The sequence below is a fragment of the Cervus canadensis genome, chromosome 3 (assembly GCF_019320065.1).
Source record: "Cervus canadensis isolate Bull #8, Minnesota chromosome 3, ASM1932006v1, whole genome shotgun sequence".
Classification (NCBI taxonomy): Eukaryota; Metazoa; Chordata; class Mammalia; order Artiodactyla; family Cervidae; genus Cervus; species Cervus canadensis.
In genome coordinates, this window is record NC_057388.1 from 112,333,958 (window position 1) to 112,456,032 (window position 122,075).

Sequence of the window (122,075 nt, forward strand, 5' to 3'; positions counted from 1 at the left end):
ATTCTCTGTCCAGGATCTGTGCTTTGGCGGTTACCCTGACTTAGCCGAAGCTCTGACTGACAAGGTGGATTCTAGGCACCAAATCTCCCAGGAGAGAACAGATGGGTGCACTCCTCTTCTAGCTACACAGCTCAACAAGCACCAAGTGAGGTGGGTCCAGGAATCCAGACAGTACATAAGATGGCCTGCCCTGGAGCTGCTCCAGCTGGCCTGGGGAGACAAGGCCCTCACATCCCTAAGCGCTCAAGCACACTAAATACCTCCATTTCCTTACCTGTGGAATGGGGATAAGCCAAGGGGACTTTGGAGAATTAACTCAGAGCCGAGGTCAACATAAGCACTCAGAACGTTTTGTTGTTGTTGTTATTCAGTAGCTCAGTTTTGTCTGACTCTTTGCACCCACATGGACAGCAGCACACGAGGCTCCTCTGCCCTCCACTATCTCCCGGAATTTGCTCAAATTCCTGCCCACTGAGTCAGTGATGCCATCCAACCATCTCATCCTCTGCCACCCTCTTCTCCTCCTGCCTTCAGTCTTTCCCAGCACCAGGGTCTTTTCCTGTGAGTCAGTTCTTCCTATCAGGTGGCCAAAGTATTGGCACTTCAGCTTCACCATCAGTCTTTCCAATGAATATTCAGAACTGATTTTCTTTAGGATTGACTGGTTTGATCTCCTTGCTGTCCAAGAAGACTTTCAAGAGTCTTCTCCAGCTCTATAATTCAAAAGCATCAATTCTTTGGGGCCCAGCCTTCTTTATGGCCCAATTCTCACACCCATACATGACTACTAGAAAAACCATAGCTTTGACTAGACGGACCTTCGCGTGCAGCTGGAGGCCAGACCTGATGGGAGGAGAAATCAACAGTCCAGGTGGTCGGAAAGCCTGGGCTTGGGGGTGAGCCTGGGTTTGGGCAGATGTGCGGGGGGGACCAGTCGGCGTGGGAAGCGCAAGTGCGTATGGATGCGTGGGCCCGCGTCCCGGAGGAGAGGATCCCAGGGCTGTATTACTTAGATAAGAGTTAGCCTTGTCCACCAAAATACAGCCCTTCTGGGAGGAGGCTGGGCCACAGGGCAGAGTCTCTGGGGGGCCCTGAAAACTCTCCAGAGAAACACCGAGCGGAGAAAGCCCAGCAAGGGAAAAGGGGCTCTGAGCTACGCAGGGCTGCCTGGCTGGGCTGTCGGGCCGCGGGGTCAGGCCTTCGGAGAGCCCGAAGCGGAACCCACTGCGATGCCCCAAGGACTTTACATAATGACGTTCTACGTCGGTCTGTGACGTCAATCCAGTTCCTGGTCTTGACCAAGAGCATTCCTGCTAGGAGGCTGCACTCGTCCTAGACCCTAGCTCTGTTGTCTGTCAAGCAGTTGGGAAAGTGTTTCCTAAAAGCCTTCAGGCAAGCCCCCTCTGACGGCAATGCTTTGTCGTGAGGACCCCCAGGGCCCCTTTCTCTGAGAGCCCTGCTTCTCCTCCTACTGAGGCCACAGTACAGCCGAATTTCCCCAAATTACTACCCCTGGGAAAGGACAGGATGTCGCGCATAGTGGAATGTGGACGTGTCTCTGGTTAAGGAAATACCCTTCAGGCAGAGCAACCTGTCTTCCACACCATGAGGCAGGGTGAAGGTCTTCACCAGCCTTTGGGAACCACTTCCCTCCCGGAGAGTGTCTGCCATGCTGGGACCACAGGCCACACCCCACCACAGCTCCCAGGAGGGTTCTTGGCTCTCAGGGGGCAGAAAAAACATTCACTGTGGGAGACCAGTTCATCCCACTTCAATTTGACCATCCTCTGTTCCTCAAAATGCCATCCAGAAGCACCTTCCCATCTCAGCCCATCTGTCTGACCTGCACCCCTAGCCATTCAAACCCACTTACCCTCAAGGGGGCATCTTCCCATGGGGCTCCTCCATCTTGTATCTCCCCACAAATAAACTGTAGAACAGGTGCATGCATGAAAGCGCATGCGCACACACACACCTGCACTCGCAGAGTTTACAGAAACACTGAACAAAACAGTCACATTTGATGGAAGATTGCTCATTTCTCGGCTGCTCCTGCAGTCTCCTAAAAGTCAACTATGCTTTCTCTTTGTTTACAGTCATGTCAAAGCTGTTCTACTGTTAGAAAAGTAAGAAAATATAAATTTAAAAAATCACTTGTAGAGTCAAGGAACTCGAAGTGACATCTTTGTTATCATTGTTTAGCCTGTTTGAACGTTCCACTGCACATCCCCAAAGCTCGTTTCCCAGCCTGTCACCCGGAGGCAAGAGCTCTGGGGAACAGTCGAGTTTGATCAGAACCATGCAGCCCTTGCCCCCCTCCTGCCTTGGTAGAGCCAGTCCATCCCCTCCCAGCCTGTGTGTCAGTTTCTCCTCCTCCATGGTTGGCACAGTATCTCCGTGAAGGTCCCTGTGATGCGCAGAAATGTGTCCCCTAGAGACAGGCTGAAGTCCTTGCCCCTAAGGCCTGTGACTGTCACCTTATCTGGAAACTGGGTCTCTGCAGATGCAATGGAGTTCAGGTGAGGATGTTGGGTGGCCCTAATCCACTAGGACTGGGTCCTTAGAAGAAGAGAAGACACACACACAGACGGAGAGAGAGAAAGAAGGCCATGCAAGAACAGGAGGCGGTGGCTGGATGGATGCGGCCACAAGTCGAGGCACAGCGAGTCTTGCCGGCAACTCCAGCAGCTGGGAGGGAGGCCTGGAACAGACCCACCCCAGAACCTTCGGAGGGAACGCAGCCCTGCCCACACCTTGGCTGTGGACTTTGGCCTCCAGAGCTGAGGGGAGAAATGTTTTCCATCCTCCAGTGCGTGGGGCTTGATTCCGGCAGTCCCAGGAAAGAAACACAGTGTCTTTGGTGAAGGAGTTCCTAGCACAGACTTGGCTTTTAAGTTCCCCTCTGTGTGCAGCAGGGAGGCCCGTGGGCTGGCAAGGCCAGCAGACCACTGTCAGGCGGTTCTCAGATCCCGGGCTGAGAGATGGGCTGTGCTGGACAGTGTCACTGAAGCCCGTGTGATACAGGCTCTTGTCCCAATTACAAGCCAGTTCCAGCTGACCGCCACCCTTCCACACAGACTCTCACATCCCCACCTTGGGGTGACTCCATAATTTACCATCACTTCTGGAAAGGGGTCATTTTGTAACTGATACACGAGCTTGCTTTCAGTTGCTTTCTGCTTTTATGCAGGGGTCTGCCCACAAAAGTGGTTTGCTGCCTGGGGCAGAAGCCCCTTCTTCTCCCCCAGGAGACACATAAAAGTTGCTTTTTTATAAAGCTTTTTTTAATGTGGATCATTTAAAAGTCTTTATTGAGTTTGTTATAAATACAATATTGCTTCTATTTTATGTTGTTTTTTTTTTGTCCTGAAGCATGTGGGAGCGTAGATCCCTGAGCAGAGGGATTAAACGCACACCCCCTGCACTGGAAGGCGAAGTCTTAACCACTGGACCACCAGTGTTAGTCACGCAGTCATGTCCGACTCTTTGCCCCCATGGACTGTAGCCCACCAAGCTCCTCTCCCATGGGATTCTCCAGGCAAGAATGCTGGTGTGGGTAGCAGTTTCCTCTCCAGGGGATCTCCCTGATCCAGGGATCAAACCCCAGTTTCCCACACTGCAAGCAGATTTCTTTACCTCCCGAGCCACCTGGACCACCAGGGAAGTCCCCCCAATTTTTTTTTTAAAGCACAGGCTCTCGAAGCAAACCACTGCATTGCTTTCATCACATTTTCTGTGTCACTTGTGTAAGTCACTTGGACTCTCTGAGCTTCTTTTACCTCATGAGAAAAACTTGACCAAGGACAAGGATGCCCACCCACAGGATGGTGGGAAGAAAAACAGGGCAACACTTGTAAAGCCCTTGATTCACTTAGGGCTTTACTTAGTGTACTAAGTACCCTTTACTGAGTGTACTTAGTGAAGAGAGTATGGAGAAGGCAATGGCACCCACTCCAGTACTCTTGCCTGGAAAATCCCATGGACAGAGGAGCCTGGTAGGCTGCAGTCCATGGGGTCGCTAGGAGTCGGACACAACTGAGCGACTTCAATTTCCCTTTTCACTTCCATGCATTGGAGAAGAAAATGGCAACCCACTCCAGTGTTCTTGCCTGGAGAATACCAGGGACTGGGGAGCCTGGTGGGCTGCCGTCTATGGGGTTGCACAGGGTCAGACACGACTGGAGCGACTTAGCAGCAGCAGTGAAGAGTAAGTATTGAACACATTTTAGTTTATAAAGAGTATTCCTATTGCCAGCATCTCACAATGCTGGACACACAAGTAGGTACTCAGTGCATGTTTGTTGAATGAAGGAAGGAAGGAATGACCTTGTTCAAATGACCTAATTGCTCTGTACTCAGTTTCCACATCTATAAAATGGTGATAATAATAGTAGTTATTGTGAATTTGGGCTGTATTTCATAGGAACGCTCTACTTTCAGATACTGGGGGAAACTATATTTAAAGCACAGCAGGTTGGCTCCTTAGCTGACCATCTCCTCTCCTCCTCAAAGTGGGAAGGCAACAACTTAGGAATGGTGGATGCCTCTTCACCGGTGTGGGTGCTTGAAGGAGCCCGCTGAGCCACAGAGATAGTCTCAAAGCCCCAGGCAGGTATGAGGAGCTGTGCTCTGTGCTCTGACTCAGGAGGGCAGCCTGCTTCTTCACCTTTCTCCACCTCCCCCAGCACAACAGTCATCAGAATGTCTGTACAGCTAGCTTCCAGTTAAGGTCTCCCAGGTCTTGCATATTTAAAGCAACTGGGGTTACAAGACCAGGATAAGAAGGAGGTAGGAACCCAAGAAAAGGACCAGGAGGAGGATTTAGTCACTTGCTATGTGCGCCCATCCTTCAGGGCTCACTTTAGAGGTGTCTTCAACCTGTGAACCTCCCTTGACTTTTCCTAGATTTTGGGTGCCACTCGCAAAGCCCTCTGTGCTGGCCCTAGCCCTACAATCCTCCTGTTTCCTGTAAGCTCTTGCTTACTGTTGTTGCCCATGCTTAGTGCAAGACTTGGCACAAAGTAGTTCAGTTCAGTTCAGTCGTGTCCGACTCTTAGGGACTCCATGGACTGCAGCACGCCAGGCTTCCCTGTCCATCACCAACTTCCCAAGCTTACTCAAACTCATGTCCACTGAGTCGGTGATGCCATCCAACCATCTCATCCTCTGGCACAATGTTGGCACCCAGTAAATATTTGCTAAGTTTATTCTGAAACCTTTGTGCTAAGTTGCTTCTTTGTGACCCTATGACTGTAACCCACCAGGCTCCTCTGTCCATGGGATTCTCCAGGCAAGGTTGCCATTTCCTCCTCCTGGGGATCTTCCCTACACAAGGATTGAACCCATGTCTCATGTCTCCTGCATTGGCAGGCAGATTCTTCACCACGAGTGCTATCTTGCTGATGGTGACGTTAGAATTGGAAAAAAGCCTCAGCCCTCATCAACATCAACAATCTTAGTGTAAGGAGAAAGCAGAGACCCAGGAAAACGAAGGGCTCTGCTCCAAGTCCTAAAGAGACTGAGGAAAAGTCAAGCGTAAGACTTCTCACTCCAAGTCCAACACACTCCCCCATCATCCTACCGTTCCCGGTCAGTCAGCTCTCCTGTCAGCCTCGGCTGGGGCAGCTCAGCTAGGGATGTCTGGATCAAGCCGCCATCATAAAGAGAACTTAACGGGAAACTTCATCTGTCACTCACGTCCTTCCCCCTGCTGCAGGCAGAGAGGCAGGTGGGGCTGCTATTCTGAGATCCCCTTGGGAGAGCTGCAAACCCAGGCAGAGCCCTGGAGCTCCAAGCCTTCGGTGGCACCCCGTCTCCATGGGAACAGCCAGGGGCACCCTGCTTCCTCTCTTTTCGTCTTCCTTACAGTTAAACCTTCGACCCCTGGCATGAGAAATGTATACTGATGTTTCCTCCTTGTCAGATTTGAGCTAAGGTCAAAGGAGCAAGAGAGCGATTCAGTAATTAGCTGTATCATATTTTGATTTGAGAAAGCCCATTATTGGCAGCTGGCTAAATTGAACTCACCCAGATAGGATGGGAAGGGGTGTGTGTGTGTGGACTAAGGCAGAAAAGGGTGGCTGAGAAAAGTCAGGGGTTCCATCCCCAACTCATTCCACAGCCCCAGAACCTTCGGATTGTAATTTTAATGAAACTTTCAGTATACAGATCGCCATTCTTTCCCTGCCCCTGTATTGGTTCCTGACTCAGTCCTCCGTTGGGAGTGGTCCAGGAAGCATCATCTTTCCATGGGGTCTCTTAGTGGGACATTTCCAAGGACTCAGGCCTAAACTGTTCCCATCAAGGGTTTACTCTTAGCCCTGTCTCTGACACAGAAGGTCAAAGCCGGGTATCCTTTCCAGGCTTTCCCCCTGCAGGATGGAGAAGAGAGGAAAATGGCCACGGGCAATCCAGGCCACGGTGCCCAGGAGATGTCCGGCATGGGTCTCTGGAACCAGGGAGCAAACGTAGGGAAAGCCCAGGTCCGGGCTAGAACGAAGCTCAGAAGAAGAGCGCGGGTGCGGCCACGTCGGTGGGCGTAGGCCAGGCTGGGCTCGAGAGGTCAGCTCCGGAGGCCGGGTGGGCGGCTCCTCCATGGACGCGCTGGTGTCGCACCAGGTGGGTCTTGCGGCTGAAGCTCTTGCCGCACTGCGGGCAGGGGAAGGGGCGGGAGCCCGTGTGCACCGCCTGGTGGCGGACCAGGTTGGTCTTGGAGCTGAAGCTGCGGGCGCACACGGCGCAGGCGTGGGGCCGACTGCCCGTGTGCACCGCCTGGTGGCGGCCCAGGTGCGACTTGCGGCTGAAGCGGCGGCCGCACTGCGCGCAGGCGAAGGGCCTGGCGCCGCTATGCGCCCGGGAGTGGGCCACCAGGTTGGGCCGCGAGCCGAAGCGGCGGCCGCACTGCGCGCAGGCGAAGGGCCGCTCGCCCGTGTGGACCCGCCGCTGTCGCGCCAGGTGCTGCCCGTGGGCGAAGCTGCGCCCGCACTCGGGGCAGAGGAAGGACCGCTCGCCGGCCGGAGCGCCCGGGAGCGCCGGTGTGCCTCGGGGCGCGCAGGCCAAGGGCTCGGGGGCCGCGGGGTCCACAGGGGCGCCTAGAGCGCACTCATCGCACCCGAAAGGGCGCCCCTCGCCGCTGTGCAGGCGCTGGTGCGTGGCGAGGTTCTTCTTCCAGCCGAAGCTCAGGCCGCAGTGGGAGCAGGAGAAAGGCTTGGGGCCGGCAGGGGAGGGGGTGGGGGACGGGGCAGGGGACGTGGGCGAGGCGGGCGCGTCGGGAGAGGGCGGGGTGCGGCCGGCCGCCGCGTGCACCCTCTGGTGCCTCACCAAGTGCTGCTTGTGCGTGAAGCTGCGGGCGCACTGCGCGCACTGGTAGGGCCTCTCGCCCGTGTGGATGCGCTGGTGGCGGATCAGGTGCGTCTTTTTGCGGAAGCGCTTCTCGCACTCGGGGCAGGGGAAGGGCCGCTCGCCCGTGTGCGTCTTCTGGTGCGAGCCCAGGTGGATCTTCTGGCTGAAGCGCTTGCCGCACTCGGCACACGGGTAGGGCCGCTCGCCGGTGTGCGTGCGCAGGTGGCGGGTCAGGTGCGCCTTCTTGCTGAAGCGCTTGTCGCACTCCGAGCAGGGGAAGGGCCGCTCGCCGCGGTGGCTGCGTTGGTGCAGCAGCAGGTGCGCGCGCTGCGTGAAGCTGCGGCCGCAGTCGGGGCAGGCGCACGGGCCCTCGCCGCGGTGCAGCCGCTGGTGTAGCCGCAGGGTCAGCTGGTCCCGGAACCGGCGCTCGCACTCCCCGCAGCCGTAGGGCTTCTCCGAGGCGGTCGGGACCCACCCGGCCAGGGCGAGCCCACCCAGTGTCCCTGGGGCCCCCGGCTCCAGCTTATACGCGGCGGCCAGAGACCCCAGGTCCGGCGGGGGAAAGGGGCTGGGGCGTAATGCCAGATGCTGGGGCCATTCTGCCTCCTCGTGGGCCTCCCGATCCTCCTCCTTCTCTACCTTCACCTTCCGAATCATCCACTCATCCCCTGAAAGGGCAAAACAAGAGGAGTCTGTTAAACCCCACGTTTGTGGTTCAGCTGGTAAAGAATGCGCCCGTCCGCAATGCAGGAAACCTGGGTTCAATCCCTGGGTTGGGAAGATCCACCTGGAGAAGGGAAAGGCTACCCATTCCAGGACCATTCTATCCTGGAGAATTCCACATTCTCCATATATAGTCCATGAGGTCGCAAAAAGTGGACTGAGTGGCTTTCACCTGATCTGTTTGTTTGCCAATAGGACCACCACTTCCTGGAGCCCCTAAGCCTAGCTCCTGCTCCTTCCACTGGAAAGTTCCTGGGAATGTCCAAATCGGAGGATCACAGCAAGTCCTCCTCCTGGGCTCTCCAAGCCAGCGGGTGCTTTCTCCTAGGCTTGCCTGCCTTCTTAACGAGACCCTGCCTCTATGGTGGACACCCTTTACCCTCACTCAGGGTTCAGTCTTCAGCTTTCACTCTGAGGGCTCAGAGGCCCACGGGAAGGGGGGCCACCCCCATCTTGCTGTCAAGCCCACTCCTTTCTGGAACCACAGTCTCTCATCTGCAGACAAGCAACTCCCTTTTGTGCCCTGTGAATCAACTGCAGCTCAGCAGGCTTATCAGCAAACACCCCACCTTCCTGGATCTACTCCGTCTACAGCCTCCTTCTGTGGGCTGGCCTTGACACTCACCTTGTTTCTGTGTTAGTCGATCAGTTGTGTCTGACTCTTTGCGACCCCGGGGATTGTACAGCCTGCGTGCCATGGGATTCTCCATACAAGGATACTGGAGTGGGTTGCCATTCCCTTCTCCAGGGATTTTCTAACTCCTTGCCAGTGACCATAGAGACCTTTGCATTCCTTCCTGTGGTTTCTCAAAGGCTCCTCCCTGCTCCTACTCCCTTCACTTCTAGAGCCAGGTGGGAAATCCCGTTTTAAGAAGAGGATTGAGCTTACAGGATTTGGGGAACCAATGGTGCCAACCTCTGGAGAAGCAGGGAGGGCCCTCTGGGGGAAGCAGGTCTGAGACAGGTTCCCCTGGCGCTCTGCCCTTCTTGGGCACAGAGATGACCCAGCCAAGAGGAAGGAGTTCAGAACCCAGACCGAGAGGGTCCATTTGGGTTTTTCTCTGTCACTAAGCAGCAGTGTGACCACAGTTGAGTCACTTAATCTCTTTGAGTTTTCTTTGAATTGAGTTTGTTAGCTTGCTTAGGCGTAAGCATTGGACCAGTTCATGGTGTCTAAATCTGGTGCCACTTCATAATCTCCTGGGGAACTTTGACTAAGTGCATCTAGGGGACCCAGGCCTGTGAAGCTGTTCTCTTTCTTTCAAGCTCCCAAAGTGATTCTTGTTTGACAGCCTTGGAACCAGGTGATTGGAGGTCCTGTCTGGCTCTAAAAGTCTGTAATAGCCTGGGGCTTGAATTATCACAATTAGATTTCCTCCCAATTTCTTTTACCAATCGATCCATCCGTTTCAAACAGCTCTTTATCATACTGTGATATCACTTTCATTTTCTTTGTGCCACTTTGCTACCAAAGAACCATCAATAGCTTCGCATTTCTGAGAGGATAAAGTCTGTTCTAGCTGCATCTGAGGCTCACCCCAACCCAGTCCAACTCTCCTAATACTCCCAGGCCTAAGTCCCTCACTTCAGGCAGGCTGGTCTCCTACAACCCCAGTTATTAATACATCAACTTCCTACTTCTAAGTCAGCTCTGGATGTCTTCCCATCCTCCACTCCAGCCTCATCCGAGTTGAAGTCTACACCTGTCTCAACACGGAGCACAAATTAACAAAAGCTTTCGTTATTTGTTCTTCTCATTCTTTATTCTAGCTCATACTGGTATCAGATTTCAGTTTCTGGAGGGCAGACAGCGTGAGGATTGCCACCATGTACTGACAGCCAACTGGAGATGAGGAACTGTGTGTACACGCTCACAAACCTTCACCCAAACCCCTGCGCAGAAGTTACCCTTCTTCCTTGTGAACACACTGAGGCTCCTGTAGCCTACCCAAGATCACTCAGCTACAAAACGTGGAGCAGGGATTCGAACCAGGACCACGTCACTCTACAGCCCATCTCCATCTGCTCTACCTAACACAGCCTAGCCCGAGTGGGCACCAAATAAGCCCTTGTGGAAAAGGTGACATCACTCAGGGAAGAGGTGATAAGGCTGGTGGTGGTGGAAGGAAGTGATGGGTAGGATTGTGGAGGGAACCAACTGTTTGATCATCATGGATAGGGGCCGATGCGTCAAATACAACAGCTCATCTGGGTAGCACCAAGGTCAGTGGAGATTTGGGGGAGGGAGCAGGTGTGGGGATCGATAATGAAAAGGTTGATCGATACCACATATCTTCGTGGGAATCATACTTCAAGCTGTCAACAGACTGGGAGAGAGAGAATGGGAAGGTAAGACTTCTGGAAGATGTTGAAGTGACAGTGTATTTCTCTTTGGTGACCAGTCTTTCAGATTCCTGTTGTCTGTGGATGCAGAATTCCTGCTGGGTGCTGAAGCTCTATAGCAGAAAGGTGGCAGGGCCTGATTCATCTTGGGTTGGAAGGCCCTGGGATGGCTTTCTTTTTACACGGTGCCCCGTACACCCCTGTTCCCTCCGCCTGGCCCCCTGGTGGGATGGACTGCTGGGAAGACTCACCTGGGCAGGAGCCCATGGGCTCGGGCTTGCGTGGTGCACACACCTGGCCTCCTCTGCAGGGAGCTTCAGCTTGTTCCCTGTGGGCACCTTTCTCCGGTCTGGGGGCCTCGTGCCCTGGCAGAGAACAGGCTACCTCAAGGATGCTGGAGATGGAGAGAGGTCCCCCCTGGTGCCAGGAGGCAGGGTCTTCTGAAACCTGGCCCCAGCCCCACAGGCAGGAGTGGTCCCACATCAAACCTGCAGGGGCTGAGTTCCCAGCCGCCCCAGGCCATGCAGGTTGCAAGAGCCACAAGTGTGAGGGGCTTCTGGAACACGTGTGTGTAAGAGAGTGGAAGTAAGGATGGTCCCTACCCTGAGGCTTCCAAGAGGCCCAAGGAGGAGAGATGGGGAACCTCCTAGGTACCAGATGGACCCGTTTCCAGGCAAATCATTGGAGAAGATGGGGACGTCAGAAGGCCAGGTCCACACCTGCTTTAGGCTTCTTCTCCTGGTATCTGCTTAGCCACCCCTTTCAATCTTACTTTCCTGATGAGGCTGACTCTCACCCCTCTATTCAATCCTGCCTGCCCCACCCACAAAGCCTCTTCTAACCCAGGCTATAAATGCATTTATTCCTACATTTGTTGTCTGCTAGTCCTCCGCCCTCACTAGGATTAAGCTCCTGGAAAGCAGGGATCTTTTGTCTCCTTGGTCACTGAGGTATCCCAAGTATCTAGAATAGCGTGGGGCACTTAGTAGGTGTTCAATAAATACTTGATGAACAGAGGAAGGAAGACTGGTCCTGAGCCAGCTTCCGCATTCCCCACTTACCTGAGCATGTACCCGGCACTCTCTCTTCTCGGGGAGGGGACATGCGCTCCTGGGCGTCATGGGACCCTTCCCCAGGCTCACTTTGGGGGGTCATCTCCGGCTGTCCCACAGAGAGTCCTGTTACAGGCAAAAGGATGGGTGCAAGTCAAGCATGTCAAACAGAAGAGGTGATCCAAGATGGTGGCTCTTCCCCTTCCCAGTCCGAAAGAGTTTTCCCCTGGGAGTTAAGGAAAGTGAGGTCTCTAACCAGCATGGACAAGGGACAACCAGCTTCCCTAGCAACCTGACCAAATATCAACTTTAGCTGCCTTACATCGAATCAAGGACAGAGATGAATAGATTTAAAGAGAGAATAGATTTAACTATCCTGGTGTTCTGTTAGTACTAGCACAACCTCTAGCATGGACCAGGCAGACAGTCTTTGTGATGAAACCAGAAAGGATGCTGCCCTAAAGGCCCCCAGGGTCTCAGGGGTATCAGGGTCGAAGCCTCCTGGGGATGCTCTACAGTCTGAATTAGGGAAGCAGCAGGCCTGATAACTTTTTATACAGTTCATGAGGTTCTCACAGCAAGTATATCGGGGTGGTTTGCTGTTCCCTCCTCCAGTGGATCATGCGTTTTGTCAGAACTCTCCACTATGACCAATCCGTCTTGGGTGGCCCTGCAGGGCATGGCTAATAGCTTCATTGTGTTATGCAAGCCCCTTTGCCATGACAAGGCAGTGATCCGTGAAGGGCCATCTCCCTTCACAGACAATGGACATGAACTTGGGCAAACTTCCGGGAGATGGTGAGGGACAGGGAGGCCTGGTGTGCTGCAGTCCATGAGGTCGCAGAGTCAGACATGACTGGGCGACTGAACAACAACAGGCACGGTATGCCCTTGAAGCCTCCTACTTCCCTGCCCCCCACCCAGGTTCCTCCAGTTCTACCACTTACCCAGGGAGCTGAGGGCCTCCAAGTTCTCTCTCATGGCAACCCAGGGTGACTCCTCCTGGGGATCCGGCCACGGACCCTAAGGAGAACATACATCCTTGTTCAGATTCTCCTCTGCAGCTTCCACCTGGGCCCTGGCTCTGCCCAACCTCTTCCCATAAGCTAGCCCCAGGGGCTCCAAAGGGGATGTCCTCAGGGACGGTGAGGGAGTTGAGGGACCATGGGTTTCAGAAAGCAGACGCCTTTGAACGTGGGGAGAAGCGCTGAAGCCATTTCTGCACGCTAAGCTCGGGGTCAGCTCTGGAAATCAGCTTCTCACCCTCACCTGCAGGTTTCTGGGGTCCAGCACCAGCCCATCAGCTCTCCCCACCACCACCCCCTCCTCCCCAGGGCCCTTGCCTGGGGGGTCAGAAATCCACCGACTCTTTGGGGAGAGGGTGGAGAGTGGGAGACCTGAGCTGGGGAGCGGGAAACTTCGTCTCTTCGGCACTCCAGTTGTCATCGCAGGAGCTGGTGAAACAGGAGCCAGCCTGGGGTGGGGTTGGGGGGGCCGGAGGTATCACTACTGGGGCCTCGGGTTGGGGAGGCCCTCGGAGGAGGGTCCTCCCCGGAGGCAGGAAAGAGCTCTTGAGAGCATCACCCCAGAACCCGACCTCAAGACCATCGCCCCTCCCCCGCGGGGCTTTCCGAGGGCCGGACACCCTGCCCTCCAAGCCCCCACGGCGGCTCCCTCTCCTGCGGGTCCCCTGCCCATCCTCCAGCAGACTCCCCTCCCATTCCTCCCCCCGCCCCGACAGCCTCCCTGGCAGCGGTCCCTGCACCGCTCCCCTCTCCCTCGCCCTCCGCCTTCCGCCCTCTCTCCCCACCGGAGCTGGCTGGCTCCCCAGCTCCGCCCCCGGCCCCGCCCCTGCCCACAGCCCGCCCGCTCCACCCCTCCTGGCCCCGCCGGGGTCTGCGCTCCGCAGCCACCGCCCCCCTGACCCTCCGCCTGGGCAGCCTCCGCGGCGGCGCTCCCCTCCCCCTCCCCGGGCCCGGGGCCGCCTCCCCCGCCCCTTCGGGCTCTCCCTGCCCGCCCCCCGCCTCCTCACCCCTCCCGATCGCACAGCCCTCCCTTCCTTCCCCCTCCTCTTTTCCTTCCTCCCCTCCCCGGCCCTCTCCTCCCCCACCCCGGCTTCCCTTCCTTCTCCTCTCCTCTCTTCACCTCGGTTCCCTCCCCCTCCGAGGCCCGGTCTCCCTTCCCCCTCCGCCTCCCCGGCAGCCTCTCGCTTCCCTTCCCTCCGGAGCCCCACTCCCCAGAACGGCTCTTCCCAGCCCCCTCCCCGTCCGCTTCCCGAGCCCCACCCCCTCCTCTAGCCGCCCCCCACCCAAACCTCGGGGTCTACGGCTGGGCCGCTCACTCCGACCGCTGTCCCCGGCCCTGCGCCCCCCTCCCCGACCCGGCCTCCCAGCCCACCTCCGCGTCCCCTCCCCTCCCGCTCGGTGGCCCCCTGCCCCGTTTTTTTTTGCTCCCCGCCGACTTCTCAAGTTTCCCCCCGCCAGCCCAGGGACCCCTCCCGCCTCCCCGCCCCCCGCCCCCGTGTGGCCCCCCGCCCGGACCTCGCTCCAGGCGCTCCGGGCTCCCAGGCTCACCTGTCAGCGCCCTTCTCGCGCCCCTCCCGAACGCCGGGTCCCCGCGCCTCCACTTCCTCGCCTTCCCCCGGGCCCCCTCCCCTGAGCCCTCCCCCTCCTCTCCTCGGGCCTCCCCCCCGTCCCCCCCCCGGACCCCCACGCGGCCCCCGGTTCCCGGCGCCCGCCCAGCCCTCCAGGTCTGTCTCTCGGCTCTCCCCGGAGCCCTGACCCCCCCGTCCCACCCAATCAGGCCCTCCTCCTCCCCTGTCCCAACATCCCGCTTTCCCCCGGGTCGCGCCCCTCCTGTGCCCTCGGGGCCCCCCCTTTCCCAGCTGCCCCCCACCCCACCCCGCGCTCTCAGCGCCCGCACCCCGGGGGCTGTCACCTGCGCGGCGCGGGCGGCGGCTGCGGGTGCGGCCGGGACGGGCCCCGACGCGGCTCCGACCAGGGCGCCGGGTTCTCCTGCTCCCCCTCGCGGGCTCTGCAGCTCGGGTGCGGACGGCCCGGGAGACTTGACAGACTGACAGCCCCGAAACTTCGCGGGGAGGCGGAGAGGAGAAGACGCGGAGGGAGAGGGAGCAGGGGAGCGGGGGGAGGAGGAGGAAGGGGGGGCGGGTCAGGGATCGGGTGCCCTGGGGGAGGAGGGGTGCCGAGCCGGGTCCCGGCGGGCAGGTGAAGGTCTGGACCAACGACGGCCCGCGGTCGGTGCCGGAAAGTGGGAACGCAGGAGCGGGGAGGGGAAGGGAAGGGAAGGGTAGGGAAAGGAAGGGAAGGGGTGGGGGGGAGAAGGATGGGGGAGGGGAAGAGGGAGGGGAGGAAGGGCACTTGGGCGGCGAGGGAGGGTGCTGGCAGGCATGGAGGGAGGAGCCCGGGGGTGGTGGCGCGCGGGGCGTCGGGGGGTGGGGTGGGGGAGGAGGTGAAGAGTTGGGGGGAGAGGAGGGGGCCTGCTCGGGGGAGGGGAGCCAGCGTCTGGGCTTCGGTCTTTGAATCGCGAGGCCCCGCCAGGAGTGTTTGTGCGTTCGCTGCGTTCCGGCGGCGTTGGGGATCCAGTCCCCCGACTGTCGGTCAGTGGGGTCGGTCTGGGAGGCTCCGGCCCTGTCCTGCATTCCAGCGGATCCCGCTCGGACCCACCCCAACTCGTACCCGCTCCCCCCACACCCCACCCCACGGTCCCTCGGGGCTTCGAGGTGAGCCCGAAGGAGACCAGACGCCGGCCCCGGTGCCTGCGAAGAATTTGACCTTCGGAGTGGAAATGGGGGTCAGGGCTTCCAACTAGGTCACCTGGGACAAGGCAGGGCTGGAGTGGGGGTAGGGGGGAGGAAGTTCAGGGGTGTGGCCGGAGTCCTGCGGTGTGAAGGACTGAAGCATCATCGGGGGAGCCCCTGCCTCCCAGAGTTGGGGGGCGGGGTAGTCCCCTGGACGTGATGGGCAGGACCCTCCTGGCTGGCTGGAGGGATGCCCTCAACCCTCAGAGGTCCCTGCCCTGAGCTGTGATGTTTCTCTGCAGCCTTGCCACTGGGACACCCCAGTTCCTGAAAGCTCCCAATATCCTGTCCTCCTCCATCTAAACTGTGGGCTGGTTCTTCCAGGCCTCCCTTCCTAACCTCCTTCTCCAATCTCCTCCAGTTCCCTAGAGCAGGGCATGGAGAGGGAGGTTGGCTCTTGGAGCAAAGAGCAGGCTTCCCTGACTGTCCACACCCCATCACCCGGGGGTATCCTACGGGACAGAGAGGCACAGTGGCGAGCTGCAGGGCCACACCAATATTTCTTGATGTCTAGGATGAGGGAGACAGGGACAGGGGGTACCTGGAGGAGCGCAGGGTTCCTCCGGATCAGCTGTGAAGGGCCCTTCTACCTTCGGGATGCGCTGCTTCAGCCAGCAGTTCCCGGCCTGCTCTCTAGACTGCAGGATGGCCCTGGGAACAGAGCACATGGCTGTGTGCCTGTGCAGGGCCAGAGCACCTGCGTGTGTCCTTGTAACACCTGCAGCGAAGTGTGAGCGCGTGAGGTGCTGGAGGGTGTGCCCAGGTATGCATGTGTGAGAGCTGGGGACAGCTGGGTGTCCAGGGCCTGACCTGGGACCCTTCCAGGGACCCCCCGCCCCCCCATCCAGGAGCTCCCTGAGAGATTCACTGCACTCCCGCTTGGCCCAGAAGAATGCCTAGCACAGCTCTGGTTCCTGGCAGCCACCTCCTCCACCCACCATCACACACACACCCACAGGTGCGGTGACTGTGTGGGATGTTTGAAGTCAGGCGCATCAGGCTCAGGGGCTGGAGGGTTTTGGGGTACGAGGCCCAGGCCACAGTTTGGCCTGGGTGTCCTGGGAGCTGGTAACCGGTAACTAGGATGTAACCAGGATCCCCCTGGGGATCAGTAACCAGGATGTAACTAGGATCCCCCTGGGGACCAGTAACCAGGATGTAACCAGGATTCCCCTGGGGAGTGAAGAAGAAGCTGCTGGCTTCTAACCGGATGCTCCGATTATTCCAGATTATTCCATCTGGTTGTCTGGCCCCCAGGGCTGGGAGAGCTGTCTCCAGGGCCCCTCTGCCTCCTGCCGCCCCCTCTTCCTACCCCAAGCACTCTTCCTTGAGGCTGGCTGTCATTGCCCTGCCTGAGCTTCCTGGTTCTGGATTCCACGAACCCTAGGGCACCAGGGTGGACCCAGCCGGCCACACATCATCACCCTCAGTGAGAAGTCAGACCGCATAGAGGGACCCCTGGCCCCAAACAATCCAACCACCCTGGAAACCCCGTACCTTCTGCTCACCAACCCTCATTTCTGGAGTGCCTGGTTCGTGGGGTTGGGGTGGGGGCAGGAGATACAGAAAAGGGACAGGGGAGAGGCTCAGATACTCTGGACTTGAGAGCCAGAAGGCCGTGGCCTTGTGACTCAACTCTGGTGTGAGGTCATGGCTCCCCTTGAGAATCTAATAGAAGTTATGGAACTGTCATCAGAAAAGCACGCACACACACAATTTCAAAGTATTCATGGAACCCCTGTCCTACCCCCCATGATTTCCTGGAGGCCCTGAGGTTTTTACTAGTAAGGAAACTGAGGCCCAGAAAGAGTGTGGTTTATCCACGTCCACAGTAGTTGGTGGTAAGGCCTGAGAGTGTGGGCTATCAGAGGCCCAGAGTGTCTGGCTGTGGCCCCTCATTACACACACAGACACACACAGACACACGTGGATCCTCCTTATTACACACACATATACACACATACCAGGAAGGGCACTGTTTCCAGGGAGTGTGGGTTATCAGAGGCCCAGAGTGTCTGGCTGCGGCCCTTCATTACACACACACACACACACACACACCAGGAAGGGCACTGTTTCCAGGGAGTGTGGGTTATCAGAGGCCCAGAGTGTCACACACACACACACACACACACACACACACACACACAAACCCCAGGAAGGGCACTGTTTCCAGGGAGAACTGGCATTGGAGGGGACCATGCCATGTGTAGGCAGGTCCAATCTGTTTCTGGGCAGCTGGTGCTCTGGGGCACAGGGCTGAGATAAAGCCTGCCCGGCCTCCCAGGCCTTGCTCTCACTGCCTCAGGCTGCCTTGGACCCTTGAGGCCAGGCTGCAGCATCCGCCGCCATCGGGGGCGGGCCGGGGAGCCCTGGCCTGGCCTCTCTGCATCCCTGCCACAGCACGGCCTCCGCAGAGCCTCAGAGCCCCCTGACAGGTGACCAGGGGTCGCCATGCTGCTCCCTGCCCTCCTCTTCGGGGTGGCATGGGCACTGGCTGATGGGTAAGGAGCCCACCTCGGGGCCGTCTCCTCCCAGCCCGAGACTTCTGGGGCAGCCAGACTCCCCCATCCCTCCTCGTCCTCCTCAGCCCGCTTGAGTCAGCCTCCTCTTCAGTAAACTCTCCCCTAGAGTGGGGTCGTGGGACAGGGCCTCCCGGGCAGAGGGGGACAGTGGCTGCAGCTGTGGGTCCCCGTCCGTGGGCAGGCGGTGGTGTGAGCGGACAGAGACCGTCCTGGTGGAGGAGGAAGTCACCCCCCGTCAGGAGGACCTGGTGCCCTGTGCCAGCCTCCAGCATTACCAGCGCCGGGGCTGGCAGCTGGACCTGACCTGGAGTGGCCGTGCGGGGCTCTGTGCCATCTATAAGTGAGTGCCGAGGAGCCCGCTGGGCTGGCGAGAGCAGTGGGGTGACCTCCTGAGAGCGGGGGAGGACTGGGCGGTGACCTGGAGATGCAGGTGTTTGGCAAGCAGGTCCGGGTGAACTCACGGGGGGCCGAGTGGGGGAACGGGGTGGTGGATGAGTGGGCATGTCCGTGGGCAGCGCCGGGGAGGGTCAAGATGCCTGCTGCCTCTGCCTACCCCTCAGTCCGCCTTCCTGAGATCATTCTCGCTTTGGAAATTGACACCAAGAATGGAAAATTACACAATAAAGCCTCTTAGAGAGCAGGTGACCAGAGGCGGTGTCCCAGGCCGTTCCCAGGGATGGGGCTGAACACTGCCATCTTGTCCCCTCCCCCCTGCTCCATGGACCCAGACCCCCAGAGACCCGGCCTGCTGCCTGGAACCGGACAGTGAGGGCCTGCTGCCCAGGCTGGGGGGGCATCCACTGCACCCTAGGTAAGCACCTGGGATCAGCCCAGATCCGGGGTTTCCCGGAGGCAGCAGGCTGCCTGGGGAGGGAAGCCGGGTCCAGGCGGAACGTCTGGGTCCACCCCGTTCTCTCTTTGCGTCCACCGCAGCCCTTGCAGAGGCCATCCCCGAGGGCCGCTGCTTTGCCACCTTAATGTGCAACCTGGAGGCAGGCTCAGTGAACGCGTCTGCAGCAAGCCTGGAGGAGTGCTGTGCCCGGCCTTGGGGACACAGCTGGCGAGATGGCCGCTCCCAGACCTGCCACCGCTGCTCCAACCACAGACGACCCGGTGGGTCCCCGGAGCTCCAGCCTGCGTGAAAGGCACAGCCCCGGCTGGCACCCCCCTCCCCAACAGGCACCCCACTTAGGATTCTTGAGCTCTGGGTCCCTCTGTGGAACCCACTGCCCTCTTGGCTCAGACAAGCCGCCTCCCACCTTTGGTCACCATTGGTAACCGTGCACTGACCACTCTGCCCCCACTTCCCACGCTCAGAGGTCACCGTTGGTGTATCTCCCCCAGGCAGCACGCCCTCCCCAGCCATCCTGCAGCCCCTGGCGGGGGCCGTGGCCCAGCTCTGGAGCCAGCACCAGCGTCCCTCGGCCACCTGCGCCACCTGGTCCGGCTTCCACTATCGCACCTTCGACGGACGCCACTTCCACTTCCTGGGCCGCTGCACTTACCTGCTGGCGGGCGCGGCTGATGCCACCTGGGCCGTCCACCTCCAGCCCCGGGGGCACTGTCCCCAGCCTGGGCACTGTCAGCTGGTGAGGAGGGAGATGGGTCCAGACACAGAGAGGGAGTTGGACACAGGAGGAGGAGGGCCACTGACCCCCTCTTCCTCCATGTGTCGCCCCCCTCCCCAGGCCCGGGTGATGATGGGACCAGAGGAGGTGTTGATCCGGGGTGAAAACGTCTCTGTGAACGGGCGGCTGGTACCCGAGGGGGCGTCTCAGCTGCTCCCTGGTAAGGCGGCTGTGGGCACCAGGAGGTGGCCCAGGGCCCGATTCACTTCTCTGGGACAGTCTGTCCATCCACAGGGCGCGGGTCAGAGGGCAGCTGAAGCTGGGCAGCTGGGTGGGCCCCCACAGCCTCCCGACACCCCCCATGGCTGTTGGGAGTCAGCATTTGGAGATGAGGGAGCCCGCTGAGATGCCAGGAGGTCGTGGTCCTCATCCCCTGCCCCTGCAACCTACCCCCTCACAGGGTGACCTCGGGAAAGTCCCACTACTCACCCCCCCACCCCCGCCCCACACTCCCCTGCACCCAGGCCTCAGAGGCCGGGCTTTTGTGCTGCTAGATGGGTCAGGCTCCTCCCAGAGTTCTGTCTTGCCTGGAGTCTGAGGAGTGAGGTAGGGGTGTGTGTGTGTGTGTGTGTGTGTGTGTGTGTTGTAGTTTACCTGTAGTTTGCTCTCAAGAGCACATCTATAGCGTTCATCAACTTCTCAAAAGAAGTCTGTGATGGGAAACCAGTGGCTTCTGCTTTAAAGGGTACAGGGTGCAGAACTCTCTAGAATAGTGAGAAGCCCTTTTTTCCTTCCCAGGACAGTTTGACCACCGGTGTGATGGTGGGAGGGGTGGGGCTGTGACTCCCCGCTTCTCCTGCCCAGGGCTCAGCCTGCAGTGGCAAGGGGACTGGCTGGTGCTGTCAGGGGGCCTGGGGGTCATTGTGCGGCTGGACCGCTCCAGTTCTGTCTCCATTTCTGTGGACCACGAGCTCCAGGGACAGACTCAAGGCCTCTGTGGGGTCTACAACGGTCAGCCTGAGGGTGAGTAGGGGTGAGGTTTGGTTGCTGCTGTGGGAAGGAAGGGGAGACAGGAGTCCCCAGACATAGCCACTCTGCCTCAACCTCCCCCAGATGACTTCCTAGAGCCCGGCAGGGGACTGGCTGCGTTAGCTGCCACCTTTGGGAATTCCTGGAGACTCCCAGACTCAGAGGTGAGACTGCAGTGCTGGGTTCGCTTTCTGCCTGCTCACCAACCTGGTCACCAACAAATTTTGGTTCACTAGCTAGTTATCTAACCTCCTGCCTGTGGGTTCACAGTGATCCTGGCCCCCACATCCACTTGGGCTTGCCACTCTGCTGCCCTCCACAGTCCCAGGATGTCTGGGCTGGTGGCCATGAGGGCGGGGTCTTGAACCAGCTGCCAGGGCAGTGGCCAGTTTCCTGATGTCCTGGTTAATATCCCTCATCCTGGCTCCTTGGCCTGACTCCAATTGTCCTCAGCCTGGGTGTCTGGATGCAGTGGAGGCAACTCAAGGCTGTGAGGACCCCCTGAGGGGCACAGAGACGGGCTTGGAGGCTGGCCAGCTTCGGGCTGAAGCCCAGGATGTGTGCCACCAGCTGCTGGAAGGCCCATTTAGGGAATGCCACACCCAGGTATGGATGAGGGTGGAGGTGGCATCAGGCATTAGAGAGGTGGGGAGTGCTAGGGAGGTGCCAAACTGGGCCCCTGGTCCTGCCCCCAAATTGCTTTGGGGCATGGGTCAGGGCACCCCGCCCCACCCGCCTTGATTTGATCTCTGGGGGATGAGCCGGCCCCAATGTTATCTCTAAGGTCCCTTGAAGGGTTCTCCTGTTTGATCGTAAAACAAGGGCCGTTTCAGAAGCAAGAGGAGGGAGGCGCTGGTGGAGGCTGGTTGGCTGAGGGGCTGTCTTGTCTCGGCAGGTCCCCCCTGCAGAGTACCACGAGGCCTGCCTTTTCGCCTACTGTGCTGGGGCCCCAGCGGGCAGTGGGCGGGCAGAGCGGCTGGAGGCCGTGTGCGCCACCCTGGCCAGCTACGCCCAGGACTGTGCGGCGCGGCGCATCGCGGTGCGCTGGAGGAAGCCCGGCTTCTGCGGTAGTGCGGCTGCCTGCCCCTCTCTGCCCAGCCTCTGGCCTCCCCACCCCGCGGAACCGGGGAACTGACCGAGGGCCCTCGCGTGGCTTCTGTTTCTCTGGGGGGGGGGGGTGGGGAGGTCCCGCCAGTGGGCTCTGGCCGGAGGCGGGGAGCTCCTTGGGTCTTACAGCCCACCCCTGTAACCCGCAGAGCGCCTGTGTCCGGGGGGCCAGTTGTACTCCGACTGCGCCTCGGCCTGCCCGCCCAGCTGCTCGGCAGTGGGCGAGGGAGGCGAGCGGAGCTGCGGGGAAGAGTGCGTGAGCGGCTGCGAGTGCCCGCCCGGCCTCTTCTGGGACGGCGCCCTGTGCGTGCCCGCCGCCCGCTGCCCCTGCTTCCGCCGACGCCGGCGCTACGAGCCTGGGGACACCGTGCGCCAGCTCTGCAACCCGTGGTGGGTGCGCGGGCCTGGCGGGCCCTTTCGCGGGGGGCTGAAGGGCTACCCGTAGGTCCCCTCTGATCCCTCTCTTATGCCATCTGCTCTGCAACCTGCCTCCGTTTTGGGGGGCCTCCTTTGCAAATGACCTGCAACCTCTCAAGGCATTAATCGTCCTGCTTAAAAACCCAGCGGGTGACCTCCATCAGCGGACCTCTAGTCCTAACGGGGGGGAAGGGAGTGCCGGGGGACCAGAGTGCTGAGGCGGTGGGGGTGGGAGGGAGTCTCCAGCTCGGTCCCCCCGCACTCCCACCCCCGGCCCCCGGCGGCAAGGACCCCAAGCACCGTCTCCCTGCCCTTTTGCCCACAGCGTGTGCAGGGACGGCCGCTGGCTCTGCGCGCAGGCGCCGTGCGCAGCCGAGTGCGCGGTGGGAGGGGACGGGCATTACGTCACCTTCGATGGGCGGAGCTTCGCCTTCCGCGGCCTTGCTCGTTGCCGCTTCAGCCTGGTGCAGGTGTGCCGCGCCCGCAGACCGCGGGAGCGGAAGCGGGGGGTCGTGCTAGAGCCCGGGGGGCCCTCCTAGGGTGCTGGTGGGGGTGGGGGGAGCAGTGACTGTAAGGAAACCAATGAATAAACGAGACAGCCGTCCAGGGAGACGCTGAGACGGCCCCGGCTCGGGAGGGAAGATGGCAACCGCACACTCCCGAGCCTGCCCCCAGGGTTCTCGCCGGCGCCTCAGGTTCCCGTGGAAGTCTGACTGTCAGCGCCGCCCCGGGCCGGGGGCGCCACGCAGAACTCACCCGCACAGTCCTTTCTTACAGACGGGACAGCTGGGCTTGTCACACACGCTCCTTCCTGCAAAACGACCCCAGGGGGCGAAGGGGAGGGCAAATAAAGAAGAGTCCGCCTTCGTCCCCAGCACTCCTCCCCGGGTAAAGTGAGGTGACTCCCCACGTAGACACAAACAGGGGCTCCTGCGATGCTCTCATACGTGTGCACATAGATTTACCGTGTGTGCACCCTTGTGGGCACTCAGAGACGTGAGCATACGTCCCCACAGGGGGAGGAGGCATGTTGCCCGAACCTGCGCGCATGCACGCATACACACACACTTCTACATGTGACGTGCGCACACAGTCATACATACTTCCACATGTGCACGTGCATACACACACATTTCCACACGTGCACGTGCATACACACAGTCACACGTACACTTCAACATGTACACACACACAGACACACACTTCCACATGTGTACATGCGTACACACACACAGTCACACATGCCAGCCGTTGGTGAGGGTTAAGCCCCTCACCTCACAGAGTGCGGATGGCTGGCAGGCGGTCAGCACAGTTCTGGGTGGGAGCTGTCCGGAGTGTGGGCTGTGGGCGTCCAGTAAAACAGGAGAAGGCCCAGGAGGGACCCTCCCGCCCCAGCCCCACCACGTTCCTCACCATCTGCCCAGGACCTGGCCAAGCAGCAGCTGCTGATTGTACTGGAGCACGGGGACTGTGACGCTGGGAGCTGCCTCCACGCCATCTCTGTCTCCCTGGGGGACACCCTCATCCAGCTCAGGGACTCAGGTAGCCCCAGCTCTCAGGGTCCCTGCCTTCCAGGCCTTCCGCCCCCAGCAGCCCTCCAGAGTGGCCTCCTGCCATCTCCCCTCTCCCTGTGGACTCCGGCTCTCTCCAGCACCTTCTGTCCACACTGCCCTGTGATTGCTGAACCCAAATTCTCCGGCTAGACTCCCACAACCGGGATTACTGCCTCAGCTTCCCCCTCACTCTGCCTTCTCTGGAAGATGCACAAAGGCCTGTGGCGATTTTCCCAGGCATCTTCTGCCCACCCCATCCTCAGGGGAAAATACAATTCAAAGGGTTCTGAAGGAGCTGAAAGGCCTCACGGTATACCTAGGCCAGGCAGGCCCTTTCCAGCTCCTCCTGACACTGACTCCAAGGGCAAAGGCCAAGTAGGTGCTAAGGGTCCCATGGGGGTTGCTCAGGTGGGATGGGTGACCTCCCAGGGGTCACCCCAGTTCCCCTTGCTCAGGGTGAGCGGCCCGCCGAGACGAAGCTCCCCACCTCCTACCCTGGGTCCTTCCCTTTCTTAACAGCCCCATCCCGAAATGTGCCTTCCCTCCACCTCATCGGCCTAGACCAGCCCTTTGGGGGTGGCCCCCTCACAGACCCCCTATTCCAGGAGCTGTGCTTGTTGACGGGCAGGATGTGGCCTTGCCCTGGAGTGCAGCTGGGGGCCTCAGTGTCTCCCGGGCCTCCTCCTCTTTCCTGCTGCTGCGCTGGCCTGGTGCCCACATCCTCTGGGGAGTGTCCGACGCTGCAGCCTACATCACCCTGGACCCCCGCCACGCCCAACAGGTGTGCCCAGGGGGCGGGTGAGTGGCTGGGCCCGGCCGCTGTGGGCCTGGAATTGACTGTCCCGTGCCCACTTCTGCGACCCAGGTGCAGGGTCTGTGTGGCACCTTCACCCGGAATCAGCAGGATGACTTCCTGACCCCTGCTGGTGATGTGGAGACCAGTATCACTGCCTTTGCTAGCAAGTTCCAGGTGGCAGGCGGGGGAACATGCTCCTTGGAGGCCAGCACCCCGCTTTCCCCCTGCAGCACCCACACTGAGCGCCAGGTTTTTGCGGAGGTAGCCTGTGCCATCCTGCATGACCCAGCCTTCCAGGTAGCCAGCTTGGGGACTCTCCTCCTGTTTGCCCCTGTAAGATGGGATCAATACCTGCCCTGCCATCCTCCTGGACTCCTGGGAAGGCCCCACTCCGAGCCATGCCAGGGCTGCTGAGCACCGGGAGGTGGCAGTGGGGAATCAATGGGGAGGAGCTGACTCATTTCCTTGTCTCCCTCCAAGGAGTGCCACGGGCTGGTGGACAGGGAGCCGTTCCACCTGCGCTGCTTGGCAGCTGTGTGTGGCTGCGCCCCTGGCCGGGACTGCCTGTGCCCGGTGCTTGCGGCCTATGCTCGGCGCTGTGCCCAGGAGGGTGCCCTGCCTTCCTGGAGAAACCGGACCTTCTGCCGTGAGTCTGCTCAGCCAGCCAGCTGCACCCTTACACTCCCTCCAGCACAGGGGATCCAGGGACTTTGCAGCAGGGGAGGGTCCCAGAAGGATCTCTGACCTCCGCAGATTGCTGGCTTTGTTTTCTTTCGGAGGCAAGGGGGCAGAGCAGCCTCTGACCTGCATGTGTCTCTGTGCCCAGCTGTCTTGTGTCCTGGTGGCCAGGAGTACCAGGAGTGTGCCCCAGCATGCGGTCGCAACTGCGGGGAGCCTGAAGACTGTGGGGAGCTGGACAGCTGTGTGGCCGGCTGTAATTGCCCCCTGGGGCTGCTGTGGGACCCCGAGGGCCAGTGTGTGCCCCCCAACTTGTGCTCCTGCCAGCTTGGGGCCCATCGCTATGCCCCTGGCAGTGCCACTATGAAGGACTGCAACCACTGGTGAGAGCAGAGACCTGTTGGGGGAGTCAAAGAGCTGGGGGTGAAAAGGTGGAGCTTAGAGAAACGGGCTGAGGGATGTGGGGAGGATGGCACGCCCATTAGAGCACTGATGACATCCCCTCAGTTGTGGAGCACTTTAGGGCTTATAAAACCCTCTTATGTACATTGCCTGTTTAACCTTACTTACTTCTTGCGTCAGTGCTAAGTTCAACTCTTTGGGACTCTGTGGACTGTAGCCCTCGAGGCTCCTCTGTCCATGGGATTCTCCAGGCAAGAGTGCTGGAATGGGTTGCCATGCCCTCCTCCAGAGGATCTTCCCCACCCAGGGATCGAACCTGTGGTCTCCTGCACTGTGGGCAGTTTCTTGCCCGCTGAGCCACCAGGGAAGCCCAATACCCTAATAAAGTAGGAAGCAGAAGAATTGTTCCCATTTTGCAGATGAGGAAACTGAAGTGCAGATAGGCTAAACAGCTTGCAGAGTCACAGAGCTTGTTAATGATGAGGGACAGAACCCAGGTCTCTGAATTCCAGTTGAGGGTGGTCCAGAGGCTCTTCTAAGGGTTAGGACATAAAGAGAAGTTGCAGATCTATAGAGACTGTGCCGGAGTCCAGAGTTTGGTGGGTAAGACTTCAGTGAAACCCTTCTCCCACCTGTACTGGGAGTAGGGTTGTTCAGTATCTCGGCCTCTCCCCAGAGCCCAGAGAATGGCTCCTATTGGTGTTGGGGCAGGGTGGCAGTGTGTAATCCCAGGTGTGGTCAGGTGCTTGTCACACTTCTTGTGCTTGTGGCAACTGGGGTTGTGGGTGAGACACTCAGGTCTCCAGCATCAGAGCTGGACCTTCCCACAAGTTTAGGGGCTCTGGACCCCTGGGATCCTGAGGCTGTCCCAGGGCAGGTCAGGGGCCTGGAAGTGAGGTCATTTCCCTGCCTCCCAACCTCCGGCAGTGTCTGCCAGGAGAGGGGCCTCTGGAACTGCACTGCTCACCACTGCGCTCCGCCCCGGGCCTTCTGCCCCCGTGGGCTCGTCTACGTCCCTGGAGCCTGCCTCCTCACCTGTGACAGTCCTGACGCTGACCACCCCTGCACCCCAGGCAGCCCGGGGGGCTGTGTCTGCCCCCCAGGCACCGTGCTGCTGGTACGTCTGGGAGGGGCTCCGCTAGCCAGCCCCCTGCCCTGGCCCCTGGCTGGGTGTAACCGGCGGGGAGGGGGCACCAGGCAGTCCTCCATGGAACCCTTTGTCCCCGGCCTCTGCTAGGAGGAACGCTGCGTGCCTCCCGAGCTCTGTCCCTGCCGTCACGGCGGCCAGTGGTACCTGCCCAACGCTACAATCCAGGAGGACTGCAACCTGTGGTATGTAGGCCCCGCCCTGTGACCTGTGACCCTGCGACCTAGTGACCCCTGGCTGGGGGTCGGGATGATGGGTGGGGCGGGATACCCAGACAGGCCTGGACGGTGGAAGCTCCCGGCATCTCTCCCCGGCCCCCCCGGGCCCCGGTCTTCCTGACGGTTCCCCTCCCCCGTTGCCCACAGCGTGTGCCAGGGTCGGCGGTGGCACTGCCCGGGCCAGCGGTGTGCCGGGCGGTGCCGGGCGTCAGGCGCCCCTCACTACGTGACGTTCGACGGGCTGGCCCTCACCTTCCCCGGGGCCTGCGAGTACCTGCTGGTGCGGGAGGCCAGCGGCCAGTTCACCGTCTCCGCCCAAAACCTGCCCTGCGGGGCCAGCGGCCTCACCTGCACCAAGGCGCTGACCGTGCGGCTGCAGGGCACCGTTGTGCACATGCTCAGAGGTGGCTGTGACATTGAAGGGGGACGTGGCCAAGGAGGGGGCCCCCCCCCCCGGGTGGCGTCCCAGCTCTGCGGGGGCAGCTGAGGCCTGGGGTTTCCCACGGCTCCCCACGGCTAGCCATCAGTCCGCGGGGGTGGGGGTGGGGGCTGGTGACTCTTCTCTTGGTTGGGAACCCTGATTCTGGAAGGCTCCAGGAAACGAAAGCCCAGAGAGGTCTAAGGACTTGCTCCAGGTCACACAGCTGAAGGAAGAAAGGAAAGGCTGGAGGGGAGGGAGGCTGGGAGGGCCTCGTGGGGCTCTTGGGGCCCCTGGACCCCGAGGCCGGGCCTGAATGCCTCTGCTCCCCCACAGGCAGGGCAGTGACGGTGAATGGGGTGAGTGTGACGCCCCCCAAGGTCTACTCCGGCCCTGGGCTGAGCCTGCGCCCCGCCGGCCTCTTCCTGCTCCTCAGTACCCGTGTGGGTCTCACCCTGCTCTGGGATGGAGGTCAGCACCCCACCCGCCATTCAGCTGACCCCCGCCCTGCAGCTCCCACCCCCCCGACAAAGTCTTCCTCCTCCACACATCTGATCAGAGTCTCCAAATTACGTTTTCGTCATTACATCTTTCTGCCTTATGAAAGCAATAGCTCCTCGCCAAAAGAAACGGTTAAAAAAATAGCAAATTTTAGAGAGAAGAAATAAAAAGAAATCTAACAGCCCACCACCCAAACCCAAGCAGCGGGTGATTTAGAAATAACTGGTTACTGAGAAATCAAAGGAAATCCAAACGCACCCCCCCCCCCCGCACCCCGCGGTGTGGGCAAAGTCATCTGCACTGAGGCCTCTGGGGCTGGAGAGTGTCACAGTGTGTCCTGGACTCTGGAATCCAGCCCTCTGTAGATTTTCTGTACCCGGCCTCCAACCTGAGTTTAGTTAAGAAAGTTGGCTCTCACTTCCTGCCCTGAGCCCCACCCCTGTAGGTAGGTCTCACATCTGTCACCGCCAAGCACCACCCCAAACAAGAGGGAGCTGGCGACCCCACTGGGGGAGTTGATAACCTTTGTCAGATGGTCAAACCAGCCCACCTGATACAGGCGCCTAGGTCATCTCCCCACTCCTTGTAGCTCAGTTAGTAAAGAATCTGCCTGCAATGCAGGAGATCCAGGTTCGATCCCTGAGTTAGGAAGATCCCCTGGAGAAGGAAATGGGAACCCACTCCAGTATTCTTGCCTGGAGCATCCCATGGACAGAGGAGCCTGGCGGGCCACAGTCCACGAGGATTGCAAGAGTTGGACATGACTTAGTGACTAAACCACCAGGTCTTGTCCCCACTCCTGGCCCTAAAGAAGGCCCCCAGATCGGTCTCCAGAGCCCCCCTGCCACACTCTCTGTCCAGGCACCCGGGTCCTGGTGCAGCTGTCGCCCCAGCTCCGCGGCCGGGTGGCTGGCCTGTGTGGAGACTTTGATGGAGATGCCAGTAACGACCTTCGGAGCCGCCAGGGGGTCCTGGAGCCCACCGCTGAACTGGCCGCCCACTCCTGGCGCCTCAGGCCTCTCTGCCCGGAGCCGGGGGACCTGCCGCACCCCTGTGCCGTGAGGATGGGCAGGAGAGGGGGTGAAGGGAGGAGGGGGCAGCTGCTGGAACCCGGGGTTGGGGACGGTTCCAGAGGTGGGGTGCTGAGGAGGGGTCTGGCTGGTCCACGGGGGTGTCCCCACAGGTGAACGCCCACCGGGCCGGTTGGGCCCGCACCCACTGCGGGCTGGTGCTGCAACCACTCTTTGCCCGGTGCCACGCGGAGGTGCCCCCGCAGCAATACTACGAGCGGTGTGTGTATGACGCTTGCGGGTGAGAGGGGCAGGCCTGGGAACCCGGGGCGGGCGTGGGAGTGTTGGTCGGGGGATGGTGGGGGGCTGACTGCTCCCTCCCACAGCTGCGATTCGGGGGGCGACTGTGAGTGTCTCTGCTCTGCCATCGCCACCTATGCAGACGAGTGTGCCCGGCACGGGATCCACGTGCGCTGGCGCAGCCAGGAGCTCTGCCGTGAGTATGCCCGGCCCTCAGTCCGTGATACCCCATCTCGCCACCTGCTCAGCTCCTCTGGGGATACTTCTGGCCTGAGAGCCAGTCATTCATTCATTCATTCCTGGAGTGCTTACTATGAGCCAGACGCTGTCCTAGATGAACCAAACATGCTGAGATCGCTGCTGTGTTGCAAATAGCCTTGGCAGGCACCCGGCAAGACATCCAGGCCATCCATACACCCCGGTGCCCTCCACGGGCCTCGCTTTGGGCTGGCTCGCCCGCTGCTGTTGCTTCCTGGGGCCCTCGCCCCCTGGTGACCCAGGCCTCTCTCCTCCCCACCCAGCTCTGCAGTGTGAGGGGGGCCAGGTGTATGAGGCCTGTGGCCCCACGTGCCCCGTCACGTGCCACGACCACAGTCCTGAGCCTGGGTGGCCCTGCCAGGCCATCGCCTGTGTGGAGGGCTGCTTCTGCCCCGAGGGGACTCTGCTGCACGGTGTGTAGGGTCAGAGTGGGCAGAGGGGAGGGGGCTCTGGGTAGGGGGGGGTGCAGAGGGGCCACAAGGCCATGGGGACGGGGTGCCCCTTTGGCCGGAGCCCTGCCGTCTGTGCCCTCAGGAGGTGTCTGCCTGGAGCTGGCTGCCTGCCCCTGCGAGTGGGGGGGCAGCTTCTTCCCGCCGGGCACGGTACTGCAGAAGGACTGTGGCAACTGGTGAGCGGGGGCGGGGGGGTACCCCCACGCCCTGGGCTGGCTAAGCCCGGCACCGCTGCTGATCCCTGGACACCATGTCCTCAGCACATGCCGGGAAAGTCAGTGGCTTTGTGGGGACGACGGCGGCCGCTGTGCAGAGCCCGGGCCTGGCTGTGCGGAGGGAGAGATCCCCTGCCGGGAGAGCGGGCACTGTGTGCCCCACGGGTGGCTCTGTGACAACCAGGATGACTGTGGCGATGGCTCAGACGAGGAGGGTGAGTGTCCTGGGTGGTGTGCGGCAGTGGCAAGTGGCGGGTCAGGCCTCAGATGGAAGCACATGTCCTAGGGCCACTTCCTAAGCTGCGGGTCCAGTTGCCAGCTGCTTGTGGGCAGGGGTGTCCCGGTTTCTGGGGTTGGGGGCTTCTCTGGGAGCCTCTGTGGGTGTCCTGAGCCTGCCTGCCTTCTTCGCCCCAGGCTGTGCCACCCCGGGCTGTGGGGAGGGGCAGGTGTCTTGCAGTTCCGGCCGCTGCCTGCCCCTGGCCCTGCTCTGCGATGGGCAGGATGACTGTGGAGACGGGACGGATGAACAGGGCTGCCCGTGCCCCCAGGACTCGCTGGCCTGTGCCGACGGGCGCTGCCTGCCTCCGGCCCGGCTCTGCGATGGGTACCCTGACTGTCCGGACGCTGCTGATGAGGAGTCCTGCCTGGGTTAGTGGTCCCGACCCCGTCTCGTGAGCCCCCACCTGCCTCCCTCCCCTCCTTCGCCAGTGCAGGTTCCTGCTGAGAAGTGGGCACCTGCTGGCATGTGAGAGAGGGCACCCCGAGGAGCAGTACCCTGGGACCAGCCCCTCTCTCTGGCTACAGGGCAAGTGGACTGCGCCCCTGGGGAGGTGTCCTGCGTCGATGGTACCTGCCTGGGGGCCATCCGGCTGTGTGACGGAGTCTGGGACTGTCTGGATGGAGCCGACGAGGGGCCTGGGCACTGCCCCCTCCCCTCTCTGCCCACTCCCCCCGCTGGTACCTTGCCTGGCCCCTCTGCTGTCTCCTGGGAGACTGCACCTACCCCCCTGGCCAGCGTCGGCCCTGGTGAGCTCCTGGAGGAAAGGGGCTTAGAAAGCTGGCCTCTGGAGGCCTGGGAAGGAGGGAACAGGGTCTCAGGGGGAGACCTAGGGGCATATGGTGGGGGGGGGTGGTGACGAGGGAAGGAGCAGGGCACAGTCCAGCTTCCTGGAGACAGCGGAATGAAGGACGCGAAGGGAGAGAGGACTGAAAAGAGTCCAAACCTTCTTCCCAGGAGTTCAGAGCCGCCTCTAAACTGAGTGGCGACTGTTGGGAATTCTTGGATGAAGAAAGAGCTTTAGGAAAACCAATCGATCATCAAAATGCGGGAGGGACTGGACTTGGGGAGGGGCCGAAGGTGGGGGGAGGGCCGGGCGCAGGGAGGGGCTCAGAGGGGACGACGGCGGTGGAAGGGCCCGGCCGGCCTGCGGGGAGCTGGTCCGCCCCGCCCGGGTCTAGCGAGGACGTCCCCGCAGCGCTGCCCTGCGGCCCCTTGGACTTCGCGTGCGGCAGCGGCGAATGCGCGCCCCGGGGCTGGCGCTGCGACGGCGAGGGGGACTGCGCCGACGGCAGCGACGAGAGCGGCTGCGACCGGCCTTGCGCGCCGCACCACACGCCCTGCGCGCGCGGCCCGCACTGCGTGGCCCCGGGACAGCTGTGCGACGGCGTCCCGCAGTGCCCCGACGGCTGGGACGAGGACCCGGGCGCCTGCGGTGAGAGCCCGGCCGCGACACGCGCTGGCGGGCGGGACGCCTTCTCTTCCCACCCCTACCTGGGCGCCCCCGCTAGAGAGAGTGTCTTAGGTCTAAGGCATTCGAGCCTAGAGCGAGTGTTGTGCCCTTTGAATCTCTTCTGGGAAACTCTGAAAACTTCTGCCCGCCCACCCAGCCCCGGGAGGGCCCGGAGGAGGAAGGTAGAAAGGGCTTTCTGTCTTTGATAAAAGGGCGGGCCTGAGTGGCTTTGTCGCAGGGCATGGACCTGTTTGGGGGGTCCTCAACCTCTCCCCACCAAAACTGGGGATTCCTTTTGTGTCCCTGCAAGTCAGACCTTCACTGTCCTGACCACCTGTGGGGGGTGCTGTCCATAGACCCCATTTCCTCCCCTCTCCATGGCCTGCCTTCCTGCACCCTCCCAAAGGTGTCTCTGACCCAGGCTAGGTCCCCTGTGATTTTTTTCTCATACTTGGTCCCCTCCAGGGTTCCCTGGTGGCTCAGTGGTAAAAGAATCCGCCTGCAAGGCAGGAGATTTGGGTTCCATTCCTGGGTTGGGAAGACCCCCTGGAGAAGGAAATGGCAACTGACTCTAGTGTTCTTGCCTGGAGAAGCCCATGGACAGAGGAGCCTGGTGGGCTCTAGTTCATGTGGTCACAAAGAGTCAGACACGACTGAGCGATTCATGTTTTGGGCTTTCCAGGTGGCGCTAGTGCTAAAGAACCCGTTTGCCCGTCCAGGAGACACAGGAGACTAGGGTTCGATCCCTGGGTCAGGAAGATCCCCTGGAGAGGGTCATGGCAACCCACTCCAGTATTCTTGCCTGGAGAACCCCATGGCCAGAGGAGCCTGGTGGGCTACAGTTCATGGGGTCCCGAAGAGTCGGAAGACTGAAGTGACTTAGCGTGCATACAACCCCTCCGTGCCTTTGGAGCCCCACCCCTTGCAGGCTCCACCCAGCTGTCCCCTTGCAGGAGTCTCTTCCCCTGTGATTTGACTCCCCAATTGTGCCTGAAGCCCCAGCAGCTCTGGGATGGGCTCCCCACCTGTCCTCACCCCGGGGAGGATAGGGTGGGCACGCTGTTCCCCTGGTGGAGGCCAAAGCTGGCGGGGGCTGGGGATGCGGCTCTCACTTCCACCTAACTGTTTTCTCTCCTCTTTTCTCAGAGGGGCTGCGGGCCCCAGGAGGCCCCAACCAGACAGGGCTTCCCTGCCCGGAATACTCCTGTCCGGACGGCCTCTGCATCGGTTTCCAGCAGGTGAGGCTGGGGAGCGGGTGGTGCGGGAGGCCAGCGCCCCCGGTGCCCTCAAAGCACGAGTCGCCCCGACCCCGCTGTTCTGACCCCAGGTGTGCGACGGGCAGCCCGACTGTGAGCTGGCGGGGATGCCAGGGCCCTCCCCGGAAGAGCAGGGCTGTGGGGCCTGGGGGCCCTGGAGCCCCTGGGGGCCCTGCAGCCAGACATGCGGGCCAGGGGCGCAGGGCCGGAGTCGCCGCTGCTTGCCCCCGAGCCTCCCGGTGCTGCGGCACTGCCCCGGCCCGGAGCGCCAGACTCGGGCCTGCTTCGTGGCCGCCTGCCCAGGTGAGGGGGGCGCCTGGGCACTGGGAGGCCAGCACGGTGGGTAGGACCTGCGAAAGCAGGGGGGAGGAGGAGGGCGCCGGGCCCCCCTGCCCAGCCTCATGGCCGCCCCCCACCCTGCTGGCCGGCCCTTGCCCCCCACAGAGGACGGTGCGTGGACCTCCTGGTCACCCTGGTCCCCATGCTCTGAACCGTGCGGGGGTGTCACGGCTCGCCACCGGGAGTGCCACCCGCCCCAGAACGGGGGCCGGGCCTGTGCCATGCTGCCTGGGGGCCCTCCCAGCACCCGGGAGACCCGTGAGTGGACGGAAGCGGGCGCGGCAGAGGGAGGGTGGAGGGGCAGCAGGGGGGAGCTTGTCCCTGACGGGGACCCACCTGCGATGACCTCCTCCCAGGGCCCTGCCCTCAGGACGGCTGCCCCAACATCACCTGCTCCGGGGAACTGGTGTTCCATGCCTGCGCCCCTTGCCCTTTGACCTGTGATGACATCTCTGGTCAGGCCGTGTGCCCCCCTGACCGGCCCTGCGGTGGCCCAGGTAAGGGGGCTCTGGCCCTGGGGTGTGGTGGGCCTGTCTGCCTGGCCGAGCTCTCTGCAGGGAGGCCTCACGCCGGGCCTCCCTCAGGCTGCTGGTGCCCTGCGGGGCAGGTGCTGGGTGCCCGGGGGCGGTGCGTGTGGCCGCGGCAGTGCCCGTGCCTGGTGGACGGCGGCCGCTACTGGCCCGGGCAGCGCGTCAAGATCGACTGCCAGCTCTGCATCTGCCAGGACGGGCAGCCCCGGCGCTGCCGGCCCAGCCCAGACTGCGCGGGTGAGCCCCACCCCGGCCCCTCCCGAGGGGCCTCTGGTCTCCCCCAGACCACCCAACCCAGACTGCGCGGGTGAGCCCCACCCCAGCCCTTCTCAAGGGGCCTCTGGTCTCCCCCAGACCACCCAACCCAGACTGCGCGTGTGAGCCCCACCCCGGCCCCTCCTGAGGGGCCTCTGGTCTCCCCCAGACCACCCAACCCAGACTGTGTAGGTGAGCCCCACCCTGCCCTTCCCGAGGGGCTCTGGTCTCCCCGAGGGGCTCTGGTCTCCCCCAGACCGCCCCGCCTCCCCCAGCCCTGACTCGTGGCCCCCCTCAGTGAACTGCGGCTGGTCAGCGTGGTCCCCCTGGGCTGAGTGCCTGGGCCCCTGTGGGAGCCGGAGCGTCCAGTGGTCCTTCCGGAGCCCCAACAACCCCCGCCTGGCCGGTCGAGGGCACCAGTGCCGGGGCCTCCATCGCAAGGCCCGCAGGTACCGCACCCCAGGAACCGCACCTCCAGCTCCCAGCTGGGAAGCCGCCTGTGTGCGCCCTTCCGCACTCAAGGTGCTTCCACGGGCCGGACCCCAGATGAGGACCACCCCCCATTCTGTGCCCCTATTAGTCTAAACACCGGGACTCCCAGCACATCTCTGGGGACCCCTGGCCTTCTGCATCAGTTTTATGCCCAGTAGATCCAAAAGGGGGATGTAGGGAGCCCACAGGTCCGAGGGTGGGTACGGACCCTCTGGTCTGCACCCTGTGCCTCTGGAGGTACCCGGGGTGAGGCTTGTAGGGGGAGTTGCCATATCTGCCTGCCCAGCCCCCTCTGAGACTGGCTCTACTGGCCAAGGGCCTTGGCACAAATTACTTCCACTGCCCTCTCTTGGGTCAGCTGCAGTCGCTCTGGTTCAGGGGTGGGGTCAGGGTGACAGGATGACCAAGTGTCCCCTGAGGCCCAGGACTTTCCAGGACTTGTTATAACTGAAAGTCCCGAGTCCTGGGAAATGCCTCCCCCAGGCAGGCCAGGGTGGGCTGGTCACCAGGTGAGGGGCGGCCCCCAATTCCCAGGTGCCAGACGGAGCCCTGTGAAGGCTGCGAGCAGGACGGCCAGGTCCACCGCGTGGGGGAGCGCTGGCGAGGGGGTCCCTGCAGGGTCTGCCAGTGTCTGCACGATGGCTCGGCACGCTGCTCTCCCTACTGCCCGCTGGGAAGCTGCCCCCAGGTGAGGCAGGCCGGTGGGGGCACCTGGGGGCGGGGGGCGCCTGGCAGTAAGGGTGGGGCGGGGCACCGTGTGTAGAGGCCAGAATTGTGGGTGGCAGCTGATGGAGCGGGCAGGTGGCCAGTTTCGTCCAGCCTGGCTCTTGGATTCGCAGGACTGGGTTCTGGTGGAGGCAGTGGGGGAGTCATGTTGCCGCTGCGTGCCACCTGGTGAGTGGGTCTGGGGGCAGCAGAGGAGCTCCAGGGGGAGGAGGATGGCGGGAAGCCAGAGGTGGCTGTACCGAGTCCCGGGGGGACGGGGGCGGCACTGGCTACCCCGGCCTCAGGGTGAGGGGAGCCTGGGTCATGGACGCTGGGCAAGGAAGGGGCCCTCTGGGTGGGTGTGGGGGCCTCTAAGGCCGGGCCTCAGTCTCTGCCCGCCTCTTCTGACCTCCCCCACGAGGTCACCCTTGAGGGTACTTTCCTTTCTCTGGTTCTGATGGGCTGGATCTGGTTCCTTTCCTGTCCCCTCTAAGAGCAACCATGACCCAGTTGGACTTTTCAAAACCGTGTTTACTTGGAAACTGAATTATAAATAAAACAGAATGCAAAGGCTCAAAAACGGATGCACTTTGGGGCCCAGATTTCATATCTTAAAAGTGCACCCATAGGCTGCTGAGGTTAGGAGAGCGCCCGCCTGCACAGTGGTACAGGTGGCTGACTGCACAAGTTACATGGCGAGTGGTGACCAGACTGTAAGACTGAAAGACCGCTTCCATCCAGAGATGCCCTTTTCTGGTGCCCACAAAGGTCCCCTATTAGTGACAGCAGCCCTGATCAGGAACTGAACTGCAGCCGCTCTGTCCTGGCCCCTGAAGTGGCTTTTTGGGCAGGTGGTTTTAGTCTGCGTTCTCTAAATATATTCAGTGGAAGCGAAAACCCCTTACTCACTCCGGGATGGAGCTTTCCCAGCTGTGGGAGGGGGGCACTGTTCCCAAAGTTCCCCCGGAAGTCGTGGGAGAGAAAGTGCTCCAACGAGTGGAGAGAGGTTGGGCCGGGGCCTGGTGTGAGCCTGGGTCTCTCCTCCCCCGCCTCCAGGAGAGAACAAGACGGTCCACCCCATGGCCACTCCCGCGCCCGCTCCGACCCCCAGCCCTCAGATCGGAGCCTCTCTGATCACCTACATTCTGCCTCCCCCCGGAGGTAAGGGCCACGGGCTGTTGTAGGGCCGAGGGGGGCTGTTCCCGAGGGGTTGTCCAGCCTGGGAGGGGAGACCAGATCGCTGGACTATACCTCTTGCCTTCCATGGGGAGGACGGTTATCCTAAGGATCTATCTAGATGTCAGCACAACCTGTTTCCTCCCTAACCCTGCCCTACCTGGACCAGCCTCCGGTGACCCTACAAGGTCAACCGGCTGGACTTTCAACGCTCCAGAGTACCCCTTGTGCCTTCCTAACTATGCCCCCGGCAGGCTCCAGCCCTTCTCTTGTGCACCCAGATCCCTGCTATTCTCCCCTGGGCCTGGCCCGACTCCCCGAGGGGAGCCTGCCTGCTTCGTCCCAGCAGCTGGAGCGCCCCCCCTGGGCTGCCATCCTGAGGCCTGCCCTGGGAGTGCCAGGTTGGAGCCCCGTGGAGCACGCTGATACTCAGGAGCACACCCCGCCTCCCTACCTGCAGCTCGACCTGCTCCAGCCCAGGAACCTCACCGGTCAGTGGGGAGACGGCAGAGGCCAGGGCTGGAGGAGGAAGGGGTGGAGGATGGCGGGGCTGGGGGTGGCGCTCACTGCTTTAGCTCTGCTCCCTGCTCCTCCTCCCAGGCATCATAGTGCAGGGGGCTGGGTCCTCAGACTGGCTCCAGGTCAGCAGTGATGGTCTACACTGGCACAGCTATCGTGACATCCGGCCTGGTATTCAGCCCGCACCCCAGGTACCGCCCACTCAGGCCCCCTGGACCAGTGACCCACCATGCCCTTTTATGTGGGGCCCACACTGTATGTTCCCAAGGGGTTTCTTGTCTCCAGAGGGACATTTCCTACTTTAGAGGCTTGTTCAGCACCTGTTAGTAGCAGGGACAGTGTTCGGTGGGGCAGAAGGGCCACAGTTGAAAGGGCATCAGATATGATCGAAGTGGCTCAGATGGGGGGCAGGTGTGGGAAGCCCTACTGTGGAGGGAGGGGCTTGGGGTGACAGCGAGTTCACTGAGCCTCGGGGCGTGCGGAGAGCAGCTGGGCACAGCCCTGCCCTCCTGGGGCTAGCATCCTCCCCACGGAGACTCAGATGGTAAAGAATCTGCCTGCAATGCGGGATGCCCGGGTTTGATCCCTGGGTGGGGAAGATGCCCTGGAGAAGGAAATGGCCACCTGCTCCAGTACTGTTGCCTGAGAAATCCCATGGAAGGAGGAGCCTGGTGGGCTACAGTCCATGGGGTCGCAGAGTTGCACATGGCTGAGCGACTGACATCTTTATGTTCAGGGAGACTGTATGTCTGCTCTTAAGTATTTGACTTCCCTGGTGGCTCAGACGGTAAAGTGTCAGCCTACAATGCGGGTTCAATTCTTGGGTCGGGAGGATCCTCTGGAGAAGGAAATGGCAGCCCACTCCAGTATTCTTGCCTGGAGAATCCCATGGACAGAGGAGCCTGGTATGCTACAGTCCATGGGGTCGCAAAGAGTCGGACATGACTGGGCGACTTCACTTTCACTTTCTTTGCCACGTGTGGGCACTGGCCTGGCCCTGGGGACACCGCAGCAGGCATCCTGCCCTTAGGAAACTAGGACTGGAGCCCCTCAGCCTTGAGGGACCCGGATGACTCATGCTGGGAGACCATGAGCGCTGGGACGGCCCGGTCCATGCCATGGAGGTTGGGGGGATGGGTGGGGGGTGGGGCGCTGGGCAGGGTCCCGGTGGCAGCCTGAGCAGACACCCCCATCCTCATAGCTTTTCCCCGAGAACTGGGATGGCACCTCCACCGTGTGGACATTTGCCCAGATGGTGCAGGCGCAGCACATCCGGGTGTGGCCTTCCGATGGGCACCACCAGGCTGTCCCCCGCAGTGATGCCAACCCGGGCGGCCCCCTGCGGGTGGAGCTGCTGGGCTGTGAGCCAGGTACAGGCTGGGCTGGGGGAGGGAGAGATGGCAGTGGGCAGGAGGGAAGGGCAGGAGCCCTCAGCCATTCCCCCTACCCCACCGTGTCCTCACCGGGCAGCACCCCTGTGCCCAGGGGTTGGGCACCGCTGTGCTGGTGGCGAGTGTGCCCCCAGGGGGGCCCTGTGTGATGGTGTGGAGGACTGTGATGACGGCTCCGATGAGGAGGGCTGCGTGCCCCCGCCCACAGGTGCTGGCAGGTATGGGGCGCCCTGCTGCCCGGCTCAGCCTTGGTGGGGTGGCCCAGCTTTGTGGGAGGAGCCTGTGTCGCCTGCACCCCCAAAGTGCCCATGGGCCGGGGTGCTGAGTTGCTGCAGCTGGGTGTCTTCGGAGGCCCCTTCCCACATGGGATTCTGTGCCGTTGTCCTGAAGCTGGAGGTCAGTGGTTCTCAGAGGGTGGTCCTCGGACTAACGGCATCAGCATCACCTGGAAGTTGGTAGAAATGCAGACTCTCAGGCTGCAGTCCGGACCTGCTGAGGCAGACACTGGGGGACAGGGGGCACCCAGCCCCTCTGCTTAACAAACCCTCCAGGGGGCTCTGACCTTTGGGACCACAGTGGAGGGCATCCCCATGTCTAGTCTCAGCGGACAGTGCCCTCCCCAGGCCCGCCCAGGGATGATCCCCTGCCCGGATGGGGCTTCCGAAGCTGGGAGAGCCCCTGGAGCCCTCATGGTTATTTTTCTCTCAGAATCGAGTCCACAGCCTGGAGCTCCGTGCCCTCTGCTCAGCCTGGACAGCTGCACCCTCAGCCCAGCAAGGTGCATGGGGAGACGTGGAGGGGGTTGAAGCTGGGGATCCGAGTGCACCCCTGGGGGCGATGAACTGCCCCCAGGCTGGGGCCTCACGGGCAGCTGACCCTCTCCTCTCTCCACAGGGTCTGGCAGAAGCAGAGGCTGACCACTGGCATCCCGGGCGGGGGTCACCCGTGCCCCCCACAGGTATATGCCAAACTCTAGGCTGCCTTCCTGGCCTCCCCTGCCACCCAGCCTGTTCTTTCAGGGCAGGGGTCTATTATATCTCTAGAGCTCTGTCTTTTGACCCCTCTCGTTCTCTGACTGAGCAAGGTGGGTTCAGGGAGGCAGGCGTGGTCCCTGTGGACTCCTTGGCCAGTTCCAGCCCCTGCCCACTGTCTGGATTCCAGGGTGTGAGGCTGGCACTCCCTTCACCCCCCATCCCCCGCACTCACCCAGCCAGGCACCCATTTCAGAAGCGTTTGCAGGCAGATGTCTGACAGTGGGCACAGGGAAGCCAGGGTCACCCAGTTAGCGGGGTCCTAAATAGGACAAGGAAGGGGCTCCCGTTGTGTGCCAGCAACCCCCGCAACCATGGCTGCCTGGCCCTTCACCTGCACAAGGGCCCAGGAGAGCCGTCTTTGGGGGAGGCGGCCGGTGAGGGCTTTCAAGAAAGCTGAGCATGACCTTCTCTCTTGGGACGTGTTGGACCCATCTTACCACCTGCCCAGGCCTCAGTTTCCCCCTCTGTGAGCCCAGGAGCACTTAAAATTGGTGCATATGGTCCCTTCTAGAAAGTTCTGAGGATTGCTATTCAGGAGCTTGGCTAGCAGTGCCTCTGCATCTCTTGTGAGAAGCAGATGAAGCCACTTGAATTATTTCTTGGGTCTGCAAAATGCAGACTCCCATGATGAAGTCTCATCTCATCCCAAGTCTGGTTCTAGAAAAAAGGCTTTTTTTAGCAAGAATCTCTTTGTAGAAAGTAGGTTCATCCTTCTTTTCCCTGTAGCTGCCAGGAGGCTCCCAGCTGATTTCTCTGTACCTGGTGCTGAGTTTCTGGCCGGGCGGCTCCTCCTGCTGCTGTTTGTGTTTCTCCATAAATGTTGACTCTATAGTGAGTTTCACTTGGAGGCTGCTGTGTCTGTCTTCGTGAGCGGAGAGTAAACATCTCACTCAAAACTCAGCTTTTCTTCTGCGTTCAGTTAAAACCCTTCTTGTGCCCCTGGGACGACCGAGTCCCCTTTTCATTTTGATTTGAAGCCCCTCAAAAGGTGGGGTGTCATCTATCACCACCCCGAGACCTGGAAAACCTTCTGGAGGGCCCACATCAGCCTCATCTCAGGGACAGGTAACTGATGGACTCCCCCTCCCTCCTGCACCCCCAGGCAAGGGGCCAGCGAGTCTCGGGTCTGAGCCTCACCCAAGTCCTGGGGAATCTGCACAGACCGCAACCCCCAGCCCCACCTCCCAGCTGGAGGCCCAGGCCCTGAGACCGGAAATGGCAGCTGTGACGTTGCTCCCCCTGCACCCGACGATGACGCCCGAGGTCCCTGCTGGTGAGATGCCTCCTGCCCTGTAGCGATGGCTTCCCTGTGGAGGAACCGAGGCCCTGAGAGCTTGGCTGCTTTGCTCCCGGTCACACGCTCGAGCTCAGGGACTTGGGAGGATCAAGCCTAGGACCCAAGTCTCCCGAGACCGCTCCCTGCCTTTCCGTAATCCCACGAGGGCAGGAAGGGAGGGCACAGCGAATGTCAGGAGGGAGGCTGGGGGCTGCTGGGAGGTGACGGAGGGGAGAGGACAGGGCTGGAGAGGGGGCGATGGCCGGTCAGCTGGCTGCGGTGGTGCCCGCAGGACGGAGCACCGCCCCGGGGCCCTTCCCGCCTGTGCGGTGCAGCCCAGGCCAGGTGCCCTGCGAGGTCCTGGGCTGCGTGGAGCTGGAGCAGCTATGTGACGGACGGGAGGACTGTCTGGATGGCTCTGATGAGAGGCCCTGCGGTGAGCACCCCGGAGAGTCCGGTGCCATGAGGCTGGTCACGGCAAGATGGCTGTAGGTTTAGGGAGGTGCCTGCCTCCATTTCTAGCATATATGAGAAGGTCCTCGAAAGGCTAGCGGACACGGGGAGTGGAAGGAAAACTGAATGGGTAAAAACAACCAGCAGTGTGTTGGTTGGTGGGATGGTGGGGGGTGGGGCATGGGATAGGTGTTTTATAAAACCTCTCTGACCTTGGAGGTTGTTCATCTATCCATCCATTATCGACCCATCTATCCATCCATCAAAGTAGACCACTATGCTCAAAGCCTAGTTTTCAATCAAGAGAAGAGCAATCAAGTGTTAGCCAATAACGGGAAGGATGGAGTGTTAGCCAGTTACACCCCGGGGAATCCATCAGGAAGGGATATCTGGGGAGTGAACTGTTCTTAGATGCTCTGGCTTCTCTCGGGACACTCCAAGAGCTGTTGACAAATAGAGACTGTGAGATGGAGTGTGGACGGAAGACCACCCCACTCACAGCACAGGGAAGCCTGGGTGCTGGGCTGGGTGGCTGTGGGAGGAATCAGGAGGAAGGGAAGGCCGGGCCTCGGTCAGCAGATTCAGTTCCCCGCTCGGCCTGGGGTTGAAGGGGTCGGTTTATCACGGAGCGGGAATCACCTGTGCGGCTCCCTTGCCCTTCCCCAGCCCCAGCACGGGCAGCGGGCACCGTGCCCTTCACCGTGCCCACCACCGCCTTGCCGGGGCTGCCGGCCTCCAGGGGCCTCTGCTCGCCGAGCCAGCTGACCTGCGGCAGTGGGGAGTGTCTGCCCGCCGAGCGGCGCTGCGACCTGCAGCCTGACTGCCACGACGGCTCGGACGAGGACGGCTGTGGTAGGGGCGGGGTTGGGCCGGGCCCGGATTGGGGGGCTCCCCGGGGAAGGCCCGCTCCCGCGTGAGCCCCCCTCTGAACCTGGCCCACCCGTCCCCGCAGTAGACTGTGGCCTGGCGCCCTGGTCTGGCTGGAGCAGCTGCAGCCATAGCTGTGGCCTGGGCCTCGCCTTCCAGCGCCGGGAGCTGCTGCGACCGCCCCTGCCCGGGGGCAGCTGCCCGCCGGACCGGCTCCGCAGCCAGCCCTGCTTCGTGCAGGCCTGCCCAGGTAACCAGCCTCCCCTCTCTGGCCTCCCAGCACCTCCCCAAGGTGGGACACCCTCACGGGGAAATGCCCCTGCTACCCCTTGGGACCCGTGTGTCCGGCTCCGGGACTCTAGGAGGACAGCCCCTTCCGACATCCCAGCCTCGCCCCCCGGCCCCCGGAGGGCTCGTCCGAAGGCGGCTCCCCGCCTGGCCCCTTTCCTGCCGGAGTGTGGGAACTGGAGCCGCTGCAGGCCCGCCCCAGAGGGAGGCTGTGAACAGGCGGCCCCGCTGGTCCCGGGCTCTGCGCCCGAGGCCCCGCGGCGCTTTTGTTCAGCGGATCCGAAGGAGGGGCCCCAGCCCGCCGCATCCTTGCATCCAGGGTTTCCCACGCGGGGCTTCCTCCGCCCGCAGGCAGCGCTCGTAACCCCGCTTCTCACCGCTGCCTCCAGGGGGCGCGCCGCCCCGGGATTCCCTTTCCCGGGACCAGAGCCTCGATCCCCAGAGGCCTTTCCACACGTCACCCCTCCCCCCCGCCCCACACCTAAGGGGGCTTTCCTGGGACACGGGAGGAAGCTGCGGAGTCCTCGGGGCGCTGCCCTAAGCCACCCCGCTGGCCACTGCCCAGACTGCTCGGCCCCTTGGCCCTGCTCTCTCTAGGGGGGTTGCAGCTCTTGAGGTTCACCGCCTGGTTCACCCCCGTTCTTCTTCCGCCCCGCTGCAGTGGCTGGGGCCTGGGCTGAGTGGGAGGCCTGGGGGCCCTGCAGCGTCTCGTGTGGGGGCGGCCATCGGAGTCGTCGGAGAAGCTGTGTGGACCCCCCGCCCAAGAATGGTGGTGCCCCCTGCCCCGGGGCCCCCCAGGAGAGGGCACCCTGCAGCCTGCAGCCCTGTGCAGGGGGCACAGGTGAGCGGAGCTGGGCTGGGGAGGGGGGCGTCTGAGGGGGAGCCCCGGCGTGGCGGCGGGGCTGTGAGACCCGTCGCTGGGCCTCTTGGCGCCCCCCCTGCCTGATGCCCATCCTCCTCTCCCGGACCCCAGACTGCGGGCAGGGCCGCGTGCATGTGAGTGCTGAGCTGTGCCGGAAGGGGCTGGTGCCACCGTGCCCACCCTCCTGCCTGGATCCTGAGGCCAACAGGAGCTGCAGCGGACTCTGTCTGGAGGGTGAGGCGCACCCAGCAAGCAGGGGTGCTGCGGGCAGGGCCCTTGGGGGTGGTGGTGGGGAGTGTGGGCGTCCACGCCGGCCCACCAGGCCTCCGTCTCCACCCCCACCCCTGCGGCCCCCCATTCTCCGGCCTGAGCGCCCCCTCCCCCACCCAGGGTGTCGCTGCCCCCCTGGGCTCCTCCTCCAGGACGCGGGCTGCCTGCCCCTCTCCGAGTGCCCATGCCTTGTGGGCGAAGAGCTGCAGCAGCCGGGGGTCCCCTTCCTCCTGGACAACTGCAGCCGATGGTCAGGGCTCCTGCCCGCCGGGATGGGGGGTGTGGGGGGCGGGGTCAGGGCCGCTCCCCGCCCTCAGGTCCTGACCTCTGCCCTCGGCCCCCCGCCCCCCCCTCCCCAGCGTGTGTGAGAAGGGGGCCCTGCTCTGTGAACCAGGGGGCTGCCCCGTGCCCTGCGGCTGGTCAGCCTGGTCGTCCTGGGGTCCCTGCGACCGCTCCTGTGGCTCTGGCCTGAGGGCCCGGTTCAGGTGTGCGGGCAGAGGGGAGATGGAACCGGAAGGGATCGGGCAGCGCGGGGGCGAGCGGAAGGCCTCGGGGAGCGAGGGGCGGGGCGGGGAGCGGTGTCCAGGCTGCCTCTCTCTTCAGGTCCCCCTCCAACCCTCCGGCTGCTTCAGGGGGCGCCCCGTGTGAGGGCCAGAGGCAGGAGCTGCAGGCTTGCTACTCGGCGTGCGGGGCAGGTGGGTCCCCGCCCGCCTCCGTCCTCCAGATTCCTGCCAGGAGAGCGGCTGGGTCTTGCCTGCTGGTCACTCTGCTGGGTGGTCAGCCCTGGGTGATCAGCAAAGTACTCCCATTCAGGAGGCGCCCCTGGGAGGAGATGAAGGCCTGGAGGGGGGGTCGCAGGAGTCTGACAGCAGGATGGGGGCATGAGGCTGGACCTGGGGGCAGGGACGGGAAGAGGGGGCTAGCTCAGGACCTCCTGGAGCCCAAGACTATTGTCCTCCTTCCATGGCTGGGGGCCCCCAGAGCCATCCCAGCGGAGGTCTCTGGGTCTTTTGTGCCCAGGCGACCGCGCAGGGTGTGAGCAGGGAAGTTGGGGTGCAGCTGGGGGCCCAGGGAATCTGGGTGCAGGTTCTGAGCAGGAGGGAAGGGAGGGGCCATTGGAGAATGGCAGTTGGCTGTCTGAGAGGTCTCTAGGGTTTCCTCACTGAAGGTGAATGAAGGACCATTGTTTAGAAGGCTCTTGAAGAAAACGTGAGGGTGGGCGTGGGCTTGTGGAGGTACCCGCCAGGCCCCCGGATAGAGGTGGGGGCCCAGTGAACCAGATTCAGTTCAGTTCAGTACAGTCGCTCAATCGTGTCCGACTCTGTGACCCCATGGACTGCAGCACACCAGTCCTCCCTGTCCATCACCAACTCCTGGAGTTGACTCAAACCAGATTCAACAGGAGGCTAAGCTCTGAGAGGGAGACCTGGGTCCATGTTGGGGGTCCTGGAGGGGCAGAGACCATGCCCACCCTCACAAGCCCTTCTATCGCCCCCGTAGTTTCTCGGACCTCACCCCGGTTGCCCCAAGCCACCCCCGCCTTGCAGGGCCCCATGTGGTCTCCCACCCTTTTCCTTGCAGACGTGCTGGGCTGGACACCCTGGGCTCCCTGGTCTGCCTGCTCCCAGAGCTGCCTCATCCCTGGAGGGGGCCCAGCCCTGCGCAGCCGTTCCCGGCTCTGCCCCGGCCCCGGGGACACATCCTGCCCAGGAGAGGCCACCCAGGAGGAGCCCTGCAGCCCCGCTGTGTGCCCAGGTATGGTGCCCTCTGGGGGGGCCCTCGGTGGGCACAGATGAAGAGAAGGACGCTCTGGGAAGGGTGGGGCAAACCTGGCTGTTGCCCAGAAGCTTCTCTCTGGCCCCCAGTCATAGCCCCCACCCCCAGAAGCCCAGCGGGGGATGCACAGGGTGGGCCTGGACTGAAGGTGTGTTGGGGGTAGCCCTGGAGGTGTGGGTGTGGTGGGGGGTGACCCTGCACAGCTCCGGGCCCCCCACGCCCACCCTGGCCGCCCCCAATCTCTGCCACGTCCCTGACCATTGTTGGCTGTCTCTTCCTCCCAGGGCTTGGTGTCTGGGGTCAGTGGGCCACCTGGTCCTCCTGCTCCGCCCCCTGTGATGGGGGCGTCCAAACCCGAGGGCGCAGCTGCTCTGCCTCAGCTCCTGGGGACCCTGGGTGCCAGGGACCCCACAGCCAGACCAGGGACTGCAACACGCAGCCCTGCACAGGTGAATGTCCCCTTCCTGTTCTCCCACCTGTCTTATCCAGCCAGACCCCGGGGAGCTGGGGGCTGACCTTCTCTCCACCCACCTTCGCTTGGCACGAACCTCTGCCTCCAGGACAGGCTATGCCTTGAGCTGACTTGGCCCGATTTCTTGTCCCCTCCAGCCCCAAGCCGCCCCCCATCACCCCCCCCACCCCCGGCCTGCCCCCTGCCGAGACCCGCTCTGTCTTCCCCTTGCAGCCCAGTGCCCAGGCGACATGGTGTTCCGCTCAGCAGAGCAGTGCCGTCGGGAGGGGGGCCCGTGTCCCGGGCTATGCCTGGCGCGGGGCCCTGGGGTGGAGTGCACCGGCGTCTGCACCGCTGGCTGCGCCTGCCCCGCGGGCCTCTTCCTGCACAACAGCAGCTGCCTGCCTCCAAGTCAGTGTCCCTGCCAGCTGCGCGGGCAGCTCTATGCCCCCGGAGCAGTGGCCTGGCTGGACTCCTGTGGCAACTGGTGGGCATCAGGGCTGGGGAGCATGGGGGGGGGAGGCTCCTGGCTTCAGAGGTGGGCAAGCCCGGACTCCCATTCCAGCGGCGGGGGGGTCTCAGCATGCCTCCATCATGAAATGAAGCCTGGAGGGGTGGGCGTCTGTAGGAACTGTCGGGCTCCTTTATTTATGGGGAGACCAAGGCTCAGTTGAGGGAAGCGATTTATGATGGAACTAGAGCCTAGAGTTGTTATGGGAGTTGGTGATGGACAGGGAGGCCTGGCGTGCTGCAGTCCATGGGGTCGCAAAGAATCGCACACGACTGAGTAACTGAACTGAACTGAGAGCCTAGAGTTACCGGGGCAGGTCTATTTTCACCTCCCAGTTACCTCTGTTTCTCTTTCCTGAGTATAATTGACTTCCTGGGACCCACTTGATTTCTGCTCGGAAACCTTGAAGCGCCCAGCTCACAAAGCTGATACCAGGAATCCGCCAGCAGAGGGGGCACTAACCCCATTCCTTTTTTTTGTTATTATTTTTCTTTATTCAGTTCATTTTTTTTCTTCCTTTTTACTTTCTATGCCCTGGTCCTCCTCCAATTCTATCCTTCATTCTTCCTCTCTCCCCCGCCCTTTTCTTGTTTTCCTTTTCTCTCAACATTTCTGACAAGTGAGTTTTAAAACATTCATTGGAGAAAAACAAAAAGGAGGAAAAACTCAAAAGAGAGATCCAGGAGACTCAAGCTAGTATCTGCTCCTTCTGAGTAGCTCCTAACTGGCCCAGAAGAGTTGCTCAAAGCCATCTCTACAGTGTCTAATAAATATAAGTGGAATAAAATTACAAAAAGGCGACTTCTTTTTATCAAGGCAATAAAACCATGGGACAGAGAGCAGCACGGTGCCTGGGGGTGTCAGGGAGCTCGTGGAGGGTGGAACTGGTGGGGGGAGGCTGGGTGAGAATCCTTGGTCACTCACAAACTCCACGTGGGATGTAGGGCAACTTGCTTTACTTCGCAGACCCTCAGGTTCCTCTTCTGTGCGGTGGACACCGCATCCCGGCCTCTTCCCCCTGGGGGCAGGTACACAGGGCGGCAAGGGGAAGGCTGACTGTGGCCTCTCTGGGCCCTCTTTCTGCAGCACCTGTATCTCTGGTGAGATGGTGTGTACCTCGGAGCCCTGCCCAGGTATCCCCATGCTCGGGGCCCAGGAATCGGCAGTGGGGGGGGTCTCGGGGATGGTGGTCCCTTCAGTAATCAACCTGGTGGTGTCAGGGGTGCCCCCAGGAAGTTGGGGTCCAGGGAGGACTTGACCTGTCTCTCACACCCCGTGCCTTTCTCCTGCACCCGCCATGGCAGTGGCCTGTGGCTGGAGCCCCTGGACCCCGTGGAGTCTCTGCAGCCGCAGCTGTAATGTGGGCGTTCGGCGGCGCTTCCGGGCGGGCACGGCTCCTCCCGCTGCCTTCGGGGGCGCTGCGTGCCAGGGCCCCAACATGGAAGCTGAATTCTGCAGCCTGCGGCCGTGCGGAGGTGAGAGCTGTGACTGGGGTCCTCAAACCTGGGGACTCCCCACCCTGGACCCCGGGACAGGTGCAAGGGCCTGCCCGAGGAGATGGCACGAAGGTGTGGTTCCCGGGGAGCCCTAAGAGGGGTCCCCCTGGAGGCTCTGTTCCAGGTGGAATCCTGGGGCCTCCCGAGGAGGGGTGAGGTGTCCGGAGGTGGGTGTGAGGCTGCTGGGGCCTGGGATCTGGGGGGTGGAGTGACTGGGGGCCTGGGTGTGACAGGCAGGGCCAGGGTGTGACAGGCAGGGCCTGCAGTGACCTGAGTGTCACCCCAGGTCCTGGTGGGGAGTGGGGCCCCTGGTCTCCGTGCTCCGTGCCCTGTGGGGGCGGCTACCGGAATCGCACCCGAAGGAGTGGCGGGTCCAGCCCCGTGGACTTCTCCACCTGTGGACTGCAGCCCTGTGCAGGTGAGGGCACCCACCTTCTCCTCCCTACCCAACCCAGAGCTCCGTCAACCCCTCCCTGTCCCTCCAGGAACTCCTGTCCTGGAAATCCAGGGCAGCCCCACAACCTCCCTGGCTACACCCGGAGCTGATGCCTCCCCCCTGGGTGGGGGGACTCTGGGGGAGAATCGAACGTGCCCAGGCTGAGCTGTCAACCTGTGTCCCTCAGGGCCAGTGCCCGGCGTGTGTCCCCCGGGCAAGCAGTGGCTGGACTGTGCCCAGGGGCCTGCGTCCTGTGCAGAGCTCGGCGCCCCGAGAGGGGCTGACCAGCCCTGCTACCCTGGCTGCTACTGCCCTTCCGGGATGCTCCTGCTGGTGAGGGTCCCCTACCTGGCCTCAGAGCCAAGAGTGTGGGGCGGGAGACAGGGAGAGCCTGCAGGGTTGAGGACGGAGCGCTGAACTTGGGGCACTTGGTTCTGCTCTGCCAGCCCCATGACCAGCACGTGACCCTAGGCGAGCGGCCATCAGGTCTTTTCCCCCAGAAATCGAGGGTCCACGCCCCCTCCAAGGGTCCATGCCCCCTCCCCATGCCCCTTGCACCCAGTGGTGTGCGTTCCCCCAATGCTGGAAATTGGGAAGAAATGGGTGTTTGGAAGCAGCATCCTTGACATTTGAGGGTGGGCGCCTGCCAGGTGGGTTCTGAGCTGTGCTTTAGGGGAGCATGGGCAGATCACGCTGGAAACCAGAAGGCAGTGGAGGGTTTTTGATTCCAGAACAACATGTGCGTGCCCACCCGGGACTGCCCCTGCGCCCACGGGGGACGCCTCCACCCCCCAGGCAGTGCTGTGCTTCGTCCGTGTGAGAACTGGTGAGGCTGACGCCCCCTGCAATGGCCCCGTGACCCCGAGGACCCTCTGTCTCTCCTCTGCAGCAGGGGGCGAGGGGTGTTGGCCTGCATGTGCCCCTCACCTGCCCCCTCCTCACCAATCTCCCTCTTCCTACCCGTCTCCGTCTGCTGGGGCTGTTCCCAGCCCCTCTTGTTTTTCGGAGTTTCTGGCCTTCCCTGGCCTGTGGCTGCATCCCTCCCACATGCTCCACATGGCCGTCTCCTCCCTGGATCTTCACATCATCTCTGTCTGCACCTGTGTTCCGATTTCCCCTTTGCAGAAGGACAGCAGTCACACTGGGTTGGGGTCACCCTAATGGCCCCATTTTAACTTGATCACCTCGCAAAGACCCCCCCTCTCCAAACAAGGTCACAATTCTGCAGTCACGCTCACATGTTAGGGCCCCGATGTATGAATTTGAGGGGACACATTCAGCCTGTAAGAGCGCCCCCATTGTCTGCTGCTTCTCCACCAGCTCCTGTGTCTCTGGGCTCATCACTAACTGCACTTCCTGGCCCTGTGAGGAGGGTGAGAAGGGGGCCTCTCTTGACTCTCCCCCCACCCCCCTCAGCCAGAGTGCGTCTGTGCAGGGTGGGAGGGGTGTAGCACGGGGGAGGAAAGCCCTCGGGAGGGGGCAGCCTGTTCTGTGCACCCCACTCTTTCCCCCGCCCTTTGGGCCCCTTCAGCCTCCGCTGTCCTCTCCGCTTCTCCCTGCTGTGCATCCCAGGTCAGCCCACGTGGTCACCCTGGACCCCATGGAGCGAGTGCTCAGCCTCTTGTGGCCCAGCCCGGCGCCATAGACACCGCTTCTGCACCGGGCCCCCCAGTGGGGTGCCGTCCAGCGTGGCCCCGCTGCCCCTGCTGGCCTCGGCGCCCCCTCTTTGCCCAGGCCCCGAGGCAGAGGAAGAGCCCTGCCTCCTGCCAGAGTGTGACCGTGAGTCCCATGGAGCCCAGACGTGCCCGCTGCCTTGCCCCAGTCAAGCCCAGCCCCTCGCCAGTGCTTCCTCTTCTGTTCCCCAGGAGCTGGAGGCTGGGGCCCTTGGGGACCCTGGTCCAGCTGTAGCCGGAGCTGTGGCGGGGGTCTCCGGAGCCGGACCCGAGCCTGTGACCAGCCCTTACCCCAGGGCCTGGGGGATTACTGTGAGGGGCCTCGGGCCCAGGGGGCAGCCTGCCAGGCTCTGCCGTGCCCAGGTACCTGCCAGGGACGGTGGTGGGGGTCAAGGAGGAGAGGTGGGAAAGCTGCAGGGGTTATTCTGGAGAGGCGAGCCGGGAGGTGGGGGAGTGGGGGAGTGACCCACACAGCTGTCTACCCACCCGGGGCCCTCCCCCCGCAGTGACCAACTGCACCGCCATCGAAGGGGCGGAGTACAGCGCCTGTGGCCCTCCCTGCCCTCGCTCCTGCGATGACCTCGTGGTGAGTCTGGGCTCCTGACGGTCACGTTGCCGGATGGCAGGGTGTGGCCCCTCTGACCTGGGGCGGTCCGCGGTTGGAGGGAAGTAAGGGGTCAGCGCCCAGCCGGCCTGGCTCCTGGTTCTAGAGAGCAGCCCTTGTCGTCCTTACACAGCATATACGTTTCTCGGTTGACACGTTTTATGGTAGAAACAGCAGGAACACACAGGAAAAGGGCAGTCGTCTTGATAGATCATCCATCCTAAGCCCCGCGCCCAGGTGCGTTGGTGCGCAGACCTTGACCCTGTGCGCGCGTGAGTGCGCACGAGCATGCCGGGGCGCGGGGCCAGTCCAGGACCATGGAGAGGGACCCAGGCCGGCTGCCGCCGGGGGTGGGCGCGGTCCAGTGGCGCCTGCGCAGTGGCGAGGAAGCGGCCTCGAGTCAAGATGCAAACAGCTAGGGCGAAGGGACGGAGCTTTGAGAAGTCCCGCTTGGGTCTGTCCAAGGAGGACGGGAGGCTCCACACGGAGGCGGGAGGACCAGGACACTGTGCCTGGTCCCGGCCTCTCCCAGGGAGCCCCGCCGCCTTCCCAAACGCCAGCCGCTCTCGCCAGCTTTCGGGTCCCCGGCTGCCTCCGTTCTAGGAGATCTGCCTTGGTCCCCACTCAACCCTCCACGGGGCCCAACGTCTGGAGGATACTCCATTCAGGGAAGCTCCTCGCAGGCTGTCCCTTCCCCATGCTTCTCCCCTGGAGGAGAAACTCCAATGGAAACTCGGCATAAACTGTGTTTAGGAAAGACAGCTATGAACTGGAGCATCGCACTTCCTCCCCTCTGCCTCCCCGCAGCCTCCCTCTTCACTTCATCGTCTCTCCCAGGCGCCCCCCTCCATCCCGCAGCAGTCCTCTTGGGCCCCCCGCTTTCCACTGACCCGGGCCCTCCCTTCCTTGTCCCCCAGCACTGCGTTTGGCGCTGCCAGCCCGGCTGTTACTGCCCCCCAGGCCAGGTGCTGAGTGCTGACGGCACCGTCTGCGTGCAGCCCGCTCACTGCAGCTGCCTGGACCTGCTAACTGGGGAGCGGCACCGTCCAGGCGCCCAGCTGGCCAAGCCTGATGGCTGCAACTACTGGTGAGGGCCGGGGGTGGTGCGTGCGGGTACGATGCCATGGGTGAGGGCATGGCTAGTCCACTCTGTGTCTCACACACCCAAGCTCTCCCAGTCTCAGCTGATGCACACTAGGCTCCCATAAGCCCTGAGAAGATGCAGCAGATACCCTAACCCCTGGTCTGACAGGTGGGGAAACTGAGGCAGCCAGCTCTGGGGGTCTGGCAGACTTCAAAGAGCTGGACTTGTGCTTTGAGGGGCAGGGGGTGATGGTGTGGTGTTTCCTCCTGCTGTCTGGCCTCCTTCAGCCGCAGATGACCTGTGGTCGCTTCCCCGTAGGACCGAGTCTGTAGGATGCCTGAAAGTGCCTGGAGTGGGTCAGGGAGCAGGGGCTGGAGGTGCTGGAGAGTCAGGAGGGGGTCTGAGACCTCAGAGGGCAGCGGAGGTGGGGGAGAGTGGAAGGGGAGGCGGATGGGGAGGGGCATAGTGGAGGGCACGCGCCAGTGAGCTGCCCTCTCTCTGCGCCTCGTGCCCCGCCCAGCACTTGCTCCGAGGGCCGGCTCACCTGCACAGACCTGCCTTGCCCAGGTATGTACCCCGCTCAGAGCGAGGTGAGAAGAAGCAGTCCGGGGGTGCAGGGAGGGCTGGGACCGGGGGAGGGATGACTGCACCCCAGGGCTCACCATTCACCCCTACAGTGCCTGGCGCCTGGTGCCCGTGGTCGGAGTGGACGGCATGCTCCCAGCCCTGCCGGGGCCAGACGAGGACCCGCTCCAGGGCCTGCAGCTGCCCGGCGCCGCAGCATGGCGGGGCCCCGTGCCCCGGGGAGGCAGGGGAGGCGGGGGCCCAGCATCAGAGGGAGACCTGCGCCATCCCCTCTGAGTGCCCAGGTGAGACGCCCCACTGGGCGGCTCCAGTCCCAGCGGGCTGGGACCTCTCAGGCCTCCCAAGGCAAACAGATGCTTTTGTATTCCTGCCGCAGTGGATGGAGCCTGGAGCCCGTGGGGACCGTGGTCTCCCTGTGACGTGTGCCTGGGGCAGTCCCATCGCAGCCGAGCATGTAGCTGGCCCCCCACCTCCGAGGGAGGCCGGCCCTGCCCTGGGGGCCACAGGCAGAGTCGCCCCTGCCAGGGCAATTCCACTCAGTGCACGGGTGAGGACTTCTGTGGATGGAGATGGCAGCTGGTGGTGGTGGCTTGTAAGGCTAGGGAGATACTGCCTCTGACCTTTGATCTCCTGCATCTCACCCCCCCCCCCCACCGCGTACACACATGCATAGCACTTTCTTTGAGGGAGAGCCCTTAGGGCACTCACCTCGTGGAACTGGGCAAGTGAAGGTCCTAGCAGGTGGTGGGCATGGTGGGAGGGCTGGTCACCCAACTCTTGGGACATCTCCCCAGGATGGACCCCCCCCAAACCCACTCTCTCTGCTTCCCTCCTGCTGCAGACTGTGCAGGTGGCCAGGGTCTTCTCCCCTGTGGGCAGCCCTGCCCCCGGTCCTGCGAGGACCTGTCCCCTGGGGTCGTGTGCCAGCCAGACTCGACGGGCTGCCAGCAGCCCAGCTGTGGGTGCCCCCCGGGCCAGCTGTCCCAGGACGGCCTTTGTGTGCCCCCCGCCCAGTGCCGCTGCCAGTACCAGCCCGGAGCCATGGGTCAGTGCCTCCCCCAACCCGCCCCGGAGCATAGCAGCGCCTTCCCGCCTGGCCCCTGCCACCCCGCCCACGGGGGCCAGCCCGGGACTGCGGGACGGAAATGGGCAACTCCCGCATCCCGGGGCTGGTGCCCGTTGGGGCTTCTGTGTCCTCCGCCTACCAGGACCCCTGTCCCCGTGGGTGGAGACAGCAGGGTAGAGCCCTGAGCAGGGGTTGTTGATGGCTGAGCCGTCTGAAGCGCCCGCCCCCCTCCTGTGCCCTCAGGGATCCCTGAGAACCAGAGCCGCACCGTGGGGTCTGGGCTCAGCTCCTGGGAGAGCCTGGAGCCTGGCGAGGTGGTGACGGGGCCGTGTGACAACTGGTGAGCCAAGAGCGCCAGGGAGGCATGGGCTGTCAGCTGGGCAGGAGGGCCCCGGGGGAAGCAGGCAGGGCCCTGTGTTCTAACGCCCCCGCCCTTGCCCCCAGCACCTGCGTGGCGGGCATCCTGCAGTGCCGGGAGGTGCCCGCCTGCCCCGGGCCGGGGCTGTGGGGCTCCTGGGGCCCCTGGGAGGACTGCAGCGTCTCCTGTGGCGGAGGGGAGCAGCTGCGCTCCCGCCACTGCCCGCGGCCCCCCTGCCTGGGGCCTGCCCGCCAGAGCCGCACCTGCCGCACTCAGGTCTGCAGAGGTGAGCCCTGGCCCAGGCTCTGTCCGACTTCGCTCCCGATCCCCATCCTGGCCTTTGACCCTGACTCGCAGGTTGCCTTTTGACCTCTCCTGCCCCATCGCCATATGCTGCCCCTCACCCAGGCCAGTGGTGGGCAAATGGAGGAGGAAGCAGGTGGATTTGGGGGGCAGGGGAGACGGTAGGAGCGGGCGTGACCCAGGGCCCGGCCCAGGGAGGGTGTGGTCCTCACGACTCCAGGGGGACCCTGGAGGGGATGGGCACTGGGGTGGGCGGGGGTGGGCACAGCAGGTTGCGAGGGTGGTGTGGCATGGGCACTCACTTGGGGGTCCCCTTCAGAGGCAGGCTGCCCGGCCGGGCGTCTGTATCGCGAATGCCAGCCCAGCGAGGGGTGCCCCTTCTCCTGCGCCCACATCACCGGGCTGGTGGGCTGCTTCTCTGCTGGCTGCGAGGAGGGCTGTCACTGCCCCGAGGGCACCTTCTTGCACCGCTCGGCCTGTGTCCAGGTTAGGACCCCCCTGCCAGCAGCCCAGGGCCCTCCCCTCACCCGTCAGCTCTCACCTCTGCAGACCCCGTGGCCTCTGGATGGCCTCTAAGTGTCCTGACTTAGAGTTGGTGGCCCTGAGCCCCCGGGCAGGGGAAGGGACAGTTCCTAGCAGAGCTAGACTCAAATGCAGTTGTCCCCATTCCTGCCTCAGGCCCTTTCTGCCTCCCTCACTCCCCTCTCGCGTGTCCCATCCTGTAATGACCTCTGTTGACCCTGCCGTGTCCTGGCTAAGTGCTCTGATCAGGAAGGTGCCTGGCCAGCTCCGGTCAAGCCATAGCCTTACATGGTTCATGGTCAGCCCCGTGACGCAGGTACACAGTCCCACTTGCTATTGGAAGTGCAGTCTCAGGGCCCAGAGCTGTTCGGAGCATCCTTCCCACCCGTCTCCTTCTCCCCACCCCACTTCTGAGGATGTCCATGGGGCCGGGGGTGGGGGCAGAGGACTAGCCCCTGGCAGGTGGCTCCAGCCCGTGTCTCTGCACTTTCTCCCCCACCCCAGGAGTGCCCCTGTGTGCTCACTGCCTGGCGGCTGCAGCAGCTGAAAGCTGCTGGTGCTGACCCGGGGGCTCACCTGTCTCTTCTGGGAGAGGATGGTCAGCCTCTTGGGCCTGGCGATGAGTTGGGCTCGGGTCAGAGCCTCCGTACAGGCTGCCACAACTGGTGAGGGTGTGGGAGATTTGGGGTGGGGGGAATTTGAGGGGGATGATGAGAGTGTAGGAGATTTGGGGTGCGGGGAATTTGAGGGTTAGAGGGTGAGAGGATGTGTCGGGGGGGGCCTGGGTGGCCCTGCACCCCTTCCCCCACCTGCCGCAGCCACTTGACCCTGGGCTCACCCTGGCTCTGTCTCCTCGCCCTTGGGGGCTGACGTGTCTGCCCGCACCCCTTTCTCCTGGGGTCCGAGCTGCCGGCCCCTCATCCTCACACACTCTCTCCAGCTCCTGTGCACACGGGCAGTTGTCCTGCTCCGTGGGGGACTGCTCCAAGGCTGCTGGTGGCTTCGGCCCCTGGGGTCCGTGGGGCTCCTGCTCCCGCTCCTGTGGCGGGCTGGGCACCCGCACCCGCAGCCGCCAGTGTGTGCACCCCACGCCCGCTCCCAGTGGCCAGGGCTGCCGCGGGCCGCGCTGGGACCTCGAGTACTGCCTCAGCCCGGAGTGCCCAGGTGAGGGGAGGGGGGCGGGGCGGGAGGCGTCTGGCTGGCCCTTTGTTCCTTCCTGTCTGTCCATCCCTGTTCCCACTCTGGGTCTGGCTCAGTGTTTCTCTTCTGTTCAGACACATTCAACCAAATTTCTGGAACTCTTGCCAAATGTGTGTTGGGGGTTGGCTGGGGGTGTGAGGACCCTGACCTTGGAGTCCAGGGGCTCAGATTTCAGCATGGTGGGGGGGCCCTGTAGGAGAGTGCATGTGCTTGTGAAAATGGGGGAGGTTGAGAATTCTCCTAGGGGGACAGTCTAGGAGGGCTTCCTGGAGGAGGCGGCATCTGGGGGGGTCTGAGGGATGGAGAGGACTCTGACGAGCGTTGGAGGAAGGGATGCCAGGAATCAGGCATGGCCTGAGCGAGGGCTTGCTACCGTGAGCAAGTGCTGTGCTTGGGTCCTGGGGTGTCTGGGCTGAACCAGATAGTGACAGGTTTGGGGAACTTGACCACCGGCCCTGGGGCTTGGGCCTTGTGTACTTCTGTCTGGGAAACATTTCTGAGCAGGTTTCCTTTGGCACAGGGGCTGCAGGGTCCACAGTGGAGCCAACGACAGGCCTTCCAGGTATCAGACTCTCCAGACTCCCACCCTGATTCCCTGCACCCCTCCCTCTGGGAAGAGCAAGTCCCAGGCCTCCTCCCTCCCCAGCCCTGCTTCTGGGAGCCCAGGAGCCCAGGGCTGACTCCTCGGGGGTCTCCTCTCCCCACCCAAGGTGGCTGGGGCCTATGGTCCCCATGGTCCCCCTGCTCCGGCACCTGCACAGACCCGGCTCACCCTGCTTGGCGCAGCCGCAGCCGCCTCTGCCTGGCGAACTGCACTGGGGGTGACACTTCCCAGGAGCGCCCCTGCAACCTGCCCTCCTGCACAGGTGCACCTTCTGGTCCTGACCTCTGACCCTGCCCTGGGTCTGGATCCTGAGCCTCCCCTCTAACGCATCATTCCAACCCCAGCCAGCGTCCAGCCCCAAGCCCCACATCTAATACTCCTTGTGCTAATAGGGAGTTCTCAACCTAACTCTGGGCCTTCTCTGTGAACCCCAACAGCTGTTGGGGAGTGCTGCCACCTTCCAGCCATCCTCACTCATGTGGGTACCAAACACTCCCCCCCGCAAAAAGGTCCCATCCAAATCCCTCAGCCACCCTGGGAGTCTGGGACTACTGTCTCCCCCCTCTCCACCACTGTTACCCTGAGAGAGGGGAAACTGAGGCCCGGTTGCCAAAGCCACACAACAGTCAGGATCAGATCTGAAAGGGGGGCAGGATAGGTCATAGCCAGCCCCGGCCGAGGAGGTCGGCACTTGAGCTAGGGCAGGGAAGCGGGGATCAGGGGACTGGCTGCAGCTCAGTGTCGTCCTGTCCCGCCCGCAGAGCTGCCCCTGTGCCCGGGCCCCGGCTGCATGGCTGGGAACTGTTCCTGGACCGCCTGGGCCCCGTGGGAACCGTGTTCCCGCAGCTGTGGGGCGGGCCAGCAGCGCCGCCTGCGGGCCTACCACCCCCCAGGGCCTGGCGGACACTGGTGCCCCGATGTGCTTACAGCCTACCAGGAACGCCGCTTCTGCAACCTGCGAGCTTGCCCAGGTGCGGTGGGCGGTGAGCGCCCGGCGGGACTGCCCTTCCTTAGCATCAGTGCCCCGCCCCACCCCGGGCCCTTCCATCTCCAGCGTGGGACCTCGCCCCGGGCTCGGGGGACACGTGGGTGTCCCCACCTGAGCCAGACCCCTCGTGCGGCCCTTCTCTTCCCCATTCAGTGCCTGGAGGCTGGTCACGCTGGAGCCCCTGGTCCTGGTGCGACCGGAGCTGCGGAGGGGGCCGGTCCCTGCGGAGCCGCAGCTGCTCGAGCCCCCCACCCAAGAACGGGGGTGCCCCCTGTGTTGGGGAGAGGCACCACGCACGGCTCTGCAATCCTGCGCCCTGTGGTACGGAGCGGTGCCAGCCCTCCTGCCCTTGCACCCTGCGAAGCTCTCCCCACCCCTCTCCTCTAATTTCACCCCCACATCACTGTGCAGTGTGGACTGGGGGTGGGCAGGCTGCTGCCTCGTCGGCCAGTGAAGAAAACCAAGCCCCACGAGGGCAGATGGTGGTGGGGTCTGGGCTTTGGGCAAGGACTCCCAGTGGCCAGGGCTGAGCGGCCCGATTCACTCACTGCCCACCCCCACCCGGGACTAGAACTCATTCTCTCAGCTGTGACCCCCCGCTTCAGTTCCTGGAACCACCCGGTCAAGAGTTTCAGGGGGTTTGAGGGTAACAGTCTTGAGATACCTGGTGCGTGGGAGGTGCACTGAGCCAGCCAGGTTGTCACCCCCCCACACTGACGACCCCCCATCCCTTCCATCCTTCTCTGGATGAACACAGAGGAGACACATAGGTGAGAGTGCTGGCTTTTAGACGCACCCATTCAGTCCAGCTCGGCAAACACTTATCAGGATCAGGCTAGGCGCTGGGCACTCACTGTGAGAGGAGCTGTCTGTCACTCAGAGTGTCCCCAGGACCCCCAGGGTCTCCCCAGGACCCCAGGTTTCCCTGGTCACCAGCCTGGGGGAGGGACGGGTCATACGGCTTTGCGGAGGTCAGGGTGGCCCCCATGGGGCAGGGGGAGGGTTCCCGAGTCCCAGGATTCAGGGCTCTCTTGACTCCAGTCTTCCCATCTGCCCAGAGGAGGGCTGCCCTGCAGGCATGGAGGTGGTCAGCTGTGCCAACCGCTGCCCCCGCCGCTGCTCAGACCTCCAGGAGGGGGTTGTGTGTGAGGAGGACCAGGCCTGCCAGCAGGGCTGCCGCTGTCCCGAGGGTAGGCGCTCCCTTTGGGCATGGCAGGGCGGCTCAGCAGGAAGGCAGAGGGGGGCCCTGGGGCGCAGGCATCCTCAGCTCTGGAGGGCCGCCTCCCCACAGGGTCCCTGGAGCAGGATGGCGGCTGCGTGCCCCTCGGACACTGCGAGTGCACGGATGCCCAGGGCCACAGCTGGGCCCCAGGAAGCCAGCACCAGGAGGCCTGTAATAACTGCACATGCCGGGCGGGGCAGCTCTCCTGCACGACCCAGCCCTGCCCGCCTCCTGCCCACTGCGCCTGGAGCAGCTGGTCAGCCTGGAGTCCCTGCAGCCGCTCGTGTGGGCCTGCAGGGCAGCAGAGCCGCTTCCGGTACGGGGCAATGCCAGGCCTGTGTCACCTCGGCCCACCGGGGCCTCCCGTGGCCTGGATGTGGTCTCGCGGACTGCTAGGGTTCCTGGATCCTGTCCCCGCCAGTGACTTTGTGCCCACCCCGTGACCTGGCCTTGGCTTTGGTCCCTAGCCATCCTTGCCTTTCCTTAGCCACCTCCACACCCGCACTGGGCTTCCCCAGGGGCAGCAGGAGGCGTGACAAAGGGCCTGGGACCATCTCTCACCTTCTCCACCCCGGGGCCCCACCCAGGTCTTCCACGTCAGACTCGTGGGCCCCGGAGTGTCGGGAGGAGCAGTCCCAGAGCCAGCCCTGCCCTCAGCCCCCGTGCCCACCCCTGTGCCTGCAGGGCACCCGCCCCCGCTCCCTGGGGGACAGCTGGCAGCAGGATGGATGCCAGCAGTGGTAAGCCCTGGGGCAGGGGTGGGGGCGGGCAGGGGAGGGTGCCATCCTGCTGGGCAGCAGCGTCCCTGAGTCTGGGCTCCTCCCTCAGCTCCTGCACCCCGGAGGGCATCATATGCGAAGACGCCGAGTGTGCAGGTCTGGGGGGTTCATTCCCAAACTCCCGCCACCCTACTAGCCTCCCACCTCGCCCTCTGTCTACCAGTTCTGTCTGCGTTTCCCTCCCGCCACGTATTTCCAACTGTCGGCCCCTGTGTGCTGAAGGTCCCGTCCAACCCTCTGCCCCTTTGCTCCTCTGATTTCTCTAACCTCCCTGCTGCCTCCCGCAGGACCCAGGGCCTGGACACCGTGGTCCCCCTGGTCTGACTGCCCTGTCTCCTGCGGAGGCGGAAACCAGGTCCGCACCCGAGTCTGTGTGGCCTCAGCACCTCCCCTCGGGGGCTCCCCCTGCCCAGGCCCCGATGCCCAAAGCCAGCGCTGTGGGCAGCAGCCTTGCCCGACACTATCGGACGCCTGCTCCTGGGGCCCCTGGGGGCCCTGCTCCCGCAGCTGTGGCCCAGGCCTGGCCTCCCGGTCTGCGTCCTGCCCCTGCCCGCTGGCCGAGGCTGACCCCACCTGCAACAGCACCTCCCCACGCCTGGACACCCAGGCCTGCTACGCAGGGCCCTGCCTGGGTGAGTGTACATCAGAAGCGAAGCCCCCTTCTCTGTCTCCTACCTGTGCAAGATCCAGAGAATGTTTATTATCATAACCAACTTCCAGGTTATCTCCCCAAAACATACGTCTGTCTGTCTCCTCCCAAGGGATTCCCAGGTGGCTCAGCGTTAAAGAATCTGCCTGCCAGTGCAGGAGCCACAGGGAATCTGGGTTCAATCCCTGGGTTGGGAAGATCCCCTGGAGGAGGGCATGGCAACCCATTCCAGTGTCCTTGCTTGGAGAATCCCATGGACAGAGGAGCCTGGCGGGCTACCGTCCGTGGGGTCACAAAGAATCGGACACGACTGAGGGACCAAGCATGCATGCACCTCCTCTCCAGACTTTTTTCAGTGTTCTCCCTCTTCCCACCATCATCCCTGTGGGACGTGACCCTCACTGCTGGGTGGCAGGGAAGCCCACCAGCGGGGACCTTTCAGAAGTCTTGGTTTCCTTTTGCCCTTTGCCTGTTCAGGGTGTTGGCCGGGGCTGGCATGAGAGGGGAGGGCTGGTGGGAGAGAGGCTGGGGAGCCCGGAGAGGCCGCTGGCTGAGCCCTGGCCCCACTTGGTCCCTAGAGGAGTGTCTGTGGAGCAGCTGGAGCGGCTGGACACGCTGCTCATGCCAGGTGCTGGTCCAGCAGCGCTACCGACACCAGAGACCTGCGCCCGGCGGGGCCGGGGTGGGCGCCCCCTGCACTCAACTGGACGGCCACTTCCGGCCTTGCCTCATCGGCAACTGCTCTGGTGAGGCCCTGGGAGCAAGGAGCCGGGGAGCCGAGCCCTGGCAGGGGCCCCCGGGGTCCCCGATGGGCACTGCCAGCTCCTCTTAGAGTGATCCTCAGGGTGCCCAGGTCCTCAGAGGGCTTGCCCGCGCCTGCATGGACCCTGCCCTTGGCTGGGACCCTGCTCCAGCTGCACCCTGCCCCACCCTTGGGTGCTTGCCCCCCCACCCCCAAGCCTTCACCGTGGTTTTCCCACTTTGCAGCCACAGGCCCAGCTGTGGCTGTGTGTGTGTGTCTTGCAGCGAGCAGGGGCTACTCTCATTGTGGTGCTGGGTTTTCTCATTGCTTCTCTGGTTGCAGAGAACAGGCTCTAGGGCATGTGGGCTTCAGTAGTTGCAGCACATGAGCTCCATAGTTGTAGCTCTTGGTCTCTAGAGCACAGGCTCAGTAGTTGTAGTGTACGGGCTTAGTTGCTCCTTGGCATGTGGGAGCTTCCCAGACCAGGGATCGAACCCATTTCTCCTGCATTGGCGGGTGGATTCTCTACCACTGAGCTACCAGGGAAGCCCCCCAGCTGCGGCTTTGTGTCCACTAGTGGCTGACCCAGGCATGGTGGGTCTTTACCCACATCCTACTCCAGCTGCCTTCCATCTCCACCCCTCTGCATCACACCTGCCAATCCCTGGAGCTACCTGCCAGGGCCTGAACCCCCTGCTGCTCGCTGGCTCTCCTGGGTCCAAACAGTCCTCACCCATCCCTGGAGGTGCCTACAGGGACTGAGTGGGCATGGATGGGGCAACACTGGTCTTTTCTTACCTACAGCAGGGGGGCAGTATCTTGCACTCTTACTGGGTGACCTCAAGGGGAGGTGATGGGACCATGCACTGTGCCCTCTGGGTTTGGGGGAGCAGAGGGTGTCTCTGGGCTGCACCCCCCCACCAGCCTGCCTGCCTCTCCCTGCAGAGGACAGCTGCATGCCTCCCTTCGAGTTCCAGGCCTGCGGCTCCCCCTGCACTGGACTCTGTGCCACATACCTGAGCCCTCAGCTCTGCCAGGACCTGCCGCCCTGCCAGCCTGGCTGCTACTGCCCTGAGGTGAAGGGTGGAGCCAGGGGAGATGCCCCAGGAGAAGGGGTCCCTTGTCCACTCTCCCGCACCTCCTCCCCTCCTCTCCAAACCTCTCGTCTGGACAGTGCTTCACATTCTGCCAGGCGGCTCTTCACCCACACTGTTGACTCGACAGCATGCATGGCACCTGCTGGGGGCTGGGCATGGGTGGGCATTAGGGTGACGACAAGATGACTGCCACACAGCCCTGTCCCCTGTCCCCTTCTGCACAGGGGCTGCTGGAGCAGGCTGGAGGCTGCGTACCTCCAGAACAGTGTAACTGCCAGCACGTCTCAGGAGAAGGAGCTGGGGTGACCCTGGCCCCCGGGGACCGCCTGCAGCTGGGCTGCAAAGAGTGGTGAGTGTTGGGGGTGAGGGAGGTGGCACCAGAGGCCTGGGACCAGGGAGGAGGAGGGGTTCCACAGGGCGGCCTGACCCCCACAGAGAAGGCCAAGCAAAGCCCAAGGTCCCAGCCTCCCCCTGCTCCAAATGAGGCCAGAGCCCAGGTTACCCCTACATGAGCCCCCCACCCACCAACCCACCATTCTGGGCTGGGTCCTGCCTCCCGGAGCCCACCCTGACCACCCCCTCCCACAGTGAATGCCAGCGCGGGGAGCTACAGTGCACCAGCCAAGGCTGTCAAGGTAACTGGACAGAGGAGACCAGCTGTCCCTCTTTTTCTAGGACTCGGGTAGGGGGCTGGATTTCTGCCCAGGACTTGGGTAGGGGTGGGTTTTTGCCCAGGACTGGGTGGGGGTTGGGTTTCCAGGACTTGAAACTTTCAATTCTAGGACTGGGACAGTCCCAGACAAATCAGAAGAACTCCGGTTCTTCTGTTTCCAGAACATTCTGGTCACAGCACGAGCCCCTTGTTCCCGATCCACTGTGGTCTCTGGGTCTGGGGGAGGGTCCCTGGGAAGGACGCTCACAAGCCGCCCTTCCTAGGTCTTCTGCCTCTGAGCGGCTGGTCTGAGTGGTCACCTTGTGGGCCCTGCCTGCCCCTCGGCCTGCTGGCCCCTGCCTCCAGGACTGCCCTAGAGGAACGCAGGCTCCAGCACCCAGCTGGCCTGTCCCCAACCTCGGCCCCCACGCTGGCTTCGGAGCAGCACCGCCACCGCCTCTGTTTGGACCCTGAGACGGGGAGGCCGTGGGCCGGGGACCCAGACCTCTGCACTGTGCCACTCAGCCAGCAGCGCCTCTGCCCAGACACTGAAGCCTGCCAAGGTGATGGGGAGGGGGCGCGGGCCTGGAAAGGGGCGGGGCCGGCCGAGTAGGCTGAGAAGAGGCGGGGTCTGGGAAGGGGCGGGGCCTGGCCGGGGGTCTGGGGAGGGGCGGGGTCTGGGGAGGGGCGGGGCCTGGCCGAGTAGGGGTGGGCTCCGCTATTCCTGTCTGTTCGAGGCGGCCCTTAGCTGGCTGGCTCACCCTCCTGCTCGTTTCCAGGGTCTGCTGGATTTGAGGTTCGGAGGGGGCAGCAGCAGCTGGAAGAGGAGATAGGGGGCTCAGGGCTGCAGAGGGAGGCAGGCGGAGAAGGGGGGGCCTGGGCACTGACTCCCATTTTCTCTCCCCAGACTTATGTCAGTGGGGTCCCTGGGGGGCCTGGAGCCCCTGCCAGGTGCCCTGCAGCGGGGGATTCCGGCTGCGCTGGAGAGAGGCCGGGAGCCCCCCTGGAGGAGGCTGCCGGGGGCCATGGGCTCAGACTGAGAGCTGTAACATGGGGCCTTGCCCAGGTAATGGCTCCAGCATTGAAGGAGGGGCCGAGGATGTGGCCCCTGGGGTGTGTGGGGGGTTCTGCTGCCTCAGTCCCTGGAGGTGCCCGTGGAAGGCTGGGGACTCGAGAACACCCCAGGTCGGACTCTGATCTTCTGGTCCGCAGGAGAGAGCTGTGAGGCCCGGGACACTGTGCCCACCCCTGACTGTGCCAACCAGTGCCCGAGGAGCTGTGCCGACCTCTGGGACCGCGTGGAGTGTCTGCAGGGACCCTGCCGCCCAGGTGGCCAGGCCATGCCCACCGCCTGGCCCGGGAACTCTGGGGAAGCCCACTGCCTCCTGCTGCCCGAGAGCTTGTGACCTGAGGCAGGCAGACGGCAGGGTCATGAGTTACAGGGCAGCAGAGTGGACCCCTGGGTCACTTTTGGCGACCAGCTGGGGGTCCTGCCTGAGTGAGCCTTGGTCAAGATGGGCTGTGTCCTGGGGGTGTTCTGGGGCAGCCTCAGAGGTCCCCGGGGGGGGTCTCCAAGCACGGGGCAGCCTAGAGAGGCCCGATCCTGTGGGAGGGGCAGGAGGAAGGGCACGCCAAGGCTGCCCCAGGCCCTGGAATCCCTCTGGCTAGGAGAGGACTCCCCGCGTGCGCCTGCTACATCCTGCTTGTCCCCCCACCCCCTCTCCCAGGCTGCCGCTGTCCCCCCGGCCAGCTGGTACAGGACGGGCGCTGTGTGCCCGTGTCTTCTTGCCGCTGCGGCCTCCCCAGCCCCAATGCTTCCTGGGCGCTGGCCCCAGCTGAGGTGGTGCAGCTGGACTGCAGAAACTGGTACGACTGCCCACTGATGGCCACACAGCGGGACGGGGAGCTTTGGCTGGAAGGCTCGGGCCAGCTCAGGGTTATGGGGCATTGTTGGGGAGCAAAGGCTGTTCACCCTGACTCTCGGGGCTCTGAGCCCTTTCTGCACACCTCTGCCCCCAGCACCTGTGTCAATGGGTCCCTGGCGTGCCCCTCCCACGAGTGCCCAGCCCTTGGGCCCTGGTCAGCCTGGAGCAGTTGCTCTGCTCCCTGTGGTGGGGGCACCATGGAGCGACGTCGGAGCTGCAAGGAGGGCCCCGGGAGGGCACCATGCCAGGCCCAGGACACAGAGCAACGGCAGGACTGTAACCTGCAGCCCTGCCCTGGTGAGTGCCCAGGGCGGGGCCTGTCCCGAGGACCCCCTCTGGGACTCTGCCTCACTCTCTGCTTCCCCCCCCACCCCCAGAGTGCCCACCCGGCCAGGTGCTCAGTGCCTGCGCTGTCTCGTGCCCACGCCTCTGTGCGCATCTGCAGCCTGGCACCCCCTGCATGCAGGAACCCTGTCGGCTTGGCTGTGACTGCCCCGGAGGGCAGGTGGGCTCGGGCGCTGTGCCCTGACTCTCGAGTTGGGGAACCAGGCCGGTGGGGGGGCAGGAGTGGTGGTTGTGTGTAACCCAAGCCTGCCCCGCCTCAGCTGCTGCACAATGGCACGTGTGTGCCCCCTGCCGAGTGCCCCTGCAGCCAGCTCTCTCTGCCCTGGGGCCTCACCTTGACTCTTCAGGAGCAGGCCCGCGAGCTGCCCCCAGGGACTCTGCTCACCCAGAACTGCACCCACTGGTGAGGGCCGGGAGTGTGGGTGGGGAGGGCATGGGGGGTGGGGTGCTGAGAATGGGGATGGGGAGGAGGGCACGGTGGGCATCTGAAGACAGCATTTGTCTTTCCAGCGTCTGCCGAGGTGGAGCCTTCAACTGCTCCCTCGCTGACTGTCAGGGTGAGATGCGGGCTGCCCAGGCCTCTGCTGGTCCCTCCAAAGGCAAGGCCAGGCTGCCCTAACGAGGGGAGAGGGGCCTGTGCTACCCCCAGCCACCAAGCTGGGCCCCACTACTATATGGGAGGGTGGATAGGAGCAGAGAGGTGGGTTTGGAGACCCAGATGTCTGGAGGCTGCTGGAGCCGAGTGGGTGGTGCTGAGGAGTGGGGAGGGACCCGGGGTGCCCAGTGTGGGAAGGGGGGGAGTGGAGGCTGGACCTGGGCTGACCTGAGTGGTGGGATGGGTGGTCTTCCCTGGCAGAGTGCCCCCCCGGAGAAACGTGGCAGCAGGCAGCCCCCGGGGAGCTGGGGCCCTGCGAGCAGACGTGCCGGGAACCCAACGCCACAGAGACCCGGGGCAACTGCAGTGGGAGGCAGGCCCCGGGCTGTGTGTGCCAGCGCGGGCACTTCCGCAGCCAGGAGGGCCCCTGCGTGCCTGCGGATCTCTGCGAGTGCTGGCTCCATGGGCGCCCCCACCCGGTGAGCCACCGCGGCCCTCAGTGCCCCCGCCCTTCCTGGCCCAGGGCTCTGGACCACTGGTTTGTCCCTGGCTTATACCCCTGTACCCGGACCTGCAGCCAGCGGCTGGCACACTTGGACCATCTCTGGCCCCCAGGGACCCACCTCCCTCCCAAAACCCTTGCTGCCGACGCTGGTCTCAGGCCACTGCCCTGGCCGGGCCTCCGGGTGGGCTTGGGGTGGGGGGACTGGGTAACAGAAAAGTCCGTGGTAGGGAGGGGGGCGTGGAGAGCAGGTTCTGCCCCCTTCTCCCCAGCCTGGATCTGAGTGGCAGGAGGCCTGTGAGAGCTGCCGCTGTGTCAGCGGGGAGAGTATCTGCACCCAGCACTGCCCCCCGCTCACCTGTGCCCAGGTACCCATCTGAGCCCTGTGGCCCTGGGCTCCTTCCTGGGTCCCTCCCAGAAGGGTGGTCTCGGGGCCTCAAGCAGGCAGTGTGGGGCGCTGGGCCTTCCTCCTGAGCGGACTGGGGGGGCCACCCTCCCTCTGCAGGGCGAGGTGGCTGTGCAGGAGCCTGGGAACTGCTGTCCCACTTGCCGCCAGGAGGCTCCACGTACGTGGGGACGGGGGGGCACCTCCTGCCTGCTCTGGGCTTCTCCCACCCCCCACCCTGGGGAGGCCGCCTTTCCTTGTCCTGCCCACCACTCAGATTAGCAGAGTGAAGACCCCCCGGTACTGTGTCCCAATACCTGGCCACCCCCACCCAACCTGCCCTGCTCGGGTCCACGCTGTGTTGCCTCATGGCGTCTCCTCATCACGGTCCGCTCCCTGTCCTGCCCCTCCCCTAGAGGAACAGCCCGTCTCCTGCCGGCACCTCACGGAGCTTCGCAACCTCACCAAGGGTGCCTGCTACTTGGAGCAGGTGGAAGTGAGCTACTGCAGCGGGCACTGCCCATCCAGCACCAACGTCCTGCCTGAGGTGAGCATGGGGCGGGGGGCCTGCCGGTTCAGGGGAGGCAGCTCAATCAGCAGACCCCCAGGGCCTGAGGCTGTGAGCCTAGCACCCAGGCAGAGCCCAGGGGACATGAGCAGCAGAGTCATCTTGCAGGCCTACAGCTGATCAGAGCCAGGTGGCCTGGCGACCTCCGTGGGGCTTGGGCTCCGGAGCCGGCTGCCTGCCTCCTGCCCCTCCTGGGGGTTTTGTCCCGCTCCTCCCTACTGTGGCCCCGCACAGCTCCTGGTGCCTGCTTCTCAGCCCACTGTGCCCCTCAAGACAGGCTAGCCAGGACAACAGAGAAAGTCAGGGAGGAGCTGAGTTGACCTGTGATACAGTGAGCGAAGGCTGAAGGGCAGATGTTATTTACGGTGGTCTTGTCCTGGACGTTGCCCAGAAGATTGAGACAGAGCTCCGCTCTGCGCCCACCCTCCTGGTGCCTATATCTCAGGAGCCCTGTGTCACCCTGACTCCCCTAGCCCTGAGCCTGGAGAGCTGTGGCTCCCACCTGGCCAACGTCTAGCCAGAGTGGAGCCTCACACGGCTCCTGGCCCTGCCTCAGCCCACCTGGCCACAGTCACCTATTCCTGGAAGACAAAGGTGCTTTCCCATCTGGTCCTCAACCCTTGCCACTCTCCTGCTCCCCTGGGACTCCTGGAACCTTCTGGAAATGCCTCTCAAATCACTTTTGGATTGTTTTTTAAAACTCAGAGTGAGGAGAGGACAGTTAGTACATTTTTTTCCTGGGGAGGAAAAAGTAAGTGACAGTGGGATAGAATCAGAGGGAGATTTTTTTTTCTTTTGTAGATCTCTAACTTGGTATTGTGTGAATAAAGTTAGAATTACACATAATATTAAATCAAACATCCAGTAGGACTCACAGAGTTACTGTATAAACATAAAGCAAGAGTGTCTGCTTTGGAGTGAGAACTCACTTTGTACTTAGGATCGGACTGTGCAGTTGAGGACTTCATTATTTGTAGGTTCAAAAATTACTACTCTGTCTCTTCAACTAGACTTAGAAGTAGACCCGTGTCTTTCCCCCCTGCTGCCAGGATGCAGGGATGAGCGCGTTAAAAAGCTCTCGTTTAGCCTGCAGGTTGTTGGATGCTCAGATGCGTGGGGGCCTGGAATGGAGGAGGTGGGCTTCTTGGAGAACTGGGGGCTTGGTGGTGACACGCCCCCACCTGGCTTCCCTACTTGGTGAAGAGGTCTGGGAGCTGAGATCTTGGGATCTGGTTCTCCCTGCGCCCGGCTCTTCTTGGATAGGAAAGGCCAGGGAAGGCAGGTGGCTTGGGCAAACTCCTCTTTGCCCCTCCCCAGCTCAGCCACCCCCTCCCTCTCGCCCAGGAGCCGTACCTGCAGAGTCAGTGTGACTGCTGTAGCTACCGCCTAGACCCTGAGAACCCGGTGCGCATCCTGAACCTGCGCTGCCCCGGCGGCCGCACAGAGCTGGTGGTGCTGCCAGTCATTCACAGCTGCCAGTGCAGCGCCTGCCAGGGTGAGTGTGGGCGGGGCTCCCGGAGGGGCGGGGTTCTGGTGGGCGGGGGCAGGTCGGGGGCGGGGCCGGGACTGAGGTCGGGGTTGGGGATCACCTAAGGCCAGGAGCTGGCCAGGCCGGGCGCGTTACCCGACGGCCCCTCGCGGGAATTCCTCCTCCGAGTCCTTCTGCTCTGCTGCATGTTCCTTCTTAGCATTCTTGTTGGTTTGTTCTCCAATCACACTTAAGCCCAGGTGTTCGGGGTCAGGTATATCAGGTTCGAATCCCAGCTCATCCATTTCCTTCCTTGCTGAGCTTCCATAACCTCATCTTTACACCCGGGTGACGATCCGCACAGGCTTGTTGGGAGGACTTGGTGAGAGGCTGTACGCGAAGTGCCAGGTTCTCTATAAACACCTGGTACACGTTAACCCGAGGCCACCACACAGTGTGGCGGGTGAGAAAGATGGAAGGGTGCTGACGCCGCCTGGGTGGAGCGCAGGGCAGAAGCTCGCCTTGACTGCGGTCTTCCTCCAGGCGGCTGTCCCTTCCTCTCCTGCCAGTTTGCTCAGCACCCTCCCTCTCTCCAGCCCCATCCCTTCCCGGCCGATCACCCTGCCTGTTTTGATAGCGCATCTCCCTCTTATTTGTCCTCCAGGAGGTGATTTCTCAGAGCGCTGACGGCTCCGCCGGATGAAGCCTACCCTGGCCGTCATGACCCCTCCTCCCATGCCCGGCCCCCCCTCCCCCACCCCACATCCCTGCTCTAGTTCTAACATATTCCAAATAAAGTGATATTGGCAGCAAGCCCGTGTACAGAGTCTGCATCCCAGGATTCAGAGGGGAGGGGAGGTGGGCTGGGGGTGTGGGGGTGGGACGGTGGGTTCTGAGCCCTGGCCTGGACCTGCACAAGGACTGTCACCTGGGAAACCTCTGTGAATAGCTCATGCTAGTGAACTTGGGCAAGTCACTTCCCATATCTGAGCCTCAGATTCCTCATCTTTAAAGTTTGGATGTAAAGTCTTAAGATCTCTGGTACAAGACATCTCTAGGGCCCCAGGTCCCATCCCTCACCCCATCTGATGGCAGCTGCAGCTCTGGCAGGCATTGCCATGCAAGATACATTCATCTCATGCTGAGGTCTGCTTCTTCTCCTCCTCCTGAAAAGTTTTATTGAGATATAATTTAGATCCTATGAAATTCACTCCATTTTGAGTTACACTTTGATGACTTATGGAAAACACACAAAGTTTTATAAAAGTTGACTTTTATAGAAAACACACACATACATCACCACAGGCTAGTTTTAGAATATTTGCATCATTTCAAGCGAATTTACCATACATTCTTCCCACCTCCAGGCCCAGGTAATCAATCACTAAATTGTTTTACACCTTAGTAGATGTGCCTTTGGGTCTGTCTAGTCAAAGCTATGGTTTTTCCAGTAGTTGTGTATGGATGTGAGAGTTGGACTATAAAGAAAGCTAAGCGCCGAAGAATTGGTGCTTTTGAAATGTGGTGTTGGAGAAGACTCTTGAGAGTCTCTTGGACTGCAAGAAAATCAAACCAGTCCATCCTAAAGGAAATCAGTCCTGAATATTCATTGGAAGGACTGATGCTGAAGCTGAAGTTCCAATACTTTGGCCACCTGATGCGAAGAACTGACTCATGGGGAAAGACCCTGATGCTGGGAAAGATTGAAGGTGGGAGGAGAAGGGGCCAACAGGATGAGAGCGTTGAATGGCACCGCTGACTTGATGGACATGAGTTTGAGCAGGCTCCAGGAGTTGGTGATGCACAGGGAAGCCTGGCCTGCTGCAGTCCATGGGGTTGCAAACAGTTGGACACGACTGAGTGACTGAACTGAACTGAGATGTGCCTATTCTGGACACCTCATATAAATGTCTGGCTCCTTTGTATTAGCATGATGATTTTGAGATTCATCTGTCAACCAAAATAAATAATGCAGGAGGTTGCAAATAAATTTATTGGGAAACTTAAGAATTACAATTCAGGAGACATGGATACGGGTAACCCTGAAGGAGTGTTCTGGGGAAGAGAAAGACTCAGGGGCTAATAAAAACAGAGCCACGAGGTTATTTAAAGTTGCCTGGAGAGAGTGGATTGAATCTGATGTGAGTCAGAAAATAGTTGTCGATAAGGAATCAGGTGGCGCTAGTGGTGAAGAATCCGCCTGCAAATGCAGGAGACGAAAGAGATGAGGGTTTAATCCCTAGGTCAGGAAGAGCCCCTGCAGTTAGAAGTGGCAACCCACTCCAGTATTCTTAGCTGGAAAATTCCATGGACAGAGGAGCCTGGTGGGCTACAGATGGGATTGAAAAAGAGTCAGACATGATTGAGCCCACTACTAACACTAAGAATCGGGAGTCGTTTTAAAGAAGGCCTGTCAATTGAAGAAAAACACACCACCTAAAAATTGCCTGTTTTATTTGGAGCCCTTACTGAGGACCATGTTTTGGGAGACAGCCTCTCAGACAGCTCTGAGGAACTGTTCCAAGAGGCAGTGGAGGAATTAGAATATATAGATTTTTCTGAGGAAAAAAAAATGTAGCTGAACATCAGTTGATTATTGCTAATCACAAAATACTGATATCTCCAGTTAATGATTATAGTGCTTTTCTGTGTATGGGAAGATGCAAGAGTCTGGGTTCATTGAAATTATCCCTTATGTATGCAGCTTAACTATTTAGGGTCAGTACCCTGTTTTCCTCCATCCTGAATCCCCTCAGGGTACACCATGGGGCTGTGGCTACAGTTGTTGATGGCTTGATGGCAGCAACAATTATTGTTAACTAAAGTAGCATGCAACATTGCTTTGTCTGTGGATCCAAGAAGTAAACAGATGATCATATTTTAGGGTAAGGATCTGGTTAGTATCTTGAGTTTCTGGCAGGTATTCTGGCTGACTTCATCAGGTCAAAAGATCAGATTCCACCCAGGCTGAGAAATGAATAAGTCACATGTCTTTAATGGCCTCTCAGCTCCATTTTCAAGAGCTCTCTTGGCAATACCAACTCCATTTTTATTTTCCTTTCACACTTCCATATTACAGCATGTGTCAACAGCCTGTTTCCTTTTGTTGCTGAATAGTAATCCATTGTGTGGATATGCCATATTTTATCAATGCACTCATCAGTTGATGGACAGTTGAGTACTTTCTTGTTTTTGGTCTACTATGAATAAAGTTGCTATCAGTTCAGTTCAGATTAGTCGTTCAGTTGTGTCCGACTCTTTGTGACCCCATGGAATATAGCATGCCAGGCTTCCCTGTCCATCACCAACTCCTGGAGCTTGCTCCAACTCATGCTATAAACATTTAAAGCTGCTGTAAACATTCCTATACAAGTCTTTGTGTGGTCATGTTTTCATTTCTCTTGGATATATACCTAACAGTGGAAATTTCTAGGTCATATGGTAAGTTTAACCTCTTAAGAAACTTTCCAACTGTTTCCCAAAGTGGTTGCACCATTTTACATTTCCCTCCCCTGCCCCTACACCATTCCTGCTTCTGCCCTGAAATGTACCAGGGCTCATTTCTCTACATCCTCTCCAACACTTGTTGTTATCTGTCTTTCTTATTTTTTTAATTACCTATTCGGTAGGTATGAAGTTGTCTCCCATTGCAATTTTAATTTGTATTTCCTTAACGACTAATGAAATGGTTAGATAACATCACTGACTCAGTGCCCATGAATCTGAGCAAACTACAGGAGATAGTTATGGACAGGGAAGCCTGGTGTGCTGCAGTCCACGGGGTCGCAAAGAGCTGAACACAATTTAGTGACTCAACAAATGACTAATGGTGCTGAGAATTCTTGTTCATTTGCTGATTTGCCATTATATAGCTTCTTTTCAAGCTTCTTTTGCTTTCTGCCCCAGGGCTTTCTGACCACAGACAGTGTCCACTTGGCCTCCGTACAAGCACAGCTAGAAGTACAAGTGTGAGGACGGAGTGCAGTTACTATCTCTTGGAGCAACTCTCAACTTCTGGGGATGGGAGCAGTGGGTGAATGCTGAACTCCTCTCCCCCCATTGTTCAATGGACTATTATGGGGAGGGGCATTCTGTATAATTCTTAGAAGTGGAATGAAGCCCCCAATACCCACAGCAGTGACCTTGAAATGCATCCATCCTTTTCGTCTTCCCTGCTTAACCCACCCAAATCCCAAGGTCTGCTCTCTGGGGTCACTTTCCAGGACCAAACCCCGGTCTCCAGCTCTGCTTCCAGGAGAGGGTGGAGAGGGAGGAAGCCAGGCTGGACACTTCTGCTCCAATGCCCAGTGATTCTGTATTTACCCTCTGTCCCTTTATGTTCCTCAGACCACCCCGACAGGAGAGTCCTATGCAACTACAGTTATTGGCAAAAATGGGAGGGAACAGACGCAAGAACAAGCAATCTTATAGCCCAATCAGAGCACTTTGCCCTTACTATCGGTCCTTGGAGAGTGGGGAGGGCAGAAAGCGAACCGCTCTGTCCAACCGAGACCCCGCATTCCCCAAGCCAACAAGCGGCTTTAGGAGCCGCTTACTGAGCCTGGACTGCGCTTCCCATGATGCCCCGGACTGGGCGGCTGCCGTAAAGCGGTTCGCCCGGTGCGACGCGAGTACCGGCCGTGCGCCTCTCCCGGAGCCGCGAGCGCCACCGCCCACTCTGAGGAGGGACTGCCGGTTCCGGGCCGCGCTCCCTCCTTCTCGGGCGCCCTTCCCTCCGGGAATCCGGGTTCCCTCAGGTGGTCGCGGCGGTGGCGGCGGCCTCCTCAAGGCAGGCCGCGGGGGGAGGGGGCGGCCTGGCGGCAGTGGCGGGGGCGGCACGGGCCACCGAAAGCGGGGCCATGGAGCCCAGGGAGTCGGGGAAGGTAGGCCTGGAAGGGCCCGGGGGCTGCCACTCCCCTCCCGTCGGTCCTAGGGCTGCCACTCCCCTCCCGTCGGTCCTAGGTCTGGGCTCCGGCGAGGCGGGCGCTACAGGCGGAGTCCGCGCAGATGAGCCAGCCTTGCAGGGAAGGACTCGCCTGCTCGCCCGCCTCTTCGTTCGCTCTCCGGGAGAGTCCCGCGCAGCCTTCCGCTCCCTCCCTCCGCGGCTGCCTTAGCCGCGCTCTGCCGAGAGGTCGCCCCGTTGGTGCTGGGTGGGTGACCCGCTCAGTGGAGTAATGCGAAAGGGCTTCCCGTTTTCCCCACCGTTGGCGTTTAGAGGCCTGTGGTGTTTTAAGGCTTTGAGGCTGGATAAGACACCACTGCTGGGAGCCAGGGGTGGGCAGGGTGAGGGCTTGGCCCTGCCTAGATGCCTCTTCCCAAGAAGGGGCTGAGAAGAAAAAGACCTGGCATCTGGCGTACTTCTTGCCGATTTCTGTGTCTAGCTTATCTACTTCGTGGAGTATCTGAGTATTTCTGAGAAGCATATCCCATAAACTTTTCTTCAGGCTTTGGGCAAGAAGCCGTGAGTTGGAAAAGGTGGGGAAGAGGGCTTGAAGATAGAGTTAAGTGAGTTGGTAGGATTGCTAAGAGCTCAGAGTCTGTCAGTAAAGACCGGCGTGGTCGCATGCTCTTGACTTGGAGACCATGGCAGACTTTGGGGACTAAGATCTTTCTGGATATTCTTTGATGCTAGTTCTTGAGGATTGTTTCTTCTCTGGCCAAAGAGGAATGTCTTCAGCAAACGTTTTCGAATGCGGATTGAATCTCTTCTTTTACAGAATTGCTCTTTTTTTTTTTTTTTTTTTTTGTGGTCAGGGATTTAAGTTGATGGAGATTCTGGAAGTACAGAATAAATACGAAATGACCACTTTCCTCCAGGAACTCTCCTGCAATTTTCACCTCAGTAAAATGGACAAGCCTGGAAGGGTGGTCCCACAGACAAAAGAGAGAAAGAAAGGATCAGGAGGGTATTTTGATGCTGTACTTTTTCCTGGGAATACTGGGAAAGACTCAATTTTATAAAAGAAGTTACTCCTTGCTTAAGCATCTCTTCCTTACTCAGTACTCTCCACAGTGCATTTTCCAGATGAAACAACCTATAAACAGTCCAGGACGTTAAAGCCCCACAACCTAACCAGAGAAAGATTGAAGGTGAACTGCCTGCCAGCCTCGTGCTAAGCACTTGAGGGCAGTAGCTTTTGGCACCAGGGACTGGTTATCTGGAGGACAGGTTTTCCATGGACCAGAGGGCAATAATGTTAGGGAGAGGGTGGTGACAGATACAGGAGATGGTTTCAGGATTATTCAAGCACATTATATTTATTGTGTACTTAAAAAAAATTATTATTTTTACATCAGCTCCACCTCAGATCATTCGGCATTAGATCCTGGAGGTTGGGGGACCCCTGCTTTGCTGTACCATGCTGTCACTTGAGTTGTGTCCGACTCTTTGAAACCCTAAGGGCTGTAGCCCACCAGGCTCCTCTGTCAATGGGATTCTCCAGGCAAGAATACTTGAGTGGATTGCCATGCCCTCCTCCAGGGGATCTTCCAGCCCCTGGGACTGAACCCTTGTCTCATGGCTTCTGCATTGGCATATGGGTTCTTTACCACTAGCGCCACCTAGGAGGTCTTCCCTGGTAGCTCAGATGGTAAAAAGTCTGCCAGCAGTGTGGGAGATCTGGGTTCGATTCGTGGGTCGGGAAGATCCCCTGGAGAAGGAAATGGCAACCCACTCCAGTATTCTTGCCTGGAAAAACCACATGGATGGAGGAGCATGGCAGGCTACAGTCCATAGGGTTGTAAAGAGTCAGACACAACTGAGAAGCTTCACTTCACCACCTGGGAAGCCCCAGATCCTGCTTTAGGGAATACCAAAAAAGTAAAGGAAATGGCCCTTGCCCTCAGGTAATATCCGAGGTTTAGTTTAGACTGAACCTGATTTTGGACAGAGTGGAAGCAAAATGTAGTGGGGAAGAAGGGCTATAAATAATTGGTATTGCAAATTGAAAGTAGTGATTTGAGGTTGATTTCAAGCAATTCTGTTCATTTGTAGACTTTCTTAGTCTTTAGTATGTGTAGACAGAAATACAAATATTTTGGGAAGTGGAAGAGAAATTTTATGTCCTTTTCAGGAAAGTGAAAGTCGCTCAGGCATGTCCAACTCTTTGCAACCCAGTGGACTATACAGTCCATGGAATTCTCCAGGCTAGAATACTGGAGTGGGTAGCCTTTCCCTTTTCCAGGGGATCTTCCCAACCTAGGGATCGAACACAGGTCTCCCACATTGCAGGCAGATTCTTTACCACCTGAGCCACAAGGGAAGCCCAAGAATACTGGAGTGGGTAGCTTATCCCTTCCCTGGTGGATCTTCCTGACCCAGGAATTGAACCGGGGTCTGCTGCCTTGGATTCTTTACCAACTGAGCTATGAGGGAAGACATTTTCAGACCCAACCACTAATTGAAAACCATGGGGACTGGAAATTTCATTATTGATTCTAATCTTGACTGCAGGGTGTCTCAAAAGGACACCTTTTCCAGGTGTGTCAGTTTTTTTAGCCTAGGGAATAAGAATGTTATCCAAAGATAAAGTGATTGCAGAACAAACTAGAAGTGTAAGATGCATTGCAGATGAGTGATGATAACTGAGGCCTGGGTGGAATAGTTGTGCTATTCTAAAAGTGAAAGAGTTAGTCACTCAGTTGTTTCTGACTCTTTGCAGCCCCATGGACTGTAGCCTACTAGTCTCCTTTGTCCATGGCATTCTGACTAGCCATTCCCTTCTCTAGGCGATCTTCCCAATCCAGGAATCGAACTGGGGTCTCCTACATTGCAGGCAGATTGTTTACCTTCTGGGCCACCAGAGAAAGTTCCGTTCTTGATATCACTCTTTTGGCTCAAAGCTGGAAGACTGGGATTTCACGTGAGGTATTATTGATCTATTATTAGAATTTTCCTTTGATGCTATTTTGTGATGTTTATTAAATAAAGGCAGTCTTGGCCTATAGGATTGGGTGTAGGGTGTCTTGCTTGTCATTGGCAGAATAATGGATAGAGGTCAAAGACTTCCCCATCACTCTATCCCGTTATCCTCTTTCCTTTTCTTCCCAACCCTTATCACTGTATATAACATTCTCACATTTATTTATTTACTTAGATGTTTGCTGACTCACTCTCTGCTATATTCCCAGCTAGAAAAGTGGAGCAGTATATGGCATGTAATAGGTTCTCAGTATTTTTTTGAATGAATGACTCAAAATAGCATCTCTACAGGGGCCTTTCTGCTATATGTGTGGGTGGTGTGACGAACACTGCATTCTGTGTTCTCTGGGAGACTTGTTGGTGCTGCCAAATAGGAGCATTTATTGTGTATGTGTTTATTGCCTCAACAACATCTCTGGTTCCTAGTCACTGACCCCCAGCAAACCTCCTCCCCTTCCCATAGAAGTGATTATTCCTTTCTCATTTGCCTCTGGACCCAGTTTTGTTATTGCACTTACATCACAGTTGTCTGTCACCTCCCAAGGGGTTTTATTCTCCTTAACAAATATAGTGTCTTTTTATCTTAGGATCTCCAGGCACACAGAAACAAATAAAATGTGTGTTCAGTGAACGAATGAATTAAATGCCTATGAAATCCTGTGGTGGTGATGGGAAGAAGGGTGGTGATGGTGAAGGTGGTTTTAAAATGAGACAATCAGCGTAGGCTTCCTGAGCACCAGGCGTCATAAGGGCTTCCTGCTCAGGGGACGCAAAAGTGCTTCTCTTGGTGGACAGAAAATCCCTTGAAAGAGAGATGGACTGTGAGTAGGAACTTGAGTGGGTCGATGGAAGTGGGCTGAATCGGGGAATCTAAAGACTGGGTGTGTGGAGGAAAGAAAGATATAATACATGTTGTGATTACAGTTATACTTACCTGACTGTAGTAGAGGTTCCAGGTGGGGCAGTGTCTAGAACTGAGGAAGGGGAGTCAGGCTTAGGGGGGACTTGGTGCTGGGCTCAGAACTCAGAGTTCTACCTTATAGACAGTAAGAATCACAAAAATAGAACATCCAGGGATATTCCTTGCTGTCTGTGTCAATGAGAAATTCCTCATGTTCAAGCAGATTTGTGTGTGTGTGTGTTTGTGTGTGTGTGTGTGTTTTGCATGTCATCAGAAGGCTCTTGCTATAATATTGGTTAAAAGAGAGGTACCAGGGTTAGGGTAATTATCATTCTTGTTGGGAAGATACTTCTTTAGTATCTAAACATTCAGCCCTGGCCATGTTCTTCATCCTTGTGGCACTCACAGAGTGATGGGTCTGTTAGGTTTCATTATGCCCACCTGGTCCCTCAGGAACGCAGGGTGGGTGGGAATGAACAGGGAGCCCTGCTTGCCCTGGGTCACACACTCTGACCTGTCCTAATCGGAACAGCTTGCCCTGTCGCCCTGGTATGCAGTAGTCCTCCTGGGCTCTTCCTTCAGTATGATCTTGAGGGTTTTCTATCCCCCTGCCCCACATTGGCTGTCCTTAGGCTATATCCTGTGTGTACCTGTTTCCTGTCTGATTGCCTGCTTTTAGTGGAACCCATCCTGTAGCGTGCTTGCAGCAGTTTTTTGGAATTATAATCACATTTTGCTTTGGAAGACACTCTGAGAGAAAATAGTTATTTAAAACATACACATTGGCAGTACAATTCCATTGTTGTTTAAAACTGTTCATTCATACATATTCATAGACAAAAGACTGGAAAGTTGCATATCAGATGTCAATATAATTCTTTTTCACTAGGGAGATTGTGGGTGATCTTAAAGAATTTTTTTGTTTGTTTGTTTTTTGGCTTTCTGTCTAAATTTTCTGCAGTAAATATTGACTTACAAGAAAAATGCTCAAATTATTTTTAAATATACAAATCAATAATGACTGGTAAGATTTACGTATACTGTTTTTCTCAAGGAGCTTCTTTATTGAAGTTAGATATTTCATTGTACTTAAAATTGGAATATAAAGTGACAGGCAAATTTTTAAAAATGTACTGTAACTTGCTATAAATGGAAATAGCCATTGGACTATTTGGACTTACCAAATAGTCCCCTTCAGTGTTCTCACTTTGGAAGGGCCGATACCCCAAGGATGTGATTTTCCGAAGTGTTTTTCTTTGGGGGAGGGGTTTTTTTTTGTTGTTGAAAATTTTATTTATTAATATTATTTCTTTGACTAGCTGGTAAATGTTGGTGGTATGAAATTTAAAAGGATAACCAGCAACAGATTCTGAGTGTTTTCTGATTATTTCTTTTATAACTGCTTGGTTCATGGCTGCAATATCTTACTTCTCTGGGGCTATTGATGATACTTTTGTTTTTTTTAAAGATTGTTTTCCTCCCTGCCTCACATCCATTTCCTCAGTTCCTCCTCCCCCTGTCCCCCACCCCCATCTGTTTTGGTCTCTGTCAGATGTGTAAGAGCCTTTTCTTGATGTCTTGGTAGTCCAGTTGTTTGCTGATTCTAAACAATGGAAAGCCAGAATTCTAACTGGAATCTCTGAGCATGTGGGAGGGAGGGTCTTGCCATCTTGGAGCCTGTGTAAGGGATCTGGCATTTGCTGGTGAACAGTTTTCCCCCAGCTCTTGTTACTTTAGCCTTGCTGCCTTCACTCCTAGGCCAGTGGTTCCTGGGGCGGCCAGGGCCTGAGTCTCTAGAGGATTTATTGGTGTAACTTGGGTTGTTTCTCAGTTTGTCTACTGTTGGGTGAGGATTCAGTTTTCTTGAATCTGCTCAGTTATTACTTTTTCATCTGCTTTTCAGTTAGCAAAATTATATTGCTATTGTCCCCTTGTTGTGTTGTCCATCCTAGTGGGTGTTTCATTTGGAGATTTTTTCATGGGAGGGGGGTGTCTTAAATTCAAAAGGAGGAAGCAAAATTCAGTGTACTTGTTGAACCTGCCATCTTAATCCAGAACTCCTTGAAACATTTTTCTGAATTTCCTTGCCCCTTTCTGGCAGAACCGAGCTCCTTTACAAGCCCGATGGAATATAGTTCTCAGCTTTAAAGCATTGCCCATCTTGATCATTGACACATTCACAGACATAGTTCTCAGTGACATTTGAGTATTTCCAGAAATCAGATACATCTTCCTAAGTGGCTATTTACCACTTTCAAGATTTTGCAAAAAGAAGCACTGTTGGTTGTTTCTAATGCACTGACTGAGAAGTAATGGGTCTCGTGGGACAGCAGGTGAGGAGCATGCAGGGAGAGAATTGTGAGTCCAGAGTCAGCCTTCGTTACAGCACTTTGGTTCCAGGGTGTGGCCCTTCCTAGAAGAAGCGGTCTCGTTCCCTCTGTGACTTGCACGCGGTGGGGGAGAGCGATGAGGTGCGGTCCTGTGTGTAGACTGACGGTGCCCCCTCCCCCAGTCTGATCTGTTCCCAGAGTAGGGGTGCCCTCAGGTGATCGTGAACACAGCCGTGGAAGACCCAGGAGGAAGTTGGTGCTTACCTGGTGTCATTGTTCCTTTCAGGCTCCTGTGACGTTTGATGACATCACGGTGTACTTGCTTCAGGAGGAGTGGGTGCTGCTGAGTCAGCAACAGAAGGACATCTGTGGTTCTGACAAGATGGTGGCACCCCTGGGTATGGCCCCTGTTCACTTCCCCACAGCATTCCCAACCATATCTGACTGTGACAGGCTTGAGAATTGTCTAGAATCCGACCATTTTTTCCCCAACATCTTGACACTGTTTATCCACTCAGTCCCCTATCTGGCTTACCTGACTATGGATTCACACATCATGCATTCTCTTCTCCACTTAAACTGGCCAAGAGAAGTGGGGAAATTGGGCATGCCAGGGCTAGACCTGGATGCCTCAGCATATCCCAGGGCGCCTGGGGCAGGGGTGGGGCAGGGGGGGCCCACCTGTGGACGGTGCTGCTGGAAGGTGGGTTTTGTTTCAGTGCCCAGAGGACACTGGAGGCGGTGGGCAGCGGTGGAGGAAGCCTCAGATCTGCAGCATGGAGATCTGGTCTCAGTGCCGGCTCTGCCACGAGGCCTGGCCAAGCCCATTAGCCTTTTCGAGGCTTGGTGTCATTCTTCACTAGCTTTCCCTTTTCACAGGCTTGTAGCGGTTTAATGAAATGAAACAACTTAAAAGTTTGTGCCCGAGTAGATAGTTTTCATCTTTTCTATTTGCTGAATGTCCTTTCTCTGCTTCTGTGGATAGACTACTGGTACCATGGACAGAGGTGATTGTAGTTCATTGTGTCTGTGTGCATATATACTCTTCTGATTTCAATTTGATGACCATCACCATGCCTTTCTTTGCTTCTTTTCACCTTGGCCCTTGTCTAAGGTTTATGGGGGCAACAGTCTCAGCTCTCTTTGGATGGAAGGGTTGCGTTCTTCGTGTCTACTAAAAAGTTTGAAAACTGATGATTCGTTTAAACCAGAAGTTGCAAAGTAACACTGGGCCAGATTTGATCTACCCCTTTGTTTTCTTTCTTTCTTTTTTTTTGTGTGTGTGTTTGGCTTCTTTAAAATGCTTAAATAAGTTTTCTGTATTTAGCCATGGAGGGGTTCACATAGAAATATGATTTCTGGCTTCTCTTGATAACTGGGATGGTCTGGCCGTGCTGACCCTGCATCTGACTGATGGCCCCTCCTGAATTTGAGCACCTGCCCCGACACCTGGGCTCAGATCCACAGCCTTCCCTTCTTGCCCCCTCACTTGGTTTCCTCAGATTATTGTCTGGTCCCACTCAGCATTTGAGTTTGAGCTTCTGTTCTGAACCAGTAGCTTTTATAACCTTTTTAACCTGTGTGACCTGGATTCCACCTCATAGTGCTTTTCTCTGTTCCTGACCCAGGACCAAGTATTGCCAGCCCAGAGCTGTTCTATAAATTTGAGCGAGGGCCAGAGCCATGGCTTGCCAGTGTCCAAGGCCAGAGGAGTCACTTGAGCCCCAACCCAGGTGAGCGTGGACCTGCCCCGGGAGGAGGGGTGCTTCGCTGGAGGGAGGGAGCAGGAAGCTGGGCCCCAGGCCTCTGGCCTGGTCCTCTTCTACCTGTGCACCAGTTACACACGAATGCTGCTCCTCCCCCAACGGTCACTTGATCTAAGATATGCACACCTTGTTCTCCGTACTCTCATCTCCCTTTAGTGTATTTCTACCTGAGAGGAAATGTTTCTGTATAACGATATATTCTAAGCTCCGTGGAGGCATGACTCAGTCTCATTTACTACTACAGTCCCAGTGCCAAGAAAGATGCCTGGCAAGCAGTTGCTCAGTAGCTGATTGAGGAATGAACGGGTGAATGAACGGATAGCCGCTAAGTCCTGGGGATTGATGTTTGCTTTCCTCCTTGGATGAGCCTGTCCTCTTCAGGGATTGGCTTGGCCAGAGCCAGGCCAGATGGCATCTGTCACCGTGTAAGAGACCGCATTAACCCAGCCCCTCTTATCGGAGAAAGGGGAGGTGGAGCTTTCCTACTTCCTCTTCCTCATTCCTACTTCCTCTAGGAATGGCATCAGGGAAGATTGCTCTCCCTTGTGGCCTATCTCAGATGGACTACACAAAGCCTTCACTTGTTTTGGTTTGTGTTTGCTGTGTTTGGCTCTTAACTTTGGGCCTATTGACTCTATTAGTAGATTTGTGCTTCCGGGATTGGTAATAGACCATTTTGTGGTCCATTGGCCTGGAGCAAATACTGTCAAGTCCTTGCCCGCTGGGCATCTGAACTTGTTGGTACATGAGAAATGGCACCAGAGCAGTTAGAGGTGTCTAAGCTGCATTTCAATTAAGGCATGAAGAAAGAAACTTCTGGTTTAGCTTAAAGAAGAAAAATCTTAGTGAGGTCCTGGAAGTTTCCACTTCTCGGAAGGGGTGCTGAAGTAGCCCTCCCAGGGGGAATGTCACCCAAGATGGATGCAGCTCGAGAGAACTCTCTGGGGGCCAAACTTGTCTGCTTGGTAGAGGGTGGGGGTGCTTTCTCGCTCTGAAGATACATGAGCCAAGTGCAGATGCCTGTCTGGCAAGGGTACCAAAGAGGGGGATTCCTGCTAAGTGTGGAGTAGTGGTGTTTGCTTCAGTTACCTCTTTAACCCTACATTCTCTAAGTTCAGTGTTCAGTCTCTAGTAAATAAGTCTGCTCTCTTGAAGGCTGTGCCACTGTCTTAGGCTGCACAGGTGAAATTTTAGAGATCTCTTTTTGGCCAGGTGTATCTGTCCTTTATATTAGGGAAAAAAGAACTTCCTTAAAGTCCATTTGTTTCTTTGGGGTTAGGCAAGGTGGGCCTGGGGGCTGGGGGCTGGAGAGAAAACACAGGCACAGTGGGTCACTTTGTGGCTGTGGTTCCAGCTTTCATAGAACGTGGATCTGAGCACCTCTGAGTTGCAGTGACTCAACCTGTAGGATTTCAGAGAAAATTCCATCTGTTTCTTTTCTCTAAAGGAAAAAACAAGATGGGCTTCATGGAGGAAATGGACATGCAGTGCCCATCCAGAGAAGCTGGGCTGTACCTGCCTCCTCAGAAGGAAGCCTGTCTGTCCCACTTCAGCTCAGAGAGAGGCAGCGTCCAGGGAGACTGTGCGGGAAGAAGCAGCAAACCCTCCAAGCCCCGATCCATCCAGAAGTCGTGGTTTGCGCAGTTCCCGTGGCTAGTCATGAATGAGGAGCGGACAGCTCTCTTTTGCTCTGCTTGCCGGGAATACCCATCTGTCAGGGACAAGCGGTCAAGATTAATAGAAGGTTATACCGGACCATTCAAGGTGGAGACTCTCAAATACCACGCCAAGAGCAAGGCCCACGTGTTCTGTGTCAAGGCCTTGGCCGCACGGGACCCCCGCTGGGCAGCCCATTTCCGGAGCACCCAGAAGGTGTCTGGTGATGTACTGGCCAGCCAGGGGCCCTTCTTCCCTGCAGATTATTCCATATTTTACCCCCCAGGGCCTCTGGAGGCCTGTGATAATGTGGCTCAGCTCCTGCCCAGCTCAAGAGCCGCCCTGGGGGACCCTGGAGGGAATGGAGCAATTCCTGCATTGTACCTGGACCGCATCCCTGATTTCAGGCAAACAGAAATCGTTGATGACGTCCGCAGCTCCTCAGATGATAACATTTTATGTAATGACTCTGCCAAACCCTGTGGCCAGGTAATATGTTTATAATGATGGCTCAAGGGGGAGGATTCCGTGCTGACAACAATGTATATTGCACGATGATGGTGGAACAATTCCCTTAGCTGTAGCTGCCACTGACATTATCATGTTACCATAGGCTGCCATGCTTCAGCTGTGCCGGGTCTTGTTTTAAGTGCTTTACATGTATCAGCTCCTTTATTGATCACAACTCCCCTACTACTATTATCTCCTTTTGGTAGATAACAAAACATATTAGTGGGGCCAAATACTCTAACTTCTGACATAAAGAGAACAGCTACATTCAGAAAAGCCATCTTTATCCAGAATCTAAAATGACCACAGAACTCCAGAAACAAGCCACAATCACAAAAACAGCCACAAAGCTCTTAAATAATCAATGTAAAAGATATGTTTCCGCTTTAACTTTGGAATCATGTTTCTTCAGAATTTAGGTAATGTTTTTTTAATGCTGCACTGAAGCGGGTGTAGCAATCATAGTTAAACTCACCTTTATGGGCAAGAGCTAAGATGTAGCCAGAGACCAAGGGCGCTCATGGCGCTGTCCTCCCCCTGAGCCCCTTGCCGCCAGCCCAGGGCTCTCCTTCCACCCTGCTGCACTGCTGGGACCCCCAGACTCCACTTCTGACCTCAGGCCTGTTTTATCAAATGCAACAGGTTTAGTTTCTGATTCTTTGGAAAATTGCCCTGCAGGGAAGCTGTGTTAATTGAAATCTCTGAGTAACCAGATCCGTCCCCCTTTCTCAACTTCCCCTCCATATAAACGGGGTTTTACTACAAGTCATTTTGAGCAGCTCCTCTAGTGTTCTGGTGAGAAGAGCTCAGGCTTTCCTCATTCCTAACGTCATAGATAAAGTTAGTAAGCTCGGATTTTTATGGAATCCAGAAAAGGGACAGAGCTCATTTCCCTTCATGTTCCCTCAGTTTTTAGGATTAGAAGATAATAAACAGGTCTAAGCTTTTATAGCCTGAATTCCTTTAGCAGTAAAGTGTGTGTTAACATAGTCACTGAACAGGAGCATCTTTACTTGTTTTACTGCTTCTTTCCATCCCGATGGGGAGCCTCAGCAGGGGCTCAGAGGCAGCGGCCACCTTTGCAATGGTGGATGAGTACACGGTGCCCTCGAGGATGGGTGCAGCCACGAGGCTCTGCGAGACCCCTGTTCCTCAGTGCACTGTCCTTTCCTTCCCAGAGAGAAGAGGAAGGATCTTCCCTTCATTCTAGGATCATGATGAGGTTTGTGTTGTTACCTACCGACTCTGGGCTACACACATTTGCACCTTTGACTTTCAACGGATAGCTGAATTCCTCAGAGCGCGTCTGGGCCTCTCGGCAGGCTTCCCAGGAGAAACAGGCTGTGAACAGGACCCCAGGAGCATCACGCTGGGTGTCTGACGTGAGAGGAGTACTGAGCGCCTGCTACTCTTTGTTGCAGGATCCTTCTGAGGAGGGGCTGTTGGAGGCGCTCCCGGTGGTGTTTGAGGATGTGGCAGTGTATTTCACCCGGGAGGAGTGGGGCGCGCTAGACAAGCGGCAGAAGGAGATGTACAGAGACGTGATGCGGATGAACTATGAGCTGTTGGCATCCCTGGGTAAAGATCCGAGAAGCCCCCCTGTTTGCGCCATTGCTGGAGATGGGGACCCGCGAGGGCAGCTGCGCTTGTCCTTGGTGTCCCATTCCTGCCCTCTATCTGCACGTAGGCAGAGAGCGATTAGATCTTTGCATCTCAGAACTTTCCCTGCCTCGGGGTGCTGTGCTTTATCTCTTCTTCATCCACCCATCGTCATCCATCTTCCACCAAACACTTACTGAGCACCTACTGTGTGCTGGATGAACAGGCACGAGTCAGGGTCTCTGCTTCCAAGAGACTAGCAGGTTTGTGGGAGAGACAGGCACTTTAATAAGAAACTAGAAAATAACACAAGCTTTGTAAAAGAGGTTCAGGGAGGGCCCCCGGGGCCGCTGGAAACAGTAGCTTAATGTGGCTGGGCATCCAAGGGAGGGATAAGGACAGGCTTTACAGAGAATGAAGTGCTTTAACTGCGCTGAAAACCAGGCGCACAGGACGGAGGACAGGCTTCCAGACATGACAGAGCTGGGGATGATGTGAGCGGAGGCAGGGAGGCAAGAAAGGGCGTACGGGTGGGCTCCTGGATTCCACCTCTACTTTGAGCCAGCGCTGCTTCATCCCCGGGCCAGTGGGGTGGGCAGGGTCGGCCCGGGTGTCCCTGGGCTACAGGCCTCGGAGAAGGATCCGCACACGCTGCTGTCACCTTCTCGGAGCAGTCTCCTCTCTTGCATCTGCTTCTTGTTCTTCTCTTTGCCTCCTTTATCCATCAGGCACCCTGAATTTTCGCGTGGCACCAAAAAGACAACTCTTCATCTTAAATGCTGTTATTATTACTATTACTAGCCTGTATTGTAACAAAAACCTTGCAGAACAGGCTGCCGTGCCTAACTTAGGAATTCCACCAGTGACCTGGGTCATGACGTCTACAGAATAAGGAATCCGAGTATTTGTGGCTTACCAGGTGTCATGTCCCCAGCTCACCGCACCCTTTCCTGTGCACCTGAGTATTTTCTGAACATCCTTGACCAATATACTTCTTGTTCTTATCATTGTTCACAGAGTTTTAAATGGCTCCTCAAACATTCAGAAAGGATGTGAAAAATTGTTTCTTTCATGAGGACATAGGTATTGTGCTCGTGTCCTGGGCCAAGGCCTTTGAAGCGCACCTTCAAAGAGCATCACTACCACCCAGTGTCTGAGCAAGCGAGCGAGGAGGAGATTGGTTTTTAAGAAACCAGTCTTACAGGAAGTTGGTTTTTCCTTTGAAGGAGTGAGCAGCAGTGGTGCACTCTGCCCTCTGGGCCCCTGTGGAAAATCATGGGGAAGACGGGGTGACCAATGGTACAGCAGTGTGTTTCCCACAGCGTGGGCCTGACTTGGATTGTTGAGTTGGACTGTGTCATCTAAGCATTTTTTATCCTTTTCTTTTTAACTTCTATATGTTCGGAAGTGGGGAAATCTTCAGTAAGTAGGCCTCTCCTCCAGGAGAACTGAGGTGCAGAAAGGGGCTGCTGCCCTGGGGTTAGATGTTGGGGTTGGCTCAGGTCAGCTCAGCTCAGGTTGTGGGTCTTTGTGGTCTGGTGGTCCTCAGGCTGCATCGCAGCACATTTGTACTGTTGATTTCCTTGTGCTCTTGTCATTTGAGGAAACCCAGCTAATTCTTTAGTTTCTTTTATTAGGATTTACAACTAGTAGGTTTGTTCTTTTAGATTTTATTATTATGGTACCTGTCTTTTAAAAAGACAATCTCAATTTGATGCAGTCAGATTTAATGTTAATCTGTCAGTTGTGTAGCAGTTAAACTGTTGTCGACTAAAGCTTTTCAGCTGGTAGTTTCCAGGTTAGGTTCAGCCTCCATGGCCCCACCAGTTGTCTTATCAACAGGACTGAACTTGTAGAGGACAATCACTTTGATTATGGAGAAAAGATAAGGTTTGTGCTTTGATTTTAGTGCTTTCCTCTGTCAACCTTTACTTTTGTGGACTTGCTCATTTAGAACTGTTTATCACTATGTAGAGTTCCAGCTGTTCTTTTATTTCAGTATTTTAAATTCTGGTTTCAAACTTTGGCCATATTTGGTGATATATCTTGCTCCCCCCACCCCCCCAAGAAGAAAACTCAGTTACATTTCACTGTTAAGAAACTAATAGTGTCAGTAACAGAAACGGACAAGCCAATACAGGGACTATGTGGTAACCCTTGTTTTTACTAGTAAAGGTGTTATCATACGCAGAGTAGCAGGTCACTTCAGGTGGGCAGTGCCTTTTCTACAGGTGAGCTCATCAGCGACTGCTGGACCTCACTGCTGGGAGAAGTCAGATCACCAAGTGGAGAGAAAGCTGAGTGGGCGAGCCCTCAGTGGCATGAGCCGGAGTTAGAGTGTCCTATATGTTGTCTAGGAGGCTAGCTGCTGCACAGTGGGCCATATCTGGCTTCCTGGTGGGGCTCCTGCTGAGCCAGAGAGAGAAGAAGCAGTGCCAGGAGCCAGAAGGGCCATCTCCAAACTGGTGCGGGAGCCAGCCTGCCAACCTTGGGGTCAGAGTAGCCTGAAAGGATCAGAATCTGTCTTTGCAAGCCAAGCCATTTTTCTGGACTTTGTGTGTGTGTGTGTGTGTGTATCAACATGCACATGCGTGCACATGCTATTTATATCTCTTTAGTCACTTTTCCATTACTAAGACATAGGCGAATCTGTTTGCAAATTCCCTGTTTCACTTGTTCTGAAGAGAACAAAAAGAAAAGGTTTTTTAGCACCATTTCAGCCATAGTTTCAAAGAGCTGTGCCTGGGATTCAGCACTTCTGGGGCCAATGTGGTCATGCTGTGGACAGTCAGAGGTGACCAAGCCCCAGGGGAGTGTAACTGAGGCAAACATTTTCAGGGATGTTCAGTCTCATGTATAATTTCAGCTAGTCTTTAAAAATATTTCTTCATAATTATGTTTTTTAAAGACCTTTATTTATCTATTTTGTTTTTTGGCTGTGCTGGGTCTTGGTTGTGGTGGGCGGGCTTTGCATTTTGGTGACTTCTCTGGTGGAGCATGGGCTGTAGGCGCGCAGGCTCAGTAGTCATAGCTCACCGACTTAGTTGCTCCTCAGCATGTGGAATCTTCCCCGACCAGGGATCAAACCCAGGTCCCCTGTGTTACAAAGCGGATCCTTAACCACTGGACCACCAGGGAAGCCCAATAATTATATATATTTTTAATCGAAGTAGTTCTCATATAACAAAAAAAATGACAGTTCCTGTCCCACAATTCTCTATTGCTGAATCCTCCTCACCAAAAATTTTTAGCTGTTTCTTCCAGTAAATGGTTTCATTATGCCTAAGAAACACACACATATAGACATTGTTTTTTAAAGCACAAACTTCAGCAGGATGCATTTCTAAAACAGCTTCATTCTTTTCCATCACCACTTGCTTGGGTCACCTCTTTGGGGATTTTCTTTTTCACCCTTTGGATTGTCAAAAGAAAATTCAGAGAGCTTTCCTGATTGGAATATTTTATTGAGGAAGAAACAAACTGTTCATGAACTGGGAGACTTCACACCCAAAGTGGTTAAAAGCTTGGCTCTCAGCACGTAATGCTCAGTTTATAAAATGTGAATTAAGGAGTACTTTTAAAAATTGTGATTATATTCTCTCTAGGATAGTAGCACTGTTTACCTTTTCTTGTGTGTAACTAATTGTCTCAGAAGCTGTACAGTCACTCTGACACGAAGGAAACTTAAATTTTGTTTAAGACCAGAGTCAGCATTTTGAGGAAATTAGGACAGTTTAAGATTTGGTTATGTGATTATGAGTGTTTGGTCCAGGGGTTTATTCAAAAGGTGGCCTCTAGGACTTCCCTGGTGGTCTAGTGGTTAAGACTCTGCCCTACCACTGCAGGGGACATGGGTTCAATCCCTAGTCAGGGAACTAAGATCCTGCATGCTGAGGCCAAAAATAAAAGCAAATTGTGGCCTCCATTTTGGCTTTTTTACAGGGTGAAACCTTGAGCGGGGCCCATGACTTGTCACACTCAGGTAACAGATAGGCCTCCAGTCACTTTTAGTCACATTTGTGTTCTAATTTAATTAATAAAATGACCAGTACTGTACTCTTCAAGACTGTCCTGATTAGGAGGAGAACTCTGGGAAGATGGTAGAGCACCAAGAATCTGTTTCCTTACCTGAACAACAGTTGCACTGGTACAGTCTGTCTGGTGTAGCTATTTTGGAACTCTGAAATCTGTCAGAGGCTTTCAGCTTACAGGGGAAGAGTTGGAAAGTAAATTGTGGTTAAGTTTGGTCAATTTCAGCTCTTAGTATAGTAGCAGCTGCCCATCTCTCACCCCACCACAGTGCAAGCAACAGTACCATATGCCTAGAGCAGGTTGCACACAGTTGGCAGGAATTAGGGTGGGCCAAAAGGGCACTTCTTTTTTGTCTCTGCTTTTTAATATGCTATCTAGGTTGGTCATAACTTTCCTTCCAAGGAGTAAGAGTCTTTTAATTTCATGGCTGCAATCACTATCTGCAGTGATTTTGGAGCCCCAAAAAATAGTCTGACACTGTTTCCACTGTTTGCCCATCTATTTCCCATGAAGTGATGGGACCAGATGCCATGATCTTAGTTTTCTGAATGTTGAGCTTTAAGCCAACTTTTTCACTCTCCTCTTTCACTTTAATCAAGAGGCTTTTTAGTTCCTCTTCACTTTCTGCCATAAGGGTGGTGTCATCTGCATATCTGAGGTTATTGATATTTCTCCCGGCAATCTTGATTCCAGCTTGTGCTTCTTCCTGATGCTGAAACTCCAATACTTTGGTCACCTCATGTGAAGAGTTGACTCATTGGAAAAGACCCTGATGCTGGGAGGGATTGGGGGCAGGAGGAGAAGGGGATGACAGAGGATGAGATGGCTGGATGGCATCACCGACTCGATGGACATGAGTTTGAGTAAACTCCGGGAGTTGGTGATGGACAGGGAGGCCTGGCGTGCTGCAATTCATGGGGTTGCAAAGAGTCGGACACGACTGAGCAACTGAACTGAACTGAACTGAAAAGGGCACTGTCCTCTAAATATCAGTCAGGGGTCAGTGCTCTGATCACTGATTGCTGCTTCTCATCACAGACGTGCAGACAAAGAAGTAAGCAGCCAATGTTGTATACCTCCCCCATTGCTGCAAGTTCTTCCCCCTCCTCTTTAATTTTTCCCTTTTTCCTTTTTTGGAAATCAGATGTTAAAGACTAGGAGATTCAAAACCATATAGGAGGAAAATTAAGAAAGTGATTTTGCATGACTAGGGAAGGACTCGAAAAGACCTGAGAAGACTTTAAGTTTACACCTCAGGCTGATATTTGGCACAGAGATAGCCTATAATGATTAAAAAAAATTAAAAAGAAAAATAATAATGGTAACCCCAAACAATAAAAACAGCAAACCTTGGGGACAGGAGGGAACCTGATTTCCAGAGTTTCCACATTATTAGATTCAAATGTCCAGTGTTCAACAAAATATCACAAGGCACACAAAAAAATAGGACAGTATGACCCATTCGAAGGAAATAACTAAACGAAAACTGTCCCTGAAAAAGACCTGATGGCAGGTATACTAAATAAATACTTTAGAACAACTGTCTTAAAAATGCTCAGAGAACTTTAGGAAGATGTGGAGAAAGTCAAGACAGTAATGTATGGATAAAATGGAAATATCAATAAAGAGAGAAAACCAAAGAAGGATCCAGAAAGAAGATTGAGAGCTGAAAACTACAACTGAAATGAAAAATTAACCAGAGTAATACAAAAACAGATTTGAGCAGGCAAAATAAAGAATCAGCAAGCTTGAGGATAGGACAATGGAAATTATGGAGCCCCTGAAACAGAAAAAGAGTCAAAGAAAAATGAACAAAGCCCAAGGGACATGTGGGAAACCATCAAGTGGACCAACATGCACATTGTTGGAGTCCCAGAAGAAAAGAGAGGGAGAAAAGGAAAGAAAGAATGACTAAAACCTCCTCAGATGTGATCAGAGACATGGTGGCTCGCACTGTAAAGAATCTGCCCGCAGTGCGGGAGATCTGGGTTCAGTCCCTGGGCTGGGAAGATCCCCTGAAGAAGGGAATGGCAACCCACTCCAGTATCCTTGCCTGGAGAATCCCACGGACAGAGGGGCCTAGTGGGCTACAGTCCATGGGGTTGCAAAGAGTTGTACATGACTGAGCTACTAACACTTTCACTTTCACTTCATGAATACAAATATCCAAGAAGATCAGTAGACTTCAGGTGAGATGAACTCATACCCACACTGAGACACACTATAGTCAAACTTTCAAAAACAGAGAGAACCTTGAAAGCAGCAAGAGAGAAGTGAATCATCTCATACAAGGGACCTCAATAAGATTATAAACAGATCTAACTTCCAGAGGCCAAAAGGCAGTGGGCAGATATATTCAAAGTGCTAAATGAAAAAAAAGTCAACTGAGTCCCATATCTGGCAAAACTGTCCTTCAAAAGTGAGGGTGGAATTAAGAGGTGCCAGGCTAAACAAATATTGAGGGAGTTCCTTACCACTAGAAGTTCCTTGCAAGTAATGCTCAAGGGAGGCCTGCAAGGTGAAATTAAAGGACACTAGACAGTAACTTGAAGGCTTATGGAGAAATAAAGACCTCAATCAAGGTAAATACATGGGCAGTTATAAAAGCTGGTGTTATCATAACAATGGTTTGTAACTACCTTTTGTTTCCTGTGTGATTTGAGATTTGTGATTTTTTTCTTTAAAGGAAAAAAAGAATTAATCTATAAGCTAGTATTTTCTAACTTTTGTTTGTAACTCCATATCTTATTTTCTACATAATTTAATACATTTAAAAGAATTACTAGTTTATGTTTTGGGACACACATATATAAAGATGTAATTTTGTGACATCAACAATGGAAAGAGATGGGGAAAGCTGTAAAGGAGCAGTTTTTGTATACTATTGAAGTTAAGCTAAATTGACATTAGAGTGTTGGTACTTTAGGATGTTAGATGTAATCCCTATGTTTGCTGTTGTTGTTTAGTCACTAAGTCGTGCCCGACTCTTTGTGACCCCATGGACTGTAGCCTGCGAGGCTCCTCTCCCTGTGAGGTTTTCCTGGCAAGAATACTGGAGTAGGTTGCCATCTTCTTCTCCAGGGGATCTTCCCTACCCAGAGATTGAATCCATTTCTTTTGCATTGGCAGGCCGATTCTTTACCACTGAGCCACCTGGGAATCCCTAAATGTAATTCCCATGTAACCAGAAAGAAAATAGCTATACAATATACACAAAAGGGAATTAGAAAGGAATTTAAATGTTTTCACTACAAAAATAAACTAAACACAAAAGAAGACAGTGATGATGGAAATGAAGAACAAAAGCTTAAGGCATATGGAAAACAAATAGCAAAATGACAGTCATGAGTCCCTTCTTATCAGTAATTACTTTAAATGTAAATGGGTTAAACACTCCAATCAAAAAACATTGTCAGAACAGATAAAAACACATGATCCAACTATTTGCTGTCCATGGGAAACTAATTTTGGACCCAAAGACACAAATAGATTAAAAGTGAAAGCATGAAAAACAATATTCCATGCAAATAGTAATCAAAAGAGAGCAAGAGTTGGCTATACAAGTATCAGAAAAAATAGACTTTAAATCAAAAAGACATATGAGACACAGACATTATATATTTATAAAAGTTTCAGTATAGAAAGAAGATATAAAATTATATATATAAACCTAATGACAGACTCTCAAAATTTGTGAAGCAAAAATTGCTAGATTTGAAGGAAGTAAACAGTTCTACAATAATAGTTATAGACTTCAATATCCTAGTCACAGTAATGAGTAGAAAAACCAGAGAGAAGATAAGGAAATAGAGTACTCAGACAATAAACCAACTAGACCTAATAGATATCTACTAGATATAACATTCTACCAAACGGTATCAGTATTCACATTCTTCTCATATGCACGTGAGGCATTTTGCAGGATAGATTACATTTGGTGGCAAATTAAGCCTCAATAGATTAAAAAAAAATAGATATCAAACAGTATCTTCTCCAAATATGATGGGATGAGGTTAGAAATCAATAACAACAACAACAACAAAAACTGGAAAATTCACAAAATTGTGGAAATTAAGCAACTTTAAACAGCCAATGGATTAAGGAAGAAAATCACAAGAAAAATTAGAAGATACTTAAAGATGAATGAAAACAAAAACAACATATCATTTTGACGTGGGACAGAATAAGTGGTGCTAAGGGGGATATTTATAGCCATAAATGCTTCCATTAAAAACAAGAAAAATCTTAAATCAACAACCTAACTTTACAACTTAAGGAACTAGAAAAAGAAGAATAAACTAGACCCAAAGCTAACGGAAGGAAGCAAATGATAAGAGTTAGAGCAGAGATAAATAGAAAATAGAAAAACAGTAGAGAAAAATCAGTGGAACCAAAAGTTGGTTCTTTGAAAAGATAACAAAATTGACAGACCTTTACCTACATAGACTAAGGCACAGGCAACAGAGAAGAAAATAGGCAAGTTGGGTTTTATGAAAACTAAAATTTTGTGCATCAAAAGACATATAAACCAGGGATTGTCCAGTGGTCCAGTGGTTAAGACTTTGTGCTCTCACTTTAGAGGGCCTGGGTTCAATCCCTGGTTGGGGAACTAAGATCCCACAAGCCATGTGGCATGGCTGGAAAAAGGAAAAAAAAAAAAAAAAAGACAAACCTAATACAAAGTCAGCACACACAATGGGAGAAAATATTAGCAAATCATATATCAGATAAGGGATTAATACCAGGCTGTACAGAGACCTCCTAAAACTCAACAGCAATAAACCTGATTTAAAATGGACACAGGACTTGAATAGGCATTTCTTCAAAGAAGATGTACAAATGGCCAGTAAGCACATGAAAAGATAATATCACTGATCATTAGGGAAACATAGATCAATGCTACAGTGAGATACCACCTCACACCCATTAGGATGGCTACTATTAAAAAAATAGAAAACAAGTACTGATGAAGTTGTGAAGAAATTAGAATCCTTATGCCTTGTTGGTGGGAATATAAAATGGTGCCGTCACTGTGGGAAACAATATGGCAGTTCCTCAAAGAACTAAAGATAGAATTATCGTGTGTGTGTGTGTGTGTGTGTGTGTGTGTGTGTCAGTTGCTCAGTTGTGTCTGACTCTGCAACTCCATGGACTGTAGCCCACCAGACTCCTCTGTCCAAGGGATTCTCCAGGCAAGAGTACTGGAGTGGGTTGCCATTTCCTTCTCAAAGAATTATCATACGATCCAGCAATTCTACTTCTGGGTACATATCCAAAATAATTGAAAGCAAGGTTTAAACAGAATAGCAGCAATATTTTCAGAATATTCTGAAAACAGAATAGCAGCATTATTCACAATAGCTAAAATGTGGAAGGAACCCAAATGTCCACGGATGGATGAATGGATGAGCAAATGTAATCTATACATATAATAGGATATTATTCAGCCTTGAAAAGGAAGGAAATTCTGACACATGTCAAAACATGGATGAACCTTGAGAACATTATGCTAGGTGAGATAAGCCAGTCACAAAAATGGCAAAAACTATGATTCTATTTACAATAAACTGAAAAAGTACTTAGAATGGTCAAATTCACAGAGATGGGGACTGGTGGTCCAGTGGTTAAGAATCCACCTTCCAATTTAACAGATGCAGGTTCGATGCCTGGTCAGGGATCTTAAGATTCCACCTGCCTCGGTGCAGCTAGGCCCATGGGTCAGTTTATGCCTTCAGTCTTTTCTAGGCCCGGGCTCCTGAGTAATCCCACAACTCCAGGAACTGCAGGTCATACGTCATTCCCATTAGGCAGAGGAAAGAAGCCCACTCCACTCTACCCTTCTCCATGGTAGTGTGGGGGACTCACAGTACACCTAACAGCTCTTTCCAGAAACGTCTCTAAAATCCAACTCCCTGACCTCTTCACGTCCAGTGTTCTGACTCCCTCTTAGTGGCGAAGCTTTGGGTTACAGCCCAGTGTTTCAGCCACTCTTTCCAAGTCGGGCTTCGGTGGTCTAGCTTTGGAATGGGGAAAGAGTTGGCCTCTGTTTTGAAGGGGCCTTTAAAACAGGCAAACAGAACCACACTTTAATATCCTGTTGCATATGTTTATTGCTATTCCTGATTTATTGATTTTAGATATTATCTATTGATTCCTACTGTGGAGGATGAAGATATGGCCCTCTTACATCACCCCAGACCCCCACTTCTCTTCCTTCCATCCTCTCAGAACAGGTATATCATACTTTTTTGGTTAATTCAATGTGAATTATTTGCCCAATAATGATTATGTATTATTTACTTTTCATCAAAGTGACATATGATGATGTTTCCTCTGCTATAGGATTTTTTCACCCCCAGGAATTGAAATTTTTTCTTATTTTTTATTTTGTTAGTTTTCTGTGCTATCACCACTTCTTCTCAAGTTCTCCATGGAATTATACAACTCCTCAAAGAGTTTCTTCCACATGATCGAACATCCTGTGACTTATCTCACTTTTTTTCTGGAGATGTCTATCACTGAGTCTTCCATCCCTCTGCTCTGCCTAAGCTAGTTATTCTTTAGGCCTGCTGCATATCTGTGGCCTTGGACTTTGTTTTGTCTCTCTTCTATTTCCCAGATCTATTGTTTCTTTTAGGTTTACATCTTCATTTTGTTGGAGCACATCCTTCAGTAACTTTCTAAGAAAGGGTTCATGGGAGGAAATATTTTAAAGAGTGTATATCTAAAAATACCCTTACTCTGCTCTCATAATTGATAACTTGGTTTGGGTATAGAGTTCCAGGTTGGAGATGATTATCTTCAGCATTTGAAAGCACTGCTTTTAGGTTTTACAGGTCCTGTTGAGAAGTCTAATTACACTTTTATTCCTAAATCTTTGATCACAGCCTGTTTTTCCACTCTTAAAGGATTTAAGATCTATCCCAGTGTTTTGAAGTACTTAGTGCTTAATGATAGAAATGTTTTTTCATCTTTTGTTCTAGGTATCTGGTGCCTCCCTTCCATGTGGAAACACACTTTCCAGTTTGAGGAAACATTTTTGTATTATTTCTTCCTTCCTATTTTCTCTTTTCTTTCTTCTGAGTCCTATTAGTTAGATATTAGACTTTCTAAATCGAGTCCCTGGTTTTTTTTTTATTTTTTACTTTTTCTCCTGTTTTCTGCTTCTGTATTTTTTTGTTTTACTTTCCTAGAGATTTCCTCCATTTTACTTTCTAACAATTAATTCTATTTAACTTTAAAAAATTTATTCTATCATATTTTTAATCTCAGAGTCTTTATTGCTCTTTTCATGGATAACTATCATGACTTTTCTTGGTGGGAATATTCTCCTTTTTAGGGGAGGGGTTGAAATTTTGTTTTGCTTCTATCTCTAGTTCCTTCCATTCTTTTTCCTTCTTGTTTCATGTTCACAGTTTGTCTTGGATAAATATCTTTAGGTTCATTCATATTTAAGAATAAAGCCTTAAAAACTGACTGGAATCTCTGTGTGCATGGCTGGGACTCAAGGGGTAGGTTATGAAAGGTTGTTGCTAAGCTGTGAAAGATGCTGGATTCTTGGCCTCCGGAGGAGAGGAATTCAGTCCAGGGCCAGTGACAAGGCTTGATTGCTCAGAGCTTTTGTGTCATAAAGTTTTATTAAAGTATAAAAGAGATAGAGAAAGCTTCTGACATAGACATCAGAAGGGGGCAGAAAGAGTGCCCACCTGCTAGTCTTTTGCAAGCTGTTTCATGTCTGTTAGAAAGCTATTAATCAGATAAGTGAGACACCTCAAGGCTGAGGGAGTTTCACCAGGCTCCTCTCCCACAATATGCATTTTTGAGATAGGATGGCCCTCAGCCATAAAACAATTGATATGAAATCAGCCCAAGGTTTGGGAAAAGAAAAAAAGTTAGTCTTAGGTGGAGCCATTTTGAAGAAAGGCAAATTCCAAAGCAAATATATAGTTTCATTAACATAGCGTAAGATAAATATTTCCATAAGAAAAACACATTGGTTAGCTCAAGGTTTGAGAAAAGTTAAGTTCAGGTGGAACCAGGTGTAGTCATGGCAACACAGAATTTTAAGAGACACCTCCTTTTAATTTTGTATAGAGAAGGAAAAAAATCTGACCCTTGTAGTTTGTTTCCTCCTGCCGCTGAAGGGAGGGAGAAGAAATGTCTGACACTTGCAGCCTATTTCCTCTATTTGGAGACCCCTGGCCTTCCTGCCTGTTACCCTCTTAGTTACATTCACTGTAGGGTGACCATATGTGCACCTGGATGTTTCATTGAAACACCTGCCAGAGTCTGGATCCGTAGGTATTTTTGTGAAGGGGGCTGGGGAGGGGCAGTTCTGTTTCTCTAAAGAAAACCTGTAGTCTCCCGCTTAGCTGTAGGCTGAGCTGGTGTTCCTGGAGCCCAGGAATACAACTTCTGGTCTGTAGGCTGTCTTCATCTATTTGCATTGCAGTGCCTCTCCTTCATCTTTCACTCACCCCAGCAACCCAGGGCCTAGAACCTTTCTGGTTGAGTTTTTCTGTGGACTAATCTCTCTTCTCCTCCTCGAGGCAGGGTGGTGGTATTTTCCGGGTTCCTGGAATGGGTGAGAGGACCTGGGCTTGAACAGGTCTCTTCTTGCCCGCCACCTTCTGCCACACCTGGTGCCTCCAGGTCCTGGCTTTTGTGGGGACTCTGAGGTCAGCCCCACTTCTTTCTTCCTGTTACCTCCTCTGCTGGCGTTTGGTGTTCAGCTGTTAGTTCTTCCATCTTTCCTTCTAAAGATGTATTAACATTTCTAGTGCAGTGTTTCTCTTGGGCTTATGCTCCTTTTTACTGTTATTATTCCTTTGCCCTCATTTAAGAGATGTTTGAAGAAGGACATGTTTTCAGTCTACCACAGATTAATAATTTATTATATTTTCATTAGTAGTAATATGTGGGTACACACACACACACACAAACATATAAATATATCCCAATGATCCAAAGATAAATAGTGAAAATAATCTCCCTTTTACCTTGTCCTTCAGTCCCTCCATAGAAGTGCCCATAGTTACCAGTTGCTTGCATATGTCTTTCCAAAAAAAGTTTATATACCCATTCACATTGATACATAAAAAGCATGTAAGTAAGGATGAATGGATTTTATTTTAAATCAAGAAAGCAATTTTTTTCACATATCCCTGAAGAATATTCATGTTTCCAGTAAAGGGCAGTGCTTAACCCACAGACATGAAGTCCATTGCCAGTGTAGACACAGCATTAGGGGCCTTTCAGATGCCCTGTGAAGTAGCCACCTGCACCAAGGCCAGCCATGGGTGTTGCTGAGAAGCATGTGCATGGGACACTTGTTGGTGACCCTCTCCCACTTCTTCTGTGACTTTATCATCCCTGTCTTCTTTACTTTTGGCCTCTGTATTTCTTCCTGTTTTCACCCTTTCTCCTCTAGATGTGTTTAGTGGACTCATGGCTTCCGTGTCTGGCCCATGGAGCTAAGGGATGCCCCTAATCTGGCTGCCTTTTTGGGTTTTAAGAATCAGTCAGCACCCCAGACAGGTATGCTTTCATTGCGCCCCTAGTTGAATAGATTTTATCAGGAAATACAGCCGAGGCCTCCCTGGGTCTTTCCAGTGGGTTGCTTGACTTGGTAGTCCAGGGCCGTGATGTCACTGTGACTCTTTGTCTCCGCAACAGGGCCTGCTGCTTCCAAACCAGACCTGATCTCAAAACTGGAGCGGAGAGCTGCACCCTGGATCAAGGACCCACACGGGCCAAAGTGGGGGAAAGGCCGTCCTCCAGGTGGGTCTTGACCTGCCGAGTGCTGATGGGTCTGTCCAGGGGCCAGGCAACTACAGCATGTCACGCAGTGTTAGTTCAGCCACACTCGCATGAATCTGCTGTGCATGGGGCCCTATGTTAGGCCCTGGGTAGAATAACATGAATACGAAACTAACCCTGCCTTCAGAGCATAAAACAGTCTGAGCAACTGGGACTGTTTGGAAAAAGTAAGGAGCTTTGATGAGTGGAAGTGAAACCGGGATGGTGTGGTAGAGCTGATGGGGGAGATACATGGTGGACACTGGTCACCAGGAGCCATGTGACCCACAGGCCATGCGCCTTGCCTCCCTCCCCCCGCTCCTCTGGCATTTAGCGACAACATGGCTGGTCTGTGGGAGTCAGCAGTTTTGCATATGTCCATCAGTAACTTATTAGCCCCTAGCTACTGTGTATACCTCTGTGCCCCCTTTGTATCTCAGGCTAATAAGACTTATGGATGTTTACCCTCATTTCTTTATGGTGCCTCGAAAGAGGATTAAGACCATCCAACAGCATCTACAGCCAAGGTGGTTAATTAAGCTTATGAGCATCTGATGTCACATGACCCCAGGGTAACTGTGTGGGTAGACGGGGCGGCTGGCTGAAGCAACCATGAGGATTAGCACATAACCCGTGGGGAGCCAGACTGACTTTCAGAGAAAATAATGGGAAAGGGTTTCAAGAGAAGCCACTCCTGGGAAGATCCCCTGGAGAAGGGAACAGCTACCCACTCCAGTATTCTAGCCTGGAGAATTCCATGCACTGTATAGTCCATGCGGTCACAAAGAGTCCAACACGACTGAGCAACTTTCACTTTTCACTTTCTGATTTCTAGAAAGGTGGAGCCCATCCATCTCCTCTGCTTTGCATAAGGGGTACTTACTGAATTGGGTTGTCTTAGCTGATAGGGGGCTGCAGAGTCCTGGGCAGCAAAACCAAGCACAGTCTGATTTGCCCCAAAGGGAAAAAGAAGACAGTGGCCATTAGAGACGCGCACACACAGGCCTCGACTGTAGAGTCCACATGGCTTCCAGTTCCTTCTGTGGAAACGTGTACCTCCTACTGCAGGCCCCACCTTTGTGGAGTGGAAGCAGATGGACAGGCGAAAATCAAGAGGACTTACAGACCCCGCTCAATTCAAAGGTCGTGGTTTGGGCAGTTTCCATGGTTAGTGATCGACCCCAAAGAGACCAAGCTCTTCTGCTCAGCTTGCAAAGAAAGGCCTAGTCTCCATGACAGATCATCCCGGCTGGTCCGCGGTTACACGGGCCCTTTCAAAGTGGAGACTTTAAAGTACCACGAAGTCAGCAAAGCACACAAGCTCTGTGTCAACACCGTGGAAGTCAGGGAGGATGCCCCGCAGGCCGCCCTGGTCCCCGAGATCTCCAGTGACCTGATGGCCAACATGGAGCACTTTTTCCACGCTGCCTACTCAATCGCGTACCACTCAAGGCCCCTGAACGACTTCGAGAAGATCCTGCAACTCCTCCAGAGCACGGGGACCATGATTTTGGGCAAGTACCGAAACCGTACCGCCTGCACTCAGTTCATCAAGTACATCTCTGAAACTCTGAAGAGGGAGATCCTGGAGGACGTGCGCAACTCCCCGTGCATCAGCGTGCTGCTGGACAGCGCCACGGATGCCTCCGACCAGTCGTGCGTGGGCATCTACCTCCGCTACTTGAAGGGGACGGAGACGAAGGAGTCCTACCTCACGCTGGCCCCCCTCCACAGCGAGACGGCGGATGGGTACTTTGAGACCATCATCTCGGCCCTGGACGAGCTGGACATCCCCTTCCGGAAGCCGGGCTGGGTGGTGGGCCTGGGAACCGACGGCTCCGCCCCGCTGCGCTGCGGGGGAGGCCTGGTGGAGAAGCTGCAGGAGATCTTGCCCCGGCTTCTGCCGGTGCACTGCGTGGCCCACCGGCTCCCCCTGGCCGTGGTCGACGCCTGCGGGGGCATCGACCTGGTCAAGAAGTGTGACCGGCACATCCGAACCGTCTTCAAGTTCTACCAGTCCTCAAATAAGAGGCTGAACGAGCTGCAGGAAGGCGCGGCTCCCCTGGAGCAGGAAATGGTCCGCCTGAAGGACCTGAACGCGGTCAGGTGGGTGACCAGCGAGAGCCGCACTCTGAAGGCACTCACCCTGAGCTGGCCCGCCTTGGCCAGGCATCTCCAGAGCGTGGCGGACGCGGGGGGCCAGGTTGGACACAGGGCCCAGGGCGTGCTGAAGCTGATGAAGGGCTTCCATTTCCTCAAGTTCTGCCACTTCCTCTTGGACTTCCTGAGCATCTACCGGCCTCTGTCCGAGGTGTGCCAGAAGGAGATGGTGCTGATCACCGAGGTGAACGCCACGCTGGGGCGGGCCTACGTGGCATTGGAGACCCTCCGCCACCGGGCAGGCCCCAAAGAGGAAGAGTTCAATGCCCGCTTCAGGGACGGGCGGCTCCATGGCATCGTGCTGGACAGGACTGAGACGGCAGAACAGCGGTTCCAGGCAGACAGGGAGAGAGTGGTCCTGACGGGGATCGAATACCTCCAGCGGAGGTTTGACCCCGACCATGCCCCGCAGCTCAGGAGCATGGCGGTGTTTGACACCAAGGCCTGGCCGAGCGGGGTGGCCCTGGCCAGTTTTGGGAATGACGACATCCTGGCCCTGGCCAGGTATTTTGAGCTCTCACTGCCCCCAGGATACAGAGAGGAGGCGCTGCTGGAGGAGTGGCTGGGCCTGAAGGACGTGGCCCAGAACCTGCCGTTCTCCATGCTGTGTGAGCATGCACTGGCCCAGCACCACTGCTTCCCCCTGCTCAGCCGGCTCATGGCCCTGGTGGTCTGCGTGCCCGTCTCCACCTCCTGCTGTGAGCGCGGATTCAGTGCCATGAACCGGATCAGGACCGACGAGAGGACCAAGCTCTCCAACGAGGTGATCAACATGCTCATGATGACGGCCGTGAATGGTGTGGCGGTCACAGAGTACGACCCCCAGCCCGCCATCCAGCACTGGTACCTGACCTCCTCAGGCCGGCGGTTCAGCCACGTCTACACCTGTGCCCCAGTGCCGCCCCGCTCCCAGGCAAGTAAGTACGCACGGCAGAGCTCCTAGATGCGGGGATGTCAAAGAGCAGAACCTCAGCTTCCCAGCCCCGCCCTGAGCTCAGAGCCTGGTAGAGTGCGCTCAAGTCAGCCATCACCACAGGCTTGCTCTAAGGGGTCACGTGCTCAACTCTTTGCTAGACGGGTGGGTGCTCAGGACAGGACACCTTTCTCATTCAGCTCGACAGGCTGGGCGCCCACACTGCAGGCCGCAGGGCCCAGCGCTTAGAGCGGGAAGTTCCAGAGCGAGGCTGCCCAGGTTCAAGTTCTAGTCCTGCTGCTAACTAGCACGTGACCTCGGGCAACTTAATCTCTGTACTTTGGTTTTTCATCTTTAAAGTGAATTAATAACTCTGGGAGATGGTAAGGGACAGGGAAGCCTAGTGTGCTGCAGTCCACAGGGTTGTGAAGAGTCGTATACAACTTGGTGACTGAACAACAACAAAAGCGCTTAGAACAGTGTCTGGTGAGTAGTGCCCATGGTGTTCTTTAAAGGTTCAGATCATGACCAGGAATAACTCGAGGACTGGACGAGTGAGGGCAGGGGCAAGACCTTGTCCTGGGCTGTGGGGACCCTGCTTGCAGCAGGAAGAGGTCAGTGCAGCTCAGAGGGGCCGTGAGGACCGTGCTGCGTGGAGGAGAAGGTTAGGAGTGTCAGGCAGGGGAGGGGTCCATGAGGAGAGCCTCTCAACTCGCCTGGAGGGCTGGGCCGGGACTAGGTTTGAGGGGAAGTGATATTATCCTGGAGGCCGAGTTACTGAAAGTCTTAAGAAATTTTCCTCTTTTCAAGTAGTCACTGAACAGAGAACAGAGCTTCTCCAGGCTGTGCACGGGTCTCCGTCCTGTTGTTTCCACTCTCATGCTGTCTCGGGGTCCGCAGTCATCAGTAGTGGACTGGCCTCAGGGTCGACAGAGGCTCCGTGGGAAGCAGGGTGGCCCTGGGCCTGCAGCTGGGCCGTGGGTGCAGGGAGGTGGGTGGTAGAAGTGGAGAGAAGGAAAGAGGGTGATTCTGAGGTAGGGTCCTTCACCCAGCATCTGTTGAAGGAGTTACTCTTTGAGCCTGGCCCCTGGGGGTGGAGGAGAAGATGCCTTCGGCCGTGCCCTTCTGCAGGTTGTAATCACAGGGCGATGGGACTGTACCTCTGAAGCAAACAGAGAACCCAGCCAGATTTTATATAACAAAGCCTTCCTCCCCAGGCAGTTTCTCAGCCTCAGCACTGTGGACATTCGGGGCCAGAGAGTTCTTCGTTGTGGGGGCCTGTCCTGCGCTCGGCCAACTCTGGCCTTGCCCACTACACACCCACTGGTTCCCAACAGCACCTTCCTGGTTGTAGCAATTGGAAACATCTCCCTTCCAGACTCTGCCCAGGGTCCCCGGGGGGCAGAATTGCCCCATGAGCTCCGTGGCCCTCGGGTGGAAGAGTCCGCAGAGTATGACTTGCTCGAGCCCCGGAGAGCAGTCCTCGTCTGCCTCCGGTCTGTTCTGCCAGGGGTTATGCACCTAGCCTCCCTCAGGCGCAGCTGGATGTGGGGGGATGGATTATCACCTGACCTGTCCTCTCTGGCTCACTGTGCCTTCTCTTTCCTCCCACACGAGGGGCAGGACTCAGGAAGAAGACTGGCACGTTCTGCACAGAGGAGCCCGCCGCCCAGAAGCTGCCCGGCCCATCCTGCAGGGAACCGGTGGACGTCCTGACGGCCTGCGTCCTGGAGCCTGCTGAGAGGCTCCCGTGTCCCCTCCCTGGCCAGGAGGCCCCGGGCTGTCCTGCCAAAGCGCTCCTGTAGGAGCAGGAATCCAAGGGGTTCATTCCTTGGAGCCCCCTTGCTGCCCTGGCCCTGTGAACGTGGTGACAGGCCCTGGGATTCGAGGCTGCTGAGTCTTCGTTGGGTGGGACTCTAAGCACTGGGAGGCGGGCAGTGACAAGGCAGTTAAAGCCACACCCCATGGAGGCAGGGGGTCAGGAAGCCATGGCCTGTTTCCTGGGGCCCTTCTCCGGGCCCAGGGGACCTCCCAGCACTTAAATATGTAGACACGTTCTATCTCAAGCTCACTTTCAAGGTGCTTCAGCATGTAATCCCATTATGAAATCCCCAGCTTCTGGTGGCAAGAGGACTTTTCTGAAGTGGGAATGACAGCTGGGGGAAGGGGCTTGAAGGAGCACTCCGGCCCCTGGGTAGTTGGGGAGCATCCAGGGGGCCGCACACAGTGAATGGGTGGGGAGGCACGAGGTGAGGGCAGAGGGTGAGCAGGACTGGGGCCGGCCTGGCTCCGGGCTGTGTCCCTCTGGCTGTGCAGCAGAAGCAGGGAAGCCTTGACCTCACACAGGAGACTCCCCTCAGAGGCTGTCTCTGCCTCGTCGCGGGGCCTGCCTCTAGGATGCAGCAAGCAGAACCCCTGCACCCTGAGCAGCCAACAGCTCCTAGACGGGAGGAGTGGCTCCCTGGAGGGGCCCAGCGCTTCCCACCAGTCCAGCCCCTGGGTCATGCCGAGCCCTGGATTTCTCCGGAGCAGAGGGTAAGGACGAGTTTGCACTTGGGGGGCTTGGGATCCAGCCCCAGGTCTGCTGCAGGCAGTGGGTCAACCATGATGGCCCCCTTCCTGTCTCCTGTGCCTTTGCGTGCTTCTCTGTGAAACGGCAGCAGAGAAGCCAAGTGCCTGTTAGTGCCCGGCTGCCGTGGGACTGCTGGCTGACAGCTCCTCTGCAGGCAGAGACGGGCCTCGGGAGGCAGGGTGGACTTGGCTGTCATCAGCTCTTGTCCCTCTCCTTTGCCACTGACGTCCTTATTGTGGGAGGAGGTGCCCTCAGCATAATGGTCTAGCCCATTCTTTCCAGAGGTGCTCTGGGGACCGGTCTGGGAATCAGTAGGGGTGTTGGTTTAAATGTTTCAATGCAAACCCACCTGATCAGGTCCCCGGGACTTTCCTGCAGGCCCCCCAGGAACGTCGTGGGCTCACTCAAGCCTGAGAAGACCACCCTGGCGGCCCAGAGGGTGTCCCACACGATTTGGTTCCCCTTGCCTCTCGCCATCTCCCCTTCCACCCGGAAGTAAGGCATGTTTCCTTCCAGGGCAGCTGCCCTGGGGAGGCCTAGGCTGCTTGTCTAGCCGAGGATGATGTGGTGTCTGCCTCCTGCCTTCCTTCCCACAGGTGGGAAACCAGGGGAGCTTGGAGGGAAGGCTTCTGCCTTTCTCTGGCTTTAGATGGGCAGGAAGTAGTGCTGCTTGCCCAGGCTGGCCTCTGCGTTTGTTTCAAGAGTCTGGCAGCCTTTCAGACCCCAGGGCCTGGAGACCCCACTGTTGGAAAGCCTGCTGACTTTTGCCTGGAGAAAACAAGCTGAAGGCCGCTGGGAATGGGAGGAGCGAGCTCTCTGCCTTTGGCCAGAGTCCTACCCCTACTTCCACCCTCGTTCCCCACCTGTGGTCTCCATTGCGATGCCCAAAGTGCTGACAAGCTCAGTAACCAGCAGTGTAACCGACAACGTGAGTTCAATAGCCATAGAGACCAGGCAGGAGGCGGGGATCCTGCCCCCTCCCTAGCCAAACACGGAGGAGGGCTACTCCTCCAGACCTTTTGCTTCCCTCAAACCCAGGTTCAGTTCCTAGGGTGCTAAGTACCTAAGGACCCGGTGATGATGGGCCTGTTCCCTCCATCCAGGAGTCTGTCTGCCGAGGTCCACTTCTCTGGTTTCAAAGACGTGCAAAATACGGTTTAAGAAAACCATGTTCGATTCTCAACCTTTTGCTATCTGAATAAAGCAGAGCTTTTCCCCATATATGCCTCTGTCCCGTAAATCCTGTAGGAAACCGGCGGGGCGGGTCAAGTCAAAGTCGGCCTCCGCCCCGAGTGTCGAGCTGCCGCGCATGCGCGAGCCGGGCGGCCGAACGCTAGCCCCCGGGACGGCGGGTCCTGCTGCGCATGCTCGGCGGCCCCTGCCCGCCGCGACAGGTACCCAGCAGAGCATCCGCAGCTCTGACCCGCATCCCGCGCCTGGCCATGACGGCGCACTCCTTCGCCCTCCCGGTCGTCATCTTCACCACGTTCTGGGGCCTCATCGGCATCGCCGGGCCCTGGTTCGTGCCCAAAGGACCCAACCGCGGGTAAGGATCGCGCGCGGCCCAGCCTACCCGGGGACCCTTCTGCGCCTGGGCCCACCCCTCCTCCGGGCGTCGGGGCCAAAGGGCAGAGAAGGTCGTGCTGTAGAAAGGAGGAGACAGCTACGCCCGCGCCGCCCCCTGCCCCCCCCGCGCCCTGCGGGGCGGGGAGGGGGGTAAAGTCTGTGGCGAGCCACTGATGCAGCTTGTCCACGCCTGCCCAGCTGTGACCTTGAGTGTCCGTCACCCCTTCAAGCCTCACTTTCTTATTGGGTCACTGGGGGCGATGATGACGCCTACCTTTTAAGGCTGCTCTGAGGATTACACAAAATAATGTATATAAAACTTAGTGCATGGCACATACTGTATGGAATAATTTTCAGCCAGTGTCATTATTTCTTGGGGACCCCCAGCAGGTTTCTATACCTGTTGCACCACTCACCGGTTTCTGCTTCATAGTCTTTTCAGCAGTGACGGGCCCACCCACACCCTTTCATGACAACTTCCTCAAGGTGGAAGACTGTCTTTTCACCACTGTAGACCCCAGTGGCCAGCTTGGGACTGGCCCATGGTGCTTGGTAATGTTGAGAGAATGGATCAGGTGCTGGTGTCTCTGGCACCAACCTCAAGTGCTTTAGAGCACATAGGACCTGGTTTGGGTTAGGGCTAGCTTCAGCTGAAGGCTGCATATGGGTGTTGCCTCTGTTTTTCAAAATTCTCAGGGCCGAGGTCCCATGGCCTCACTTTGTAAACCGTTTTAGTCCCTCAACTCTCCTACACACTTTGGTGAGTTTTTTCTTCTAACTGAAGTCTCTCCTGCTGCATTTAAAGCCTCTGTCTCCAGTCTTGGCGTGGACTCAAGGCAACCAGTCCCTATTCTCAGTGTAACTGCTCACTCTGCCTCAGAGATGACCCTTGTTCTCCTTGCTTCTTGCTCTGTCTTCTGGTCTTCTGCCTTCCTTCCCTTTGCCCAGTGAATTTTGGATCCCAGAGACCACTCCATGGTGGGTGGCTGCAAGTGCAGCTGTGTGCAGTGTCTTTCTCCAACACGACTGCTCTAAGATGGAGAAACAGTGGGTGATGTAGAAGGAGATAGGTGAAGGGAAAGATTCATAATGTAAGTTGGATGTGGTCGAGGTTGACCTCCCCAAGAGGTGACACTTGGAGTTTTTCTTTTCCATTTAGCAATTCTTATCCAAGTAGATCTCAGCCTTCTTGTGTTCAGGAGGCATCAAGAAGGCCAGAGGGAAAGGGGTTGGCACCAGGAGCTCTTTCTCTGGCCTTGGCCAGGCCTTCTGAGGGTGCTGCTTCCATCCATCCTGACCTGACATCCTCTTCCGTTGCAGAGTGATCATCACCATGCTGGTGGCCACCGCTGTCTGCTGTTACCTCTTGTAAGTACTGCTCTCCCAACTCCTAGTCCGCGGGGGCCCTTGTCCTCCCTTCTTTCCTCATCTCCCAGCCCTGCTGTCACCTCTGTCCTGGTACTGACACATTCAGCTCTTGAAAGGCTGAGTCTGTAAACCGCAGAAGAGGAGGGATTTGGAGTGGCAAAGAGAGCAACGGGCTGGAGTTATGAACTCTGGGCTCTGGTTCTGAATGTATCATCTGGACAAGCTCTGCCATGTCCATGGGCTGCGGTGTCTCATCTGTGACACGAGTGAGTGGGGCCCGCTTGGTGCCTGTTGTTCCCGATGGGCACAGAATCCCCTGGAGAGATTTGTTAAAACACAAGCTTCAGGGTTCCACCTTGGACTCACTACATCACAGTTCTCACAGTCTGCACGTGGGAATCTGTATTTTTTTTTTTTTTTAATTTATTTATTTGTCTGCATCAGGTCTTAGTTGCAGCACACAGGGTCTTTCGTTGTGGTGCGAGGGGCTTAGTTGCCCCACATGTGGGATCTTAGTTCCCCAACCAGGGACTGAACTCACATCCCTAGCATTGGAAGGCAGATTCTTAACCACTGGACCACCAGGGAAGTCCCTCCAGGAATCTGTATTTTTAATGCATGCCCCTGGGTGCTTTGATGCTGACCATTTAGAACCACTGGATGAGTGGTCTTCAAACTTGGAAAAGTAAGTAAGTATAGAATACTGTTCTATATTCCAAGTCCTGGAATACAGAACACATACCAAGAGATGCGGGTGCCTGGACCATGTGAGGGAGTCAATTTCCAGGTCCTTAGGGTCTAGGTGTTCTCCTTCTATAAGTGCCTTTCATGGTAGCCCCTCCCCTTTTACAAAAGAGACACCCTGCCTTTGCTCCCCAGTCCTCCTATGTCAGCCTGCTCCATGTTTAAATCTCCCTGGCTGCCAAACGGAGGAATAAGTCCAGGCTCAGGTTTTGAGGGAGGCCTCTCTCAGGAGCAGTTGGTGGTGGCGGTTTAGTCGCTCAGTCGTGTCCGACTCTTGCAGCCCCATGGACTGTAGACCGCCAGGCTCCTCTGTCCTTGGGATTCTCCAGGCAGTTAAGCCATCTTAAGTCAGAATGGCTTCCCTCTGTGCCCCTGGGGGCCGTCTTACCTCTTCTCTAATCCCCTCGAGTCCAGCCCCAACACAGGGATCTTATAAATCTACAAAACAACAAGTCAAACCAAACCCAAACCCACGCGCCCAGACTGAGCTGGCTGCAGTGTGGATGTCTCCGAGGGACCCTTCCCGCTGGAACTCAGACCCTCCATGCGCTGGGGGGGTCATGGCGTGGTGCACGGCGGAGTTCCTGGTGCCCCGGGCTCACCCGCGCTGTGCTGTCCTTGGCAGCTGGCTCATCGCCATCTTGGCCCAGCTGAACCCCCTGTTTGGGCCCCAGCTGAAGAATGAGACCATCTGGTACGTGCGCTTCCTGTGGGAGTGACTGTCGCCTCCGTGGCCCCAGGTACTGCCGGGCGGGTGGGCAGGGATGGGGAGGACGAGGTCAGGCAGGGTTGCAGGACTTTGCGTGTGGACGCAGGTGTTCATTTATTAAGAAGAACAATCCCCTGAGCACCGGCTCCACGCCCCCGCCCTGGTCCCCCCACGCTGTGCTGCGCGGCACAGACAGAAGATTAGGGTCCTGGGGGGAGCACGTGGGCCCAGCCTCGCTGGTGGGTTTGCAGACCCCGCCCCCAGGAGGCAGAGGAACCTGTTGGGAGGGCGGGCTCAGGGGTCGCGGTGAGCCGGGGCTCCCCAGGGCGGGGCTGGGGGCGGGGTCTCCACCGCGAGGCCGTGACCCTGCCGCGTGATGTGCTTTCAGGTGCCCCCGCTGTCCGGATGACCGTGGCTCCACTGTCCCTGATGACCCTTTTGTCACCGTTGCCCCCCTCCGCCCCCCCAGCTGTGTCCGGTCCCTCTGGGCCCCCTCCCCCAAGGCCTGCCGGGTTCTGGAAAGTCCCGCCTTCCCCAGCTCAGGAAGGCCGAGCTCAGAGCCAGCCAGAGCGGGAGGTGTCCAGCCCTCAGGTTCCCTCTGCCCGCTCCTCCCCGCGTAGGTCCTGGCCGGGAGCTGACGAGGGTGGGGGCTGCCTTGTACGGCTAGGGCCGGCCGCGGCGTCCGGGGGAGGAGGGCTTGGAGCCAAGAAGCTCCGAGGCTGAAGAGGAAGCCCTGGGGAGGTGGCCAGCCCTGCCCCGCCCGACTCAGTGACCCCGGAGCGTCTGCCCGCGTGAGGGTCACCTGCAAGAGAGGCCGTGGCGAAGACCCCTTCTGGGAGTTCTCCTTTAATTTTCTGACGCGCTTCGATGTGAAATTTCTGGAAACGCTGACATAACCGACAAACATTCACACACAAAAAGCGCCATAGTAATTTGGATCAAGATTGAAAAGCTGTGTGTTGAGAATCCTTTATCGTCTGAGTCACCCAAAGGGGCTCGGGAAGTAGTATCTTCTCCCAATATCCTCTCCCCCGCTTCCTGCCCGACCTGGGCCTCCCTGTCCAGGATTGGGCTCCCTCCCTTCCCAGGGGCTCAGCCTGAAGCAGCTCCACACCCCACCCCAGGCCTAGACTCCCCATGAGGGGAGGATTTCTGAGCCCCTCGAAGCTGCACTTAGGTCCTTTGGACGGAGGGAGGGCGAAGACAGACAGGTGTGAGTGAGGTGTGGGTGGCGCGGTGGGCCCTGAGTACTGTCTGTGGGTGTGGGCTGGGGAGCCCCTGGCCTGGTGAGGACCAGAGTCAGAGCTTGGGGGCATTGGACCATTGGGGCCTGGGGCCCCAGCCCATGCCCTCACTTCCCCCAGCAGAGTTGGGGCAGAGACCTGGCAGTCCCAGAGCTGATTCAAGTCCCCTGACTCCACTCTGCCATGTTGCCTCCCCAGGGAGGGGGAAGCCAGTCTCTTGTCTTTATTGACTACTTATTTGATTGGCATTCTGTTCAGCGGGCATCATGTTTGGCGCAGTGGCGGAGTGTGGCACTTCTGCCCTGGGTTTCTTGGTTCGAGGCTCGGCCTGTTGCTCAGATGGGGGCCTGCCTTTGATGTTGCTCCAGCCTCTTTCCTGCTCCCTTCCTGTGCTGACCTCAGCGGCCCCCTTGGAGTGGGGGCGCTGAGTCTCATGGCCATGTCTAGTGAGTAATGAGTGAAAGGTGGGGAAATTCCTGTCTGAGGGCAAAGTCCTGGCTGAGGCCACGTTTGCTGCCTGCCGCACCCCTGCCCACCTGCTTCCCGTGTCCTCGGTGGGTGGATTTGAGGGGCAGGAAAGGGGAGTGGCAGCTGCGTGGACCTGCAGCCCTGGAGTGTGGACACGAAGGCCTACGTTTTCCTGAGACCTGGGAGCGAGTGCGGCTTCCAGATTCTGCCCAGAACCAAGCCTGGCAGGAGGAGGAATACGGAGGACTCATTCAAGTGGAACTTTGCCCACCTCCCCGCTGTGATTACAGAGAGTGCACGGCCCCTGGGGCTCTGCAATAAAGCCAGTCCCTAACTTGCAAAGCATGGCCTGCCTTCTTCCTAAGTGTTCCTAAACCCGTCCGCGGTTGATGGAGTGAGCGGATGGAATGAGCAGAGGGGAGCTCCTGGGAGGAGCAGCTGGGAAGCTAGGGGTGGGGTGCGTGGAGGAGGGACTGGGAGGAGCGAGAAGCCTGGATGCATCCAAAGTGAATGTGGAGCCATGAAAGGGTGGGGGGCGTGGGATGTGACCCTGCTCGGCTCCTAGGATGATCTCTGCTCGGGCTATAATGAGCCCTAGATGAGAGTGGTGGGGAGGATGGAGCCCCATGGATGGGTGAAGGGCTAGTTAGAAGCTCAAGGGACCCAGCGAGGCCTGTGGGAGGAGGGTGAGGCAGGGCGGACCCTGCCGTGAGCAGTGGACGAAGGGGTGCCCAGGAACTGGCGGCTGGAACCTGTCAGCAACAGGCCACAGAGAAGCGACGACCTGGGGCATTCTGTGTGTCCTGGTGAGCCCGGTCTCCCTGTGGAGATGCCCAGCAAATGGTTGGCTGCTTGGGTTTGGAGATCAGGAGGATGGTGTGTGTGTCTGTCCCTGAGTTCTCGCTGAACAACTGGGCGGCAGCCTCTGTCCCAGAGAGCCCCCTGTCCACTGCCCCCACCACCCCACTCTGAGGAGTCTCTGCAGCCCAGGGCTGGCAGACCCCTCCCAACAGGCCGCCTTCCCACCCCTCCCTCCCTTTCTGCCTTTGCCCCCATTCAAGGAGAGAGAGCTTGGGATGCTCTCCCGGGGTCTGTGCCCACTGTGTGTGGATGCTGCTGCCCTCAAAGCTCTCACCCCACCTCAGTGCAGGGAGGAGAGGGGACCACGGGGCGAGCAGGTTTTGTCAGAAATAAACACCATCAGACATCAGTTAAAGCCCTGAAACCACGTTTTATTCTGTAACAACTGACAGGGAAATGAGAACGCTGCCGGGTCTGGGCATTTTGGCGGGAAGGTGAAGGCAGAGGGGAGGGGTGGACAGGGCCCAAGCAGAGCCGGGAGTGAAAAGTCACGAGGTTGGCAGGCACAAGTGCGGCCAGGCCACAGAGACTGGGCCACAGGCCCAAGCCTTCCTGATTTCATCTCAGAAGAAGGGTTTATAAGAGCCGCCCCTGGGCTGCAGGAGATACATCTCTCCCAGAGGGACTGAGGAGGATCCACAACCATGAATGCCCTAAGAAAGGGTGGAGGGGCAGGGGTCAGAGGCCCGGGATCGGGCACTGGCTAGAAAAGACAGTACATTCTAACAGTACATTCTTCTGATGGCCCAGAGCTTGGTCAGACAGGAACCCCATGTGGCCAGGTTGTCCCAGGGATGCCGCTTAGGCGGCCAGAAGCCAAGCCAGGTTGGTCGAGTCTCCTAGTGCTGGGTGTGGACGGGCTTGTTGTTTGTTTCAAGCAGGAAGTTGCCCCCCACTCCCCTTCCCTTGCCAAGTGGGATGGGAATCACTAAATGACTGCCTCTGACACAGACAGTCACTACATGAAGCAAAAGATCCCTGAAGATGGGCAGTGGGCGAGGGTGGGACACCCCCGCATGCGCCTAGTGGCAGAGTGGGAAGCTTAGCTCAGCTGCACGCACAGAGGCTGGCCAGCAGAGGGCGGTGCTGCCCAAAGGATGGAGACCTCAGATCTGGTTATGCTGTCATTGGGGGGGCAATGCGCTGTACTGATGTTAGAGGGTGTAGCGGTTATAGCGAACAGGGAAGATTTTCCCGGCGGTACCAGGGCCTGGATAAAATGTCACTGAAGGAAGTGTAACCGCAACATCCAGGTTTTGCTGGGGAAATCCAAAGGGCAGAGAACTAAGGGACCTTGACAAGTGGATGCTCCTGTGAGGCCAGGCTTCCCAGCGATCTTCCGTGACTGATCCTGACCTCAAAGTCCTGAGACCTGGCACATTCCAGTCTATGGTAGGGACACCCGTCGGCCCAGCTTCTCAATGGAGAGGATGAAGGTGTCTGTTTCTGCAGGCTGCAGGACCACCCTCTCTGATGGAACACCTAGAGCAAGGCCTTGATGAGGGCCTTTGGGTTGCTTTGAACAAAAAATCAGTGGGCAGATAACACTGGGAATGCGAAGAGCAGAGAAATCAAGTGGGGGTGCTTGCTGTCCGCTCCTGAGAACCTCCAAGGTCACGTGCGGGGTGTGACCTTTGTTTATAAGCCTCGGGGTTTCCAGGAATGGAGTGAGTTGGCAGCCACAGCAGTTCTGCTTGACTTGGAGCCAGAAGGGTAAGGGCTGGTGACCAAACTCTGTGCTAGCTCAGCCCACACTCTGTGTAATGAACCTGGGTGAGAATCACCCAGAACAAACAGACCCATAGAACGCTGGGACTAAAGCCAGGCCCATCACGACAGGATCTCCAGGGCTGGAGTGAGGATCCCAGACATTTAATCCCAGCACTCTGGGTTGTTCTTAGGCAGGCCCACACAGGTCTTAGGACCCGAGCTTTGGAATCATGCAGTGGTATTTCTGCACTGAGACATAAAGAGCCAGAGCTCCGTGGAGCCCCTGCAAATGCCATCTAGCAGTTTCAAAAGCACCAAAGCCTTCGGGGATTACGGGGTGTCTGAGTGGACTCTAATCCCAGTGCCATGCGGTCCAGCAGAGGCCAGGTGAGGGAGGGGGTGTCACACAAGCCCAGCTGAACTTTGACTCACCCTGCAGGCATCTGCTCCGAAAAGCGTTAGGGTGGATGTTCTCAGAAACCCATACAGCCCCCACCTCAGCTCCCTGATCTGGGGATTAAGGGCCGTGATAGCAGCAAGGCCTTCCCCCTGCAGTAAAGGTCAGCATTCCTTCCCTGACAAAGACCCGGGAGACGTCAGTGAGTGATCCTCTGCACCTGACCACTCCCCGTCTTGTACAACGGGAGCATGGGGCCACAAGGACCGTTGCCAAAGTCTGGGTTCCCTGTCCACCAATGCCGAATGGAAACATGGAGACAGAGTTTGGGGGAGATTGAAAAAAGTAGCTTTATTATTTTTTGCCAGGAAAAAGGGATATGTAGCAGGCAAGTGCCTGAAGAGCAGTGTCCCCCTCTCTTGGGAGTAGGGAGAGGATTTATATCCTCTCGAAGGTCTTGCATCTTTTTTTTTCTCTTGCAAAGTTTCAGAGTGACTACAGCTGCCATCAGGCAACTCAGTAGCTGGGTCTGGTGTCCCTGAAGTTATCGGCCTGTGATCTTCTTTCTGAAATGCAGGATACTACAAGAGAATATATGGGGGGAGAAGAATGCCAGGTGCAGGGTGTAATCTATATGGAGTCAGAGAGTAATTAGCTTGTTGAAGGACAAGTCCAGCTACAAGTGTCTGTTAGTGGTAACAACTAAAGAATACCCAAGGTTGTTTAACTTTCGTAGGCCTGTTTGGCCAGTATGTGCCAAAGGCTGTTCACTCATTTCTGGTTTTGCGGCGACAGGATCATGGCATAGCCTGCAGCCTTCTGATACCAGGGGCAACGGCTGTGCCCTTGGTCTGCAGCGATTGATTCGACAAACAAAGTTTTCTCTTTTTTTCTGTCTGCTTAGCCTCCCAGAGGCCATTCACCTCGACTGAGCAGCTCAGCTTCGAGTTGAGATACAGAATCAGGAACTGGGCTGCCTGAGTTCAAAGTCCAGCTTCTCCAGTAATTAGTTGAGTGAAAGTTATTTAATCTTTCTGAGCTTCGGTTTTATCACCCAGTTGGTATAATATTACTAGAGCCTGCCTTGTAGAGGTTGTGACTGTGTGATAAATGGGTTAATAGTGCCTGCCTCCTCAGTAAATGCCATTAACCAATCATGTGACTTTTACATAGTAACTCTATGGTTACTGGTTCATGGTTCCCTTCATTCTGCCAGGATCTCAGCTTCCTTCACCTCTTCTTATTCCCATCACAGACTCTACACCGATCCACCGTGTGGAGCAGAAAGTGGCGAGCACCCTGAGTGCTTTGACGTGTGAGATAGGACCTGGGAAATACGTGCCACAAAAATTACCCAGAGCTGGTTTATGCAGCTGTATTTTTGTGCTTTGTGTTAAATGTCCTTAACGTAGTCTATAAATGGACTGTCCTCCCGATAAAAGCACTCATGCTTTGGGGGTGTGGGGATGAAGAGGGAATGGGTACTAGACTAGACCTGCTGAATCTAAAGTTCTTGGGGAAAATAAATGTTTAAGAAACAACCAGGAGACTTCTTAAAAAGCAGAATATTGACAAGAACACTAACCCTCCCAGATACTTAAAAGTATTATGAAGGCACAACATGAGAGGCTACAGAAATGAAAACAATGGTGTTAGCACATGAATAGACAAGTCAATAGAAGAAAAGAAGTATCTAGAAGTTAACTCCAATTGATAAACATGCAAAGCAAATCTGTGAGGGGAAGATGAGTAAAGGCAATGAGCAGTGTGGGGACCCTCTCCCTCCTGGCAACAAAATTACTACCGGCTGGGTCAGAGATTTAACAAATGTAAATGAAACTATAAATGTACCAGTAGAAAACACAAGGGAATTTTAAAAAATTACCTCCTAATGGGAAAGGTCTAAGTAAGAGGGGAAAAAAAGAAATCCAGCAGTGATGAAGATAAAATGGATAAATTTTAATTAAAATTTAGATTTTCTGCAAAGCAAAAAGAACAACTTGAAGAAAAAAGATGAATGACAGACAAGAGAAATGATTTGCAACCCATGACATACACAGAAGAACTGTACAAAAAAGAGATCATAATGACCTGGATCACCACGATGGTGCGATCACTCACCTAGAGTCAGGCATCTTGGAGTACGAAGTCAAGTGGGCCTTAGGAAGTATCACTATGAACAAAGCTAGTGGAGGGGATGGAATTCCAGCTGAGCTATTTCAAATCCTAAAAATTGATGCTGTTAAAGTGTTGCGCTCAATATGCCAGCAAATTTGGAAACTTCAGCAATGGCCATAGGACTGGAAAGGTCAGTTTTCATTCCAATCCCAAAGAAGGGCAATGCCAAAGAATGTTCAAACTACCACATAATTGCACTCATCTCACATGCTAGCAATGCAGTGCTCAAAATCCTTCAAGCTAGGCTTCAACAGTATGTGAACCAAGAACTTCCAGATGTTGAAGCTGGATTTAGAAAAGGCAGAGGAACCAGAGATCAAATTGCCAGCATCCATTGGATCATAGAAAAAGCAAGAGAATTCCAGAAAAACATCCACATATGCTTCATTGATTATGCTAAAGCCTTTGACTGTGTGGATCACAACAAACTGTGGAAAACTCTTAAAGAGATAGGAATACCAGACCACCTTACCTGCCTCCTGCAAAACCTGTATGCAGGTCAAGAAGCAACTTTTAGAACCGACAAGGGAAAAATGGATTGCTTCCAAATTGGGAAAGGAGTATGTCAAGGCTGTATATTGTCACCCTTTAACTTCTATGCAGAATACATCATGTGAAATGCCAGGCTGGAAGAAGCACAAGCTGGAATCAAGGTTTCTGGGAGAAATAGCTATAACCTCAAATATGAAGATGACACCACTTGCAGAAAGTGAAGAGGAACTAAAGAGCCTCTTGATGAGGGTGAAAGAGGAGAGTGAAAAAGCTGGCTTATAATTCAGCATTCAAAAAACAAAGATTATCACTTCATGGCAAATGGATGGGGAAACACTGGAAACAGTGACAGACTTTCTTTTCTTGGGTTCCAAAATCACTGCAGATGGTGACTGCAGCCATGAAATTAAAAGACACTTGCTCCTTGGAAGAAAAGCTATGACAAACAGACAGAGTATTGAAAAGCAGAGACATTACTTTGCCAACAAAGATCCATAGAGTCAAAGCTATGGTTTTTCCAGTAGTCATGTACAGATGTGAGAGTTGGACCATAAAGAAGGCTGAGTGCCGAAGAATTGATGCTTTTGTACTGTGGTGTTGGAGAAGACTCTTGAGAGTCCCTTGAACTGCAAGAAGATCAAACCAGTCAATCCTAAAGGAAATCAACCCTGAATATTCATTGGAAGGACTGACACTGAAGCTGAAGCTCCAAAACTTTGGTCAACTGATGGGAAGAGCTGACTCATTGGAAAAGATCCTGATGCTGGGAAAGATTGACGGCAGAAGGAGAAGGGGACAACAAAGGGATGAGATGGTTGGATGGCATCACCAACTCAATGTACATGAGTTTGAGCAAGCTCCAGGTCTTGGTGATGGACAGGGAAGCCTGCTATGCTGCAGTCCATGAGGTTGCAAAGAGTCAGACACGACTGAGTGACTGAACAACAAACACATATACAGAGGTCATCAATGAGACACAGCAGGTTAATGGCAATGGAGACAAGCAGGCAATTCACAAAAGAAGTGGTAGAAGTGACTTTCCAGCATGAAAAGATGCTCCCCATCATTTATAATCAAGGGAAGCAAATGGAAACAATGTAACCCCATCATTACCTGTTATATGAACAGAGATCAAAACTGCTAACAAACTACCACAGACATGTCCCCAATAGTCCCAGTCAGTGTCCCCTGCAGCTCCCCTTGCTCTGAATACTTCCATGCACACTAGCTGACTTCCAGCTGCCAGCACTGTCTTCCTGCCCTGTGCTGCAGGCTGGAAGTGCTGTCGGGAAGTTATTGCCATCAGCATATTCTTTAACCACTGCTTGATAGGGCTTGCATGTACATGCTCCTGGGGTTTCTCCAGCTCTGGTGGCCCACTGAGTGGATGGTTTGTGCTTCTGTCTTCATCATGAGGTGTGTTCCCTGGGCAGCCTACCAACGCCACAGAAGAAACATGGAAAACAGACCAACCACAAAATGACCTGGAGCCAAGTCTTGCCAAACCTCAGCAGAAGCAGAGTCACATGAGTGAAATATAAATGCTTGTTGTTCTAAGTCAGGGTTTTCAGGAGTTTGATATGCAGCATCATGGTGGCGTAGCTGACTGACACAGTGTTACGACAGATCTAGCTCAGGGTGGCATACAAGTTATCTTTCTACTCCCTTGTTGATGATACCTGCATTAGTCCAGGTTCTCCTGTTATAAGGAGTGTCCCTATATAGGTCTTTGTGCACATGTGCTGGAACTTCTCTAGGATGTATGTCTCCATGTAAAGAGCAGAGTTGTGGCTGATGTTGACTTTCAGCATTACAAGATATTACCAAATTGTCCTCCAAAGCAATTATTTACACTCCGACAAAACTTGCAGAACTCCTGGACTTCATTTGTTACTCAGCCTTTTTTGTTTTTTCAACTAGATGATGTATGTAACATGGTATCTTTTAAGTTACATTTCACTAATAATAACTGATGAGCCTGACTCTCTTCAGCTGTTTGTTGACCATTTGGGTTTCCACTTCTCTAATTTGTTTGTATTGTTTGCTTGCTTTTGTATTAGACTTGTTTGGTCTTTTTCCTACTGACTTATAGATTTCTTTATGTATTTTAGCTACAAGTCCCCCTAATCCCATACGGCTAGTGCCAGGAAGAAAGATGGAAGAAGATAGTGTGTGGGGGGTGGTTTGGTTCAGTTCACACCCTCAGTCGTGTCCAACTCTTTGTGACCCCATGGACTGTAGCACGCCAGGCCTCCCTGTCCATCACCAACTCCCGGAGCCTGCTCAAACTCATGTCCATTGAGTTGGTGATGCCATCCAACCATCTCATCCTCTGTCGTCCTCTTCTCCTCCTGCCTTCATTCTTTCCCAGCTTCAGGGTCTTTTCAAATGAGTCAGCTCTTCACATCAGGTGGCCAAAGCTTCAGCTTTAGCATCAGTCCTTCCAATGAATAGTCAGGACTGATTTCCTTCAGGATTGACTGGTTTGATTTCCTTGCAGTCCATGGGATTCTCAACCAGTATATTGCTGGTTACCGAAGACCTTTTCTTTTATTTTTTCCCTTTTCTTTTAAATTAGCACCCTTCTTCTTTTATCTACTTATCCTTACATTCAGTTGGCCATTTCTTCATTTGATTCCCTTGCTCACCACAGACAGTTCCTGCTGATCTCTGTCTCTGCTGTGTCTGGCATCAAGTTGAACACAAATCCATCTTGAGTAAGTGGATGGTTCTATGATAGCCATTGCTCTTATTTCTGTAAGCTTTGTGAGGACAGCGTGGGGGTCAAAGAGCCCCTGCCCCCATAGGGAAGATGGGTCAGGAGCAGTGCTGTGCTTGACCTACTCACACCAGAGACTCACTTGTCAGCACGTCTTCCCAACACCATGATCGGTGATCTTGTGTTTGTGGCTTGACATTGGATTTGGTGAGATTATTTACACCGTGAAGCTGGAAAACACTGCAAACCAATGCTCCCCCTCCCCTCAAGAGCGGGTTGGTAAACACTTACCAACACAGCACTGACTTAGGGCAATGAAAATACGTGGAAACAAGCCTGTGTAGAACAAGACCAGAGGTAAGTGAAATAAGAAGTCATAGCTGGAGGAAGGTGTCCCTCTAGGCTTGTCCTGTTCAGAGACAGGGTTTTCAGTTACCCCAGATTCCCCAGGTTGAGAAGACTTGGCCTCCTGAGGCCCTGGACTAGGGAAGGAGCTGAACCTTCAATACCAGCTCCAGCTGGCAAAAGGGAAGGGCAGCAGGGGGCACCCGGATTTGAACCAGGGACCTCTTGATCTGCAGTCAAATGCTCTACCCCTGAGCTATACCCCCTGATATAAGTAGAGGCCTTAGTACTGCCTTTTACCTGTATAGCCACACCCAACATTCCTATAAATTTTTGCTACAAGATGCTCACCAGGCTGGGCCTGCTCAAAGCTGCCAAGCCAGCCTCACTATAATTTTACTTCCTTGATGAGAAATAAGCAACAGGTCCCCCCTCCCTGTAACCACCTCCCTGCTCCTGGAAAAGCACTGACACTGGTATTTATGTCAGGAAAGGCCTTCAGGGTCACTGGTCCATGCCCTTCACAATGGGCATCTGAACCCAGAGATTCAGGATTACTGGTCTACCCAAGCACACACAGCTCCTTACAGATAAACTCAGGACCTGAATCCACTTCTCCTGATTTTGGGTTCAGAACCTTATAATTAAGCCAATGAGTCTCTTATCTTCCACTCTTCCCTATCCTCTATCAGTCAAAAAATGTAAAGGCTACAGAAGAGGAGCGTTTTAATAGATTAATGATGAAGTGGGACCATCAGGGGAACTAGAATGTGGCCTTAGCAGAGCACACAACGCCATGCAACTTAAGGACCACAAGGAAAAGCTAATGGGGACACCAGAATTTGACCTTGTGCATGCTGCACCTTTCGGGCCAGTCCTCAGATTTCCTGTGCTCAGGAATCATCTTGGGAGCTTGTCAAACATGCAGATGTGACATGGGGTTAGGAACAAGCTTCTTATAGAGGGTCTGGGGGATCCCACTTTGAGAAACACTGGTCACAGATCTATATCGGCTCCCTTGTGGCCACCTGCAGGACGACCTAGGTACTGAACCCCCAGGAAGGGATGGGTTAAGAATTCTAGCACCTGCCCCAGGGTCAGACTGAGCTGGTGGGCAGAGGCAGGCTGAAAGCCAAGGACCATAGTCTGATTGCTCATCCTCTGAACTCTGCTCTAGACCCGTGGTTCTTAATTGTAGGGTGCGTCAAAATCACTTGGAGGACTTGTTAAAACAGGGATGTCTGGGCTTCCCCCTGAAAGTTTCTGATTAACAAATTCTCAGGTAACGCTGATGCTGGGGGTCCAGGGCCATGCTTTAAGAACCGCTGCTCTAGATCCACACATCTGCGACCAGGCCCTTTCACACTTGCAGCCACACCCAGGGCACCTGTTCACCCTTGCCTTATCTTGTGTTTACTGAGCCCTGGTGCCTCCACTCCACCAAAGACCCATATCCTGAGACCCCCCACCCTTTCCTCCCATTGCCTGCTGGGAGCCCCTGGGAGGGTCTTCTTTGTCATGGATTAGCTCTCTTCCCAGTTTACCATTCAGGAAACTAAATCTAAAGAAGCTTCTGCCAATATGGGGAAAACTCATTCAAGGGAGTCAAGGAGATTCACCTCTTCCGTCCAGAGCAGGCCAATTCAAGCTGAAGATCTCAGTCTGCCTCAGAAAAATTCAGCCCAGGGGGTTGTATGATTACACCTATATTGCAGATGGGGAAACAGAGGACAGGAGAGTATCTTTGGCCCCACAAAGGCAAGTAGCTCAGGAGAGAAGGCGGCTCCAAGTATTCTAGGGGTGTCATCCTTCTGGTTTGCATTTCCTTGTTTCTCTCTGGGTTCATCTCCCTTCTTTCTCCTTAATTCAGTGAGGTTCTGATCCAGTTAATGCTCTTAGGTTTGGCACATCTGAAATGTCTTTTTGTCCTCTTGCTTGAATGTCAGTTTACCTGGGTTCAGAATTCTAGATTGAGTCTACAGCCATAGCACCCTGAATGCACCCAATCTTGTCAGAATTCTAGATTGGAAGTTATTTTTCTTTATACCTAAAAATTTATTTTATAATGCTATAAAGTATCAGTAAAGACAACTATATTATTCAATTGCTCTTCTCACCAAAGTATCAAATTTTAAAAAAATTTGAAATGCATGCATGGTTCATGGGTCTGGCTACATAGCTATTTAATTTTACTTATTTGTGCCTATATTTTCACTTACACAATTTTTAAAAATAACATTTTCCTAATTATTATAAATAACAATAAAGTGCTGTACTCAGTATGTCAGCAAATCTGGAAAACTCAGCAGTGGCCACAAGACTAGAAAAGGTCAGTTTTCATTCCAATCCCAAAGAAAGGCAATGCTGAATAATGCTCAAATGACCATACAATTGTGCTCATTTCACATGAAAGCAAGGTAATGCTCAAAATCCTTCAAGCTAGGCTTCAGCAGTACATGAACAGAAAACTTCGAGATGCTGAAGCTGGATTTCGAAAAGGCAGAGGAACCAGAGATCAAATTGCCAGCATTCATTGGATCATAGAAAAAGCAAGAGAATTCCAGAAGAACATCTACTTTTGCCTCATTGACTATGCTAAAGCCTTTGATTGTGCAGATCACAACAAACTGTGGAAAATTCTTAAAGAGATGTGAATACCAGACCACCTTATCTGTCTCCTGAGAAACCTGTATGCAGGTCAAGAAGCAACAGTTAGAGTGAAAAAACTGGCTTAAAACTCAAATTAAAAAAAACTAAGATTTTGGCATACAGTCCCATCATTTCATGATAAATAGATGGGGAAAAAGTGGAAACAGGGACAGACTTTATCTCCTTGGGCTCCAAAATCACTGCAGATAGTGACTGCAGCCACAACATTAAAAGACACTTGGTCCTTGGAAGGAAAGCTATGACAAACCTAGATAGCATATTAAAAAGCAGAACATCACTTTGCCAACAAAGGTCTGTGTAGCTGAAGCTATGGTTTCTTCAGTAGTCATGTATGGATGTGAGAGTTGGACCTTACAGAAGGCTGAGTGCTAAAGAATTAATGGTTTTGAATTGTGACTGCTAGAGAAGACTCTTGAGAGATCCTTGGACTGCAAGGAGATGAAACCAGTGAACCCTAAAGGAAATCAACTCTGAATATTCATTGAAAGGACTGATGCTGACGCTGAAGCTCTAATACCAAGCCACCTGATGCGAAGAGCTGACCCACTGG

General features: G+C 56.4%; 4 protein-coding genes and 1 non-coding gene across 14 annotated transcripts; 3 read left to right on the top strand and 2 right to left on the bottom strand.

Moving 5' to 3' along the window:
* Positions 1 to 6,127: 6,127 nt before the first annotated feature.
* On the bottom strand, positions 6,128 to 14,763 carry ZNF467 (zinc finger protein 467). 6 transcript variants are annotated; one of them, XM_043464049.1, is made up of 6 exons: positions 14,397 to 14,763; positions 12,857 to 12,933; positions 12,407 to 12,482; positions 11,469 to 11,585; positions 10,659 to 10,772; positions 6,128 to 8,009 (listed from the first exon to the last, which is right to left on the bottom strand). In XM_043464049.1, exons 3-6 carry the CDS (start codon positions 12,438 to 12,440, stop codon positions 6,502 to 6,504), a joined length of 1,773 nt encoding a protein of 590 aa, XP_043319984.1. In that variant the 5' UTR covers positions 12,441 to 12,482; positions 12,857 to 12,933; positions 14,397 to 14,763; the 3' UTR covers positions 6,128 to 6,501. The 6 variants fall into 6 exon arrangements, with proteins under 6 accessions (XP_043319984.1, XP_043319986.1, XP_043319982.1 ...); XM_043464051.1 differs by lacking the exon at positions 14,397 to 14,763 and adding an exon at positions 14,033 to 14,232; XM_043464047.1 differs by lacking the exon at positions 12,857 to 12,933.
* Positions 14,764 to 16,097: 1,334 nt separating this feature from the next.
* LOC122438844 (SCO-spondin) lies at positions 16,098 to 68,709 on the top strand (the record flags this gene model as incomplete). The annotated part of the gene is made up of 104 exons (XM_043464052.1): positions 16,098 to 16,234; positions 17,980 to 18,138; positions 18,527 to 18,609; positions 18,732 to 18,911; positions 19,143 to 19,387; positions 19,487 to 19,586; positions 20,231 to 20,389; positions 20,480 to 20,559; positions 20,849 to 21,001; positions 21,291 to 21,462; positions 21,652 to 21,892; positions 22,245 to 22,389; positions 22,697 to 22,807; positions 23,344 to 23,461; positions 24,078 to 24,253; positions 24,338 to 24,565; positions 24,749 to 24,914; positions 25,095 to 25,329; positions 26,276 to 26,465; positions 26,586 to 26,680; positions 26,861 to 27,117; positions 27,468 to 27,602; positions 28,494 to 28,690; positions 28,816 to 28,943; positions 29,029 to 29,138; positions 29,464 to 29,613; positions 29,735 to 29,828; positions 29,913 to 30,082; positions 30,282 to 30,515; positions 30,672 to 30,893; positions 31,343 to 31,579; positions 32,744 to 32,835; positions 32,925 to 33,156; positions 33,298 to 33,450; positions 33,549 to 33,689; positions 33,777 to 33,959; positions 34,276 to 34,426; positions 35,004 to 35,157; positions 35,309 to 35,363; positions 36,231 to 36,335; positions 36,632 to 36,841; positions 36,951 to 37,060; positions 38,071 to 38,239; positions 38,340 to 38,478; positions 38,969 to 39,038; positions 39,155 to 39,218; positions 40,397 to 40,567; positions 40,863 to 41,006; positions 41,690 to 41,875; positions 41,976 to 42,140; positions 42,840 to 43,019; positions 43,152 to 43,274; positions 43,431 to 43,560; positions 43,670 to 43,795; positions 43,914 to 44,005; positions 44,892 to 45,065; positions 45,371 to 45,535; positions 45,772 to 46,024; positions 47,135 to 47,181; positions 47,353 to 47,523; positions 47,831 to 47,962; positions 48,168 to 48,313; positions 48,712 to 48,806; positions 49,301 to 49,353; positions 49,553 to 49,759; positions 49,846 to 50,016; positions 50,160 to 50,239; positions 51,175 to 51,344; positions 51,862 to 51,908; positions 52,019 to 52,210; positions 52,303 to 52,473; positions 52,768 to 52,971; positions 53,236 to 53,332; positions 53,437 to 53,636; positions 53,973 to 54,139; positions 54,680 to 54,840; positions 55,116 to 55,339; positions 55,896 to 55,937; positions 56,086 to 56,241; positions 56,741 to 56,950; positions 57,121 to 57,288; positions 58,026 to 58,157; positions 58,259 to 58,505; positions 58,777 to 58,929; positions 59,018 to 59,064; positions 59,256 to 59,600; positions 60,196 to 60,363; positions 61,305 to 61,435; positions 61,681 to 61,805; positions 62,045 to 62,091; positions 62,393 to 62,671; positions 63,016 to 63,174; positions 63,321 to 63,437; positions 63,836 to 63,974; positions 64,128 to 64,330; positions 64,411 to 64,538; positions 64,639 to 64,781; positions 64,889 to 64,977; positions 65,235 to 65,452; positions 65,748 to 65,843; positions 65,981 to 66,041; positions 66,277 to 66,407; positions 67,773 to 67,923; positions 68,561 to 68,709. Coding segments are annotated over 104 exons (15,687 nt in total), but the record flags the coding sequence as incomplete, so codon positions are not given.
* A 3,817-nt stretch (positions 68,710 to 72,526) lies between these two features.
* ZNF862 (zinc finger protein 862) lies at positions 72,527 to 105,275 on the top strand. Of its 5 annotated transcripts, none has more exons than XR_006268666.1 (9): positions 72,527 to 72,653; positions 79,335 to 79,446; positions 80,677 to 80,781; positions 82,262 to 82,959; positions 84,402 to 84,558; positions 98,287 to 98,391; positions 99,372 to 101,486; positions 103,100 to 104,017; positions 104,433 to 105,275. XR_006268666.1 is itself a non-coding variant. In XM_043464053.1 (8 exons), the coding sequence occupies exons 1-8, from the start codon at positions 72,756 to 72,758 to the stop codon at positions 103,285 to 103,287; spliced, it is 3,504 nt and encodes a 1,167-aa protein (XP_043319988.1). In that variant the 5' UTR covers positions 72,529 to 72,755; the 3' UTR covers positions 103,288 to 105,275. The 5 variants fall into 5 exon arrangements, 1 of the variants encoding a protein (XP_043319988.1); XR_006268665.1 differs by having other exon boundaries at positions 72,529 to 72,779; XR_006268667.1 differs by lacking the exon at positions 72,527 to 72,653 and adding an exon at positions 72,927 to 73,046.
* Positions 105,276 to 105,374: 99 nt separating this feature from the next.
* Positions 105,375 to 110,498, top strand: ATP6V0E2 (ATPase H+ transporting V0 subunit e2). The gene is made up of 4 exons (XM_043464054.1): positions 105,375 to 105,600; positions 106,941 to 106,988; positions 108,358 to 108,472; positions 108,830 to 110,498. The coding sequence occupies exons 1-3, from the start codon at positions 105,419 to 105,421 to the stop codon at positions 108,449 to 108,451; spliced, it is 324 nt and encodes a 107-aa protein (XP_043319989.1). The 5' UTR covers positions 105,375 to 105,418; the 3' UTR covers positions 108,452 to 108,472; positions 108,830 to 110,498.
* Positions 110,499 to 119,049: 8,551 nt separating this feature from the next.
* TRNAC-GCA lies at positions 119,050 to 119,121 on the bottom strand. The gene has a single exon. It is a non-coding gene; the product is annotated as a tRNA-Cys (tRNA).
* Positions 119,122 to 122,075: the final 2,954 nt, after the last annotated feature.

What these genes read in the sequence shown, in the direction of transcription:
- ZNF467 (XM_043464045.1), bottom strand. Translation starts at nt 12,905, where the DNA reads ATGACAACTGGAGTGCCGAAGAGACGAAGTTTCCCGCTCCCCAGCTCA. An exon ending in GGAGGCCCTCAGCTCCCTGG is followed by an intron (nt 11,586 to 12,406) that starts GTAAGTGGTAGA and finishes TGCCTGTAACAG; the next exon opens with GACTCTCTGTGGGACAGCCG. An exon ending in GCCCATGGGCTCCTGCCCAG is followed by an intron (nt 8,010 to 10,658) that starts GTGAGTCTTCCC and finishes TTGCCCTTTCAG; the next exon opens with GGGATGAGTGGATGATTCGG.
- ZNF862 (XM_043464053.1), top strand. Translation starts at nt 72,756, where the DNA reads ATGGAGCCCAGGGAGTCGGGGAAG. An exon ending in TGAGCTGTTGGCATCCCTGG is followed by an intron (nt 84,559 to 98,286) that starts GTAAAGATCCGA and finishes TCTCCGCAACAG; the next exon opens with GGCCTGCTGCTTCCAAACCA. An exon ending in GCCGCCCCGCTCCCAGGCAA is followed by an intron (nt 101,487 to 103,099) that starts GTAAGTACGCAC and finishes CTCCCACACGAG; the next exon opens with GGGCAGGACTCAGGAAGAAG.
- ATP6V0E2 (XM_043464054.1), top strand. Translation starts at nt 105,419, where the DNA reads ATGCTCGGCGGCCCCTGCCCGCCGCGACAGGTACCCAGCAGAGCATCC. An exon ending in CCCAAAGGACCCAACCGCGG is followed by an intron (nt 105,601 to 106,940) that starts GTAAGGATCGCG and finishes CTTCCGTTGCAG; the next exon opens with AGTGATCATCACCATGCTGG. An exon ending in GCTGTCTGCTGTTACCTCTT is followed by an intron (nt 106,989 to 108,357) that starts GTAAGTACTGCT and finishes TGTCCTTGGCAG; the next exon opens with CTGGCTCATCGCCATCTTGG.